This window comes from Oncorhynchus masou, chromosome 2 (genome assembly GCF_036934945.1).
Source record: "Oncorhynchus masou masou isolate Uvic2021 chromosome 2, UVic_Omas_1.1, whole genome shotgun sequence".
NCBI lineage: Eukaryota > Metazoa > Chordata > Actinopteri > Salmoniformes > Salmonidae > Oncorhynchus > Oncorhynchus masou.
The window spans coordinates 20,221,338-20,356,712 of NC_088213.1; the positions used below are offsets into that span (position 1 = coordinate 20,221,338).

Below are 135,375 nucleotides of genomic sequence, written 5' to 3' on the forward strand. Positions count from 1 at the left end.
GCTATTTGATAAATGAAAAGGTTGAACTTGAACTGGATGAGAACTAGTGTTAGTAACGCCATAAAGATTTCCCCATAGGACTCCTATGATAGGGGTGTAGTAGGACTCCTATGATAGGGGTGTAGTAGAGGTGCCACCTTCAAGTATTCAACTGATGCAGTAGAAGTTGCTTACTGTACACACACTTTATATAAGAGGCATTTTGCAGATCACGCCCAGATACACATCACTTTCCTAGCTCTGCTAAATAGGACTCTGTCCACATATGTCTTAAATATGTCCTTCATATGCACTCAATGTAAAGCATGTCTTCCCTGTAATGGGAATAAGATGTCAGAAGTATAAGTAATGTTGCAGCGGAAGGAAAAGGCCCTCACCACCAACCCACATCAGAACCCTGAACCAGACAGAACGTCTTGGGCCATGGGGGTGTGAGTCAGCATGCAGGGCAGATCGCTAGGCGAGTAGAGGTGGGGAATTTTCCAGGGAAGTTTTTTTCTCTCTGGTTGTAGAGGCGTGTTATGTAACACGTGCTGAGAAAATAGGACACAGCCAAATATGAGGACAAGCTTTGGCCTCTTGCCCACTTTTCAAATGAACAGAGTTCAGCTGTTTGTCTCTCCCATTGAATGTGTCCATACACTATGAGTATGCTTTGTCTCTATATGCACTTTGAGGATGTAAGGAAATGACATGTATACCGTACACACACATACAAACACACAGTCCTGCACACACACTGTATATGCTCCACACACAAGGTGACACAGCGCAGTGACAAGATCCACACACACATGGCCTCCATTGACACATTTGAACTTGCTATTTGTGTGAGTGTATGTTGGATGTGTCACCAGAGTCACCCTGAGCTCCTCCAACAACACACACCACAATAACATAACTCCCCTCATACACTCCCCCACGACACCACAATACAATAACCCAGGTGGGCACAAACACACACATACCCACACACACAATCATAACTCTGTCTCTGTTCCAGGTGCATTCTGCCACATTCACACCATTGTATCAATTATGCCATTACATTCACCTCAAACTGAATTTAATACAAGTTGCAACCTCTGAAAACAAAACTTGGTCAAATCAGGAGAAAGTGGTTATTATATAATAATTAAACATGCTTTAGTTTAATCTCTAACCAATCATCATCAATTGTTTTAAATTATTTGAAATAACAGAAAGCACATAATTCCTCAGTAAATACCAGGAAGTTACCAGCTGAAACAGTGAACTAAGGTAAGGGCAGTGTAACCGAACAGTCACTGTGTCTCCTGGCGACCAGACAGAGCGTGTCTGAACAGGCAATGCCTGTCTGATGACATTCAGACAAACAGCTTCAGTGTGTGTTTGTGTGTAATGTAATGGATGGAGAGAGAGTGTGCTCAGTCCCACTAGGACAGAGAGAGAAACATACTGTCCTGCAGCAGCTGCTGTGAGGGAGCCACTAGCACATGGAAACATCCTCACTTTGTCAGTCTTGGTTTTCTCTCATTGCAATGTAAAGCTGTGGAAGTAGCCTACATGTGCATTGTACTGTATGTGTTTGTGTGTGTACGCACATTTGTGTGTGTGTGTGTGTGAGCAGTGTAGCGGTAAGCAGTCTATCTTGTTGCAATCCTAACCACTCCAGGAATTTCCTAGTGGCTATTTTAGCAGCTCACCAGAGCCACATGATTACACTTTACAAACAGACCCTGCAGGGGAGAGAATGAACATGGCTACCAGCAAACTGACCCTGCAGGGAGAGAATTAACATGCTACCAGCAAACTGACCCTGCAGGGGAGAGAATTAACATGCTACCAGCAAACTGACCCTGCAGGGGAGAGAATGAACATGGCTACCAGCAAACTGACCCTGCTAACATGGCTACCAGCAAACTGACCCTGCATGGGAGAGAATTAACATGCTACCAGCAAACTGACCCTGCAGGGGAGAGAATGAACATGCTACCAGCAAACTGACCCTGCAGGGGAGAGAATGAACATGCTACCAGCAAACTGACCCTGCAGGGGGAGAGCAAACCCTTAACATGGCTACCAGCAAACTGACCCTGCAGGGGAGAGAATTAACATGGCTACCAGCAAACTGACCCTGCAGGGGAGAGAATTAACATGGCTACCAGCAAACTGACCCTGCAGGGGAGACAATTAACATGGCTACCAGCAAACTGACCCTGCAGGGGAGAGAATGAACATGGCTACCAGCAAACTGACCCTGCAGGGGAGAGAATTAACATGCTACCAGCAAACTGACCCTGCAGGGGAGAGAATGAACATGGCTACCAGCAAACTGACCCTGCAGGGGAGAGAATTAACATGCTACCAGCAAACTGACCCTGCAGGGGAGAGAATGAACATGGCTACCAGCAAACTGACCCTGCAGGGGAGAGAATGAACATGCTACCAGCAACCTGACCCTGCAGGGGAGAGAATTAACATGCTACCACCAAACTGACCCTGCAGGGGAGAGAATGAACATGCTACCAGCAAACTGACCCTGCAGGGGAGAGAATGAACATGACTACCAGCAAACCGACCCTGCAGGGGAGAGAATTAACATGCTACCAGCAAGCTGGATCAAGTGGATCCTGTGTCATTATAAAATCTCACAAGATCAAATGAGGAACGTGTGAATCTGTGATTTAATGACTGAGATAAATGATTAAAGTAATGTTTATCATTTATGATGCAATATCCAGTATGTGTATTAAATGGTGTTACAGTAAAGGTCTTGAAGAAGACGTTACAGAATGTCATAATAACTGAATAGGCCATATCAACTGTTGGCACAGTTGTAATTTATCAGCACATCTACCCGTATCCTGCACACTGAAATAAATGTATCTGTCAACGCCAAACCTTTCCACCGCCATCTACACTGCTGGGCTCAGTAAAACACACTTCAGATAACACCGTACTTTAAATCCCTAACGCATACATTCACACACACAACCCAACACACGTACCCACACACTCACACAACCCACCACACGTACCCACACACTCACATTCGTACTCATACGCTCACACAACCCAACACACGTACCCACACACTCACACAACCCACCTCACGTACCCACACACTCACACATCCCACCACACGTATTCACACAGCCCACCACACGTACCCACACAGTCACATTCGTACCCATACGCTCACACAACCCACCACTCATACAGTATCCGGTACACTCCCACAACCCCCTACTCGTACCCCAGCATGACGTAACTTTAAAACGAGGTGGAAATGTTCTCGGTCAAAGAGAAGACATCACAGATAAAGAGGCCTGTTACCGCACAACATTCTGGAGATACATTAGAATAAGGCTCTCTGTGTATATGAGATAGAGTGCAGTGCGTGAGAGCGTCAGATAAGCAGTTATGGAAGAAGTGGTGCTCCTCTTTGGAAGAAAGTGTCTATAATTGCAGCGCTGCGGAGCTGGCTGCCCCAGAACGCCCCCTGACTACAAACTGCTCTGCACCTCTCTCTCATTCCCTTTCTCTCTTTCTTTTTCTCTCTCTGCCACTCTGTCTCCTTACCTCTACAATCATAGAAATTAAGGTGCTATCTAGAACCTTAAGTTCTTCAGCTGTCCTCATAGTAGAACCCTTTGAAGAACCCTTTTTGGCTCCAGTTAGAACCCGGGTTCTACTTGGAACCAAAAATCGTAGTGCAAAGAGTATACCTTGCCCCCCCCCCCCCTTGTCTAGTCTATACAGATCAACCATAACCCCTGGGCTGGGCTGGCTGTGGAGACCTGGAGTTATCTCAACCACACTGACCACTAACGGCCCAAGAGCCAGACATAGTGGATGTTACTCTGTCTCGTGTCTTTCCTTCACCACCTCTCCTCTCTATGTCTCTCTCTGTCTCTACCTCACACACTCTCTCTCCTCTACCTCCCCTCTCTCTTCACCCCCTCCCACTCTCCCCTGTCTGTTCTGAGGGATGCAGCAGGATAAGCAGTAGTCAGTCTGTGGTCATCTCAGAAAGAGAATAAACAAGAGTATAAATTCAAGTGGAGACTGGTGGCAACTCTGCTCTACTGTTAAAGGTTTGTTTTAGACCGGAGAGTATCTACCCATATATTCATGTGCATGCATATCATATACTTATATGTACATACAATACACACACACACACACACACACACACACACACACACACACACACACACACACACACACACACACACACACACACACACACACACACACACACACACACACACACACACACACACACACTCTCTCTCTCTTAAGGCCAGCCACTAGACCAGAACACAGCAACATCTCTCCTGGCCTCTGAGGTGACTGTGTATCTGCAGACACAACAGAAAGACGTCTGTCTGAAAAAAGAAACTCTCTGATTCTCCCAAAGTACACAGTCAACATTCTCCCCCTCTCTCTCCTTCTCTCTTTTTCTCCCCTCTCTCTCCTTCTCTGTTACCCAATGTAGAGCAATAACAAGGGCAGGACACATTGGTATCAAATCATCCTTTCCCTCCACCACAGTAACCCAGCTCTTCAATGCGTCTCTCTCTCCATGCATAGGGCACATTGCATACTTACCAATTTAACAGCAGCCGATCCCATCCCACTGAAACCAGGGTGATTTATCAAATCTGCTGATTCTAATGGGCGTTTTACTGAAGCCTTGTTTTGAGGACTCACAGAAGTCATTTTTGTGGGAAACAAACAAAAAGAGTTTAAAATGAAGGCCACACAGCATGAGGGCTAGAGAGAGTTAACGCAGTACTAACTAATCCAGCTAACCAAACACTAACTGCAACCAAAGGCCAAGTCGAGGGTAAACCCAGCACTTGGCTAGCCAACTCAGGGCTGATATAGTAAAGGGTTAACTCAGAGTCTGTGTTGGTGGTAAAAGTCTATACCTCCTGGGGTTCACCAGAGTCTGTGTTGGTGGTAAAAGTCTATACCTCCTGGGGTTCACCAGAGTCTGTGTTGGTGGTAAAAGTCTATACCTCCTGGGGTTCACCAGAGTCTGTGTTGGTGGTAAAAGTCTATACCTCCTGGGGTTCACCAGAGTCTGTGTTGGTGGTAAAAGTCTATACCTCCTGGGGTTCACCAGAGTCTGTGTTGGTGGTAAAAGTCTATACCTGTGTTGGTGGTAAAAGTCTATACCTCCTGGGGTTCACCAGAGTCTGTGTTGGTGGTAAAAGTCTATACCTCCTGGGGTTCACCAGAGTCTGTGTTGGTGGTAAAAGTCTATACCTCCTGGGGTTCACCAGAGTCTGTGTTGGTGGTAAAAGTCTATACCTCCTGGGGTTCACCAGAGTCTGTGTTGGTGGTAAAAGTCTATACCTCCTGGGGTTCACCAGAGTCTGTGTTGGTGGTAAAAGTCTATACCTCCTGGGGTTCACCAGAGTCTGTGTTGGTGGTAAAAGTCTATACCTCCTGGGGTTCACCAGAGTCTGTGTTGGTGGTAAAAGTCTATACCTCCTGGGGTTCACCAGAGTCTGTGTTGGTGGTAAAAGTCTATACCTCCTGGGGTTCACCAGAGTCTGTGTTGGTGGTAAAAGTCTATACCTCCTGGGGTTCACCAGAGTCTGGGTTTGTAAAAGTCTATACCTCCTGTTCACCAGAGTCTGTGTTGGACAGACAGGGACAACAACAACAAGATTGTTTATCACTGAGAAGAGAAGGCCTTTAGCCTAGTGAAGACAACAACTATGTAGGGAATAGGTTGCCATTTTGAGATACAGACAACCCTTCACCTCTGTGTTGGTGGTAAAAGTCTACACATCTCCTGGGGTTCTGGTGGTAAAACCCTATACCTCCTGGGGTTAACCAGAGTCTGTGTTGGTGGTAAAAGTCTATACCTCCTGGGGTTCACCAGAGTCTGGTAAAAGTCTATACCTCCTGGGGTTCACCAGAGTCTGTGTTGGTGGTACCTCCTGGGGTTCACCAGAGTCTGTGTTGGTGGTAAAAGTCTATACCTCCTGGGGTTCACCAGAGTCTGGGTTTGTAAAACACATACCTCTGCACATCTGAGATGTCTATAAACATACCAGAGCAGTATCTCCTCTATAACAACAGATCAGGGACAACAATCTCCTCTATAACAAGATTGTTTATCACTATGAGAACACATCTCATCTATAACAAGGCCTTAACAACACATCTCCTAGTGAAGACAACAATCTATCCATAGGGAATCTCCTCTAGGTTGCCATTTTGAGATACAGACAACCCTTCACCTCTATAACAACACATCACCTCTATAACAACACATCTCCTCTATAACAACACATCTCCTCTATAAAAACCCTTCACCTCTATAACAACACATCTCCTCTATAACAACATCACAACACATCTCTATAACAACACATCACCTCTATAACAACACATCTCCTCTATAACAACACATCACCTCTATAACAACACTTCACCTCTATAACAATACATCTCCTCTATAACAACATCTCCTCTATAATAACATCTCCTCTATAACACATCTCCTCTATAACAACACATCACCTCTATAACATCACCTCTATAACAACACATCTCCTCTATAACAACACATCTCCTCATCACCTCTATAACAACACATAACTCTATAACACATCTCCTCTATAACAACACATCTCCTCCATAACAACACATCTCTACAACAACACATCTCCTCTATAACAACACATCTCCTCTATAACAACACATCTCCTCTATAACAACACATCTCCTCTATAACAACACATCTCCTCTATAACAACACATCTCCTCTATAACAACACATCTCCTCTATAACAACACATCTCCTCTATAACAACCCTTCACCTCTATAACAACACATCTCCTCTATAACAACACATCTCCTCTATAACAACACATCTCCTCTATACCAACACATCTCCTCTATAACAACACATCTCCTCTATAACAACACATCTCCTCTATAACAACACATCTCCTCTATAACAGCACATCTCCTCTATAATAACACATCTCCTCTATAACACATCACCTCTATAACAACACATATCCTCTATAACAACACATCTCCTCTATAACAACACATCTCCTCTATCATAACAACACATCTCCTCTATACAAACAACCCTTCATAACAACACATCTCCTCTATAACAACACATCTCCTCTATAACAACACATCTCCTCTATCATCTCCTCTATACACAATAACATCTCCTCTATAACAACACATCTCCTCTATAACAACACATCTCCTCTATAATAACACATCTCCTCTATAACAACCCTTCACCTCTATAACAACACATCTCCTCTATAACAACACATCTCCTCTACAACAACCCTTCACCTCTATAACAACACATCTCCTCTATAACAACACATCTCCTCTATAACAACACATCTCCTCTATAACAACACATCTCTATAACAACACATCTCCTCTATAACAACACATCTCCTCTATAACAACACATCTCCTCTATAACAACACATCTCCTCTATAACAACACATCTTCTCTATAACAACACATCTCCTCTATAACAACACATCTCATTCACTTTTGATTGAGGAAAATTAGAAGTACAGTTTCAGTTAACTTCCTAAATTGACTCAAATGAAACGGAATCTGACTTCTCCTCTTACAGTAAATAGATATATAGTTTACTGTATGAGCTTTTCTAAGGGCACATTGACTGAAACATCTTTTTAACCTTTAAAAAACATATTCCTCTCCATCTGTTGGATCAGCCTGGGCAACTAAACTACCCAGATTCCCCTTGTGCCCGTCATGGTCATGGTTATATAAGACCATACAGGCAGTGGATGGGAGGAAAACTAGCCTCACTGTGAGGTTGTATCTCAAATCTCCCTATTCCCTAAATAGTGCATTACTTTAAACCAGTGCCCGTGGTGTAGTGCACGAAGACCCTGGCCGTGACCCCACTCATCCAGGGTGTCTCCGAGGGTGATGGGAAATACAAAAACACAGTTCTAATTCACACATGCATATAATACACAATAGTACATGTGTGAAATAAGACAAAAATAAACACCCGCATTTGGGATGCAGACTGACTCTGTCCAGCCCTGCTCTGGTCTCTGGTCAAAACACACCAACCTGGGAGGAAAGCTAGCCTCCCTCTCTCAGCCCTGCTCTGGTCTCTGGTCAAAACACACCAGCCTGGGAGGAAAGCTAGCCTCCCTCTCTCAGCCCTGCTCTGGTCTCTGGTCAAAACACACCAGCCTGGGAGGAAAGCTAGCCTCCCTCTCTCAGCCCTGCTCTGGTCTCTGGTGAAGACACACCAGCCTGGGAGGAAAGCTAGCCTCCCTCTCTCAGCCCTGCTCTGGTCTCTGGTGAAGACACACCAGCCTGGGAGGAAAGCTAGCCTCCCTCTCTCAGCCCTGCTCTGGTGAAGACACACCAGCCTGGGAGGAAAGCTAGCCTCCCTCTCTCAGCTCTGCTCTGCTCTGGTGAAGACACACAAGCCTGTGATGGAAGGAAAACTCTCCTCACTCCACTCTGGTAAAAACACAAGGAGAAAAGTTTTCCAGCTCCACCACACCAGTACCCACTATACCAAGCAGAACGTTATATTATGGCTAGAGACAGGCAGTGTGGAATACTACCATGCCAACCAAATGGTAAAGTTACGTATGAGAGGAATAAGAACATGATGCAGTATCTATTAGTCCTGTCGCTGTGGCCTCTGGCAGCCATATCCTGTTTAGGTTGTCCGTCCAGTGTGGGTGGGGTCGGGTGGTGTGTGATGTGAGGCCCGGTGCTGACCGAGACGCAGCCTCCCACTCCACACCATCCTGAATCACACCACATGGATACAGTACACCACAATCCACAGCTGTGTGTCTGTGGAGTTGGTTGCAGCTGCGGCTACAGAGGAGAGGTTTGTTTTTCCTCCCGAAGGACAAAGTTCTAAATACAGAGACAAGAACCATGGCAGGAGAGGATGAGATGAGAGGGACAGGAGGGAAGGAGGAAAGAAGGGAAGGAGGAGAGGTGGTGAAATAAGAGGGAGGAGAGGTGAGGAAAAGAGGAGAAGAGGAGAGAAGGGAGGAGAGGTGAGGAGGAGATAAGGGTAGATGGGAGGAAAGGAGAGGAGAGGGGAGGACAGGAGGTGAAATGAGACGAAGGGATAGGAGAGCAGGAGAAGAGCAGAGGAGGAGGGGGGAAGGAGAAGAGGAGGACAGGAGGACAGGAGGTGAAATGAGACTAAGGGATAGGAGAGCAGGAGAAGAGCAGAGGAGGAGGGGGAAAGGAGAAGAGGAGGACAGGAGGAGAAATTAGACTAAGGGATAGGAGAGCAGGAGAATAGCAGAGGAGGAGGGGGAAGGAGAAGAGGAGGACAGGAGGACAGGAGGTGAAATGAGACTAAGGGATAGGAGAGCAGGAGAAGAGCAGAGTAGGAGGGGGAAAGGAGAAGAGGAGGACAGGTTGAGAGGAAAGGAGGACCACAGATGAGACCACAACCTTAGAAACCACCACTGCCCCCGGGGTTGTCTGGTCCCTCAACACTCCCCAACCAGGGGTTGTCTGGTCCCTCAACACTCCCAAACCAGGGGTTGTCTGGTCCCTCAACACTCCCCAACCAGGGGTTGTCTGGTCCCTCAACACTCCCCAACCAGGGGTTGTCTGGTCCCTCAACACTCCCCAACCAGGGATTGTCTGGTCCATCAACACTCCCCAACCAGGGGCTGTCTGGTCCCTCAACACTCCCCACCCCAACCAGGGCCTGTCTGGCACTCCCCCTCAGCCCTGCTCTGGAAGACACACCACTCCCCACCCCAACCAGGGGTTGTCTGGGTCCCTCAACACTCCCCAACCAGGGGCTGTCTGGTCCCTCAACACTCCCCAACCAGGGGTTGTCTCTGGGTACCTCAACACTCCCCACCCCTGAAGACACACAAGCCTGGTGACTCTCCTCCACAAACCAGGGGTTGTCTGGTCCCTCAACACTCCCCAACCAGGGGCTGTCTGGTCCCTCAACACTCCCCAACCAGGGGTTGTCTGGTCCCTCAACACTCCCCAACCAGGGGTTGTCTGGTCCCTCAACACTCCCAAACCAGGGGTTGTCTGGTCCCTCAACACTCCCCAACCAGGGGTTGTCTGGTCCCTCAACACTCCCCAACCAAGGATTGTCTGGTCCATCAACACTCCCCAACCAGGGGCTGTCTGGTCCCTCAACACTCCCCACCCCAACCAGGGGCTGTCTGGTCCCTCAACACTCCCCACCCCAACCAGGGGTTGTCTGGTCCCTCAACACTCCCCAACCAGGGGCTGTCTGGTCCCTCAACACTCCCCAAACAGGGGTTGTCTGGTCCCTCAACACTCCCCAACCAAGGGCTGTCTGGTCCCTCAACACTCCCCAACCAGGGGCTGTCTGGTCCCTCAACACTCCCCAAACAGGGGTTGTCTGGTCCCTCAACACTCCCCAACCAAGGGCTGTCTGGTCCCTCAACACTCCCCAACCAGGGGCTGTCTGGTCTCTCAACACGCCCCACCCCAACCTGGGGCTGTCTGGTCCCTCAACACTCCCCACCCCAACCAGGGGCTGTCTGGTCCCTCAACACTCCCCACCCCAACCAGGGGCTGTCTGGTCCCTCAACCCTCCCCACCCCAACCAGGGGCTGTCTGGTCCCTCAACACTCCCCACCCCAACCAGAGGCTGTCTGGTCCCTCAACACTCCCCATCCCAACCTGGGGCTGTCTGGTCCCTCAACACTCCCCATCCCAACCTGGGGCTGTCTGGTCCCTCACCACACCCCAACCAACTGTTCAACCAAACACACAGACCAGGTGTCCTGGTTAATAAGACAAAAACAACATCCATATTGTGTAGCAGACTCTAAATTGCAATATGCAGTTTAGTTTATTATGCAATAAACAACGGCATCTAAAGAATGTGGAACAGACAGAAACTCAACTGTTGAAAGTTGTAAGTAAACAGTTTATATTTACTACCACATACAAACTCTCATTATCTTAGTTTAGGAATAATGTTGTTGTTGTTGTTGTCTTACCACAGAAAACTGGATACCCATTTGGATTGAATAGTGTCCAAAATGTGATCTCAGTCAGTGTAGTTCCTGCCCCAGACAGAGGGGGCGGTGGGGAGGAGGAGCAGCGACGGTTTTGTAGGCGTTTCCTGCCATAGACGTAAAAATAAGACGTAATAAAAGTGAGATGTAAAAATATCTTTTTATGTGTGCAGCTGCAGGAGGTGCGGTCGACACGAGGGTGTCTTGAGGTGGCCAGGAATTTAACCTTGTTTTTGTCAACAAACTCTACCATCATTTTCTCAAGTCGCCAGTCTCTAATATGAGCTCCTCTGTCTGGAAGTAACAAATGGTATAATACAAACTGTTCCCAGGTCATTAGTAATAAGTAATGCCTGGACAAACCCAGATCGTGGTAATAGATACTAGATACATAGGGGTGAATAATAACTTTTAAGTTGATTTTTGACTTAGTCATGCAATGATGTCAATGGGCCATCAAGTGAAAATTCGACTTCAGTGGAAGTTAGGATTTGCCCCTAAATTAGATACATCTCTGTACATTATGAAGAAGTGATATGAGTATAATTTTCAGCTCCATACGAAGCTGAGGAATCATCTACTGTTAGCAGAGGAACTTCAGGAGGGGCAGACTGCTGTTGGCTACTAAAATGGCAATAAAAAAAGAAAATAGCTTATATAAATCAATGGGACTGGGGTGACTACAACTTACTGTCAAAGACAACTACAGAGCCTCCAACTTGAAGTTGGAAGTCACCCCATACACTGACCCAGGGTGTGTTTTGTGTTTTAACCCTAAATGGAAAATGACATGGGAAAAGGACAGAATGACAGATAACTGGTCCTAGAGCTGTGACTTGGGGCAACTTGAACATTGCCGTTGTGTCTGTCTGACACGGCAGACGTTGTCAGAGCTGAAAGCCTTCATACTAAGAGGTGTCTGCTGCCATCTAGTGGACTGTGTTCAGATAACAGCTGTAACAACCAACAGCATACTAGTCTGTATCACACCTTTTACAATACACGTGCACACACTCAAACACACCACAAACACACTCTCTCATTCTTTGTTTCTGAGATTTTATTTTTTTATTCCAAATGATTTCCTATGAATTGAAATTTTACATCAGGGACTGCATCATCAGGGACTGTATCATCAGGGACTGTATCATCAGGGACTGTATCATCAGGGACTGCATCATCAGGGACTGCATCACCAGGGACTGCATCACCAGGGACTGCATCATCAGGGACTGCATCATGAGGGACTGCATCATCAGGGACTGTATCATCAGGGACTGCATCATCAGGGACTGCATCACCAGGGACTGTATCATCAGGGACTGCATCACCAGGGACTGCATCATCAGGGACTGCATCATCAGGGACTGCATCATCAGGGACTGTATCATCAGGGACTGCATCACCAGGGACTGCATCATCAGGGACTGCATCATCAGGGACATCACCAGGGACTGCATCATCAGGGACTGTATCATCAGGGACTGTATCATCAGGGACTGTATCATGAAGCTCCAAGTGACAAAGCATCAATTATCTTCATTACAAAGTTTATCAGAGAGAGGGGAGAGAGAGACAGAGGGAGAGCAAGAGAGAGACAGGGAGGGAGAGAGGGAGACAGAGAGAGATAGAGAGGGGGGGAGAGGGAGACAGAGAGAGAGAGAGGGGGGGGGAGAGGGGGAGACAGAGAGGAGAGAGAGAGAGGGGGGAGGGGGAGACAGAGAGAGAGAGAGGGGGGGGAGAGAGAGAGAGAGAGAAGAGAGAGGGAGAGCAAGAGAGAGACAGGGAGGGAGAGAGGGAGACACAGAGAGAGAGGGGGGGAGAGAGAGAGAGAGAGAGAGAGAGGGAGACAAGAGAGAGAGAGGGAGAGAGAGGGAGACAGAGAGAGAGAGAGGGGGGAGAGACAGAGAGAGAGAGAGAGATAGGGGCAGGGAGAGAGAGAGGGGGAGAGATATAGAGATAGAGGGGGAGGGGAGACAGAGATAGAGAGAGAGGGGGAGAGGGGGGGGGGGGAGACAGAGAGAGAGAGAGAGAGGGGGGAGGGGGAGACAGAGAGAGAGAGAGAGGGGGAGGGGGAGACAGAGAGAGAGAGAGAGAGGGGAGCAGAGAGAGAGAGAGGGGAGAGAGAGAGAGAGAGAGAGAGAGAGAGAGAGAGAGAGAGAGAGAGAGAGAGAGAGAGAGAGAGAAAGAGAGAGAGGGAGAGCAAGAGAGAGACAGGGAGGGAGAGAGGGAGACAGAGAGAGAGAGTGGGGGGGAGGGGGAGAGAGAGAGAGAGAGAGAGAGAGAGAGAGAGAGAGATAGGGGCAGGGAGAGAGAGAGGGGGAGAGATATAGAGATAGAGAGGGGGGAGGGGGGAGACAGAGATAGAGAGAGAGGGAAACAGAGAGATAGAGAGAGATAGAGATGGGGCAGGGAGAGAGAGAGGGGGAGAGATATAGAGATAGAGAGAGAGAGATAGGGGCAGGGAGAGAGAGAGGGGGAGAGATATAGAGATAGAGAGAGAGAGAGATAGGGGCAGGGAGAGAGAGAGGGGGAGAGATATAGAGATAGAGAGGGGCTGAATGTGATGATAGGTTACATTCACCGACCTGGCTGTGCCAGATGCTATGTTGGGGTGACACCATGTGGGACATGATACTAACACAGATACACTGAGTGTACAAAACATTAAGAAACAAATGCTCTTTCCATGACATAGACTGACCAGGTGAATCCAGGTGAAAGCTATGATCCCTTATCGATGGCACCTGTTAAATCCACTTCAATCAGTGTAGATGAAGGGGAGGAGACAGGATAAAGAATGATTTTAAAGCCTTGCGACAATTGAGACATGGAGTGTGTGTGTGGCATTCAGAGGGTGAATGAGCAAGACACAATATTGAAGTGCCTTTGAACAGGGTATGGTAATAGGTGCCAGGAGTACCCGTTTGTGTCAAGAACTGCAACGCTGCTGGGATTTTCATTCTAAACAGTTTCCCGTATGTATCAAGAATGTTCTACCACCCAAAGGACATCCAGCCAACTTGACACAACTGTGGGAAGTATTGAAGTCAATATGGGCCAGCTTCCCTGTGGAACGCTTTCCACACCTTGTAGAGTCAATATGGGCCAGCTTCCCTGTGGAACTCTTTCCACACCTTGTAGAGTCCAAGCCCAGCGAATTGAGGCTGTTCTGAGGGCAAAAAGGGGATGGTGCAAATCAATATTAGGAAGATGTTCCTAATGCTTTGTACACTCAGCGTATGTCAACTGTATTCACAAACACATCCAAGCCCTCAAGTGCTTTCAAATGGCACATATATTCATAGCTGTTGAAAATGTCCAGTTACAAACAAGTCATAGATGGAGTGTGTGTCCCAAATAGCACCCTATTCCCTATATAGTGCACGACTTTTGACCAGAGCCTAGTGGGTACTGTTGAACACTACATAGATAATAAGATGCCACTGTAATGGGGACAACAAGTGCATATTGTTCGAATTAATTTGTGTTTTCAGTAAACATTTGGCAACAAAATGTAGTTCACTTATTAGTCAATAATCCTTTGATTGAGTTGCACACCCATCGGTTTTGTTGGTCACAACCCACCTGTCTATACTTATGAATATTTGTCTGTGATGCTTGTTGAGTAGGCTAATAGAGACCTAACATAATATTGTGCTGGAGACATACAGTAGACTAATAGAGACCTAACATAATATTGTGCTGGGGACATACAGTAGACTAATAGAGACCTAACATAATATTGTGCTAGGGACATACAGTAGGGACTAATAGAGACCTAACAGAATATTGTGCTAGGGACATACAGTAGACTAATAGAGACCTAACATAATATTGTGCTAGGGACATACAGTAGACTAATAGAGACCTAACAGAATATTGTGCTAGGGACATACAGTAGACTAATAGAGACCTAACATAATATTGTGCTGGGGGGACTAATAGAGACCTAACAGAATATTGTGCTAGGGACATACAGTAGGCTAATAGAGACCTAACAGAATATTGTGCTAGGGGGACATAACATTGTGCTGGGGTAGACTAATAGAGACCTAACAGAATATTGTGCTAGGGACATACAGTAGACTAATAGAGACCTAACATAATATTGTGCTAGGGACATACAGTAGACTAATAGAGACCTAACATAATATTGTGCTAGGGACATACAGTAGACTAATAGAGACCTAACATAATATTGTGCTAGGGGCATACAGTAGACTAATAGAGACCTAACATAATATTGTGCTAGGGGCATACAGTAGACTAATAGAGACCTAACAGAATATTGTGCTAGGGGCATACAGTAGACTAATAGAGACCTAACAGAATATTGTGCTAGGGACATACAGTAGACTAATAGAGACCTAACAGAATATTGTGCTGGGGGCATACAGTAGACTAATAGAGACCTAACAGAATATTGTGCTAGGGACATACAGTAGACTAATAGAGACCTAACAGAATATTGTGCTGGGGACATACAGTAGACTAATAGAGACCTAACATAATATTGTGCTAGGGACATACAGTAGACTAATAGAGACCTAACAGAATATTGTGCTAGGGGCATACAGTAGACTAATAGAGACCTAACAGAATATTGTGCTAGGGACATACAGTAGACTAATAGAGACCTAACAGAATATTGTGCTGGGGACATATAGTAGACTAATAGAGACCTAACATAATATTGTGCTGGGGACATACAGTAGACTAATAGAGACCAAACAGAATATTGTGCTGGGGGCATACAGTAGACTAATAGAGACCTAACATAATATTGTGCTAGGGACATACAGTAGACTAATAGAGACCTAACATAATATTGTGCTGGGGGCATACAGTAGACTAATAGAGACCTAACATAATATTGTGCTAGGGACATACAGTAGACTAATAGAGACCTAACAGAATATTGTGCTGCAGTAGGGACCTAACATACAGTAGACTAATAGAGACCTAACAGAATATTGTGCTGGGGCATAATATTGTGCTAGGGGACATACAGTAGACTAATAGAGACCTAACATAATATTGTGCTAGGGACATACAGTAGACTAATAGAGACCTAACAGAATATTGTGCTAGGGACATACAGTAGACTAATAGAGACCTAACATAATATTGTGCTAGGGACATACAGTAGACTAATAGAGATATAATGTGCTAGGGACATACAGTAGACTAATAGAGACCTAACAGAATATTGTGCTAGGGACATACAGTAGACTAATAGAGACCTAACAGAATATTGTGCTAGGGACATACAGTAGACTAATAGAGACCTAACAGAATATTGTGCTGGGGACATACAGTAGACTAATAGAGACCTAACATAATATTGTGCTAGGGACATACAGTAGACTAATAGAGACCTAACAGAATATAGGGACATACAGTAGACTAATAGAGACCTAACAGAATATTGTGGGCATACAGTAGACTAATAGAGACCTAACAGAATATTGTGCTAGGGACATACAGTAGACTAATAGAGACCTAACATAATATTGTGCTAGGGACATACAATAGACTAATAGAGACTAACATAATATTGTGCTAGGGACATACAGTAGACTAATAGAGACCTAACATAATATTGTGCTAGGGACATACAGTAGACTAATAGAGACCTAACAGAATATTGTGCTAGGGACATACAGTAGACTAATAGAGACCTAACAGAATATTGTGCTAGGGACATACAGTAGACTAATAGAGACCTAACAGAATATTGTGCTACATAGAGACCTAACATAATATTGTGCTAGGGACATACAGTAGACTAATAGAGACCTAACATAATATTGTGCTAGGGGCATACAGTAGACTAATAGAGACCTAACAGAATATTGTGCTAGGGGCATACAGTAGACTAATAGAGACCTAACATAATATTGTGCTAGGGACCTAACATTGTGCTACATACAGTAGACTAATAGAGACTAATAGAGAATACATACTAGACTAATAGAGACCTAACAGAATATTGTGCTAGGGACATACAGTAGACTAATAGAGACCTAACATAATATTGTGCTAGGGACATAACAGTAGACTAATAGAGACCTAACATAATATTGTGCTAGGGACATACAGTAGACTAATAGAGACCTAACATAATATTGTGCTAGGGACATACAGTAGACTAATAGAGACCTAACATAATATTGTGCTAGGGACATACAGTAGACTAATAGACATAATATTGTGAGGGACATACAGTAGACTAATAACTAATAATATTTGTGCTAGGGGCATACAGTAGACTAATAGAGACCTAACAGAATATTGTGCTAGGGGCATACAGTAGACTAATAGAGACCTAACATAATATTGTGCTGGAGACATACAGTAGACTAATAGAGACCTAACAGAATATTGTGCTGGGGACATACAGTAGACTAATAGAGACCTAACAGAATATTGTGCTGGGGACATACAGTAGACTAATAGAGACCTAACATAATATTGTGCTGGGGACATACAGTAGACTAATAGAGACCTAACAGAATATTGTGCTAGGGACATACAGTAGACTAATAGAGACCTAACATAATATAATAGAGACCTAACATAATATTGTGCTGGGGACATACAGTAGACTAATAGAGACCTAACAGAATATTGTGCTAACATAATATTGTGCTGGGGATATAGACTAATAGAGACCTAACAGAATATTGTGCTGGGGACATACAGTAGACTAATAGAGACCTAACATAATATTGTGCTAGGGACATACAGTAGACTAATAGAGACCTAACAGAATATTGTGCTGGGGACATACAGTAGGCCGACATTCCTTTTGGTCCATGTAGGTTTTTAGTTTTCTACACAGTGAAGTATGTTTCACTTTTAAAGGAACTTAAATAACATTTTGAGTATCTAAATATCAGAAATGTGTTTTCACATGTGTAAGTTCTCTGGCTTTCAAGCTCAGCATAGCTGAATGCTTGGTTGCCATAACAACACTCTGCCGGAGGGGAGAGAAGGATAAATGTTCTGAGAAATCAATTTCATGACCTGATACAGAGGAGATTTGAGACACTAAGCACCTAACTTCTAATATATTCACAGAAGGACCAATGCGTTTTTAATTCCCCGTAGGTTCTCACCTCTGTTTTGACACAAAATAATGAGTATGGAAACAGCTTCCTTATGGTGGGGATTGATCATCCCCGCCAGCAGAGCATCTCACCACCAGCACCACACCGGACAACTGGAAGTTTACCTCTGCATTGGTGGGTCTGTTGACATTGGTGGGTCTGTTGACATTGGTGGGTCTGTTGACATTGGTGGGTCTGTTGGCATTGGTGGGTCTGTTGACATTGGTGGGTCTGTTGACATTGGTGGGTCTGTTGGCATTGGTGGGTCTGTTGACATTGGTGGGTCTGTTGACATTGTTGGGTCTGTTGGCATTGGTGGGTCTGTTGACATTGGTGGGTCTGTTGGCATTGGTGGGTCTGTTGGCATTGGTGGATCTGTTGACATTGGTGGGTGTGTTGACATTGGTGGGTCTGTTGACATTGGTGGGTCTGTTGACATTGGTGGGTGAGTTGACATTGGGTGATGTTTAAATGTCATAATGTGATGTTGATATCTCTAAATAAGTGGCTTGTTGTTTTTGTTTTATACACATCTCACTATGTTCGTTCTGCTGTATTTTCCAGGTCTCTCTTTGAGGTCCGGCGCTGTAACAGCACTGTGGGATTTTCTACTTCTAATTACAGTGCCTTGCGAAAGTATTCGGCCCCCTTGAACTTTGGGACCTTTTTCACATTCCTCCTTGCAAAACAGCTCGAGCTCAGTGAGGTTGGATGGAGAGCATTTGTGAACAGCAGTTTTCAGTTCTTTCCACAGATTCTCGATTGGATTCAGGTCTGGACTTTGACTTGGCCATTCTAACACCTGGATATGTTTATTTTTGAACCATTCCATTGTAGATTTTGCTTTATGTTTTGGATCATTGTCTTGTTGGAAGACAAATCTCCGTCCCAGTCTCAGGTCTTTTGCAGACTCCATCAGGTTTTCTTCCAGAATGGTCCTGTATTTGGCTCCATCCATCTTCCCATCAATTTTAACCATCTTCCCTGTCCCTGCTGAAGAAAAGCAGGCCCAAACCATGATGCTGCCACCACCATGTTTGACAGTGGGGATGGTGTGATCAGGGTGATGAGCTGTGTTGCTTTTACGCCAAACATAACGTTTTGCATTGTTGCCAAAAAGTTCAATTTTGGTTTCATCTGACCAGAGCACCTTCTTCCACATGTTTGGTGTGTCTCCCAGGTGGCTTGTGGCAAACTTTAAACGACACTTTTTATGGATATCTTTAAGAAATGGCTTTCTTCTTGCCACTCTTCCATAAAGGCCAGATTTGTGCAATATACGACTGATTGTTGTCCTATGGACAGAGTCTCCCACCTCAGCTGTAGATCTCTGCAGTTCATCCAGAGTGATCATGGGCCTCTTGGCTGCATCTCTGATCAGTCTTCTCCTTGTATGAGCTGAAAGTTTAGAGGGACGGCCAGGTCTTGGTAGATTTGCAGCGGTCTGATACTCCTTCCATTTCAATATTATCACTTGCACACTGCTCCTTGGGATGTTTAAAGCTTGGGAAATCTTTTTGTATCCAAATCTGGCTTTAAACTTCTTCACAACAGTATCTCGGACCTGCCTGGTGTGTTCCTTGTTCTTCATGATGCTCTCTGCGCTTTTAACGGACCTCTGAGACTATCACAGTGCAGGTGCATTTTTACGGAGACTTGATTACACACAGGTGGATTGTATTTATCATCATTAGTCATTTAGGTCAACATTGGATCATTCAGAGATCCTCACTGAACTTCTGGAGAGAGTTTGCTGCACTGAAAGTAAAGGGGCTGAATAATTTTGCACGCCTAATTTTTCAGTTTTTGATTTGTTAAAACAGTTTGAAATATCCAATAAATGTTGTTCCACTTCATGATTGTGTCCCACTTGTTGTTGATTATTCACAAAAAATACAGTTTTATATCTTTATGTTTGAAGCCTGAAATGTGGCAAAAGGTCGCAAAGTTCAAGGGGGCCGAATACTTTCGCAAGGCACTGTAAGTACTGCATGTCAACTTAAAACGTGTCTCCATCACAAGTGTTGTTATTTTCTTTGACATTTGTGTTAAATATTTGCATGGAAATATTGGTAAATATTAGTCATACAGTGATGAATTAGTCTTTGATTTTGGCATCAGCAATGTCCTAAACTGTGTTCAGGTCTTTCATTGTGATAAGAACCCCAGATTGTACCTTCCATGCATCAGATGGATTCGACCAGATCAGTGTGAGACCCCACCCCCTCTAACCGGCTGAAGATATCCACTCCAGCCCTGTCCCTCACAGCTGCTAGCCTGAGCCTGCACCCAGCAACCTGGACACAGCATCTGAGCTATTAACTGCCCTTCTTGCAGGAGTGCTGCAAGTGTCCTGAGACTTTGTACAAGGAGCAGACATCTAATCTAAACTTCTCTCATGCTGCTGGTGCCTTGGTAAAAACGGACGAGGCAGAATGGAGAGCAAAGGATGGTTGTGGAAGCTCAGGTTGTCCGGGCAGGGAAATCAGACTTCCCCTGGACATTGATATCGGGACAACACAAAGGTCACTCTGACACCCATATGTTTCATTTGGGCTGTTGTGAGTTCTGAACTGCAAACTAATGTAATAAGAATTGAAGAGATGCTTGGTTGAATGCCGGGAGGGAGGTGGGAGTCAACCCAGCCTGTAATTTGAGATTGCCACAATGTTTATTTGGAATTGCAGGTTAATTGTGGGCATCTTCACACTTTGAAATGTGTAGTAATGTTACATTTGAAAATGCATTGAGATACTTGGTCATTTGCATGACACTTTTGGTGGGTATGTCGAATGACTAAAACAGGGGACTGTAATTTAAGATGCACAAAGCTCATATTCAGCATATTCACTTAAAGGGATACTTTGGGAGTTTGGCAGCGAGGCCCTTTATTTACTTCCCCAGAGTCAGATGAACTTGTCCAGTATGAAGATAGAGGTACTTTAGCGAACCAATGCTAACTAGCGTTAGTACAATGACTGGAAGTCATTGTCAGGCTTAGTTATTGCGCTAATGCTAGTTAGCAATTAATACAATGCTTAAAATAGATATTTTCCTTTTGTGTAATACACATGATACGGGTTGATGGTCACTAGACTTGATAGTGAATGTTATGGATTGTTCTCATATCTGTTGATAGTGGTGGACGCCAGACTGGAGGACACTGATTGTTATTGTATTCTGTGACACTGTGATTCTGTAGCAGCTGATGTTGTGACTTCCTACAAGCTTCTCGGCTGGTGTTTACAGAACATTGGTGCTGTGACATTAGAATATAAGGGCCTTCTTCTGTAAAGGATCACTGCTTCCTTCGTGAGCACCTCTTCCTCCTAATTCAGCTGGAACCCCAGGACCTCTGCTTTGCTAGCACAGGTGACCGCCCTTCTGAAGCGTCTTAGTGGGGACACTTCATGCTGAGGAGGAAGTTTCACACATCCCCATATGCTGCATTCACCCCTCAAACTTACTCAAAACACACTTAGAGAAACGGGTTAGAGAGGTTTTCTCTGCTTCTGTGCTGGAGGTAACATGTAGTATTTACTCCTCTCTCTTTTACAACTTGTATTAAACCAGATTGATTCTGATAGACTTCATCTGCTCTTCTCTTTTATTCACCTCAGACATCTCTATTATTACAGCCATTTAGGAGGAAGTGAGGAATAATCACTGCTGGCGTGTGCTGTTTCTGATCTAAACAGCATGATTGGCCACAAAAACTAACAAGGAGCAGTAATCGTCTTGACACCTCTGAATATAAAACTACCTACAAGCAGTACTTGTCCTAACACCTCTGCATACAAGAGACCAAATCATGTCTGACGTTCTGACAACAACCATGGATGAACTGTGTCATCTTGGAATAGAGTTGGTCTACTGTTCAACAACCAGAGATGGGGTCAGGATCGGAGCCCTCGACATGTGTGATGCATCCCTCGTCATTGGCTCTATAGTATAGTTGGCAGTGACTGAGTTAGGACAGAGTTCATGGATGGTTCTATGTTCTCTGGGCAGGTTTGGCAATCAGCTGCCTCTCTCTCTCCAGCTCCTTCTCTCTCTGTTGTTCTTTCTCCATCACCTCCTTCTGTCTCTGCTGCTGCAGCTTCAACGCTCTTTTCTGGAGACAGAGAGACAAATTGTTTCAAAAAACATTTCATCCCAGTTTCCCATTCAATTCAATGTCAGTCATTTCAAATTTAAGTTGACATTTAAAACAACCATTTCTTATCAACTGCTACCATAGAAAAGGAGAGAATGCATGGAGGAGGTGGAGGACAAACTATGCGGTGAGCAATAGCTAAGCAACAATAGTCCATTCTGGGGGGAAAAAGAAACATTCACCCACCTTTAGTTTAGTTGTCTTCTCGTGCAGCATGATCATGTCTTTACGTATGTTAACCAGTTTACCGTGATAAAACTTGGCCTCTGTGAACTGAAACAAACATCCATCAGTCCTACAGGGAGCAGGACAGGTGGACAATGAAAGAATTCTCTTCAGATGCTATGTATGTTTGAAACAACAGGCAGACAGACACAGACAGACAGAGCGACAGAGAGACAGACAAATGTACCAGTGAGTTTAGATCCAGTAGCGAGTTGCACTCTCTGAATTTGGTGACTTCTTGGTCCAGTGTGTCCAGCAGGATGACTTGGTTTTGACTGGTCAAGAGGAAAGGAGAGGAACATAAGAGCCACAAACACATGACAGTCACACACCACAACATCTGTAACAGGGACAGAGAATACTAACTATCTTGTAAAGTAGAATCTAATTCAGACGTGATCTGTGAATTATCATTATCCTCCTAATAAACTAAAAGTGACAGATGAAACTGGACTGGAGGAAACAAGAAGTGCATCCCAAATAGCACCCTATTCCCTTCATATTGCACTACCCTATGGGCCCTGGTCAAAAGTAGTGCACCTTAAAGGAAATACAGTTCCGTTTGGGATGCAACCCAAGGGTTTGTTTTAATGTCTGATGTGATTTGAATACTAACTTGAGTTCCAACAGAGCCTGTTTGGAGCTGTAGAGGTCAGGCAGGTAGTGAGAGAGCAAGCCTTCTGTCAGTTTCTCTATGGCCTTTCTGTCCACTACAATGGGCTCTTCAATAGGGACTGATTTCTCTGCAGGCTGGGAGTCCTGGGGAGTCAGGCTGAATTCTGAGGGGCAATAACAAACACACTGACAATTCTAACCAGTCATATGTAGAAAGACCAGTTCCACTTCCTTCAGTCTGACCTCATGTCAGGGTAGGTCCATGGCCCTAGACTTTTTGGGGCTTTTTTGGGACAGGTCTTGGAGTTGGCAGGTAGCCTAGCGGTTAAGAGTGTTGGGCCAGTAACCAAAAGGTCTCTAGTTTGAATCAACGTGTAGACAAGGTGAAAAACCCCAATTGCTCTTAACCCCAATTGCTCCAGGGCCGCCGTTGATAATGGCAGACCCTGACCGTGATCTCACACTCAGAGTATCTCAGGGAGAGGGGGATATACAAAGATATACAAAGAACACATTTCCAATTCCAATAAGACAAATATAAGGTAAGCATACACCAAATTATTTTATTATTATAATAAACATCTTTGGACCAAAAACTGGTGCAAAGCCTGCCAGTGGAAAAGCACTGAAAAGTGACTGATTCACACTCTAGGTTAGACATGAACCGTACTGTACTAGCTCCAATATTTCATTTTCACAATGTCTTGTCCAGCATGGTTTCAGAAACTCTTGTGAATATGTGACCAGGCCAGCCCAGTACTTCTCAACTTGGTTCAGATTGGTTCTGTAGTCCAAATCAGGCATAAGGGTTTGATTCAGAGTTGAGATAAGCATGTGCAACTCATTACTAGTTACCGTAGCTGCCAGTGTTCTGAGGAGGGTCACGCTGAGACGAGGAACTCTCATCTGCCCTCCCCTCTGTCTCCATGTTGTTTGTCACTGTCTGATTCTACAGCCTAAAGAAAGCAAGCAGCAGCGGCAAAATTAGCGATGTTTAGCGGTGTGCCTGGTGTTTCCAGAGTTCTATGAAATATGACCTATACTTACTTACAATATCAGTGAAATAGTTTTCCTTCCAAAATAATTGTAATTAAGTATGTCAACAAAGCTTTTCTGTGTTGGAATGGTGTGGGCGTATACTGGTTATTAAAAATATTAATGCAAGTGGACTGCTGATTGTCCAGCTCATCCTCTTCTAGACCACTGATTGGCCAGCTCATCCTTCTGAGGAGTATAACATCACACTATATGACAAAATAGCAAGCATTTAAAAAAAGTTTAAGGTGGGTTTTTTATTTTATGCAAATACAAGTATAGGATGAGTCAACAACATTATTTGGGTATGAGTTACCACAATATAAACTTTTAAAAGTTAACTTGTTTAAAAATAATGGTGCCCCACCACTGCTAAATTAATATAAGGGAAACACTGGATATGTTAGCCACTTGGACCCTTGAACCTACTGAGGGTTTGCAAACCCACTTCCTCTTGGAGAAGTGTGCAGACTTTTATTCCAGCCCTGCTCTAAAACGCCTGATTCAGCTGATCAAAGGTGATTAGTAGATTCAGGCGTGTTACAGTAGGGCTGGAGCAAATGCCTGAAAAGCCAGTAGCTATTCAGGGGAGGATTGGCAAGCCCTGGCTGAATGTCCTTTGTAAATGAATGCTTGACTCAGACAACACAACCAGGTATCAATAAAATAGATCAAATAGTAGCTAGCTCGTTTGATATCAGCACGTCTAGGAGACTGCTATGGTGCCTGGCTATGTTAGCTAGCTATGCCATTCTGAATAAATCTAGAAATGCTGTCCACTCTACAGTTAGCTAAGGCAGCAAAACACATTCAAGTCATTCCAAATGGAGGCAATCATGTTCTATTGTAAAATATACAATCATTTTGAACACTTTACCTTTGAAATTAGCTCTCCATCAAGAATGGCAACGTCTGGAAAACATCATGTGACAGGGCGTCACTCATGTGACTGTGTTTGAACTTCCTGTTTGAAAGAATTTAGCTTGATTACTTGTTTCTTAAACTATTGACGGTGCAATGTTGACGTTAGAGAAATGGTTTTGAATACAATCACAGTGAGGAAATGGTCTCCCCTAGAAAAGGCTGACGATCGGTAATTTTAACGCTAATGTTGTAAGAGGAATGTGATGTTTTCAGCTCAGTTAAAAACAACGAGTCTCCGAGCTAGCTTGGCTAACCAATCAAGCCTCCCCTCTTCTGTCTGGTGAATCGATTTGTTGGACCGGCTAGTTGTTGCCAGACATTATTGTGTAGTCAACAAGATGTTTTCAACGTTAATTTCTTTAATGACAACGAGGAATTTGCATGCAGACAACTAGCAAGCTGTTTTGATTCAGCCGAGTGTGGATGCATTGTTTGTGTGTTTTCTGTTGGAGGTGCTGTTATCCCCAATTGAATCATTAGAATTCTCTGAAATGGAATGGTTATCGTTTTCAGTGCATTAAATATTGAATATGTAGGCTACCTTAAATCAATGTCCACCTCGGAATATTCTGTTACACAGAGGATCGAAACATACTTACAAATGTCAACCTGTTGTGCAGTTAGATATTACATTTAAAAAATAAATCAAGTATCTTTATTCTACTGTGTCGTTTTAACAGACACTGGGTGTGTTCTAAGTAACGATAGGACGTTTTTTCTTTCTGCTGATGAATGATTTCCACGTTTCAGGTGTGTCAACACCGACGTAAACGTTCCAGCCACAACCTCTGATTCAGTGCTTTATAAGACTGTGACATTGGTGAGAAGCACACCAAGCTCGGACCGGCATTATTGAAAGTTAACAGCTCCTGAACTGTTAACAACTGGCATTAATGATGTCAGGTGGTGCGAGCTTCATTAGCAAGGTGCGGTCCGCCTTTAGGAAGGAGCCTGAGGACTGGGACCTGAGCGACACGGCACCCTTTGACCTCTCTGGGGACGAACTCGCGGAGGATGAGGCGCCCAAGTTCAACAAACTCAAAGTGGTGGTTTCCGGTGAGATGGAGGACTACGCAGCAGGGGCACCGTCGAACGGCGTCGCGGTGAACACAGTGGTGGTGGATGATGACGACTCGCTGCTCGACTCGTCCTCTGGGAGTTTGGGGAGCCCCGGTGTCAACATGGACCGGTCGCAGTGTGAGAGCTGCACGAAGAAGAGAGAGGGGGTTAAACGGAGGAGAGTGATGAAGAAGTTGGCGTGTGCCTCTGTGTTGTATTTCCTCTTCATGATTGGAGAACTGATAGGTGAGCAAACAAAACACACTACACTAGTCTGTTACAGTACTGACTACAGACTCTCATTATACACTGTTAGTACTGCGAGGTTAAAGCTGTGGCCTTCAAGTTCCAATCAAATCAATTTGGTATGTTTGGAGCATTGACTTCCAAGTTCCAATCTGAAGTAGCCTGAGTAGACCTACTCACGAGCTAGAGCACACCTGATTCCACTAACCAACTAATCATCAACACCTTTTATTCGGTGAATTAAGAGTGTTAGTGATGGGCTGAAACTGAAGCCTGCACAGTGTACGCCCTGTGGCTCTCCAGGACCAGGACTGGGGACCGCTGTAGACTACTCAGTTAGTTTCTTTTCAGATCCTACATCTCCCACATCAACATTGTGATTGGATCTGTAATCCTAGTCGGTCATACCTGTCCCCCCTCATACCTGGCCCCAGGTGAAGAGTGGAGGAATGTTCAACACATGGTGATATTAGCATACATGTATCTGTACAATCACCTGCTGCCATAACAATTCACACACACACCGAGGATGAGAAATGTAATGTGTGTTTGATTATGTTCTGAGAAATGCCAGTTTTGAATGAACTAACAGCTGTCTGTAGGTGGAGATGTAGCTAACAGCTATCTATGTAGCCTAATGTATTAGTAGGTTATAATGTAGGTCATGGATAGGCAACTTTGATGGGATGGGGCCACAAAATCTCATCATGAGGGGCAGCAGTGGCTCTCAGGTCTACGTACCCAGTTCCATCCATACCCACATGTGCAGTCATAGGCCCTAGCCTTTTGGGGGCCCTACGTGAAATTTTGTTGGCGATAATGTATTTGTAATGTCTCTAGGTGGTTATGTAGCTAACAGTCTGGCCATAATGACTGATGCTCTCCACATGTTAACTGACCTGATTGGGATAGTGGTGTCTCTGCTGGCACTGTGGCTGTCTGCTAAACCACCCACCAACAGATTCACCTTCGGACTGCATCGCCTAGGTACGTTACTGTTACTCCTCTTGTTACATCTAGAAAGTTCTGTTTATGGATCTTAATTTTGAGATGGAATGTGAGGTCAGCAGTGTTTTGATCTTGTATCTCATGGTTCTCTCCTCAGACTGTGTAAGGAAAGTGACTTTGATTGAGAAGCTCAGAGGTTACTACTGTTTCAGAGCCTCCTGTTTTAATAGATGCAGACAGTAAACTGTTAACATATTACATTCAGCTGTCCAGTATAAACGTGTCGGTACATTATTTGGTCTGTCTCTACCCCCTATAGAGGTGGTCTCAGCCGGTATCAGTGTGTTACTCATCTACATCCTAACGGGGGTGTTGTTGAACGAGGCAGTGCAGAGAACTGTCAGTCAGGACTTTGAAATCAACGGAGATGCCATGCTCATCACTGCAGCTGTGGGAGTCGCTGTCAACCTCGTGTGAGTAGCTGAGTGTACACACCTGCATGCACACACATGCATTGTCACACACAGAGAGAGAGCAGTCAATATGCACCAGAACACTCATCTCATCTGCCCTGACAGTGGGGAGGAGGGAGGGATTCCTGATTCCAGTTAGACTGAATGAATGATGAAGCTTCCTTGTCTCCAGCCAAGGACAGCAGTGTCTGGCTGTAAAAGATCCACAGTCAGTGTATGATGACATGTCATAAACTACTGCAGTCCAAAGGTCTTCTCGTCTTCACTCCACACTACTGGAGCTAAATTACTTTTCAATTGTGTGACTCACTTGGTTAGAGTGTGGCGTATGTAGAGTGTTGATGATAAGTGCAGTGTGTAGTTTTGATGAGCGTGTAGTATGATAAGCATGGCGTGTGTAGATAAGTGTGTGCAGTCGTGGCCAAAAGTTGAGAATGACACAAATATACATTTTCAGTCTGCTGCCTCAGTTTGTATGATAGCAATTTGCATATACTCCAGAATGTTATGAGTGATCAGATGAATTGCAATTAATTGCAAAGTCCCTCTTTGCCATGCAAATGAACTGAATCCCCCAAAAACATTTCCACTGCATTTCAGCTTGCCAACAAAGGACCAGCTGACATGTCAGTGATTCTCTTGTTAACACAGGTGTGAGTGTTGACGAGGACAAGGCTGGAGATCACTCTGTCATGCTGATTGAGTTCGAATAACAGACTGTAAGCTTCAAAAGTAGGGTGGTGCTTGGAATCATTGTTCTTCCTCTGTCAACCATGGTTACCTGCAAGGAAACACGTGCCATCATCATTGCTTTGCACAAAAAGGGCTTCACAGGCAAGGATATTGCTGCCAGTAAGATTGCACCTAAATCAACCATTTATCGGCTCAAGAACTTCGAGAGTGGTTCAATTGTTGTGAAGAAGGCTTCAGGTGCCCAAGAAGTCCAAAAAGTACTAGGACCGTCTCCTAAAGTTGATTCAGCTGCGGGATCGGGGCACCACCAGTACAGAGCTTGCTCAGGAATGGCAGCAGGCAGGTGTGAGTGCATCTGCACGCACAGTGAGACAAAGACTTTTGGAGGATGGCCTGGTTTCAAGAAGGGCAGCAAAGAAGCCACTTCTCTGGAAGAAAAACATCAGGGACACACTGATATTCGGCAAAAAGTACAGGGATTGGACTGCTGAGGACTGGGGTAACGTCATTTTCTCTGAATCCCCTTCCAGATTGTTTGGGGTATCCGGAAAAAAGCTTGTCCGGAGAAGACGAGGTGAGCGCTACCATCAGTCCTGTGTCATGCCAACAGTAAAGCATCCTGAGACCATTCATGTGTGGGGTTGCTTCTCAGCCAAGGGAGTGGGCTCACTCACAATTTTGCCTAAGAACACAGCCATGAACAAAGAATGGTACCAACACATCCTCCGAGAGCAACTTCTCCCAACCATCCAGGAACAGTGTGGTGACAAACAATGCCTTTTCCAGCATGATGGAGCACCTTGCCATAAGGCAAAAGTGATAACTAAGTATCTCGGGGAACAAGACATCGATATTTTGTTTCCGTGGCCAGGCAACTCCCCAGACCTTAATCCCGTTGAGAACTTGTGGTCAATCCTCAAGAGGTGGCTGGACAAACAAAACCCCACAAGTTCTGACAAACTCCAAGCATTGATTATGCAAGAATGGGCTGCCATCAGTCAGGATGTGGCCCAGAAGTTAATTGACAGCATGCCAGGACACTTTGCATCAACTTCATGTAATTGTCAATAAAAGCCTTTGACACTTATGAAATACTTGTAATAATACTTCAGTATTCCATAGTAACATTTGACAAAAATATCTAAAGACACTGAAGCAGCAAACTTTGTGGAAATATTTGTCATTCTCAAGTTTTGGCCACGACTGTAGTGTGATAAGCGTGGGGCGTGTTGATGAGCGTGTTGTGTGCTGAATGCAATCAGGCTTTAAGTCTGGCCACAGCACTGTTTCAGTAACATTGAAGATTTTAAATGACATCCACTTCTCTTGATATTGATTTGTCGAAGGAATTTGACACCGTGGAACATGCTGTTGTGGAGTTACTGGTCATGCTCTAGATTGGTTTATAAATGACCTATCAAATCGTACACAATGTGTAATGGTGGATGGTTGTCCATAGAGTTGTGCTCAGGTGTTCAAGGGTCTACCTTTGGGCTCACTGTTCATTTTGTATATGAACAACATTGGGGATCATATTGAAACAGCAGATGCTCATTTTTATGCAGATACTGTTCTTTATTCAAGTGGTTGTAGTGTAGCTTTTGAAAATGCCTGAAGAGCATGTAACATCATACAACAGAATCTGTATGATTTTAAAGCTGGTTCTGAATCCATTTTCAAATGCCAGGCATGTTACCAATCATGTCATTGCTACATTGGCTGGACATACTATAGAGCAAGTCAAAGTGTACAAATATTTGGGAGTGTGGGATGGTGACAAGCTGAGCTTCACTGTTCATGTGTAGACCTTGATAAGGAAGTTCAAGCTGAGAATAGGTTTTTATTACCGGCATAAGGCTTGTTTTTCTCTGGAGGCCAGAAGGGAGCTGGTACAATGTACATTACTACCGGTTTTAGATTTGAGTGGTGTTCTATATATGCAGGCCTCAACCACTACCCTGAGAGCACTTGATTCAGTATATCATGTGGTCCTCATGTTCCTTACAAATCAAAAACGTCTAACACGTCATTGTGATCTCAACAGTGCTGTTGGCTGGTCGTCGTTGACCTTGCGTAGGATTAAACACTGGTATACACTAATTTATAAGGCCATACTGGGTGAAATTCCACTTTTTTTTTTTTTAATCATGTCGGTAAATAAATATCAATTACGGTCCCATTCGCTTTTAACAGTACCAAGAATTAGAACCGGTCATGGTAGAAATAGTTTTAGTTACTCAGCTCCGTGCTCCTGGAATTCTCTCCTAAACATTTGATCTAGTCATGTTGGTGGAGTTTAAACACCTGGTCCATGTGACAGCTGTTTTTTAGGCATGAATTAAAATATATATATATTTTTTTACATGTACTGTATGTGTATAGGTTTGTTTAATGTTGTGTTAGTGCATGTAAGTTGTCTGAAATGTTGTTCCCCCTGCTGCTATTGGACCAGGTCTCTTTAAAAAGATGTTATCTCAATGAGGAAAAACCTGTATAAATAAAAAAATGTAAATGATGCGTGCCGTGTGTAAAGTGTTGATGAGCGTGCCGTGTGTTGATGAGCGTGCCGTGTGTTGATGAGCGTGCCGTGTGTTGATGAGCGTGCCGTGTGTTGATGAGCGTGCCGTGTGTTGATGATTGATAGTGTAGCCTCAATCATGTATAGTAATGATTAAACATAGTTAAACTGACATCTCTCCTCTCTCTCTCTCTCTCATAATTATTGATATAGTATGGGTTTCCTCCTGAACCAGACCGGTAACGGTCACCTCCACTCCCACGGGGGTCATGGTCACTCACACGGGGTTCCCCCTCCACCCTCACACGGCCACAGCCACGGTGGACCCCCAGCCCAGGGGCCCCAGGGCAGCCTGGTGGTCAGGGCAGCCTTCATCCATGCACTGGGAGACCTGGTCCAGAGTATAGGGGTCCTCATAGCTGCCTACATCGTACGCTTCAAGGTAGGCTGCAACGTCTGACCTGGGAGCAGGAAGAGGTTAAAGTTCAATTTATTTTGGAACTGTTTAATGTTGAGGGGCTGAATGGGATGGTTTAAGGGCTTGCTTGGTCAGGCCAGGGTCGTGGTCATTAGTCCATGCAATGGAAAATGCACATTTAGTTTCTTATTGCAGGGTTTCCCAAACTCTGTGCTGGGGCCACCCCTGGGAGCACGTTTTGGTTTTGTACCTACGGGCCTGGGGCCCCCCTTGGGAGCACGTTTTGTACCTACACGACACAACTGATTCAAAGCTTGATGAGGAGTTGGTTATTTGAATCAGCTGTGTCGTGCTACGGCAAAACCTGCACACAGTGGGAGCCCTAGGACCGAGTTTGGGAAACGCTGCCTTATTGGACGAGTCCACGTAGAAAGGAACTGTTAGTCTGTTTCCTTCAGTGTGTGCCAAACGACCAAGCTGTTAGATTGACCTGACCATTCCCCCCCCCCTCCCTAGCTAGAGGACGGGCTGTTAGATTGACCTGACTTTTGCCCCCCCCGCCAGCCAAGATACAGGCTGTTAGATTGCCCCCCTGGCCAAGATACAGGCTGTTAGATTGACCTGACCATTGCCCCCCCCAGCCAGAGTACAAGCTGTTAGATTGACCTGACCTTCCCCCCTAGCCAAGATACAAGCTGTTAGATTGACCTGACCATTGCCCCCCTAGCCAAGGTATAAGCTGTTAGATTGACCTGACCTTTGCCCCCCCCCCCCCAGCCAGAGTACAAGCTGTTAGATTGACCTGACCTTTGCCCCCCAGCCAGAGTACAAGCTGTTAGATTGACCTGACCATTGCCCCCCCCAGCCAGAGTACAAGCTGTTAGATTGACCTGACCTTTCCCCCCCTAGCCAAGATACAAGCTGTTAGATTGACCTGACCATTGCCCCCTAACCAGAGTACAAGCTGTTAGATTGACCTGACCATTGCCCCCCCTAACCAGAGTACAAGCTGTTAGATTGACCTGACCATTGCCCCCCTAACCAGAGTACAAGCTGTTAGATTGACCTGACCTTTGCCCCCACCCTAGCCAGAGTACAAGCTGTTAGAACGACCTGACCTTTGCCCCCCTAGCCAGAGTACAAGCTGTTAGAACGACCTGACCTTTGCCCCCCCCAGCCAGAGTACAAGCTGTTAGATTGACCTGACCATTGCCCCCCCCCTAACCAGAGTACAAGCTGTTAGATTGACCTGACCTTTGCCCCCCCCAGCCAGAGTACAAGCTGTTAGATTGACCTGACCATTGCCCCCCCCCCCCTACCCAGAGTACAAGCTGTTAGATTGACCTGACCTTTGCCCCCCCAGCCAGAGTACAAGCTGTTAGATTGACCTGACCATTGCCCCCCCCCCAGCCAGAGTACAAGCTGTTAGATTGACCTGACCATTGCCCCCCCCAGCCAGAGTACAAGCTGTTAGATTGACCTGACCATTGCCCCCCTAACCAGAGTACAAGCTGTTAGTTTGACCTGACCTTTGCCCCCCCCTAACCAGAGTACAAGCTGTTAGATTAACCTGACCTTTGCTCCCCCAGCCAGAGTACAAGCTGTTAGATTGACCTGACCATTGCCCCCCTAACCAGAGTACAAGCTGTTAGTTTGACCTGACCATTGTTAGATTGACCCCCTAACCAGAGTACAAGCTGTTAGATTGACCTGACCTTTGCCCCCCCTAACCAGAGTACAAGCTGTTAGATTGACCTGACCTTTGCCCCCTAACCAGAGTACAAGCTGTTAGATTGACCTGACCTTTGCCCCCCCCCAGCCAGAGTACAAGCTGTTAGATTGACCTGATTGAGCCAGAGTACAAGCTGTTAGATTGACCTGACCTTTGACCTGACCCCCCCCAGCCAGAGTACAAGCTGTTAGATTGACCTGACCATTGCCCCCCCAGCCAGAGTACAAGCTGTTAGATTGACCTGACCATTGCCCCCCCTAACCAGAGTACAAGCTGTTAGTTTGACCTGACCTTTGCCCCCCTAACCAGAGTACAAGCTGTTAGATTAACCTGACCTTTGCTCCCCCAGCCAGAGTACAAGCTGTTAGATTGACCTGACCTAACCAGAGTACAAGCTGTTAGTTTGACCTGACCATTGCCCCCCTAACCAGAGTACAAGCTGTTAGATTGACCTGACCTTTAACCAGAGTACAAGCTGTTAGATTGACCTGACCTTTGCCCCCTAACCAGAGTACAAGCTGTTAGATTGACCTGACCTTTGCCCCCCCAGCCAGAGTACAAGCTGTTAGATTGACCTGACCTTTGCCCCCCAGCCAGAGTACAAGCTGTTAGATTGACCTGACCTTTGCCCCCCCCCCAGCCAGAGTACAAGCTGTTAGATTGACCTGACCTTTGTCCCCCCCCAGCCAGAGTACAAGCTGTTAGATTGACCTGACCTTTGTCCCCCCTAACCAGAGTACAAGCTGTTAGAACGACCTGACCTTTGCCCCCTCCCTAGCCAGAGTACAAGCTGTTAGAACGACCTGACCTTTGCCCCCTCCCTAGCCAGAGTACAAGCTGTTAGAACGACCTGACCTTTGCCCCCCCCAGCCAGAGTACAAGCTGTTAGATTGACCTGACCATTGCCCCCCCCCCAGCCAGAGTACAAGCTGTTAGATTGACCTGACCATTGATTGACCCCCCCCCAGCCCCAGAGTACAAGCTGTTAGATTGACCTGACCTTTGCCCCCTAACCAGAGTACAAGCTGTTAGATTGACCTGACCTTTGCCCCCCCTAACCAGAGTACAAGCTGTTAGATTGACCTGACCTTTGCCCCCCAGCCAGAGTACAAGCTGTTAGATTGACCTGACCATTGCCCCCCTAACCAGAGTACAAGCTGTTAGATTGACCTGACCTTTGCCCCCTAACCAGAGTAGCTGTTAGATTGAGCTGTTAGATTGACCTGACCTTTGCCCCCCCCAGCCAGAGTACAAGCTGTTAGATTGACCTGACCATTGCCCCCCCCAGCCAGAGTACAAGCTGTTAGATTGACCTGACCATGCCCCCCCCTAACCAGAGTACAAGCTGTTAGATTGACCTGACCTTTGCCCCCCCCAGCCAGAGTACAAGCTGGCAGACCCCATCTGCACCTACATCTTCTCTATCCTGGTGCTGTTCACAACGATACGCATCATACGAGACACAGGAGTCATCGTCCTCGAGGGTGAGACTACGGCGACACGTATTCCAGTTCATATATTAGCCCAGTGTTTCCCTCCTCCAGTCCCCCCAACAGCACACGTTGTTGTAGCCCCGGACAAACTCACCTGATTCAACTCATTGAGGGGATGATGATTAGTTGAATCAGGTGTTTGTCTGGAGCTACAACAAAACTGTGCTGTTGGGAACCAGTGTATTAACCTATGATTTAGATCAGTGGTTCTCAGTCCTGGTCTTGGGGGCATAAAGGGGTGCACATTTTAGTTTTCATCAAGCCTTTGATTTGCAGATTCCAGTACCAGGAATAGGAACCGCTGCTCTAGATCAATCCATAATGTCCTGGAGGGACAGAGATAAACTACATATTTCTGCTCTTTGTTAACCAGACAGATCTACTATCATCAGAACAGACGCTTATTCTATTCACTTCCTGTCTGAAACTGCCATAAACTCTAACCATGATTATATAGTGCTGCTTTAATATACAGTCCTGCACCTAAACACACTTTCAATTGTCTATTCTGGAGCTGTAAAAATGTCCCGTAGTGTTTAAATAATAGTAGATTGTTCTCATGCTATGAAAGGGACAAGTCTTTTGCTAGCAACTTACAGTACATGGCATCAAGACTCGTTAGAGAGAAACAATGTTAAAGTTCTGAGTTTCATGAAACTTAAAGTGTGTGGTGCTGTTAGGGGCACCCAGGCATGTGGACGTTCAGCGAATCAGAGAAGACCTTCTGAAGTTGGAGGACGTCCAATCAGTTGACGAGCTCAACGTGTGGGCATTAACCGGCGACAAGACCACCGCCCTCGCACACCTGCGGCTCTGTGAGTGACCTTTGACTTCCTCTCCTTTTGTTAGTTGTGCATATGGCATGCATTCTGTTGATGGGTTTAGGAACTCTACACTCTGGTTGTATCTCAATTTAGTTTTTCTGTGATTTTTATTTAACTAGGCAAGTCAGTTAAGAATAAGTTCTTATTTACAATGATGCTGAGCCAATTGTGCGCCGTCCTATGGGACTCCCAATCACAGCCGGTTGTGATTCAGCCTGGAATCGAACCAGGGTCTGTAGTGTTGCCTCTAGCACTGAGATGCAGTGTCTTAGACCGCTGCGCCACTCGGGAGCCCTGGGGGACTAAAGGGGTGCACATTCTTCACATCCTATATCCTCGACCCTTAACTGTTGGAGCTCCAAGGTCCTTCCCCCTCGGACCTACTTCTCCAATGGATTTTAACAAGGAGGTGTCGAGGAATCGAGTAAAGATAAATGAAGAGCTAGTGTCCTAACCTATTGCTGTGCATTGTGCTTCTAGCGCCCTCTAGTGCCAGTGCGTGGGAGGACGTGCAGGCCAAGGCCAGACACCTGTTGATCCACACCTACGGCCTGACCAGGTGCACCGTGCAGGTCCAGACACACAGAAACAGGGCTACACGCACCTGTACACACTGCCGAGAGTCCACCGCATAGCCTGAATTAAAGACGGTCTGAGGACGTTAAACCAGACTGGTGCCAAAGCGTAGTGAACTGATCTGGTCTATGCCATTGCCAGGATATTCGGACTGACAGTCAGATGCACATTTTATTTTTAAAGGACAGCTGATTCCTCCTGGGCTGTTGCAAAGTTTTCTGAAGAGGGGTTGAATGAATCTTAACTATTCAACGAAAGATCTATAATAATCACCATTAAAGCCTGTAAATGTTTAACATTATTCCTTTTCTTTAGTACTTCTATAATTGAACTGTGTTAATGTTTGTTTGAGCACTCTATACTTAGAACACCTACAGTCTATTGTTTCCAGTGGGGTGACAACAGGGAATGTCTCTGGGCTCATCTCAATTCTATTTCTTTGATTCCTTGCATCCTCTTCTTGCTGCCTCAACACATCGGAGGAGAAGGTTGAGGTTCCTCAAATTCACTGTCTGTCATCCTCTCCTCACAAGGTAGAACCACTGGGATCTACTCTGACCTGTTAAGGACCAATCCTAACATGAGATATGCACCTGTATGTAAAGTCTGGCACGCCAATGCAAGTTAACTGTGATTATCTGAAGTTAGTATTGGTCTTGTAGCGGAGAGGCCTGTATCGGTGTTTGACTAGGTTGATGTGAGGCTGTGTCTGAATGTTACTAGCGGCCCAATCCTTTCTTCCGCTGTCTTTGTTTCCTCAACTCCTCAAAGTTAATTGGCGGAGAAGATCCAAGGTACTACCCTCTGACGACCACCTCCAATGAGCTTTGAGAGGAATTGAGGGGGGAAAAAAGGACTGTGGAAACTAGTAACGTTTTCAGGCACAGCCAGAGATGAGGCCCAGGCCGTCTCTAAAAGGTTCATCCATACATCTGATTGTATTATTGATCTGATGATCGTGTCCATATTGCCTTCTCCTTTTACTGACCGTGTTGAACCAGTAGACAGAGAGGATGTGTTTTTATGTTAAAATGGTTCTGAATTTAGAGTACTGACCATACTCTTTTTGTTTGTTTTACTTGTTTCTTTAACAGTTAACTTATTCTGGCTGAAATCAGGAAACTGACTTTGAATCATGTTTTAATACTGTAGTAGGGAAATGCATGACTACTGCTTCTAGTTAATATCAACCAGTTTTATTTGCTTATCAGATTGATTCTGTCAACATTTCAGAAATGCAGTATTATTCCATAAGCATTGAGGGCTGTGAGATGCCAATATTTATAATATGCATAATTCAGTCATTGTGTGTATATAAATACATTTGGCATTGTCTTCAGGTCTTGGTTGGTTCCTTAAACCACTGTCAGTCTTCCTGTCCAAGCTTATCAACATGTTGGTTGGAACAGACTAAAATGACATTTTCTTTAACTGCAAATCATATCAGTATATGCATTACCTGCCTTGTGTTGCTCTTGTTTGATTTATTTTATGTTAAGGTATTTGGTCGATCACATTGTCAGGTTTGGCTCTACACCAGCACTCACCAGTGTTTCAGTGATTTGCACATTCATTACTTCAACCTGAACACTTAATAAGGCTCTGCTCCAATATCCACACTTGTGTACTACTAGGTAGAATGAAGTATGGGAACGTCCCAAATGGCATACTTTAATTGGTAAACTAATATGGGCATGAGAACTGACTTATATTCCCTTAAAATCAGGATGCAGTCTTGCCTGTTGATCACATGATCAGCTGTTGGATAACCATGATTCATTTAAACAATCTTTTGAGTTACTTTATCACTAGACTGAGACCTGTCTGAGTCTGTCACTCTCACGTCCCTTTACTCAACTGGCAGATACATTGACTGGAAACATGTGAATGAAGAACCTGTTACATTTAGAAATAAATATCTTCCTTTGAACACCGACCTAAAGAGTTGTGTTTTGTTCTGCTTCTAAAGGGGACTAGAGCAGAGGTATTCAACACAGGATGCTGCTGGTAAACTTCCTTGACTTAGCCATGTGTTGGCTAAAATGTCCAACTTTTTAAATCAGCTGTTAACCAATATACACTGCTCAAAAAAAAAAGGGAACACTAAAATAACTCAACCTAGATCTGAATGAATGAAATATTCTTATTAAATACTTTTTTCTTTACATAGTTGAATGTGCTGATGATAAAATTATCAATGGAAATCAAATTTATTAACCCATGGAGGTCTGGATTTGGAGTGACACTCAAAATTAAAGTGGAAAACTACACTACAGGCTGATCCAACTTTGTAATGTCCTTAAAACAAGTCAAAATGAGGCTCAGTAGTGTGTGTGTGGCCTCCACGTGCCTGTATGACCTCCCTACAACGCCTGGGCATGCTCCTGATGAGGTGACGGATGGTCTCCTGAGGGATCTCCTCCCAGACCTGGACTAAAGCATCCGCCAACTCCCGGACAGTCTGTGGTGCAACGTGGCATTGGTGGATGGAGCGAGACATGATGTCCCAGATGTGCTAAATTGGATTCAGGTCTGGAGAACGGGCGGGCCAGTCCATAGCATCAATGCCTTCCTCTTGCAGGAACTGCTGACACACTCCAGCCGCATGAGGTCTAGCATTGTCTTGCATTAGGAGTAACCCAGGGCCAACCACACCAGCATATGGTCTCACAAGGGGTCTGAGGATCTCATCTCGGTACCTAATGGCAGTCAGGCTACCTCTGGCGAGCACATGGAGGGCTGTGCGGCCCCCCAAAGAAATGCCACCCCACACCATGACTGACCCACCTCCAAACCGGTCATGCTGGAGGATGTTGCAGGCAGCAGAACGTTCTTTATGGCGTCTCCAGACTGTCACATGCTCAGTGTGAACCTGCTTTCATCTGTGAAGAGCACAGGGCGCCAGTGGCGAATTTGCCAATCTTGGTGTTCTCTGGCAAATGCCAAACGTCCTGCACGGTGTTGGGCTGTAAGCACAACCCCCACCTGTGGACGTCAGACCCTCATGGAGTCTGTTTCTGACCGTTTGAGCAGACACATGCACATTTGTGGCCTGCTGGAGGTCATTTTGCAGGGCTCTGGCAGTGCTCCTCCTTGAACAAGGGCGGAGGTAGCGGTCCTGCTGCTGGGTTGTTGCCCTCCTCCACGTCTCCTGATGTACTGGCCTGTCTCCTGCTAGCACCTCCATGCTCTGGACACTACGCTGACAGACACAGCAAACCTTGCCACAGCTCCCATTGATGTGCCATCCTGGATGAGCTGCACTACCTGAGCCACTTGTGTGTTGTAGACTCCGTCTCATGCTACCACTAGAGTCAAAGCACCGCCAGCATTCAAAAGTGACCAAAACATCAGCCAGGAAGCATAGGAACTGAGAAGTGGTCTGTGGTTATCACCTGCAGAACTATTCCTTTATTGGGGGTGTCTTGCTAAATGCCTATAATTTACACCTGTTGTCTATTCCATTTGCACAACAGCATGTGAAATTTGTCAGTGTTGCTTCCTAAGTGGACAGTTTGATTTCACAGAAGTGTGATTGACTTGGAGTTACATTGTGTTGTTTAAGTGTTCCCTTTATTTTTTTGAGCAGTGTACTTTGAGTTACCTTTTCTAGCTAAAATAGACTTAAAGTTCACACTTGTGTATTTCATTAACTGTGGGGAGGTCAAAACATTTCAATGACTTTGCGTGGCCATGATCCTTTACCCAATAAGACAGAATGAATCAGGAAGGGGGTCCCTGTGGCACCGGTTTTCCCAGGTTGGGGGTTCTTGACCGTGACTCCCTGGGCAAGACCATGAACGAGCAGTTTCTGGTCCTCTAGTTACACCAACAGTATATATTTTTGTTGTGGTTCTGGACAAGCACACCTGATTCTAATCATCAAGCCCTTAAAGTTGAATCAGTTGTTTTTGTACGGGCTACATTAAGTGTGTGTTGTTGGAGGACTGGAGTGGAGATCCTGCTTGTGCTGATGTATTACAATCATCTCAATGTACTAATGTAATTAGGCCTACATACCGTCAACTCATCACCATAAACAGCCAACAAACCCCCAAAAAGGAAAGGAAACAATGTAATTTTTATTTTCCAAGTCCGAGGCATCTTGTGATGGGGGGGGTCTATAGTTGGTCATCTGAAGAGGTTTTTGTATGTCTGGAGTTGCTGGGTCGAAAGAGAGGGAGTCATCCTCTGTAAAGACTGGAGGAAGTATCGGTGTTTGATACTAGAAGCTTCCATACTTTCATCCTGGAGGGTCAACAGAGCTGCCTGCAGACAACAATACAGTTAAACCCCGGCAGCTCTCATTCTATGGTAGAAACAAACACGTTGCTGAATCTCTCCTATCGTTAAAACATGCAATTTTCTAAAAGTGACTGGTGAAGGCAGTGTCTATACTTTAGGGACAGGTGTATTAGTGTACTCTGTACCTCATTGTGAAGGTTTAAAGGGACAGGTGTATTGGTGTACTCTGTACCTCATTGTGAAGGTTTAAAGGGACAGGTGTATTGGTGTACTCTGTACCTCATTGTGAAGGTTTAAAGGGACAGGTGTATTGGTGTACTCTGTACCTCATTGCGAAGGTTTAAAGGGACACTCTGTACCTCATTGAAGGTTTAAAGGGACAGGTGTATTGGTGTACTCTGTACCTCATTGCGAAGGTTTAAAGGGACAGGTGTATTGGTGTACTCTGTACCTCATTGTGAAGGTTTAAAGGGACAGGTGTATTGGTGTACTCTGTACCTCATTGTGAAGGTTTAAAAGGGACAGGTGTATTGGTGTACTCTGTACCTCATTGTGAAGGTTTAAAAGGGACAGGTGTATTGGTGTACTCTGTACCTCATTGCGAAGGTTTAAAGGGACAGGTGTATTGGTGTACTCTGTACCTCATTGTGAAGGTTTAAAGGGACAGGTGTATTGGTGTACTCTGTACCTCATTGTGAAGGTTTAAAGGGACAGGTGTACTCTGTACCTCATTGTGAAGGTTTAAAGGGACAGGTGTATTGGTGTACTCTGTACCTCATTGTGAAGGTTTAAAAGGGACAGGTGTATTGGTGTACTCTGTACCTCATTGTGAAGGTTTAAAAGGGACAGGTGTAAAAGGGACAGGTGTATTGGTGTACTCTGTACCTCATTGTGAAGGTTTAAAGGGACAGGTGTATTGGTGTACTCTGTACCTCATTGTGAAGGTTTAAAAGGGACAGGTGTATTGGTGTACTCTGTACCTCATTGTGAAGGTTTAAAAAGGGACAGGTACAGTATGTTGTATTTACAGGGGAGGTGTGTTTTGGTCCTCTGTACCTCTCTGCACAGGTTCTCCAGGTCTGCTCCAGAGTAAAGGTCAGTGTGTCTAGCCAGCTCCTCCAGACACACATCATCATCCAGAGGCATCTTCTCTGTACACACCTGCAGGATGGACACACGCGCCTGGAGGGGGGAGGAGAAAGAGGGGGTGAGATCAGTTCAGGTGAAGGTGGTAATAGATACCTGTAGGTCAGGTGAAGGTGGTAATAGATACCTGTAGGTCAGGTGAAGGTGGTAATAGTTACCTGTAGGTCAGGTGAAGGTGGTAATAGTTACCTGTAGGTCAGGTGAAGGTGGTAATAGTTACCTGTAGGTCAGGTGGTAATAGTTACCTGTAGGTCAGGTGAAGGTGGTAATAGATACCTGTAGGTCAGGTGAAGGTTGTAATAGATACCTGTAGGTCAGGTAAAAGTTGTAATAGATACCTGTAGGTCAGGTAAAAGTGGTAGATAATAGGTCAGGTTAAGGTGGTAGGTCTGTAGGTCAGGTAAAAGTGGTAATAGATACTTGTAGGTCAGGCGAAGGTGGTAATAGTTACCTGTAGGTCAGGTGAAAGTGGTAATAGATACCTGTAGGTCAGGCGAAGGTGGTAATAGATACCTGTAGGTCAGGTGAAGGTGGTAATAGTTACCTGTAGGTCAGGTAAAAGTGGTAATAGATACTTGTAGGTCAGGCGAAGGTGGTAATAGATACTTGTAGGTCAGGCGAAGGTGGTAATAGTTACCTGTAGGTCAGGTGAAAGTGGTAATAAATACCTGTAGGTCAGGTGAAGGTGGTAATAAATACCTGTAGGTCAGGTGAAGGTGGTAATAGTTACCTGTAGGTCAGGTGGTAATAAATACCTGTAGGTCAGGCGAAGGTGGTAATAGTTACCTGTAGGTCAGGTGAAGGTGGTAATAGTTACCTGTAGGTCAGGTGAAGGTGGTAATAGTTACCTGTAGGTCAGGTGAAGGTGGTAATAGTTACCTGTAGGTCAGGTGAAGGTGGTAATAGTTACCTGTAGGTCAGGTAAAAGTGGTAATAGATACTTGTAGGTCAGGCGAAGGTGGTAATAGATACTTGTAGGTCAGGCGAAGGTGGTAATAGTTACCTGTAGGTCAGGTGAAAGTGGTAATAAATACCTGTAGGTCAGGTGAAGGTGGTAATAGTTACCTGTAGGTCAGGTGGTAATAAATACCTGTAGGTCAGGCGAAGGTGGTAATAGATACCTGTAGGTCAGGTAAAAGTGGTAATAGATACTTGTAGGTCAGGCGAAGGTGGTAATAGTTACCTGTAGGTCAGGTGAAAGTGGTAATAGATACCTGTAGGTCAGGCGAAGGTGGTAATAGATACCTGTAGGTCAGGCGAAGGTGGTAATAGATACCTGTAGGTCAGGCGAAGGTGGTAATAGATACCTGTAGGTCAGGTGGGGGTACATAGATGATCTGATCCAGTCTTCCAGGCCTTAGGAGGGCACTGTCCAGAGAGTCTGGTCTGTTCGTGGCGGCTACAATCATCACTTCCTTGTTACACACCTCCTGGTACTCCAACTGACAGGGAGGGCAGACAGGACATCATGTTAACAACGACAGTAGCGATTGTCAGGACGTTTGAGGCGATCAGTTTGAGCAATGTGAAGCTCAGAATCGCCACTTTAAGTGATTTGTAATTCAGTGATTCTGAGCAGAATCTACATATAAAGTGTGCTGTTGGTGTGTATGTTTTTTGTGTGATTATATGGTGTATGTTTTGATTGGTGCTCTAGTAGTAGGATGTAATGTCTGACATGTTCCTGTTGCTGGTGGTGCTCCACTCCCTCAGCCTGTAGGGTCTTCCCTGCTCCTCTCCTCTCCAGGGTCCTAAAGCCTACCCCGTCCAGCTCATTCAGCAGCACAGACAGGAGGCGGGTCTGGGCACTCTGAGGGACATGGCCTTCTGACCGGGAGCCAATCAGAGAGTCCACCTCATCCAGGAACAGGATGGAGGGAGCGCAGGCCCGCGCCTGACGAAAGAGCTACATACAGGAACACACCACAAGGTTATTCACGTACACACAATAACATCTACCAAAGTGATTCTATTGATTAAAGCATGACAGCAACATTCCTCCAAATAACAAAGTTGAACTGCTTCAGAAGATATCTAACACTGCATGCTAGTACAAGAACAATAGGAACATTCAGTTAAGACGAGGGGCTCTCTAAACCCCTACCTGAGCCAGGGCCTTCTCCGAATCTCCTACATATGGAGAGTAGAGGTCAGCCCCGCTGACTGACAGGAAGGAGCAATGGGAGGAGGTAGCTGCAGCCCTGACCAGGGTGGTCTTAGCACAGCCTGGGGGACCGTACAGCAACACCCCCCTGGGACGGGACAGACCCAGACGCACAAACGCCTCCGGGTAACGCATTGGCCACTCTATACTCTACAGGGAGGGAGCAGAAACAGAGGACAGGAAGTCAGGACAAGTCTCAAATGATACCCTATTCACCTTACTCTCTAGTGCACTACTTTGGAGCAGAGCTGTGTGTCTGTTGTATCTGTTATTGCCTGCTGCTCTTCAGTGTTGGTCAAATGAATGAATGAATAAAGGAATGCTGCTGTTTTCCCGGTATAGTTCCACCAGTACCTGTTGTAGTTTGGCTTTGACTTCCTCCAGGCCTCCTATCTGTTCCCAGGAGACGGCTGGGAGGTCTGTCCGTCCCAGACTGCCCCTCAGACAGGATGGACGGACAGTCTTCAGGGCAGACAGGAAGTGTTCCATGGTGACAGTCTGCTCCCCTGAACCCTGACAACATACACAACACACAGCAGGAGTCAATAATGTTAAGACTGTATCTCAATGACAATAACCTGGATAGAAGGTAGAACAAGTGTGTGTGGAGTGTGTGGATGACACGGCTCAAAGGACCAATATGAGCTGACTTTACAGTGTGTGTGTGGATGATCCGGCTCAAAGGACCAATATGAGTTGACTTTACAGTGTGTGTGTGGATGATCCGGCTCAAAGGACCAATATGAGCTGACTTTACAGTGTGTGTGTGGATGATCCGGCTCAAAGGACCAATATGAGCTGACTTTACAGTGTGTGTGTGGATGATCCGGCTCAAAGGACCAATATGAGCTGACTTTACAGTGTGTGTGTGGATGATCCGGCTCAAAGGACCAATATGAGCTGACTTTACAGTGTGTGTGTGGATGATCCGGCTCAAAGGACCAATATGAGCTGACTTTACAGTGTGTGTGTGGATGATCCGGCTCAAAGGACCAATATGAGCTGACTTTACAGTGTGTGTGTGGATGATCCGGCTCAAAGGACCAATATGAGCTGACTTTACAGTGTGTGTGTGGATGATCCGGCTCAAAGGACCAATATGAGCTGACTTTACAGTGTGTGTGTGGATGATCCGGCTCAAAGGACCAATATGAGCTGACTTTACAGTGTGTGTGTGGATGATCTGGCTCAAAGGACCAATATGAGTTGACTTTACAGTGTGTGTGTGGATGACACGGCTCAAAGGACCAATATGAGCTGACTTTACAGTGTGTGTGTGGATGACACGGCTCAAAGACCAATATGAGCTGACTTTACAGCGCGTGTGTGTCTATGCTTACCGGTGTGTTGTGTCGTATAGCCAGCATGGCAGCCTCACGGCAGAGAGCACTGAGGTCAGCACCCACATATCCTGTAGTCCTCTGGGCCAGCTCTGCCCAGTCCACACTGACACACACTGGCATGGCCTGGCACAGCACTGACAGGATGGACAACCGCTGTTGTGCTGTGGGGGCACCGATAACCACCTGGACAACAGAGAGAGAGAGAGGAAACATTACAGACAGGATGGATAACTACTGCTGTGCTGTGGGGGCACCGATAACCACCTGGACAACAGAGAGAGAGAGGAAACATTAGACAGGATGGACAACTACTGCTGTGCTGTGGGGGCACCGATAACCACCTGGACAAGAGAGAGAGAGAAAACATTACAGAAAGGATGGACAACTACTGCTGTGGGGGCACCGATAACCACCTGGACAACAGAGAGAGAGAGAGAGGAAACATTACAGACAGGATGGACAACTACTGCTGTGCTGTGGGGGCACCGATAACCACCTGGACAACAGAGAGAGAGAGAGAGGAAACATTACAGACAGGATGGATAACTACTGCTGTGCTGTGGGGGCACCGATAACCACCTGGACAACAGAGAGAGAGAGGAAACATTACAGACAGGATGGATAACTACTGCTGTGCTGTGGGGGCACCGATAACCACCTGGACAACAGAGAGAGAGAGAGAGAGAGGAAACATTACAGACAGGATGGACAACTACTGCTGTGCTGTGGGGGCACCGATAACCACCTGGACAACAGAGAGAGAGAGGAAACATTAGACAGGATGGATAACTACTGCTGTGCTGTGGGGGCACCGATAACCACCTGGACAAGAGAGAGAGAGAAAACATTACAGAAAGGATGGACAACTACTGCTGCACCAATGACTACCTGGAGGCAACAGGCACAGGATAGAATGTTACTGTACAGACCAACACACTCATTACTGTGCCTCCTGTGGAACATTCTGCTTTGTATTAAGTTTGAATAACAACTTTCAGTCACCTCTCTGTCGAACCTCCCGGGCCTCCGTAGCGCCGGGTCCAAGCTGTCCGGCTGATTAGTGGCTCCTACGATGAGGAAGCGATCTGATTGGTCCATGCCGTCCATGAGCGTGAGCAGTTGAGCGACCAGCCGGTTCTCGGGTGCGGAGGATCCAGTCCGTCTGGGACAGAGAGAGTCCAGCTCATCCAGGAACAACACACAAGGCCCTTCCTCTGCCGCTGCCCGCGCCCGACCAAACACCGCCCGCAACCTCTCCTCACTCTCCCCTGGCCGAGACCCTACTACCTGGGGTGTGGAGGAGGCAAGGTAAAGTCCAATTACATTCAGCCAGGATGTGTGTGTATTGTGTAACTTCGAGCCCACAAGCTAAACAACATATGTAAGAAGGCTGGGTAAATCTAGCTTCAAGTAAGCAAGTATTCAAGTGTGTGTTGTGTAATACTATGTGTGTACGTGCATGCATATCTATGTGACTGTGTGTGTACGTGCATGCATATCTATGTGACTGTGTGTGTACGTGCATGCATATCTATGTGACTGTGTGTGTACGTGCATGCATATCTATGTGACTGTGTGTGTACGTGCATGCATATCTATGTGACTGTGTGTGTACGTGCATGTATATCTATGTGACTGTGTGTGTACGTGCATGCATATCTATGCGACTGTGTGTGTACGTGCATGTATATCTATGTGACTGTGTGTGTACATGGATGCATATCTATGTGACTGTGTGTGTACGTGCATGCATATCTGTGACTGTGTGTGTACGTGCATGTATATCTATGTGACTGTGTGTGTACGTGCATGCATATCTATGTGACTGTGTGTGTATGTGCATGTATATCTATGTGACTGTGTGTGCGTTCATGTTTATATGTGTATATATGTCCTCTTACCTCTGGTCCTCTGACTGTGATCAGGCTGGCCCCCACCTCCCCCACCAGGCAGCGGACCAGCAGGGTCTTTCCGACCCCCGGCGGCCCAGCAAGGAGCACTCCTCTGGGGCAGGAGAGACCCAGGGAGCCCAGGGTAGCAGGGTACTGCAGAGGCAGGTGCAACATCTCTCTCAGAGACGCTGACACCTGGAATCGCAGACAATAAAGACATGATTATAGACACTGAAGAGTCTTTCTCTCCACCTCAATAGTCTACAGTGACTTCCTCCACTCGTCTCCTCTCCTCCAACTGCACTGACTAACTGAAGACTTCAGGAGAAGAGAAAAAAGATTCAAGAGGCATCCTAGAGTCCATATTGCTTTCACCTACTGAGTCACATCAGAGTGAATGATGTGACAATTGAAATTGACTATTGAGAAGGAGGACAGGAGAAGACATCACTGTAGATTATTGAGGAGGAGGACAGGAGAAGACGTCACTGTACATTATTGAGAAGGAGGACAGGAGAAGACGTCACTGTAGATTATTGAGAAGGGGGACAGGAGAAGACGTCACTGTAGATTATTAAGGAGGACAGGAGAAGACGTCACTGTACATTATTGAGGACAGGAGAAGACGTCACTGTAGATTATTGAGAAGGAGGACAGGAGAAGACGTCACTGTAGATTGTTGAGAAGGAGGACAGGAGAAGACGTCACTGTAGATTATTGAGGAGGACAGGAGAAGACGTCACTGTAGATTATTGAGAAGGAGGACAGGAGAAGACGACACTGTACATTATTGAGGACAGGAGAAGACGTCACTGTACATTATTGAGGACAGAAGAAGACGTCACTGTAGATTATTAAGGCAGAGGACAGGAGAAGACGTCACTGTAGATTATTGAGAAGGAGGACAGGAGAAGACGTCACTGTACATTATTGAGGACAGAAGAAGACGTCACTGTACATTGAGGACAGAAGAAGACGTCACTGTACATTATTGAGAAGGAGGACAGGAGAAGATGTCACTGTACATTATTGAGGACAGGAGAAGACGTCACTGTACATTATTGAAAAGGAGGACAGGAGAAGACGTCACTGAAGATTATTGAGAAGGATGACAGGAGAAGACGTCACTGTACATTATTGAGAAGGAGGACAGGAGAAGACGTCACTGTACATTATTGAGGACAGGAGAAGACGTCACTGTAGATTATTGAGAAGGAGGACAGGAGAAGACGTCACTGTAGATTATTGAGAAGGAGAACAGGAGAAGACGTCACTGTAGATTATTGAGAAGGAGGACAGGAGAAGACGTCACTGTACATTATTGAGAAGGAGGACAGGAGAAGACGTCACTGTACATTATTGAGAAGAAGGACAGGAGAAGACGTCACTGTACATTATTAAGGAGGAGGACAGGAGAAGACGACACTGTACATTATTGAGGAGGAGGACAGGAGAAGACGTCACTGTAGATTATTGAGAAGGAGGACAGGAGAAGACGACACTGTACATTATTGAGGAGGACAGGAGATGACGTCACTGTACATTATTGAGAAGGAGGACAGGAGAAGATGTCACTGTACATTATTGAGGACAGGAGAAGACGTCACTGTAGATAATTGAGAAGGAGGACAGGAGAAGACGTCACTGTAGATAATTGAGAAGGAGGACAGGAGAAGACGTCACTGTAGATAATTGAGAAGGAGGACAGGAGAAGACGTCACTGTAGATAATTGAGAAGGAGGACAGGAGAAGACGTCACTGTAGATAATTGAGAAGGAGGACAGGAGAAGACGTCACTGTAGATTATTGAGAAGGAGGACAGGAGAAGACGTCACTGTAGATTATTGAGAAGGAGGACAGGAGAAGACGTCACTGTAGATTATTGAGAAGGAGGACAGGAGAAGACATCACTGTACATTATTGAGAAGGGGGACAGGAGAAGACGTCACTGTAGATTATTGAGAAGGAGGACAGGAGAAAACGTCACTGTAGATTATTGAGAAGGAGGACAGGAGAAGACGTCACTGTAGATTATTGAGAAGGAGGACAGGAGAAGACATCACTGTACATTATTGAGAAGGGGGACAGGAGAAGACGTCACTGTAGATTATTGAGAAGGGGGACAGGAGAAGACGTCACTGTAGATTGAGAAGGGGGACAGGAGAAGACGTCACTGTAGATTATTGAGAAGGAGGACAGGAGAAGACGTCACTGTACATTATTGAGAAGGAGGACTGTAGATTATTGAGAAGGAGGACAGGAGAAGACGTCACTGTAGATTATTGAGAAGGAGGACAGGAGAAGACGTCACTGTAGATTATTGAGGAGGACAGGAGAAGATGTCACTGTAGATTATTGAGGAGGACAGGAGAAGATGTCACTGTAGATTATTGAGGACAGGAGAAGACGTCACTGTAGATTATTGAGAAGCAGCCTCTTCCTGGGTCCTCACCTCTTCCAGTCCTCCCAGCAGGACCTGGGGCTGCTCCTGGAGCTGTCCTCTGTAATACCTGAGGGTCCTCGTTCCCGTTATTTCCACCCCTGTCTTAGATGTAACCAAACCAGTCACTGTGGACTTTGGGTTCAGGCTCTCGATGACGATCAGTTTAATGTCCGTGTCATAGTCACCCACATCTATCACGTGCTTCTGGTGGACATATGTCCCTTTCAGCATGTCCTTCACTAGTTCATGGATGAAACTGGGAGGGGTGGTTTTCCGGAACTCCACACTCTGAACCACCACTGTTATTCGGATGCCTTTCAGCTTGGGGCAGGAGACTGGGGTGAGACTAGGATTTAGGCATGGGCTGGGGGGAAGTGGGCTAGAGCTGGGGCTAGGGTTAGGGCTGGGGGTTAGGGGTAGGCTGAGGTGTGTGGGTGTAGCTTTGTTTAAGATAAGATTTGAAGAACAACATTTCATATCCATCTGTATGAATCCGTCAGCCAGGTCAGGCCTTGGCCAGGCAGTACAGAGACAGGACCCTCCAGACAGAGCCACCAGAACAGGAGAGCCCAGCCCCAACCCCAGGGAGGACATCAGCCCTGGGCCCAGTCTGACCCTCTGGGTTCCCCAGTCTGCTGGGTCCATTGGCAGCACTCTCAGAGACACCTCCTCCATCGCAGTCACAGCTGGAGAGAAGACACAGGCTTGTCTGTGGGAGGATGAGATTGAGAGGCAGGGATATGGGGTTTATTCATCAAGAACTCTCTCACTGAAATACAGACACTAAATGACAGACACACAGAATCACATTTACTTTTCTTGTTTATGAGATACAGATAGGTTATTTTCATCATATATAATTGTTTTTGTTGTAGTTTGTTTAAGTTTTAATATAATATTTCAATAATTAATAATGTGACAATATTTTTTTGAAATACACATTGCATAATAGAAGGCAGACATTTCAAAGATAAATACTGACATTTGTTGGACAGAGATAATCACCTGAACTTTTCATACATTTAGAAATATTAGATGACAGACCACTACTGATAAAAAAGTTATGCTTGTAATTTTGCTTGTATACAGTTAATGGCCTTTATATTTAATGATACTCATTGAGGGCTGTTTTTTATATCTCCTTTCAAAGTCTTGTGTTGTGGTCCCCTTCTCCTGAGGGGAAGAGACAGGCTGTTTCTCACCACTTTTTGACGGATGGGTGCCTTCATTGGAGCTGGAAGTGTCTGGGGGCAGAGGAGGGTAGCCACTAGGGAGGTGGGAGGTGGCCGGAGTACTGGCAAGGTTTGGTGGATCGTCATCATGAGCCTCTATTTGAGTGGACCAGTCTGCTGCAGGACCTGTGTCATCAGGGAGGGAGGTGTCTTGTGATGGCTCTTCCCTGAAGACTAAAAGCTGTCATCGTTCTCCTACTCATTGTGGCTGTTGCTCTCGGGTTTGTGATGTTTCTCCTCTTGACCTCTCGGTTCCCTTGTCCTCCTCTTCCCCACCTCTCTGCTGTTCATCTTGTTTGGGGACGTGCTGTGGGATCTGTGGCTCGTCTACTGGCTGTGTTGGTTGTTGCATTTCAGTTTCTGCTGTCCTTCCACCGTTCTTTGCTCTGTTGCTTTAGGCTTGTAGACAGTTGAATTAGGTGTGCCCATCACCATTGCAGGGTGTGCACTTGCTTTCACTCGTGCAGTCTCTGGACTTGTGGCCGAACTCACTGCATCTCCAGCACGTAACAGTCTTGCAATCCTTCACCTGGTGGTCCATGGCATCACAGATATAGCAGCGGGTGGTCTGTCCTGGGTAGAATATTCTGCTGCTGTGTGGCCCCAGCAGGATGTTGTTAGGGATCAGGACAGCTTCAACATCAGTTCCTCTTTTGGTCCGGACCTTGTACCCCCTTAGGCCATACCCATATCCCAGTGTTGTCTACTGGTTTCGTGGCAGGCTGAAGTAGAGTGCAATAGCGTTGCAGATACAACTCTGTCATGGTCAGAAACTCTTCATCTACTTCAAAGGTATAGCCTTCTCGTCCACGATAAATGGGGACTCCGCTTCCCAATCACTCCATTTCTGCTCATGTGCATTTTCGTTACGCCGATTTGGGAGGGTTATGTAGGAATAGTCGTCTGCAGCAGTGATCGAACTATAGGTTTTCAGGCACATACTCTAGTACTAGGCACCTCTCCTTCCTCAACGAAGCGCAGCCTGACCTATAGTTGCTAAGGTCGGACTGCAGAGCTCCCAAAATTGGGAGCCATGATCGAACATTTGCTCCGTTATAAGTTGTGAAATCACCTTCACCATCACCAAAACAGTTTAGCAACCCTATCCCAGCCTGATTTCTACTTATGCTGTCTGGTCACGGTTGCCAGTTAGCAACGGCTAGCTGGCTGACTTCTCTAGCTAACAACACCATAAAGGCCACACATATAAAGACACAGTAGCTAGTTAGCTATAGCCACTTACCAATATGAGTATTAAACGATCTTCAACCACGTTTGTTTCACTCTTATTTCACTAGACAAATAGTTTGACAGCTAACGTCAGCTAGAAGCTATTATGCTGCTTTTCTATGTTTACAGCAGCCATGTGTGTCGAACATGAGATGGACAACAATAAGCATTCCCTCGAACCATTTGTGGGGGTTAGCTGGTAAGGGATTATAATTAAGATATTATTTTACATTGTAGTTTGTTAAAATATTTGCTCAAGAGTTGTTGATAAATAACTTTGAAGTGATGAAACATCTTGGACGCAGATGCGCGTAAGTTTCTGCCTCTTTAAAACCCCGGTTTTATCACAGTCGCCCAGCTACATAAAGCTATCATTCAAAACATGTCTCACTGGCGTTATCTTGTGTACAACGATGTACAACCAACTTCTGTGCAACATTACATTATTGATGGCGATATAGCTTGTGAAAAAAAACATGTAGTGACTTTAATTACATTAAGTCATTTGAGCATTTTCCATTCATGTCACCAAATCTCGATGAATGTCAGCCTGCAGTGGTATTAATGTGGTTATGAGAAATTCGCATAGTCTATAGTCAATTATATATGCATTGTTGACGTTATAGTCAGAAATAGGAAACTCGGAAATGTCTGACTTGCTCACTGGCTGTAGTTGTACACGTGCCGCGCTCAACCAATTAGCAAGTCGGACAAGTTCGAGTTTCCGAGTTCCGACTTTCTTCTGAACGCGCCAATAATCCTGCGATACCGAAACTTCGTTCCGTGCGCCCGACAAATGAAAAAGTGAAGGTCGTTTCGACCAACCAAATTGCACTACTGTATTTTATAACTGATCAAACGGGAATTGATTTCCGGCTGAGACGAAAACTACCAGAAGGTTAGTGAGAAATATTTTTGAAACTACCCTAATAATAAACACTTTTCTCTTACTTTTCTGTTTTGTTCCTGCAGGAATTCATGGAAGCAACAGTCATGTCATATATGGAAGCAACAGTCATGTCATATATGGAAGCAACAGTCATGCACGGACAAAATGTTCAGCTACAGGTTGTTGTAATAGAGACTTGTGTCCCAGTTTTCCACCCTGTCTGAGTTGTACTCCAATGGTCCAACAGCAGCAGAGAGTGAGTGAGTGAGTGAGTGAGTGTATGAATGAATTAGAGAGAGGCTGTGTGTGTTGTTTGAGTTGCTGCTGCCTTGTGCTCTGCTAACCCACAACATGGCATGTGGATATAATCCCTCTTTCTCTCTGCCCCAGTTCCTGCATGTAGATCTACTGCCTGTCTCCAGCCTCTACCCCAGCCCTACTCTTTCTGGCCCTACTCCTACCCAACCCCCTCCCCTGTCCTATGCTCTCACCCAGCAGTCAGGAGTATTCTTGTCACAACCACACTGTCATATTTCCAGATCTCGCGTAGCTTTGTGTAGTGTGTATACAGGCCTGCGTCCTGTCCTGCACAGCTGAAATGTCACACTACCGTCGCTAGGCCCAGCAGCTGAAGAGAAAGTGTGTGTGTGTGTGTTCAGGACTTTCCGGGGGCAGTTAAGATAAGCAGGGCTGGCTGAGGAAGCAACAAGCAGACGTAGTGTTAGAAGACGTCCTCATCTGCAACACACACACAACTGTTTGTGTCTCTAGGTGTTGTTGACCAGAGGTACAGCTACAGGCCTGTCCCTCAGCAGCACTAGTCATGTCCTCTCTGCTGCGCTGTGTCTCCTGCTGTGGCTCCACTGTCACCTTGCTCCAGCAAGGTGTTCGCCACCACACACCTGGCCGACGGGCCTTCAGGACCTTCCCACAGCTCTGGAACTGTGAGCCTGCTAAAGGTAGGACACAACTACAACTCCTTAACAAACACACAAACTCCTTAACACTGTCTTCTGATAACTGTCTTATCTGTATTTTTGCCACAGTAGGCAGTCTAGGCCTGGCAGCTTGTTGTTTTATAGCTTCTCCTCTCTATCCTACTAAAGGCATTGGGAAACTAAACAGCAGTTCAGTTAAGGACATTTTCTCCCCTGGCTGGAGGAGTGGAAAAACTCCCACAGAGCAGTGGCGGTTGTGTTTGGAATAGGGGTTGATAGGGAATTTGTTGAAATAGGAAACAATAGGACCGTGAATCAACTTAGCTAACATTTCTATGGGGTGCTAACATGACCGTGGCTAACTCCACTCTCTGTTGCTAACCTGCAAAGAGAACATGTAAGAGAGGTCAGTTAAAGGTGAAATGTGTATTCTGCTGTTCCGTGGCAGATCTACTTTTTATAAACACTACCCTGTGTTGTCACTGACTGAGGTAGCTGTGCTGGAGTGTATGTTGTGTGTTTGTGGAAGTTTTGTGTGTTACTGGGACATTTAGCGGAGCAGGGTTTGGGTCTGTGTGTGAGACAGAGCAGGCCTCGTCGTGGTGTGGGTACTGGCTCGCAGCCAACCAGCTGCTAATAATGTTTCTGTGCTGGGGAGGTCACCACACCGTGTAAGGACTGATATGTGAAACCCGACTCCACCGGCCTCGCCGGCCCAACTCACTTTCCGCTGCAGAACTACACTGTCTTTTAGTCTAACTTACACACACTACGGTAGTAGTCACTACGGCCTAGTACACTACAGCTTGCTTTAGTCCCTGCCTCACTTCCATTCTTCCTTACTCCCTTCCCTGCCTCTTCCACAGTCTCATCTGCAGCCTCTTTTACCCTGAACCTGTCAGTCTCTCCCAGATTCTCACCTTGTCTTGATAATGGCAAACAGCATTGTTTTCTGAACTCATAATTGGGTTACTCTTCATGCTGTTAATTGTAATGCTATACTCATGTCTCCCACTCATGTATCTGTACAGGTGTGTTTGTGTGTGCGCACTGATTCAGTGTGTGTAAATCACACCCATTGTTTTTCCCCAAGGTGTGTTGTATCTTATGTGGTTGTCCTCAAGTGTTTGTTAAAAGGAGGTTGTGTGTGTTCATGCAGGACGGCTGTATAAGGACCTGGTGGTAGGAGTTCCGAAGGAGATCTTTAAGAATGAGCGTCGTGTGGCTGTGTCCCCTGCGGGGGTGGAGCTGCTCGTCAAACAGGGCTTCAACGTCCAGGTGGAGTCTGGAGCAGGAGACCACGCTAAGTTCTCTGACCAAATGTACATAAACGCTGGGGCCTCCATCACAGACACTAATGGGGCCTTCGGATCTGACCTGGTCCTCAAGGTCAGTAATGGGCTATGGAACTCAAACTAAACTCAAACTCAGTGTGGTCAATACTGGGCAGAGAGTTAACTTGAACCCAGGGCTGCAGGGTTACATCTGAGAGGATCGGCCTGATCAAGGCTCTGTGCAGAATCATGGATCTACATTCCATGAACTACTCATAATGAGATCAAGATCAGTTATCCCACACAGCTCCTTGCTCAGGCAGATCCCCTCGGATGCTGTTAGGAAACAAAATGTGTACTGAACTATTGAGGGCCAGATCCTAACTTCAGATATACACATGTTGAAATGTAACTTTATTGTAAACCATACTTCACACTTATACTATGTCATGGGAGTTTTACATAACAAATTGAGTGAGGAATGAGTTTTGCCGTTCCAAAGTATTAGGTATGGGATAACACTGGTAAAGTAAATCGTTGTTGCTGGTTGTTTGAGCTAGTAGAGGAAACAAAATAAACATTTCAATCTCTTAGACATTGTTGGCCCCTGGTAACCTCTGACCCATCTTCTCTCTTGAACTTTCTCCAGGTGAGAGCTCCAGTGTTGAACGAGGCTACTGGCAAACATGAGTCAGAGCTGCTGAAGCCTAAATCCACCCTGGTGAGCTTCATCTACCCAGCCCAGAATCCTGATCTCATGGAGAAGCTGGCCCAGAGTCAGACCACCGTGCTGGCCATGGATCAGGTCCCTCGAGTCACCATCGCACAGGGCTACGACGCACTCAGCTCCATGGCTAACATTGCAGGGTAAGGGGAGACATGAGCAGAGACCCAGACATGCATGCACACACGCATACGTATACACACAGTAACGCATATGTCTTAGCCTTAAACTTGTTCAATGTGTTCATAGAACTGTGTGTGTCCTGCAGGTACAAGGCTGTTGTTCTGGCTGCTAATCACTTTGGCAGATTCTTCACCGGCCAGATCACAGCAGCAGGGAAAGTCCCCCCAGCCAAGGTAAGTCCTTCTATAGCAGTTATATCAACTAGATCAATGTGAATGTACCTGTCAAAACTGAACAACAGTGACATTTATTTATTTTATTTTACCTTTATTTAACTAGGCAAGTCAGTTAAGAACAAATTCTTATTTTCAATGACGGCCTAGGAACAGTGGGTTAACTGCCTGTTCAGGGGCAGAACGACAGATTTGTACCTTGTCAGCTCGGGGGTTTGAAATTGCAACCTTCCGGTTACTAGTCCAACGCTCTAACCACTAGGTTACCCTGCCGCCCCATGTCAGAGCATTAACTATATTATAGTGTTTTGATTAACCTGTCACCTGGACTGCAGAGTCTGTGGGATCAATGTAACGTCACTGTATCTCTGACCGCCATCTTGTTAACCCTTCCAGGTCCTGGTCATCGGAGGTGGAGTGGCTGGTTTGGCTGCAGCTGGAGCCGCCAAGTCTATGGGAGCTATCGTCAGAGGCTTTGATACCAGGTGAGTTGCAGTACCAGATGAGTTGTAGTTAGTCTTCCATACCAGGTAAAGTATTGATGATGGTGATGTTCTGTATCCACCCCCAGACCAGCAGCTCTGGAACAGTTTAAGTCATTCGGGGCGGAGCCTTTGGAGGTGCACATTAAGGAGTCCGGGGATGGTGTTGGAGGTTACGCCAAGGAGATGTCCCCAGAGTTCATTGCAGCTGAGATGGAGTTGTTTGCCAAGCAGTGTAAAGACGTGGACATCCTCATCAGTACTGCTCTCATCCCAGGTGAACATTCATTCATTCGGTATCTCATTCATTCATGCTCTCATTCATTCAGTATCTCATTCATTCATACATACTCTGTCTGCTTGTTCTTCTCTTTGTTTCTCTCCTACGTCTCCCTCCTTTCTCTCACCATGAATGTCATTCCACTCTTTCTATCCTAATAATTTAATTTCTATAATGATCCGTGACCATGCCCTCTGTCTGTAGGGAAGCGAGCTCCCATCCTGATCAAGACAGAGATGGTGGAGTCTATGAAGGATGGCTCTGTGGTGGTGGATCTGGCTGCTGAGGCTGGAGGAAACATTGAGACCACCAAGCCTGGAGAGCTGCACGTACACAAGGTGAGGAGACCAGCTCAGTTCTGGAAGAATAATACTGTCCCTAGAGTGTGTATAGTTGGAGTTTGTGTGTGTGTAACTGAGAGCTGTGTGTGTTTCTCCTCAGGGTGTGACACACATCGGCTTCACGGACCTGCCCAGCCGTATGCCCACCCAGGCCAGCACCCTGTACTCCAACAACGTGCTCAAACTGCTCAAGGCCATCAGGTAAAGAGACTGGTTGGTGGGTGGGTGGGTGGACAGGTTTTGGATGGATAGATGGACAGGTTTTGGATGGATAGATGGACACTTTATAATACTACTAGACATGGACAGGGACACGTTACCTGACCAGGAAAAACACCTGGCCTATGTTCTAGCCCCACAGACCCTGAGTTGTTCCTGGCCAAGTCTAAAAGGATTGGAGTTTGATAAAGGTGGTTCAGTATATAAATGTGATATATTAATGTATGATTTTAATTGTGCTTATCACCATCAGCCCAGACAAAGACTACTTCCACTTTGAGCCCAAAGAAGAGTTTGATCACGGGACACTGGACCACGTCATCAGAGGAACCATGGTCATGCAGGTGTGTATGTGTCTCTGTTGATACTTTATGTAGAATATGTCCATTTTTTGGGACTCTTTTATTTATTGTTTTGTCTAGGTCATTTTGACACATCATTAAGTCACATTTTTGTCATTTGAATAATGATTTAGTCTAGTTATTGTCAAAATGAATAAAACAGTGGGCCATTTTCGTCAACTAAATGCCCTTTCGATTTAGTCCCATTTTAGTCGTCCCATTTCTATGATCTCATTAACCTATAAACATAAATCACTGACTTCCATGTGCACAAACACACACAGCCTTGTCCTACCAACACATTTTTCTGCAAAAAATTCTATTGCAGATTCTTTTCCCAACTGCCAGATTGTCAGAACACATTACTCTGCAGCAGATGATACATCACAGCCTTTGACATACTGTAGCGTATTGCAATCAAAGTTCTGTCATAGTTAGTTACTACTTAACTAGCATTAATAATCTGTTATTCCCTGAACGTATATATTGTGAGGACTCTGATGTCTCTTGAGGTTGGTAGTATTTTTTTCCCCCCGTCAAATTGTGGGTGCAAATGCTGTCTTCTCCCGTGAAAGAAGGTTGGATTTGGTTTTGTTTCAATGGACACGATAAGTAAAGTGGCTCCAAAGTAGGTGAATCAGAATCACACTGAGACTGAAGAAAGCAGGGAGTTTTAAATGTGATATTTCACTCCAAAATCTAAATTTGTCAGATTTTCTCTGTTAAATGAGTTGAAGAGTCCACGTCCCTTCATGCTCAGACTTTCTCTGCCTCCCAAATGGCATCCTATGGGCCCTGGTCAAAAGTTGCTCCCTATATAGGAAATAGGGTGCCATTTGGGATGCATGCTGTTATTTCTGAGTGAAGCGTCACCATGACCCATAAGCCACCCTGCTATATTCTCTCAGAGCTGGAATCCAGCTGGCTGCACATAGCACAGTTTACGTGAGAAACAGGAATGCTTGTTATGAAATATCTTTTTTTAAATGCACTTTTCCAGGAATGTCTTGATTTGAAAGTTTTGACATTTTGACAGTGTTTACGGCAGACTAGAGAGGCAGAGAAAGCACGAGGTGTGTCACCTTACCACGTATTAAACAAAGAATTATTCATGCTATTTAAATGGGATTTTTCTCGCTAGCTATGTTCCATCGTTATATCCCCGTGGTTGTTACTCAGGTCCCTTAGGTGACATGAAGAATCCTTTCTTCTAGTTAAGAACCTCAACTTGCACGTGATTGGTCAGTCTCTTATTTTCAACCTTGGTGCCGTAGAAACTCACTTTTTAAAAAGCAAGGTTTCCAATTAAATCCATGACAGGATCCCTCCATTTCTAACAATAACCTTCCATTTAAAATATTCCTCAATTGCTCACGTGTTTCTCAATGTGTGTATTTGTCATGTGGATTTCTAACAACATGTATTTTTCATCTTGTGTATTTTTCACATTGTGTGTTTCTCACATTGTGTTTGTCACATCTCCAGGAAGGCAAGAGCCTGTTCCCATCCCCCCAACCTAAGACACAACCCCCGGCCGCTCCTGTCAAACAGAAAAGTGTAGCAGAGCTAGCGGCAGAGAAGGCAGCTGTGGTCTCACCTTTCCAGAAGACCTTGACCAACGCTGGTGTCTACACCGCAGGTCAGACACTCACACCGCACACACTTACACACACACACACACACACACACACACCCTAACTCCCTCCCTCTCTGCTGTCCTCTCCTGTCTCCAGGTCTCTCTACATGTCTGGCTCTGGGCTTGGCGGCGCCCAACTCAGCCTTCACCCAGATGGTCACTACTTTCGGCCTGGCCGGCATCGTGGGATATCACACGGTTTGGGGCGTCACCCCCGCCCTCCACTCACCCCTCATGTCCGTCACCAACGCCATCTCAGGTCAGAGGTCAGGGCTCAAATAGTGTCACTGCTGGGTCCTATTTATTTGTGCACACCTTAGTAAAATGTATTAAAACGCTTTGCAATGAAAAACAAGCACTTATTAGACAGGCTTTGTCCGTCCCTCCTCGTGTGGGTCAGTTTTCAGCTGTTTGGTGTCTAGTGAATAGGACCCTGGTGTGTCAGCAGGTAATGGTCACCCTGTTCTCCATACTGGGTGTGTCTGTAGTGTAACAAAGCCCTTATTTTCTCCCTCTAAGAAACCCCTGCAGAAACTGTTACATTATTCCATTTCTTTACTCCTTCAAGCACCTGGACGTTGAACAAGGTGTGTGTGAACATGTTGTCTTCTCTCCCCGTGGCAGGTCTGACTGCTGTGGGTGGTCTGGTCCTGATGGGGGGAGGTCTCCACCCCTCCTCCTTCCCCGAGGGCCTGGCTCTGGCTGCAGCCTTCGTCTCCTCCATCAACATCGCAGGTCTGGCACACACACGACACACACACGCGCACACGCACGCACACAAGCGCGCACTCACTCACTGTCTCTACCTGTCTCTGTCCTCCCAGGTGGGTTCATGATCACCCAGAGGATGCTGGACATGTTTAAACGTCCTACAGACCCTCCAGAGTACAACTACCTGTACGGTCTACCAATAGGAGTCTTCATAGGAGGTTATGGGGCCTCTGTGGCTGCTGGCTACCACATCGAGCAGGTGACACTGATGTGCTGTTGTTGTTGTTGAAGTGCTGTTCTACAAATGATGTAACTACCTGGGGTTAGGAAGCCAACTGTGTTGTGTATGTGTTTTATGTTGTGTATCACTGTGTGTTCCAGATGATGTACCTGGGGTCTGGTATGTGCTGTGTGGGAGCATTGGCAGGGCTGTCTTCACAGGGCACCAGTCGTCTGGGTAATGCCCTGGGCATGATGGGGGTAGCAGGGGGCATCGCTGCCACCCTCGGCTCCCTGAAGCCCTCTCCTGAGCTGCTGGCACAGATGAGTGCCGCCATGGCCACCGGAGGAACCCTGGGTAGGTGGACCTGCCACACCACACAGCCATATACAGATACACACCATCTCAAATCTAATCAACATGTATTGAAAGTGTGTTTAAACATCTAAAAAGCCCATGGCCACCAGAAGACCCTGGGTAAGTAGGCCCTTCCTCCAAGACCAGGCTTAATCCAAGTCTGGGAAACGGGCCCAAGTCAACTTTTCCAGCAAGGTGCCATGTTTCTACCTTTTGAGCTTTTCTTTCTGCCATTGGTGATGAGGATTTTGGTCTGGACAACACAGGCACAGGCAGATATCTGATCTCATACACCATTCCACATTTGTTTAAAAGTGTATAAAACCATGATTAAGGTTTTTACATGTTATTGACTTTGCATATTATTTCTGAAGTCTTTGAAAAATGAGTGTGAATTATTGAAACTATGATGGACCATCCATCATGCGATCTAGATTGACATATATACATGTTCTGATATCTTCATGGTGTCCGAGTACTTTAGGTGTGTGTGTGTGTGTGTGTGTGTACTTTAGTAGTGGTGTGTTATACTGATATGATGTTATTATTCTCTTAGGCCCTGGCAGCTGTCTCTCTCTCACACACACCCAGGGCATGTGTGTTTATGCAGTCTGATATTAGTAATATTATCCTTTTAGAGAACTAGTTGTTATTTTATTAGGGTTTTTGACAACACTGTTTAGAGCGTGCCTCCTGACTATTCTGTTACTTCTGATGTTAATGCCCAATATGAATACAAAAGTAATTCAGTCCAGATGGTTGCCTTCCCAGCAAATACAGTATGTTGTAGCACTAGGAGTTAGTCCAACTCTATGTGAAGCACTGTGAGACCAGGAGAACATACTTCCATAGAAAATGTCTTCTACATTTGTCCTTCAGAGATTCAGGGCTGTTTTGTTGTTGTTGCTGAATTCCAAATCAACTGCTAGGACCTACAGCCATCGCTGCCTGTATAGAACTGAAGGTCTCTAATGTGACGGAGTGTCTGTTTTCCCCCTGTGCCCTACTGCGTGTTTCTGACCCTCTGCTACTCTGCTTCCCCAGGTCTGACCATTGCCAAGCGTATTGAGATCACCGATCTCCCCCAGCTGGTAGCTGCCTTCCACAGCCTGGTGGGTCTGGCTGCAGTGCTGACCTGTGTGGCAGAGTACATGATCGAGTACCCTCACTTGGACGTACACCCTGCAGCCAACATGGTGAAGACTGTGGCCTACCTCGGCACATACATCGGAGGGGTCACCTTCAGCGGGTCACTGGTGGCCTATGGCAAGCTGCAAGGTACTGTAGACCGCCATTAACACACGTGGATGCAGGAACGCAGACAGACACACACACACTCTCTCTCTCTCTGAGCTCTCTGTCCTGTGGTACTGATTGCCTCCTTTGATCTAGCCAAAGCTCAAGATCCCATGGGACATCCAGGCCAGGATGGTGTGTGTGTGTTTGTGAGTATGGCTGATTATTGCGTGCCTGACAGAGTGGAAGTGCCGGGAGGCTTGTAGGAGTTCTATGTTGGTAAGGTAACAGTTGTTAAAGGAAAAATCCACCCAAAACCACTACAATGTGTAGTGTTAAGTAGCACATGTGAGAGCAATATTTTTGGTGATCAAATGTTTCATTTTGGCATTTATAATAAGGTTGGTAGAAATGTAAAAATTGTTGTGGAAATATGTTGCAGCTCAAGTCGACTACCAAATCCACAATGCAATGCTCTCTATGGGCAATGCTCTCAATGCTCTCTATGGGCAATGCTCTCTATTGGCTGGCTGGCTAGCTAGCTAACAAACTTAACTACACACAATAATACCAAAGACAAGATCAGTATATGAAGTAGCTAGTAAGCTGTAAAATTGCCAAAACAAACTGCACTATCAATTTAAGGAGTCTATAATCTCACCTGTTCAACCTGCAGATCGATGTGCCTCAGAGTGGAGTTTGACATTCGCAACGGCACCATGCAATGCACCCTGGACTGAAGAGGCAGACAAATAGGAGAAATGTGCTAAACCCTCTGTTAAATTCTAAATTTCTCGAAGGTAGGAATATCGCAAAAAATCTGATCATTGAGTCATTTGAGAGAAGACATCCTCCGGTGTTATGACATCAGCCAGTATTGAAGTCTGACATGTATGATAGATGTTTTCACCATCTAAAAGTCGTATTCCTATTATCTTCCAGGGTAGTGAGAGAGACTTTATCACAGTGCTACGTCAAACCGGATGGATTTCTGCCTGCTTGAACACCAGTAACTCAGATACACATGAAAACATTAAATGACCCAGGAAATCGATAGAACATCACTCAGAGATACACAAAAACAATGTAAAATTCAAAATGGGTGAATCTTCTCTTTAAGTGTGTGGGGGGGGGGCTGCTTTTCTATGGAGGGGAGTTATTTTTCTAGCCCACGTGAGAAACGGTTGTCTCTCTATTGTGTTTAGAAACCGTCAGTTCTCTATTCCCTCTGTGATCACTGGTAATGAGAGACCGACCGAAGGCAGGAGTCCCTGCCAGATCTGTGGTCTGTTATCAATATATTACAACGCTCCACCTGACCTCCACCCCTCACTCTAATCAATGTGATATATCAATACAACCCTGCACCATCTCTCCTTCCAGGATTCCCTGCCCCGTTCCACTCCTCTCTGTTCACAATTTCCAGTTCAGAATGATAAATTGTGAGTTCAGAGTTTTGAGTTCCGGGTGCAGTTTTGTGAACATTGTTCTGTATCCCCTCCTTTCAGGTGTTCTGAACTCCGCCCCACTGATGTTGCCTGGGCGTCACATGATGAACGCCGGTCTGATGACGGCGTCTGTCGGTGGTATGATTCCCTTCATGCTCAGTGCTGACTACGCTACTGGCATGGGCTGTCTGGTTGGAGTGTCTGGCCTCTCCACCGTCATGGTGAGAACATGGCTAAAGCTGTAATGTTTTATACAGCCATGGTGAAGAACACCAATGACCAATAGTGTTATTCAGCTCTAATCAGAATAAGAAAAACTTTGACACTCAACAATGTAGGTGGGACTGACCTTGATAAAGGCTACAACGACAATCTACAGCAGTGTTAGGCAACAGGCGCCCCGCTGGCCAACACTGGCTTGAGTGTTAACATTTTTTTGTGTAGTTTGTTTCAGCTCCAACAAAAATAGTTCCACGGCTTAATCGAGTTGCCTACCCCTGATCTAGAGGAAATAACACAGTATCATAAAGTCACTGTGAGGGGTTTATCTATTGACTACCCAGCAAACCAAAATCGGCTTTGTAAAAGTTCCCAGAACATTCGTTAGGTTGCGGCAAATGTTCTCATAACACAAAACCTGGCCAGTTGGCTCATTATACACATTGTTTGTATAAAAAAATTGCCTGATGTTGCCAGAACATTCCCAGACCATTGATCCTATATTTTGTTGCGGCAGTGTGTTCTAAAAACATTACTGGTGCATTACTACCTTATCTGGAAACCTAATGAGAACGTTTGGGGAATGTTCTGTGGTGGTTGTTACAGGTGTCGTGCACAACCTTTCAGTGAATGTTAGGAATACATTCCAAGGATATTACATTTAAAACGTTTTCTGAAAAATGTGTTTGGGATGTTATCCTAATGTTAGATAAAACACTACCTGGAACATAATGGGAATCTTAGCTAATGTTCTGGGAATGTTCCTGGTTTGCTGGGTATAGTTCCAAGATTCAAGTGACTTTCCAAAGAATCGCAGCTTTTCCAGAAATCGAGGTTGTAAGATTACTGGAATTAGTGGGGAATTAACAGGAAATCCAGGAATCGTCCAACTGGTATTTCTGTAAAACCTTTTGCAACCCTACTAGTGACTGAAGCGTGTCCTGACCGTGACTGTGTTCCTGTAGGGTGTAACCCTGACGATGGCCATCGGGGCGCTGACATGCCCGTGGTCATCACTGTGCTCAATTCCTACTCTGGTTGGGCGCTGTGTGCCGAGGGATTCCTATTGGACAATAACCTCATGACCATTGTAGGAGCTCTGATTGGCTCGTCTGGTGCTATCCTCTCCTACATCATGTGTGTGGTGAGTACTGCTCAACACTCCGTCACATTCACTTACACACACATACTCTCTCTCAGCCTCTCTCACTCAGACACTCACCTGCCAGTCAGGTGGCTTTGGCATCTTAGTTTTGCTCTTGCACTTTGAGATTTTTTGGTTTTGGAATTCATCAAAAGATTTGGCACGCTCCCCATAGAGATATAAATGTTGTATTTAATCCTGGTTACACCCCTCTTTCCAGGCAATGAACCGTTCCCTGCCCAATGTGATCCTGGGAGGGTTCGGTACCAGCTCCACGGCGGGGGGGAAACCCATGGAGATCACAGGCACCCACACAGAGGTCAATGTGGACCAGTCCATTGAACTCATCAAAGAGGCCAACAGCATCATCATCACCCCAGGTACACACACGCTCTCGCTCTCTCAAAGCAAACACACACACACACATGCAATCGTGCGTTCGCACAACACGCAAGTTCTGCGTAGGGTTCAGAGGTAGTCCTATGGAACACACCTGTGTTCATCACTGTAGGAGGGTTGTGTGCAGAGTCGTGTATCTATATATCTGTCTGTGTGTTCTGCTTTCCTCCCAGACTGAAATCTGCTACCAGGTCATTTAGTAATGAACCCTGGCATAACATCTGTACTGGAGCCTGACACAGGGACAGGGAATATCCAGTAGAGGGTGCGGTTTGTCTATGTCCCTGTGAAGCGGAGCTAGCTTGTTCGCCAGGCAGACAGGCAGGCAGTCAGACCTCAGAGGTAACTGGAAATATAGAAGACTACAGTGGCCCAGGGGTTAGAGGTCAGGGGGATTTGTTCCAAATATAGTTGATTAGTTGTGATCAACATACAGCACTGGCTCTCTCAACTCTACCCAGTATCAGAACACACCTCTATCCAGTATGCTGATACCTCAGGACAGTTACACAAGCAGGCGTTAGACAGACACATGGGAGCGGGGGTTCCTCTCGCACGCATGCCCTCTTCTTCACCCCCCGCCCCATAACACACACAACCCCATAACACTTACAGGAAGGGGAAAGGGGTTTCTCGCACGCATGCCCTCTTCTTCACCCCCCGCCCCATAACACACACAACCCCATAACACTTACAGGAAGGGGAAAGGGGTTTCTCGCACGCACCACCCCCAGACTGTAGAAATCCTATGATTTAAGACAGAAGGGAGAGCAGAGGGGAGAGATGGAAGAGAGGGGGGGAAAGTGAGAATAGAGGGTGAAAAGGGGGAGAGATAAAGGAAGGGTATTGGGAGAGAGGAGGGGGAAAAGGGGGAGAGATAAAGGAAGGGTATTGGGGAAAAGGGGGAGAGATAAAGGAAGGGTATTGGGAAAGGGGGAGAGATAAAGGAAGGGTATTGGGAGAGAGGAGGGGGGAAAGGGGGAGAGATAAAGGAAGGGTATTGGGAGGGGGAAAAGGGGGAGAGATAAAGGAAGGGTATTGGGAGAGAGGAGGGGGAAAAGGGGGAGAGATAAAGGAAGGGTATAGGGAGAGAGGAGGGGAAAGGGGGAGAGATAAAGGAAGGGTATTGGGAGAGAGGAGGGGAAAGAGGTACTGCAGCCTTGGTCAGGAGAGGAGAACAGAAGATAACAAATTGTTTCAAACAGACTTTATTCGCTTCTGTTTTTAGTCTTCCAAGAATAACCTCTGCATTAAGTTACCTCTATCATTTATCTGGTCATTAGTTAACTGGTCATTAGTTAACTGGTCATTAGTTAACTGGTCATTAGTTAACTGGTCATTAGTTAACTGGTCATTAGTTACCTGGTCATTAGTTACCTCTATCATTTATCTGGTTATTAATTACCTGGTCATTAAGTTACCTCTATCATTTACCTGGTCATTAAGTTACCTGGTCATTAGTTATCTGGTCATTAAGTTACCTCTATCATTTATCTGGTCATTAAGTTACCTGGTCATTAGTTACCTGGTCATTAGTTACCTCTATCATTTATCTGGTTATTAATTACCTGGTCATTAAGTTACCTCTATCATTTACCTGGTCATTAAGTTACATGGTCATTAGTTATCTGGTCATTAATTACCTCTATCATTTATCTGGTCATTAAGTTACCTGGTCATTAGTTACCTGGTCATTAATTACCTCTATCATTTATCTGGTTATTAATTACCTCTATCATTTATCTGGTTATTAATTACCTCTATCATTTATCTGGTTATTAAGTTACCTGGTCATTAGTTACCTCTATCATTTATCTGGTCATTAAGTTACCTGGTCAATAGTTATCTGGTCATTAGTTATCTGGTCGACATGACATTTCTCTGCCATGTCTTGGAGAAGGTCACATCAACCTGAACCATCAAACACATTAAATGTATAGTTATGACGTGGCCACGAGCAGCACCGCAGATATTAAGATGGGCATGAAGCAAGACAATGCAGGGTGTGTGTGTGTGTGCGCGCGCGCTCCTTGCTGCTATAACATGGTCGGGACCAAAACAGCAGAGGTTCAACCTCACGCTTCAACACTCTTAGTTATTGTGGAAATCGGCCCAATGTTCTGTTTACCAGTGGTGGAAAAAGTACTCAATTGTCATACTTGAGTAAAAGAAAAGATACCTTAATAGAAAATGACTCAAGTAAGTGTCATCCAGTAAAATACTACTTCAGTAAAAGTATTTGGTTTTAAATATACTTAAGTGTCAAAAGTAAATGGAATTTCAAAAATGAACCTAACTATCATGTAAAAGTATAAACCATTCGTAATTGCTTATATTAAGCAAAGCAGACGGCACCATTTATTTGTATTGACGGACAGCCAGGGGCCACTCCCACACTGACATCCTTTACAAACTAAGCATTTGTGTTTAGTGAGTCCACCAGATCAGAGGCAGTAGAGATGACCAGGGGCCACTCCCACACTCAGACATCCTTTACAAACTAAGCATTTGTGTTTAGTGAGTCCACCAGATCAGAGGCAGTAGAGATGACCAGGGGCCACTCCCACACTCAGACATCATTTACAAACTAAGCATTTGTGTTTAGTGAGTCCACCAGATCAGAGGCAGTAGAGATGACCAGGGGCCACTCCCACACTCAGACATCCTTTACAAACTAAGCATTTGTGTTTAGTGAGTCCACCAGATCAGAGGCAGTAGAGATGACCAGGGGCCACTCCCACACTCAGACATCCTTTACAAACTAAGCATTTGTGTTTAGTGAGTCCACCAGATCAGAGGCAGTAGAGATGACCAGGGGCCACTCCCACACTCAGACATCATTTACAAACTAAGCATTTGTGTTTAGTGAGTCCACCAGATCAGAGGCAGTAGGGATGACCAGGGAAGTTCTCTTGATCAGTGTGTGAATTGGACCATTTTCCTGTCAAAATGTAAGAAGTACTTTTGGATGTCAGGGAAACTGTATGGAGTAAAAAGTACATATTTGCTTTAGGAATTTAGTGAAGTAAAAGTTGGCAAAAATATCAATAGTAAAGTACAGATCCCACAAACTACTTAAGTAGTGCTTTTTTGAGTATTTTTACTTAAGTACTTCACACCACTGCTGTTCACTTCGTGCATCGCTGAGTCATACCTTTTAACAGTAACATTTTAACTTTACCTACAGTGACACTGTGATTGTGTAGGTTGGTCTGCTTATAATGTGTGTGTGTGTGTGTGTGTAGGTTGGGGTCTGTGTGCGGCTAAGGCCCAGTACCCCATTGCTGACATGGTGAAGATGCTGGTAGAGCAGGGCAAGTCTGTCAGGTAGGTCTTCACAATAATATAATTCTCTCTCTCTCCTCAATCATCTCTTTCTCTCTTTCTCTTCTCTCTCTCTCTCTCCACTCTGTTTATTTTTGTTGGGGACCATCAGTCCTCCTGTCACAGTGAGATAACGATATCTTCCTGTATTAGTCTGACTTCTAAAATAACATTCTTTCCATTTAGTTTTTCAATCCCACTGACCGTCTTGAGTTTCCTGGTCAGGAACACTGGCAGGTCACCTTTTCAGTTCAACGAAGACAAAACACATCTGGGCCTAAAAGCTTTAGAGTGGAAAACATCTTTATTCTCCAAATTCGGAGCAAAGCTGTGAAGCCCTGACTGACTGAGGAATTGCATAAAGACAACATGAATGTGTGTGTTTCTAGGTTTGGTATCCACCCTGTGGCAGGTCGTATGCCAGGCCAGCTAAACGTGCTCCTGGCTGAGGCAGGTGTTCCATACGACGTGGTTCTGGAGATGGATGAGATCAATGAGGACTTCAAAGGTCAGAACACTCACACTGATCAATTTACTGAACAAAAATATAACGCAACAATGAAATTGTTGGTCCCATTTTTCATGAGCTGAAATTAAAGATCCCTGAAATGTTCCATACGCACAAAACTCTACCTCTAAAATGTTGTGCACAAATGTCTTTAGATCCCTGTTAGTGAGCATTTCATCCTTTACCAAGATAATCCGTCTACCCGACAATTGGCATTCTGACCGCAGGAATGTCCGACAGAGCTGTTGCCAGAAAATTAAATGTTTATATCTTTACCATAAGCCGCCTCCAACGTTGTTTTAGAGAATGTGGCAATACATCCAACCAGCCTTACAACCGCAGACCTCGTCTAGCCACGCCAGCCCAGGACCTCCACATCCGGCTTCTTCATCTGCCAGATTGTCTGAGCAGTATTTCTGGCATGGGCCCTGTGACCCTGCACATTCATGTGAAGTCCATAGATTAGGACCTCATTTATTTATTTAAATTGACTGATTTCCTTCTAAATAAATCAAATCAAATTTTATTTGTCACATACACATGGTTAGCAGATGTTAATGCAAGTGTAGCGAAATGCTTGTGCTTCCAGTTCCGACAATGCAGTAATAACCAACAAGTAATCTAACTAACAATTCCAAAACTAATTTCTTATACAGTGTAAGGGGATAAAGAATATGTACATAAAGATATGAATGAGTGATGGTGCAGAGCAGCATAGGCAAGATACAGTAGATGGTATCGAGTACAGTATATAAACAAAGTGGCATAGTTTAAAGTGGCTAGTGATGCATGTATTACATAAGGATGCAGTAGATGATAGAGTACAGTATATACATATACATATGAGATGAATAATGTAGGGTATGTAAACATTATATTAGGTAGCATTGTTTAAAGTGGCTAGTGATATATTTTACATCCTTTCCCATCAATTCCCATTATTAAAGTGGCTGGAGTTGAGTCAGTGTGTTGGCAGCAGCCACTCAATGTTAGTGGTTGCTGTTTAACAGTCTGATGGCCTTGAGATAGAAGCTGTTTTTCAGTCTCTCGGTCCCAGCTTTGATGCACCTGTACTGACCTCTCCTTCTGGATGATAGCGGGGTGAACAGGCAGTGGCTCGGGTGGGTGTTGTCCTTGATGATCTTTATGGCCTTCCTGTAACATCGGGTGGTGTAGGTGTCCTGGAGGGCAGGTAGTTTGCCCCCGGTGATACGTTGTGCAGACCTCACTACCCTCTGGAGAGCCTTACGGTTGTGGGCGGAGCAGTTGCCGTACCAGGCGGTGATACAGCCCGCCAGGATGCTCTCGATTGTGCATCTGTAGAAGTTTGAGTGCTTTTGGTGACAAGCCAAATTTCTTCAGCCTCCTGAGGTTGAAGAGGCGCTACTGCGCCTTCTTCACGATGCTGTCTGTGTGAGTGGACCAATTCAGTTTGTCTGTGATGTGTATGCTGAGGAACTTAACTTACTACCCTCTCCACTACTGTTCCATCGATGTGGATAGGGAGGTGTTCTATGAACTGTAACTCAGTAAAATCTTTGAGATTGTTGCGTTTTATATTTCTGTTCAGTGTAGATTGATGGATTCATTGATTTGATCATAACGACCAGCAGGCATCCCTCACACTTGGTTGTGTTTGTAACGCTGCCTGGCTGGTTCCATCCATCGTTTCGCCAGGGTCTCTGCACTGGTTTTACTTAATGTGTCCCCCCCACAGAGACTGACCTGACGCTGGTGGTGGGTGCTAACGACACCGTGAACTCAGCAGCCCAGGAGGACCCCAACTCCATCATTGCTGGCATGCCAGTCCTGGAGGTCTGGAAGTCCAAACAGGTAGGAATGAAGAAGGTAGTAGAAGAGTATTAGTACAGGGCCCTCGCTGGTTTACAAAGGGAAGGAAGGATTCAAAATATTGTCTTCTGCTCTCTGGTGTTGAGGGCTGAGTCCTCCTACTCTTTGGTTGACAAGGACTCTCACAGGTATAAAGTATAACATGAGATTGTGATGTGTGCTGTCTTCTGTTTCTCTGTAGGGGATTGTGATGAGATCTCCGACTAGTTATTTTAAACATATTTCTGACATTATTTATTTAGACCAGTCATACGCAACAGACGGGCCGTGGGTCCTGAACTAAAATGATAAAGAGGGTTAGTCATGCCTCGACCCCTGGTCTCATATGAACACACATAAGATATGACAAAATGTGTAGAATTGCAGGAAATTAGCTGCAGTTTTCTCTCCGCCAACAAGTGGTGTGAACTGTTTGGGTTGTGAGGTGGGGGTTTGTTACGCTGATAAATGACAATGTCCATCTGGACCTTTGCCACCTAGGTAATGTGTGTGACCCTGACCTTCTCAAATAGTACTTCCCTACCCCTGATTTATACAGTTGGAAACAATGTGGGGATGGAACTCAAGTCTCCAGTGGGAAGAGGAATATAAAAGGTGACGTTAGCCATGTCTCAACCCTGTTCCCCTCCCTGTACTGTAGGTGATTGTGATGAAGAGGACCATGGGTGTGGGCTATGCTGCAGTAGACAATCCCATCTTCTACAAGCCCAACACATCCATCCATGCTGCTACAGGCCAAGGAGACTACTACTAGAACAGAGAGAAGACCTGTGACATCAGCTGTACAGATGTATTTATGTCTTTAATCCACATGCAGGTGTATGGTTAAGATCAGAGAGGCCTACTACTAGAACAGAGATGGACAGTACACACACACTCCCTCAGCTTTACAGATGTATTTGTCTTTAATCCACATGCAGGTGTATGGTTAAGATCAGTAAACAACGTTGAATATTTTTACACTTAGTGGCTTGATGATTATAGAGGTCCTCTGTACATATGATTATTGGATGTTGGGCAGTGATGTTGAACCAAAGGTGTGGACACGACGATTAGATTACATTTAAATTAACCCATGCACTGCCTGCCCTGATTTGTAAATAAAAATCTGTTTTGAATGTGATCTGTTGGCTAGAGTTCCCTATTCAATTGTATTTGTAAGAGCTTGTCAGGTATTTCACACAAAAGCACCGAGCAGCACCAATTGGAGATGAAGCCACATACTCCCAGTAGCTAACGGTAGACTGGCTCTCAACCAGTGAACACCAGCAGCTCAAAACCCTGCAGCGTGTTGATCTAGCCTGTTGAAGGTAATGGAACCTACATGCACAGCGTTCACCATACATACAAATTAAGAACAAGCTGCATTGACAGATGTCCAGCTTAATGAATTCAACCCCAGCCTTTAACAAAATCTTTATACTTCTGTATTCACATATACTCGCAGTACATTTCCTCTGGTCATTTTATACTGAAACACAGACCAGGTGACATACCGTTCATAATTCAACATGACATGTTGCACAGTAACAACCATTCCTTAGAACATAACATCTGATGGGTGAACCTGAATCACTGAAAGACAGCAAGAGTTTCAATCTGTTAAATTTGATCAAATTAGAGCTGTACGTTGTCCTCCACACAAATCTGAGTTTTAGACAGTAGCTAGGTTTCATTAGAATATTGTAAAAACAAAATGCATTTTCTCACCAGAGATGTTTATCAAATGGACTTGTTGTGGATAAAAGGCTGATGTAGTGCACAGAAGTAACTTTTAAAAATAAATGGGGTTCCATCACATTTAACTCTACTGATGGTTTTGTTGCATTTATATAGCAAATGGTTCCACTCTGACCTTGGCATGTGTGTTCCAACCAACAGCTTGCAGATAGTGTAGCTATAGCCTACATGACATTATTATGGATAGTGTAGCTATAGCCTACATGACATTATTATGGATAGTGTAGCTATAGCCTACATGACATTATTATGGATAGTGTAGCTATAGCCTACATGACATTTATGGATAGTGTAGCTATAGCCTACATGACATTATTATGGATAGTGTAGCTATAGCCTACATGACATTATTATGGATAGTGTAGCTATAGCCTACATGACATTATTATGGACAAAGAGCCAGATAGTGTAGCTATAGCCTACATGACATTATTATGGATAGTGTAGCTATAGCCTACATGACATTATTATGGGAGCCAGTGTAGCTATAGCCTACATGACATTATTATGGACAAAGAGCCAGATACAGTGTAGCTTTAGCCTACATGACATTATTATGGACAAAGAGCCAGATACAGTGTAGCTATAGCCTACATGACATTATTATGGATAGTGTAGCTATAGCCTACATGACATTATTATGGACAAAGAGCCAGATACAGTGTAGCTATAGCCTACATGACATTATTATGGACAAAGAGCCAGATACAGTGTAGCTTTAGCCTACATGACATTATTATGGACAAAGAGCCAGATACAGTGTAGCTATAGCCTACATGACATTATTATGGATAGTGTAGCTATAGCCTACATGACATTATTATAGGACAAAGAGCCAGATTCTTCAGTGCAACAAAGCATGGATTTATAGCCTACAAGACATTATTATGGACATAGAGCCAGATAAAGTGTACATATTTCTCATGACATTATTATGACCACACAAGAGCCATTGTGTACAGTTACTTCAATATAGCAATAGCCTACATGACATTATTTTAGGACAAAAAGATCCACCTTGTCTCAGTGGTGATTTTAGCTGTAGATCCTACCATGACATTATTATGGACAAAGAGCCAGATTCTTCATGTCAAAACGGCAACAAAGCATGGATCATCATGTCACCAGAATAAGACCCCGGATATTTATTGGAAAGGCACATCAAGCCCATCACCTTGTACCTGTAAAGTCAACATATTTCATCTGTAGCCTAAATTGTAGTGGGAGGACCACACAAGATGTCATTGTGTGACTTAAATTTACTTCAATATATGTTTATCTCAATATTAGTGCACAAACGCGTTTCCACCGCCATGTCTTGCATTTTAGACAAAAAGATCCTACCTTGTCTCAGTGGTGATTTTAGACACAAAAAGATCCTACCTTGTCTCAGTGGTGATTTTAGACACAAAAAGATCCTACCTTGTCTCAGTGGTGATTTTAGACACAAAAAGATCCTACCTTGTCTCAGTGGTGATTTTAGACACAAAAAGATCCTACCTTGTCTCAGTGGTGATTTTAGACACAAAAAGATCCTACCTTGTCTCAGTGGTGATTTTAGACACAAAAAGATCCTACCTTGTCTCAGTGGTGATTTTAGACACAAAAAGATCCTACCTTGTCTCAGTGGTGATTTTAGCATGTAAATCTTGGTGGGGCAAAACAATGTAATCAAAAAAGAAAGTGGGATGCTTGCCAGCAAAGTCACTAAACAATACATGAATAGCACTATAATGGTGCCCACAACCGGTTAGGGCCGACATAAAGCTGTCCCAGCAGCAGTCCCATAACCAGCTGCACCTGGCTAACAGCTGATCCTGGTCTGGCAGCGAAACACTTCTTTCAGCCTCATTTACTGCCTTTAAAAAACATGGCTGATATGGCTGACTTGCTTAAATGTGGTTTCTACTGACAATGGAGATGTACAAACTACGGCATAAGGGGGAGACAGACAAGCCACCTGCTCTGAATGATGGGTCGCCACTGCCTTGTATAGCGTATTTTGTTTTGTCGACATTTGGAAAGTAACAACATTTACATTATATCTCTATGGGGAGCGCGCCAAATCTTTTGATGAATTCCAAAACCAAAAAATCTCAAAGTGCAAGAGCAGAAGATGACAAGGCTACCTGACTGGCAGGTGAGTGACGTACTTTACTCGCATAAAAAGGCTGGATGGAAAACTGGTTAGTAAGACAGTTTGTCAGCTATTTTTGGAGGCCTTGGTGGTGATTGTGTGTGTAGGTAGGTTCTCTCTCCAGTCTCCAGTCTCTAGTTTTGGCCTCTCTCTCCTATCTGCAGTCTCTGTGTCTCCCAGCGGTAGTTTTGGCCTCTCTCTACTCCCTGCAGTCTCTGTCTCCCAGCGGTAGTTTTGGCCCCTCTCTACTCCCTGCAGTCTCTGTGTCTCTCAGCAGTAGTTTTGGCCTCTCTCCTATCTGCAGTCTCTGCGTCTCTCAGCAGTAGTTTTGGCCTCTCCTATCTGCAGTCTCTGCGTCTCTCAGCAGTAGTTTTGGCCTCTCCCTGCAGTCTCTGTGTCTCTCAGCGGTAGTTTTGGCCTCTCTCCTATCTGCAGTCTCTGTGTCTCTCAGCAGTAGTTTTGGCCTCTCTCTCCTCCCTGCAGTCTCTGTGTCTCTCAGCGGTAGTTTTGGCCTCTCTCTCCTATCTGCAGTCTCTGTGTCTCTCAGCGGTAGTTTTGGCCTCTCTCTCCTATCTGCAGTCTCTGTGTCTCTCAGCAGTAGTTTTGGCAGTCTCTGTGTCTCTCTAGTTTTGGCCTCTCCCTGCAGTCTCTGTGTCTCTCAGCGGTAGTTTTGGCCTCTCTCTCTCCTATCTGCAGTAGTTTTGGCCTCTCTCCTATCTGCAGTCTCTGTGTCTCCCAGCGGTAGTTTTGGCCTCTCTCCTATCTGCAGTCTCTGTGTCTCTCAGCGGTAGTTTTGGCCTCTCTCTCCTCCCTGCAGTCTCTGTGTCTCCCAGCGGTAGTTTTGGCCTCTCTCTCTCCTCCCTGCAGCCTCTCTCTCTGTGTCTCCCTGCAGTCTCTGTGTCTCCCAGCGGTAGTTTTGGCCTCTCTCTCCTCCCTGCAGTCTCTGTGTCTCCCAGCGGTAGTTTTGGCCTCTCTCTCCTCCCTGCAGTCTCTGTGTCTCTCAGCGGTAGTTTTGGCCTCTCTCTCCTCCCTGCAGCCTCAGCGTCTCCCAGCGGTTGTCTTAGCCTTGTTGATCAGTGTGTGTAGGTAACAGTAGAAGTACATCAGGTTGTCGTACTGTCCTGTGTACTCCTGTCTCAGACACAGCTCCTGGTAGTCCTTGAGGAAGTAGTAGACAGCCTCTATGGTTGCCAGGTAGGTGTCTGGAGAACCTTTCTGATGGCGCCAGAAACACGTCTTCCGGGTCTTCAGCTCCACACGGAGCAACGCTGCAGGAACAGAGAAGAGAACAGTCCATCAGTCATTATCAGGGCCAAGAGTTTGTCCTGTTCACATTGTGACCCGACCAGGAAAAACTCTGGGCTCTTGTTGTAGGCTATAACTAGGTAATAACAAAGTAGTTATGTAATGTACAGCACTTTAAGTTACATCAATGCTGTATCTATCATAATTACCCTGTAGTCTCTCATCTGTGATGATTCTGGTGGTCTGGTTCCATGTGCTGTCGATGAACACCACTCTCTGGAGGGGACAGGCCCCTGGTGTCTCAGTCTGGCCCTCTATCCCTGCTTCCCCTCCCCTCTCTTCTGTGTGTGTGGCTCCTGATGTGTGTCCCTCAGCCTGCTGTGTGGCCCCTGGCGTCTCCTCGGCTCTGGGCCTCTTTGGGGACGGTTCCTCATCTGGGGAGGCAGCTGACTTCATGACAGCCAGGTTCTGTAATCTCCATGTCATCTCCTCCACTGAGACTGATCCAGGACCAGGGAACACCAGCACTACCTAAACATGCACGCACACACACCCAATACTTGTCACAGTCATTTCAAGTCAACATAATACAAATGGTATTAATATTATCTAATCAGGTTATGTTAGAATGACACATTTTTATGTATATGATGTGGTAAACAAACTGTTTATTAGTTAATCAGGCTCACATTGTTCTCTGAATATTTGTTCATATGAAGATGAGGAAAAGCTGACTAACTTTGTCTGTGTCATCTTCATACTCAGGTATGCAGGGGTAGGTGTAGATGGTGACATCATCGGGGGCGAGGATCTTGGCGTGTATGGCTGTGCTCTTCCCATCAACCTCACTGGGATGCTTGATGATGTCAATCTTTATAGGGAGCTGCAAACACAAGTTAGAGAAAGTTTACAGTGTGACCAACCATGTTCATCCATTACAGGTCAGGTATTACCAATACAAACAGTCAACACAGGTACTGTGAATTGTCTCAAACTTGTATCTATACCTACACCATAAGCTTGATCAATTAGTTGAATCAGGTGTGTTCTTTCATGCTGGGCTGTAACAAAAGCCTGCATCTGCACCAGAACCGAAGTACACTTCAATCTAGTGTGTGAGGCACCGTAAGTAGTACTACTATCTCTGACAGCCCATGTCTGCAGGCTAGTGCTTGAATAAAACCAATCAGACTGGCCACTAGAAGCCTGTGTGCTTGAATAAAACCATTCAGACTGGCCACTACAAGCCTGTGTGCTTTAATAAAAAACAATCAGACTGGCCACTACAAGCCTGTGTGTGTTATGTTTAATAAGGCCAATAAGGAGAACAGAGCTCCAGATCTTTCCCTGACCTTGACAGAGGGGATTTCCTGCTGGCTGACGCCCACTAAAGAGCAGCAGGTGTAGCAGAAGAACATCCGGGAGCCTCCGCAGCTAGAACACTTCAGCCTGCCCCTCTGCTGCGCCTGCTCCAGCTCCCTGTGGGGAGCCAGCTTCAGACCATGGAGGGGAGGGGAGGCAGGGACAGGGTTCTGTTTGGTTACTGGTTTGGAGTCCTTGTCAGGTTGCTGGGTTTTAGCCAGTGGTGATTTGGGAGAGGAGGACACGTCCACACCACTGGGACTGGCGAGCACATCCGAACTGGACATCCCACTGACTGACTGGAGGTGGCTGAAAACAAAAAACATCAAACTGGAGAATCAGGTGCACAGCCTGGGATGTTGTTATACCAGTTAGCTAGGTAGTTGGCTCGCTACTAAGCAAGTCACAACAAATAAGTCAAAAGCCCGCATTTCAAAACATTGCAATATGGATAACTCATTCAAAAGATATAGAATTTTAAATCAATGGTCACAAGAAAATGCAATGAGTAATTTCTAAAAATATATATGGTTTTAAATACATTAATACCAATAATGAAAAAATACAATGTTGACACAGGTATGTTGAATATTGGTCTATAGAGAACTTTTCTACCCATCTCAGCTAAAGTGGGGTGGGAAGTACTCAGTAGTTAGTATGGTTAGTTGGAGTGGGACTGTGTAATACATACCCAGCAGCACGACGTTCTCCGCCCCCTCTAACGCCCAATGCAATATACCGTAATAGACAGTACATGGGATACATATTGGCTTGTAGAAAGGTATAAACGTTGTCTCAGCTAACGTGGGCTGGGAAATGCTCAGTAGGGTCTCTACCGGGGTTTCCATTAGCTGGTAATCCTCTGCTTTTGGACGGTCTTTTTTTATGCAGATTAAATAGTTGCCGGCCAAATTGACCGGAAGAAAAAAACAACGGTAGACAGGCTATCAGTGCATCACCCACCACTTCGCAACGGTAGACAGGCTATCAGTGCATCACCCACCACTTCGTAACGGTAGACAGGCTATCAGTGCATCACCCACCACTTCACAATGTGCCCTGGAGGCAGTATATATTTTTAAAACATACTTAATTGTTTGAAACCCGAATGTTTTACCACATTGTGAGGCACGTCTTACATTGCTTGAAAATCCAACCATAGAAACACGGAGGCAATTATTTTATAAAGACTTCATAGGCATCACACGAGTTTCACATTTGGGGAGCATATCATTTCTTCTACCGATCTGTGCCAGTTATGATCTTCATATGCACATTTTCATGGAATAGATTAACTTCAACAATAACATTTTTGTTTCTCAATCATTGTCTTGTGGTTAATCAAAACATTCTTAATGTTAATCAGCACCAGTCTCTGACATATGGACACATTTATACACTGATCATTGGCGGTTAAATAGCTTAAATTATGGGATGGAGCTCAGAGATGGCCAATGCAGCCATTGGCCTTGAACTTCCATTATCAACTAAGTTAAAATACATAAAGCTGACAAATAAAAACAGTAGAAAATATACTGATAAATTCAGATTCTTTCACATTCATCTCTCAACTCAACTTGTCTGTCTGCCTCCCTTTCTGTCTGTCTGTCTGGCTCCCTTGGCTTGAGCTATCACTAGTGAAGCGCAACATTGTATCAAATCAATCAACTGGATCTGACCCAAAGCTGTCTCTAGTGAACTTGCAACGATCAACTAGTCTATTCCGGGCCCTCAGTTTCCTCAGAGATTTTTGCGCAAGGGAAACTTATTTTATGACTGGATATATGGGATCATCAGATTATGATATTTTACTCTTTCCCACCGAGGCTTGGTGATTATCGAGGGGGGATGGTTGGAAATAGTTTTCAAATAGGCCTACTGTGAGGAACTATTAGGCAATCATTTGCAATGGAAGTAATAAAAATAAAACTTTTGACTGACTGTGTGAGGTGAAGAAAATAATTACTAAAGCTAAGCTTATTAGTGGTCGAACATCCCTAAATGGGCATTTTCTTACATTTGCGCACAACAGGCCAGGTAGGCTACTTCTATGCGTGCTCAGGCGCGTGTTCCCTCAACATTAACAAGACAGAAACAAGGCCCATGCTCATTGCTCACATGGAGCACTCCAAATAAATGACAATGACTACTGAGTATTTCCCAACCCACTTTAGCTGAGACTGGTCAAAAAGTTCTCTCTACAAGCCAATGTGTATTGCTTTGGGGATTATAGATTTTTTTACATTTTTATTTAACTAGGCAGATTGGGTGGAGTGAAAAGCCAGCAGCAGGCTGTGCGACACAGCCCCCCGCCAAAACTAGTAGAGACCCTACTGAGTATTTCCCACCCCAGTTTAGCTGAGACAGGTATAGCAGCGGGAAGTAAGGGTGCTGTGTCGCAATTTTTTTTAAACCTTTTTGGGGGGGGTTCCACAAAAGTGGGCCTTTAATAGTGCTGTATTAGTGGACCGACCCATATAGCCCCCCCCCTCCTCCTACGAACAGGTACTAAAGTTCTCTCTACAAGCCAATAAGTATCCCACATACAGTGTATTGCATTGCAGAGATAGGAGTGGTTGAAGTAAGGAGTCACCAGTACTCTGTATTAAACCCGTTACCCAGCACAAGAGACCCATTTAAGTTTTGCAGAATCTATTGAATAATTTCAATAACATTATTTGTATTTTGTTAAGACTATTTATTTAAATATAGCCTACACAATAGTTTATAATACAAATAAATGCGGTATAAATAATACAATATTTAAATTATCCATACATTTATTCAGAGGTGGTTGCAATGCTGTGAAAAAAAGTTGTACCACAGAACAATGAGACAGATATTTCACCGGATGTATACATGTGAAACTTCTGCTTGGCGTTTCCACAGTAAGAGGAAGCCCAGTGGGAGAATATTATTTCTAGAACGGGCTAATATAATCTGGCTAGCTCGTGCTTGGCTCTGCCCACTATGACTCATTTGTTCCGATTGGAAACAACAGGCTGTGGTCTATCTTGATTTAGTTATAAAACTATTTGGTTGTACATTTACATTTAAGTCATTTAGCAGACGCTCTTATCCAGAGCGACTTACAAATTGGTGAATTCACCTTCTGACATCAGTGGAACAGCCACTTTACAATAGTGCATCTAAATCATTTAAGGGGGGGGGGGGGGGGTGAGAAGGATTACTTTATCCTATCCTAGGTATTCCTTGAAGAGGTGGGGTTTCAGGTGTCTCCGGAAGGAGCACTAGAGTGCTAAAACAAACATATATTACCAAAGTTTAGCATGTCTTTGCAGGGGGAATGCTGGGCATAATATCTTGTTGCTTGGAGAATGGTAATGTCAGCATTGCAGTGTGTAAGCAAAGAGTTTTATAACTAACCCATTGTGCTAACTTAGTTAGCTAGAATCTTGTTGCAGATAATGATAGCTAGCTAAATTAGCTTGAGGCTATAAACACGTTCATATAGCGATACAAGGAATGTTTTTGTCTAACAGTGGAAGACATAAATCCCATTTCACAATTCATTAACGTTACCTGTTTAAAATGAGACTTGATCCAATTGATTTAGAGCAATTGTATATGTACTCTGAAGCGGAGCAAGCATGGACTCGCTCTACACCGGAAGTGTCAACCGGAAGAAGTTAGCGGCGCTAATGTTAATGACAGCTGTTACCTAGCAACGGAACACATACATAATATTTTGACACGCATCTTTGGAGGGTCAGAGACAAAACATGGCTAAACAACAAGACCCAGAGGACGATGAAGAAATCCTGAGCACGTTTGAAAAGTTTGTTCGAAATCAGGGACTGGTAAGAAAAGCCTTATAAACAATGGTTATTTATTAGAGACTGCTGCCAATGTGTTAATTTGACGTTAGCTAACGTTAACAAGTAGTTCCTAGCACAGTCCAGGCAAGATTACATAGTGTAGGCAATTTTGTTTTCTACCATGTGTTAAGCTGTAAGAATTCACTTGCTAATTGTGTACACTACCGGTAAAAAGTTTTAGAATACCTACTCATTCAAGGGTTTTTCTTAAATTTTTTACTATTTTCTACATTGTAGAATAATAGTTAAGACATCATAACTATGAAATAACTCATATGGAATCATGTAGTAACCCAAAAAGTGTTAAACAAATCAAAATATATTTTATGGTTGAGATTCTTCAAATAGCCACCCTATTTGAAGGAGTTCCCACATATGCTGAGCACTTGTTGGCTGCTTTTCCTTCACTCTGCGGTCCGACTCACCCCAAACCATCTCATTTGGGTTGAGGTTGGGTGATTGTGTAGGCCAGGTCATCTGATGCAGCACTCCATCACTCCTCATCTTGGTAAAAATGGCCCTTACACAGCCTGGAGGTGTGTTGGGTCATTGTCCTGTTGAAAAACAAATGATAGTCCCGCTAAGCCCAAACCAGATGGGATGGCATATCACTGCAGAATGCTGTGGTAGCCATGCTAGTTAAGTGTGCCTTGAATTCTAAATACCAGCAAAGCACCATCATACCTCCTCCTATATGCTTTACGGTGGGAAATACACATGCAGAGATCATCCGTTCACCCACATCACGTCTCACATGGTGGTTGGAACCAAAAATCTCAAATTTGGACTCCAGACCAAATGACAAATTTCCACTGGTTTAATGTCCATTGCTCATGTTTCTTGGCCCAAGTAAGTCTCTTCTTCTTATTGGTGTCCTTTAGTCGTGGTTTCTTTGCAGCAATTCGACCCTGAAGGCCTGATTCACACAGTCTCATCTGAACAGTTGATGTTGAGATGTGTCTGTTACTTGAACTCTGTGAAGCATTTATTTGGGCTGCAATTTCTGAGGCTGGTAACTAATGAACTTATCATCTGCAGCATAGGTAACTCTGGTTCTTCCTTTCCTGTGGCGGTCCTCATGAGAGCCAGTTTCATCATAGCGCTTGATGGTTTTTGCGACTGCAATTGAAGAAACTTTCAAAGTTCTTGAAATTTTCCGTATTGACTGACCTTCATGTCTTAAAGTTATGATGGTCTGTTGTTTCTCTTTGCATATTTCTGCGGTTCATAATATGGACTTGGTCAATTACCAAAACTATCTTCTGAATACCACCCCTACCTTTGTCACAACACAACTGATTGGCTCAAACGCATTAAGAAGGAAAGAAATTCCACAAATTAACTTTGAAGAAATGCATTCCAGGTGACTACCTCATGAAGATGTTTTAGAGAATGCCAAGAGTGTGCAACGCTGCATCAAGGCAAAGGGTGGCTATTTGAAGAATCTCAAATATAAAATATATTTGGATTTGTTTTACACTTTTTTGGTTACTACATGAGTCCATGTGTTATTTCATAGTTTTTATGTCTTCACTAATATTCTAAAATATAGAAAATAGTAATACATGAAGAAAAACCCTTGAATGAGTATTGGTGTTCTTAGACTTTTGACCGGTAGTGTAGGTATTTGAGATGGATCACAACATGATAATAATCAACATAAATACTCACATATAACAAATAGGCCTACATCATGATACTGAAACGGTCTCTCAACATTTTCTGTAGGTTGACTGGCCCGTGGCGTTTGAGGAGAATATAGAGATATCATCCCACTTCAAACATTACAGCCATCCCAGACAGATATATGACTACTTTAAAGTAAACGTGCCATTCCCAGTGGACGTCACCATGTCCTTCTCCAAGAGCATAGAGGAGCTATATTCCAAGATAAAACTACATGCATCCATAATGTCACAAGAACAGAGCAAAAACAAGAATGCGGAGTCAGTTTTTGATGACATGAATAAATGTAAGTAGCTACACTACCCACAGCTCTCAAATTCACCATCAGGCCAAAGTGTATATTTATAGCCCAGGTCATTGAAACATAGGGCTGCTGTGAAGTGGTGATACCGTTGCCATTATCCCAATGTTTCTTTCTCAGATAAAATGTATGTGCAAAGAGCACATCGAATCATGAAAGAGCAGGTAATGATTTTCAGACAGTGAAATTGCAGAGTTGCAGTTATAATTATTTGTATTAGATTTGATCATTTATATAGGATGATTCTGATTTACAACAACATTGACTGTTTCATTCCAGAGTGAGGCAGTGTCGCGGAGCTTGGACATCAAGGTGAGTCTGTTGTCTTGTCTGTTTATGGCTCTTTACACCATGAGGGACATATCTCTGGTGTTTACTTAGTTAAACTAATGAGTTGTGTTTCTCCAGGACTATGACTACCCAGGGTTTGATGCAGTCGAGGACACTGACATCCCAGGACATCCTGATGCCTTACAGCATTTGGACAGAGTATCAGAGGCCCAAGGCTTTAATGTACGTACCTGCAAACTCAAATCTACTCTGTGTGTGTGTGTGTGTGTGTGTGTGTGTGTGTGTGTGTGTGTGTGTGTGTGTGTGTGTGTGTGTGTGTGTGTGTGTGTGTGTGTGTGAGAGAGTACCAGACCAGAGTTCTGCTCTCTCTCATCACAGGGGAATACTGTGGCAGCTCTGCAACCAATCACGTTAATCTAAGGAGCAGCCAGGCTCCTATTAAAGTCCTGTAGTATTAACAGTCCCAGGCTGCATCCTAAATGGTACCCTATTCCCTATATAGTGCACTACTTTTAACCAGGGCCCATAGAGTTTCCCATAGGGCTCTGGTCAAAAGTAGTGCAGTATACAGAAACGGAGAGACAAATGAAAGGCAGAGTAAACCAGCGCTGGGCTAGGTCTTATTTATGACCACAAACACTAATATCCATCCATTGCGCTGAAAGCCAGATGTGGCCGGTCCGGGTGATGGAGAGCAGACTTGTTATGTTATGTCAGGTCTCACAGATACCTGAGCTGTCACAGCTTTTAGGAAAAAGAGAAAGGGATCGCATGCAAACTTTGCATGCATGTCAAGCACATGTGTATTGAATGTGGCCCTCTCCCGCTCTCGGTGCATGCGGTCGGATTCGACTGCATTCCAAGCACACATGATTAATCTCTCACATATGTACTGTAGCTATGCTGCTGTGTGTCAGTCTTTAACGGCAGGGTGGATTGGTATTCATTGAAAAGTAGATTAGAGATTAGCTAGTTATCTGTAATGCTTTATTTAACACTCCTGTGTCAGCTGGTATTTACCGACACAATTGGGAACTACCTACCAACAGTATGGTCATGGTGGCTGTTTCACTGAGTTATCAAAATACTAAAGAATAATTATTGAGCAATTATTATGTAATTACCACTTTGCAATTACCATTTAATTGCTGTGTACATAACAGAACAATTCCGTCTCATTAGGGTTAGGCTAATCATCATTAATCCTGCCGTATGTGTGTGTATGATTCTTTACTGCAGCCAGGCTTCCTGAAGATCTGGAGGCCGTTCTTTCTGTGTGATCTGTCCGTGGCTGTTCTCAAAGACACATTCTGGTGGTTCTTCCTCCACAGATTTAAGGTGACTTCACTCCAACCTTTGTGATGCACTATATCAACGGACAATGCAACCAAGACATGTCACTTTGATACATATATTAATATGAGGCAGATGATGGGGGAGGCTCGTCTTTTACTCCAGCCTCTACAGTACATCCATCACTGGTAATATAGTATTTATAGATGAATGTGATTTAGAGGAAATGTGTGCAGTGAAAATGATCTTATCTGAAGGTTTCTGCCAGATTCCACAACTAAGTTATGATATACTCAGTATTAAGCAGAGGCAGTCTTACACACGTATGCACAATAGAAAGCGTATGCACAATATAACTATTGAAATATTGTACGTAATAGTTTTGAAATATTGTACGTAATAGTTCCTGATAGAGTTGAGTAAATGATGAAATGTATGGCTCTGTGCGTACATTTATTTTAGAATATGTTCTGACAGTTGTTGATGCTGTCAGGTTAGGTAGCATTCCGTACCTTACAGTGTGGAATTGTGTGTCAATATCCTCCCAGCCTAATGTGGAGGAGGAGAGCCAGTTGTTTGATCGGATCTCTGGAGCCTTTGTCTCTCTGCTGATGACCGTTCAGATGGACCTGAAGGACAAGCTCTTTAAGGTACTTATGTATATTTAACAAACACTGTTATCCAGAGAGACTTACATTCAGAGCATTCAGCTCTCACAGTCATTGCAAGTAGAACCTTCTTCAAAAACAGCTGCTGTCTGCAAAATCACTGCTTCTAACTTACTTGAAGAAAAGACAAGTATCAGTGTTTGTGCAAGACAAGACAGGTGCACCAGTTACAGTAAAGACTGTGTGTGTGTTCCAGGTGTATGCAGACTGCCTGGCCCAGGCGGTCTACACAGCGTTCTACGGAGCGTTCCCTGGGTCCATGGAACGTCTGGGCCATGACTTCAAGACAGACCTGGCTGACCTCATCTCCCTCTGGGTGTCAGGTTAGTGTTATTGTTTGGGTCTGGTGATCACAGCATGCAACCACATCACGCTGTATTTAGAGAGCAGTTTAACATCTAAATGCATTACAGACTTTATAAACAACAACATGACAAACTGTAAATGACAAAGAACAACAAAGATCAAATCAAAATGTATTTGTCACATGCTTGGTAAACAACAGGTGTAGACTAACAGTGAAATGCTTACTTACGGGCCCTTCTTAACAATGCAGAGAGAAAATAGAAACATTTTAGAAAAAAATTGTAACACAAGGAATAAATACACAGTGAGTAATGGTAACTTGGCTGTATACACGGGGTACCAGTACTGAGTCATGGTAACTTGGCTGTATACACGGGGTACCAGTACTGAGTCATGGTAACTTGGCTGTATACACGGGGTACCAGTACTGAGTCATGGTAACTTGGCTATATACATGGGGTACCAGTACTGAGTCATGGTAACTTGGCTGTATACACGGGGTACCTTGGTAACTTGGCTGTACACAGGGTACCAGTACTGAGTCATGGTAACTTGGCTGTATACACAGGGTACCAGTACTGAGTCATGGTAACTTGGCTATATACATGGGGTACCAGTACTGAGTCATGTAACTTGGCTGTCATGGTAACTTGGCTGTATACACGGGGTACCAGTACTGAGTCATGGTAACTTGGCTGTATACATGGGGTACCAGTACTGAGTCATGGTAACTTGGCTATATACACGGGGTACCAGTACTGAGTCATGGTAACTTGGCTGTATACACGGGGTACCAGTAACTGGCTGTATACACTGGGTAAGTTGAGTCATGGTAACTTGGCTGTATACACAGGGTACCAGTACTGAGTTATGGTAACTTGGCTGTATACACGGGGTACCTTGGTAACTTGGCTGTATATACGGGGTACCAGTACTGAGTCATGGTAACTTGGCTGTTTACACGGGGTACCTTGGTAACGTGGCTATATACACGGGGTACCAGTACTGAGTCATGGTAACTTGGCTATATACACGGGGTACCAGTACTGAGTCATGGTAACTTGGCTATATACACGGGGTACCAGTACTGAGTCATGGTAACTTGGCTGTATGGGGGTACCTTGGTAACTTGGCTGTATACACGGGGTACCAGTACTGAGTAATGGTAACTTGGTTGTATACACGGGGTACCAGTACTGAGTCATGGTAACTTGGCTGTTTACACGGGGTACCTTGGTAACTTGGCTATATACACGGGGTACCAGTACTGAGTCATGGTAACTTGGCTATATACACGGGGTACCAGTACTGAGTCATGGTAACTTGGCTGTATACACGGGGTACCAGTACTGAGTCATGGTAACTTGGCTGTATACACAGGGTACCAGTACTGAGTCATGGTAACTTGGCTGTATACACAGGGTACCAGTACTGAGTCATGGTAACTTGGCTGTATACACTGGGTACCAGTACTGAGTCATGGTAACTTGGCTGTATACACAGGGTACCAGTACTGAGTCATGGCAACTTGGCTGTATACACAGGGTACCAGTACTGAGTCATGGTAACTTGGCTGTATACACAGGGTACCAGTACTGAGTCATGGTAACTTGGCTGTATACACAGGGTACCAGTACTGAGTCATGGTAACTTGGCTGTATACACAGGGTACCAGTACTGAGTCATGGTAACTTGGCTGTATACACGGGGTACCTTGGTAACTTGGCTGTATACACGGGGTACCAGTACTGAGTCATGGTAACTTGGCTTGTATACACGGGGTACCAGTACTGAGTCATGGTAACTTGGCTGTTTACACGGGGTACCTTGGTAACTTGGCTATATACACGGGGTACCAGTACTGAGTCATGGTAACTTGGCTATATACACGGGGTACCAGTACTGAGTCATGGTAACTTGGCTGTATACACGGGGTACCTTGGTAACTTGGCTGTATACACTGGGTACCAGTACTGAGTCATGGTAACTTGGCTGTATACACGGGGTACCAGTACTGAGTCATGGTAACTTGGCTGTATACACGGGGTACCAGTACTGAGTCATGGTAACTTGGCTGTATACACGGGGTACCAGTACTGAGTCATGGTAACTTGGCTATATACATGGGGTACCAGTACTGAGTCATGGTAACTTGGCTGTATACACGGGGTACCTTGGTAACTTGGCTGTATACACAGGGTACCAGTACTGAGTCATGGTAACTTGGCTGTATACACAGGGTACCAGTACTGAGTCATGGTAACTTGGCTATATACATGGGGTACCAGTACTGAGTCATGGTAACTTGGCTGTATACACGGGGTACCTTGGTAACTTGGCTGTATACACGGGGTACCAGTACTGAGTCATGGTAACTTGGCTATATACATGGGGTACCAGTACTGAGTCATGGTAACTTGGCTATATACACGGGGTACCAGTACTGAGTCATGGTAACTTGGCTGTATACACGGGGTACCTTGGTAACTTGGCTGTATACACTGGGTACCAGTACTGAGTCATGGTAACTTGGCTGTATACACAGGGTACCAGTACTGAGTTATGGTAACTTGGCTGTATACACGGGGTACCTTGGTAACTTGGCTGTATATACGGGGTACCAGTACTGAGTCATGGTAACTTGGCTGTTTACACGGGGTACCTTGGTAACGTGGCTATATACACGGGGTACCAGTACTGAGTCATGGTAACTTGGCTATATACACGGGGTACCAGTACTGAGTCATGGTAACTTGGCTATATACACGGGGTACCAGTACTGAGTCATGGTAACTTGGCTGTATACACGGGGTACCTTGGTAACTTGGCTGTATACACGGGGTACCAGTACTGAGTAATGGTAACTTGGCTTGTATACACGGGGTACCAGTACTGAGTCATGGTAACTTGGCTGTTTACACGGGGTACCTTGGTAACTTGGCTATATACACGGGGTACCAGTACTGAGTCATGGTAACTTGGCTATATACACGGGGTACCAGTACTGAGTCATGGTAACTTGGCTGTATACACGGGGTACCAGTACTGAGTCATGGTAACTTGGCTGTATACACAGGGTACCAGTACTGAGTCATGGTAACTTGGCTGTATACACAGGGTACCAGTACTGAGTCATGGTAACTTGGCTGTATACACTGGGTACCAGTACTGAGTCATGGTAACTTGGCTGTATACACAGGGTACCAGTACTGAGTCATGGCAACTTGGCTGTATACACAGGGTACCAGTACTGAGTCATGGTAACTTGGCTGTATACACAGGGTACCAGTACTGAGTCATGGTAACTTGGCTGTATACACAGGGTACCAGTACTGAGTCATGGTAACTTGGCTGTATACACAGGGTACCAGTACTGAGTCATGGTAACTTGGCTGTATACACGGGGTACCTTGGTAACTTGGCTGTATACACGGGGTACCAGTACTGAGTCATGGTAACTTGGCTTGTATACACGGGGTACCAGTACTGAGTCATGGTAACTTGGCTGTTTACACGGGGTACCTTGGTAACTTGGCTATGTTCACGGGGTACCAGTACTGAGTCATGGTAACTTGGCTATATACACGGGGTACCAGTACTGAGTCATGGTAACTTGGCTGTATACACGGGGTACCTTGGTAACTTGGCTGTATACACTGGGTACCAGTACTGAGTCATGGTAACTTGGCTGTATACATGGGGTACCAGTACTGAGTCATGGTAACTTGGCTAGACCAGCACGGGTACCAGTACTGAGTCAGTAACTTGGCTGTATTGGGGGTACCAGTACTGAGTCATGGTAACTTGGCTGTATACACAGGCACCAGTACTGAGTCATGGTAACTTGGCTGTATACACAGGGTACCAGTACTGAGTCATGGTAACTTGGCTGTATACACAGGGTACCAGTACTGAGTCATGGTAACTTGGCTGTATACACAGGGTACCAGTACTGAGTCATGGTAACTTGGCTGTATACACGGGGTACCAGTACTGAGTCATGGTAACTTGGCTGTATACACAGGGTACCAGTACTGAGTCATGGTAACTTGGCTGTATACACGGGGTACCAGTACTGAGTCGATGTACAATGTAATTTAGGTAGATATGTACATATAGGTAGTGGTAAAGTGACTTCGCAACAGTATAGATAATAAACAGTAGCAGCAGCGTATGTGATGAGTCTAAAGAGTTAGTGCAAAAAGAGTCAGACAGTCCAGGTAGCTATGTTGTTATCTATTTAGCTGTCGTATGGCTTGGGGGTAGAAGCTGTTCAGGGTGTTGTTGGTTCCAGACCAGCACCGGTATTGCTTGCCATTCGGTAGCAGAGACACCAGTCTATGTCTTGGGGGTAGAAGCTGTTCAGGGTGTTGTTGGTTCCATACCAGCACCGGTATTGCATGCCATTCGGTAGCAGAGACACCAGTCTATGTCTTGGGGGTAGAAGCTGTTCAGGGTGTTGTTGGTGCCAGACCAGCACCGGTATTGCTTGCCATTCGGTAGCAGAGACACCAGTCTATGTCTTGGGGGTAGAAGCTGTTCAGGGTGTTGTTGGTTCCAGACCAGCACCGGTATTGCTTGCCATTCGGTAGCAGAGACACCAGTCTATGTCTTGGGGGTATAAGCTGTTCAGGGTGTTGTTGGTTCCAGACCAGCACCGGTATTGCTTGCCATTCGGTAGCAGAGACACCAGTCTATGTCTTGGGGGTAGAAGCTGTTCAGGGTGTTGTTGGTTCCAGACCAGCACCGGTATTGCTTGCCATTCGGTAGCAGAGACACCAGTCTATGTCTTGGGGGTAGAAGCTGTTCAGGGTGTTGTTGGTTCCAGACCAGCACCGGTATTGCTTGCCATTCGGTAGCAGAGACACCAGTCTATGTCTTGGGGGTAGAAGCTGTTCAGGGTGTTGTTGGTTCCAGACCAGCACCGGTATTGCTTGCCATTTGGTAGCATAGACACTAGTCTATGTCTTGGGGGTAGAAGCTGTTCAGGGTGTTGTTGGTGCCAGACCAGCACCGGTATTGCTTGCCATTCGGTAGCAGAGACACCAGTCTATGTCTTGGGGGTAGAAGCTGTTCAGGGTGTTGTTGGTGCCAGACCAGCACCGGTATTGCTTGCCATTCGAGACACCAGTCTATGTCTTGCTGGAGTCCGACAGTTTTTGGGCCGTCCTTTTTTTACATTTAAATTTTATTTTTTCACCTTTATTTAACTAGTCATGTCAGTTAAGAACAAATTCTTATTTTCAATGACGGCCTAGGAACAGTGGGTTAACTGCCTGTTCAGGGGCAGAACGACAGATTTGTACCTTGTCAGCTTGGGGATTTGAACTTGCAACCTTCCGGTTACTAGTCCAACGCTCTAACCACTAGATTACCCTGCCGCCCCTTTGATAAGAACAACATACATTTAGTGTTTAAAAATAGTTTGTCTGTCTCCTATGTGTCTCTGTTAGGTGTGAAGCCCACCCTGTTGTCATGGCAGAGCTGGAACCTGGGCTGGCTGGATCCTGTAGACACGTCCGGGAAGAGCCATGGAGAGTCAGCATGTGGTAAGACCTGATCTACTGACCTGTTGTTTCAGATTCACATCTACTGACCTGTTGTTTCAGATTCATGGAGGGTTTACATCTACTGACCTGTTGTTTCAGATTCACATCTACTGACCTGTTATTTCAGATTTACTGAGGGTTTACATCTACTGACCTGTTGTTTCAGATTCATGGAGGGTTTACTTCTACTGACCTGTTGTTTCAGATTCACATCTACTGACCTGTTGTTTCAGATTCACGGAGGGTTTACATCTAAATCAAATCAAATTTATTTATATAGCCCTTCTGTTGTTTGCATCAGCAGATTGATATCCCAGCCTAAAACCCCAAACAGCAAGCAATGCAGGTGTAGAAGCACGGTGTCTAGGAAAAACTCCCTAGAAAGGCCAAAACCTAGGAAGAAACCTAGAGAGGAACCAGGCTATGTGGGGTGGCCAGTCCTCTTCTGGCTGTGCCGGGTGGAGATTATAACAGAACATGGCCAAGATGTTCAAATGTTCATAAATGACCAGCATGGTCCAATAATAATAAGGCAGAACAGTTGAAACTGGAGCAGCAGATCGGCCAGGTGGACTGGGGACAGCAAGGAGTCATCATGTCAGGTAGTCCTGAGGCATGGTCCTAGGGCTCAGGTCCTCCGAGAGAGAGAAAGAAAGGGAGAAAGAGAGAATTAGAGAGAGCACACTTAAATTCACACAGGACACCGAATAGGACAGAAGTACTCCAGATATAACAAACTGACCCTAGCCCCCCGACACATAAACTACTGCAGCACAAATACTGGAGGCTGAGACAGGAGGGGTCAGGAGACACTGTGGCCCCATCCGAGGACACCCCCGGACAGGGCCAAACAGGAAGGATATAACCCCACCCACTTTGCCAAAGCACAGCCTACTGACCTTGTTTCAGATTCACAGAGTGTTTATATCTACTGACCTGTTGTTTCAGACTGACTGAGGGTTTAGGCTAAATCTATTCTGTCACATAACGCTGTGATGTAGTGAAGGCATGACTTGATAGTTAGACGTTAAACTGTCCAGTCATCCTGACCGTGGTGCCGTGGCCTCGCTAAGTGTTGGCCCACAACAAACCATCACTGTGGACAGCTTTAGAGGACGGACATAACTTAATACTTACCAGAAAGTAGGATTTGAAATTCATTCACTTTTATTCTCACAATATTGTGTTGATCTTAGTTTGTAGCTTGCGCTCATAACTCTCAGACATGGATTTATACTGTGTGTGTGTGTGTGTGTCTGTAACTGATTATTGCTCTCTGTGGTTTAGATTTGTCACTAGACAGGAGAGTGTGTAATGTTAGTGCTGTTTGAAAGTGTTCTGGTGTTCTGGGGGTTCCGTGCTAAGCTTCCAAACACTCCAGACTCTCCGGGGGAAACAAGGTTTAAATGTATCAAGTTCAGCTGCTGCCAGGGCCTCCCTGGGTCTCCCCTCCTCTACCTCCCCGAGTCTCCCCTGGAACCCCCTACACCCTCCTGCCTTTCCCTTGTCTCCCCTTGTTTCCCCTCTCACCCCTACCCTTCCCTCCACACATGCTGTTTGAATTAAGCACACATGTTGTCTCATTAGTTCCTGCTTCGCCACAAATGCATGCAGGGCCTACTGCTGTGCTTAAAGTGTGTTTCTGGATCATAGTAGATCGTTCCTCACATTACTTTAACAAGTGGAGCGTTTGCTGCTGTGCAACACTGATGTTGCTGATGTTACTGTAGCTGATCCACTCATCACCAGCGTTCATGCCACTCTGACTCGGTCTGCATCCCAAATGGCATCCTATTGTCCTTGGTCAAAAGGAGTGCACTATATGGGGAATTTGGTGCCGCTTGGGATTAGACTAAACCTACTGACCTGTTGTTTCAGATTGACTGAGGGTTTAGGCTAAGTCTACTGACCTGTTGTTTCAGACTGACTGAGGGTTTAGGCTAAGTCTACTGACCTGTTGTTTCAGACTGACTGAGGGTTTAGGCTAAGTCTACTGACCTGTTGTTTCAGACTGACTGAGGGTTTAGGCTAAGTCTACTGACCTGTTGTTTCAGACTGACTGAGGGTTTAGGCTAAGTCTACTGACCTGTTGTTTCAGACTGACTGAGGGTTTAGGCTAAGTCTACTGACCTGTTGTTTCAGACTGACTGAGGGTTTAGGCTAAGTCTACTGACCTGTTGTTTCAGATTGACTGAGGGTTTAGGCTAAGTCTACTGACCTGTTGTTTCAGATTGACTGAGGGTTTAGGCTAAGTCTACTGACCTGTTGTTTCAGATGGACTGAGGGTTTAGGCTAAGTCTACTGACCTGTTGTTTCAGACTGACTGAGGGTTTAGGCTAAGTCTACTGACCTGTTGTTTCAGACTGACTGAGGGTTTAGGCTAAGTCTACTGACCTGTTGTTTCAGATTGACTGAGGGTTTAGGCTAAGTCTACTGACCTGTTGTTTCAGACTGACTGAGGGTTTAGGCTAAGTCTACTGACCTGTTGTTTCAGACTGACTGAGGGTTTTTACTGACCTGTTGTTTCAGACTGACTGAGGGTTTAGGCTAAGTCTACTGACCTGTTGTTTCAGACTGACTGAGGGTTTAGGCTAAGTCTACTGACCTGTTGTTTCAGACTGACTGAGGGTTTAGGCTAAGTCTACTGACCTGTTGTTTCAGATTGACTGAGGGTTTAGGCTAAGTCTACTGACCTGTTGTTTCAGATTGACTGAGGGTTTAGGCTAAGTCTACTGACCTGTTGTTTCAGATTGACTGAGGGTTTAGGCTAAGTCTACTGACCTGTTGTTTCAGACTGACTGAGGGTTTAGGCTAAGTCTACTGACCTGTTGTTTCAGACTGACTGAGGGTTTAGGCTAAGTCTACTGACCTGTTGTTTCAGACTGACTGAGGGTTTAGGCTAAGTCTACTGACCTGTTGTTTCAGATTGACTGAGGGTTTAGGCTAAGTCTACTGACCTGTTGTTTCAGACTGACTGAGGGTTTAGGCTAAGTCTACTGACCTGTTGTTTCAGACTGACTGAGGGTTTAGGCTAAGTCTACTGACCTGTTGTTTCAGATTGACTGAGGGTTTAGGCTAAGTCTACTGACCTGTTGTTTCAGACTGACTGAGGGTTTAGGCTAAGTCTACTGACCTGTTGTTTCAGATTGACTGAGGGTTTAGGCTAAGTCTACTGACCTGTTGTTTCAGATTGACTGAGGGTTTAGGCTAAGTCTACTGACCTGTTGTTTCAGATTGACTGAGGGTTTAGGCTAAGTCTACTGACCTGTTGTTTCAGATTGACTGAGGGTTATCCTTTTCATTATCCACATTCACAGTATTGTTGAATAATAGTGGACCATACATATAGTATTGAGACCACTCAGGCTACTGTTCTGCCTGTCTCAGGTTCCATCTTGTTTTGGTGATGCTCTTTAGGCCTTTTGGTTGCAGACCACAGGACAAACATAATATACAACAAAGTGGAATAAAAGAGACTGGACTACCCCTCATATGTGAATGGTTTCTATTTATACAGCCAAGCAAAAGGGCAGGAGAGGTGATCGTCTTGGAATGTTTGGGATACATGTTTGACTCCCGACAGATGTATGCCGCCTATGTATGCCAGTTAGGCTCTACACCGGTTGTATGCCAGTTAGGCTCTACACCGGTTGTATGCTAGTTAGGCTCTACACCGGTTGTATGCTAGTTAGGCTCTACACCGGTTGTATGCCAGTTAGGCTCTACACCGGTTGTATGCCAGTTAGGCTCTACACCGGTTGTATGCCAGTTAGGCTCTACACCGGTTGTATGCTAGTTAGGCTCTACACCGGTTGTATGCCAGTTAGGCTCTACACCGGTTGTATGCCAGTTAGGCTCTACACCGGTTGTATGCCAGTTAGGCTCTACACCGGTTGTAAAGTGGATTAATGTGCTTCATTGTAAGAAGTTATGTGGCCACTTTAGTTGTGATGCAAACCTTATCAAAACATATAGGCCTATGGTCTAGGCTACATGAGGTGTGATACTAACCTTATCAAAACATATAGGCCTATGGTCTAGGCTACATGAGGTGTGATACTAACCTTATCAAAACATATAGGCCTATGGTCTAGGCTACATGAGGTGTGATACTAACCTTATCAAAACATATAGGCCTATGGTCTAGGCTACATGAGGTGTGCGACTATGATTTTAAAAAGTCACAAAAAAAGGAATGACGTGTTTCTTGTCTTACTGCTCACAAGCTGGGCATCATTTACTATTGATAATATATCATTCACAAGTGATTTTGTCACCCATTACACTACTCTTAATTTAATATTGTTTTTACATTTACTAAATAATATATTTGTGATATTTGTTTCAATTTAGAATGGACCATTATCATGCACCTGTCTCAATGCACTTAAATAGTGAATGGAGGACGGTTTTCCCGTGGTTCATTTTCATGCCAGCCAGGTAGGCTACACTCCTGTTGCAAAGAGAAGCAATGTGCTTAATATTAGGAACGTTGAGAAATAAAAATAGTAGGCCTAGAAAGCTGATTCGATCAGATTTCTAATAGAGGCCATCAAAACTGTTTTCTCATGTAATTGCATAGCCTATAGAAAAGTTGCTCAACATGAGCACATGGGCTCTCATTAAATGTTTGATTAGATTTTCGAATAGAATTGCATTGTCAGAGTGATTAGAGGGATGATATCGTCTCCTCTCTCCTTTATTTTCCTAACCAGCAAGCCTAACCTCCAGTTATCTCTCTCCTCTATGTTTGTAGCAAGACTTGCTAGCTCTCTGTCCTCTGTGTTTATAGCAGGCCTTGCTATTTCCCTATCCTATATGCTCCTAGCAGGCCTAGCCAGCTCACTCCTCTCTCCTCTATGTTCCTAGCAGGCCTAGCCAGCTCTCTCCTCTATGTTCCTAGCAGGCCTAGCCAGCTCTCTCATCTTTCCTCTATGCTCCGAGCAGGCCTAGCCAGCTCTCTCCTCTCTCCTCTATGTTCCTAGCAGGCCTAGCCAGCTCTCTCCTCTCTCCTCTATGTTCCTAGCAGGCCTAGCCAGCTCTCTCCTCTATGTTCCTAGCAGGCCTAGCCAGCTCTCTCCTCTCTTGTCTATGTTCCTAGCAGGCCTAGCCAGCTCTCTCCTCTCTCCTGTATGTTCCTAGCAGGCCTAGCCAGCTCTCTCCTCTATGTTCCTAGCAGGCCTAGCCAGCTCTCTCCTCTTTCCTCTATGTTCTTAGCAGGCCTAGCCTGCTCTTTCCTCTATGTTCTTAGCAGACCCAGCTCTCTCCTCTCTCCTCTATGTTCCTAGCAGGCCTAGCCAGCTCTCTCCCCTATGTTCCTAGCAGGCCTAGCCAGCTCTCTCCTCTTTCCTCTATGTTCCTAGCAGGCCTAGCCAGCTCTCTCCTCTTTCCTCTATGTTCAAAGCAGGCCTAGCCAGCTCTTTCCTCTATGCTCCTAGCAGGCCTCGCCAGCTCTCTCCTCTTTCCTCTATGTTCCTAGCAGGCCTAGCCAGCTCTCTCCCCTATGTTCCTAGCAGGCCTAGCCAGCTCTCTCCTCTTTCCTCTATGTTCCTAGCAGGCCTAGCCAGCTCTCTCCTCTTTCCTCTATGTTCAAAGCAGGCCTAGCCAGCTCTTTCCTCTATGCTCCTAGCAGGCCTCGCCAGCTCTCTCCTCTTTCCTCTATGTTCCTAGCAGGCCTAGCCAGCTCTCTCATCTTTCCTCTATGCTCCTAGCAGGCCTAGCCAGCTCTCTCTTCTCTCCTCTATGTTCCTAGCAGGCCTAGCCAGCTCTTTCCTCTATGTTCCTAGCAGGCCTAGCCAGCTCTCTCCTCTCTCCTCTATGTTCCTAGCAGGCCTAGCCAGCTCTCTCCTCTCTCCTCTATGTTCCTAGAAGGCCTAGCCAGCTCTCTCCTCTCTCCTCTATGTTCCTAGCAGGCCTAGCTTCCTCTATGTTCCTAGCAGGCCTAGCCAGCTCTCTCCTCTTTCCTCTATGTTCCTAGCAGGCCTAGCCAGCTCTTTCCTCTATGTTCCTAGCAGGCCTAGCCAGCTCTCTCCTCTTTCCTCTATGTTCCTAGCAGGCCTAGCCAGCTCTCTCCTCTTTCCTTTATGTTCCTAGCAGGCCTAGCCAGCTCTCTCCTCTTCCCTCTATGTTCCTAGCAGACCTAGCCAGCTCTCTCCTCTTTCCTCTATGTTCCTAGCAGGCCTAGCCAGCTCTCTCCTCTTTCCTCTATGTTCCTAGCAGGCCTAGCCAGCTCTCTCCTCTTTCCTCTATGTTCCTAGCAGGCCTAGCCAGCTCTCTCCTCTTTCCTCTATGTTCCTAGCAGGCCTAGCCAGCTCTCTCCTCTTTCCTCTATGTTCCTAGCAGGCCTAGCCAGCTCTCTCCTCTTTCCTCTATGTTCCTAGCAGGCCTAGCCAGCTCTCTCCTCTTTCCTCTATGTTCCTAGCAGGCCTAGCCAGCTCTCTCCTCTTTCCTCTATGCTCCTAGCAGGCCTAGCCAGCTCTCTCCTCTCTCCTCTATGTTCCTAGCAGGCCTAGCCAGCTCTCTCCTCTTTCCTCTATGTTCCTAGCAGGCCTAGCCAGCTCTCTCCTCTCTCCTCTATGTTCCTAGCAGGCCTAGCCAGCTCTCTCCTCTCTCCTCTATGCTCCTAGCAGGCCTAGCCAGCTCTCTCCTCTTTCCTCTATGTTTTTAGCAGGCCTAGCCTGCTCTTTCCTCTATGTTCTTAGCAGACCCAGCTCTCTTCTCTACAACCCATTTAGCTCCTGTTGGCTGCAGTCTCCTCCACAGCCTGTTGGGAATCCACAGCCTTGAGTTAGAAATGTGTTTACATTTTGAACATGTTACAAATTATCTGCTTAGACTAACTTTGCGTGACTTGGCAGAAGCCTTCACCTTGCTCAGACTTTGTTTGGGTCAACCTTATTCTGGGGTTTGCTCTCTCAACTTGACTCTTTATCTGTCAGAACTGCTCAGAGCCAGATGTGAACCCCAACAGAAGGTAAAGCTCTCATCTATTTGTGTGTGTGTGTGTGTGTGTGTGTGTGTGTGTGTGTGTGTGTGTGTGTGTGTGTGTGTGTGTGTGTGTGTGTGTGTGTGTGTGTGTGTGTGTGTGTGTGTGTGTGTGTGTGTGTGTGTGTGTGTGTGTGTGTGTGTGTGTGTGTGGCCGCCTGCCAATACACTCTCCCCTCAATCTGAAAGTTCTCAGATTTCACTCAATACAATATACATTTATGAGTTACTACAACATGTGTTCCGTCTGTTGACATATTTTTATCCACTGCTGCATCAAATGAAGAGATGTATCCAGGACTGTTATCCTGACCTTATCAGACAAGGGATCATGTCATTCATGTGTCTCATGCATCTCCCTGCTGGACCCTTATCTAAATTAAACTTTTCCCATATGTATCTTCCCAGTGTGTATTTAATATTGTTGGGACAAAGGACAGCAGATTTGATGATCTAGTCCTCTAGTCATATAAGATGGGAACTAGTATGGTTAACATCTCTGGAGAGAACTCCAACGCAGTGAGACAGAGCGTTTTATGAACGTCTGCAGTCTGAAGGACCCTGGCCTGCAGCAGACCTTTTAACTGTGATAAACTGCAGGTTGTTATTTTTAGGTTGTCAGTATTAAGAGGCTAAAGGAAGGTGTTGTTAGAATGATATATTGAGGGCTAGGGGGCTTGACTCACCATCTCTGAATATGTTTTTGAGATCCCAGCCAAGCTCACATCCTGAAAATATCTTTCGAGATCCTAGAAGATGCTGTAAGATCCTGCAATATCTTAGAGGATCACCAGGCAATGATACTTGTCTCTTGTCAGGTTTTAACAGGTAAACCCACAATCCTGTATGCTGTTGTTATATGATATAAGGTATAAAACATTGTTATGGTACATGAGGCATTGATTAATGCTCAATTTTAAAATCATCTTCCTACCATCACATCTAAGGCAGTATGACACCAATTTTGATCCAACTTTGCAAATCAATTTCAATGGAGGTACATAACACACTCCACACCTCTCGTCATGATCTGTTCCATCTTTACTGAGAACCATATTCCGGATTTTAACAGGGTCATTAGCATCGCGGTTATAGAACATATTATGATGGTGGAACCCTATGCCATTCTGTATATCAGTGTCTGTGTTTAAAATAAAAAACACTTAAGTTGTCAGATATATGCTGGTTTATTATCCATATGACATCAGCACAGCCGATCCTTTTGATATTCCTGACGAGTTATTCCTAGAATGTCTTGTATTTTGCTGTTCAGTTATTCCTAGAATGTCTTGTATTTTGCTGCTCAGTTATTCTCTGAATGTCTTGTATTTTGCTGTTCAGTTATTCTCTGAATGTCTTGTATTTTGACGTTCAGTTATTCTCTGAATGTCTTGTATTTTGACGTTCAGTTATTCTCTGAATGTCTTGTATTTTGCTGCTCAGTTATTCCTAGAATGTCTTGTATTTTGCTGCTCAGTTATTCTCTGAATGTCTTGTATTTTGCTGTTCAGTTATTCTCTGAATGTCTTGTATTTTGCGGTTCAGTTATTCCTAGAATGTCTTGTATTTTGCGGTTCAGTTATTCTCTGAATGTCTTGTATTTTGCGGTTCAGTTATTCTCTAAATGTCTTGTATTTTGCTGTTCAGTTATTCTCTGAATGTCTTGTATTTTGCTGTTCAGTTATTCTCTGAATGTCTTGTATTTTGCTGTTCAGTTATTCTCTGAATGTCTTGTATTTTGCTGTTCAGTTATTCTCTGAATGTCTTGTATTTTGCTGTTCAGTTATTCTCTGAATGTCTTGTATTTTGCTGTTCAGTTATTCTCTGAATGTCTTGTATTTTGCTGTTCCTCAAATGTGTTGTTGGCAGGTGATAGGTTGTTGTTTCTCTGGTTCAAACCGAATCCTCTGCTCACACTCCTGGCCAGAGAGTTTTATGGGTGTGGCAGAATGAGAGCATGGTTTATGTCCCCAAAGATGCTGCAGAAAAACACATCTTAAAAAATAAATAATTTACACTCCAAACAACCCATAATAACTCATCTTTGGTTTTTATATAAATAACACAAATAATAACTTACAACAATGGATAATAACACAAAAGTTATAGGCCAGTATGGAGATTTTGCAGTTTAGTTGTAACTGTGCAGACAGAGTGAACGTCTTTAAAAGGTTGTTAAAACGTTATTTAAAAGGTCTTTCTGTAGGTCGTGAGATAACGAATACGGTATATGTGATGTGCTTCAGGAACATCCCAAACAGAAGAGATTAAAGGAATGAAGTGGTTAAATGAAGCCTCTGGTATGTTGCTGCAGTTCACTTCAGTTCCTTAGTGAGACCAACAATACCGTAGTAAAGCATTATGGTATCTGGCAGAACATGGAATGTCTCAACAGAAAAAAAGCCTGTATACGTCCCAAATGGCACCCTATTGTCTGAGTAGTGCACTACTTTTAACCAGGGTCCATAGGGCTCCAGTCAAAAGTAGTGCACTATATATAGAATAGGGTGCTAGTTGGGATACAATCCTCATGTCAAAGTTTAAAAAAATACCATTTAACACGTCAGGTGCATAGAAGAGATCAACGCTAACAATTGATATAATCATTCATTATAGTGGAGTAAGATCAAGGCATACAGTAATACATACACATTTAACACGCTGTGTGTTCTGGTCTCTCTGTACTTTAATCCAGATATCATTGCTAACTTCATCAGCATCATCAGCGTTACACTCTTGCATTGTTAAATCTGCGTCCCACATGGTACCCTATTCCCTAAATAGTGCACTACTTTTTATTACATTAAAAATACTTTATTTATCCCACAAAGTACATTATTTTATATATGTAGGAAATACAGTGCCATTTGGTACACAGTCATTATCAAACCTTAGTAAATTAATTGGGAGTCAATGAGCAGCTGTCACATGTAATTACATATGTATTTTAGTTCGTACATATTTATCAATATACTGTATATACTGTGTATGTATATGTATGTATGTATGTATGTATGTAATGTATGTATGTATGTATGTATGTATGTATGTATGTATGTATGTATGTATGTATGTATGTATGTATGTATGTATGTATGTATGTATGTATGTATGTGTGTATATATATATATGGTATGCTTTGAACACTTGTACAGTGAAAAGACAAGTCCAGCTTGCTGTCTGTCTTTACATTGATCCAACGTCAAGCCAACTGAGTTTTTGCTTTGGTTGTTCTCTGCTGACAGTTCATACCTGTTAATATGTATATGGAACTGTTTGCTTATTGTACTACGTTTAGTTACACTTTATTTTACCGTCTGCTTTCTACCTACTATTTACTTACATTACATTACATCTTTTTAAACATAACATTGAAACAAATCATTATTACTCAGTTACTAGCTCTTAAACATAACATGGAAACAAATCATTATTACTCAGTAACTAGCTCTTAAACATAACATGGAAACAAATCATTATTACTCAGTAACTAGCTCTTAGAATGTTTGGGATGAAATGAAACATGGAGCACTACAATAGGTGCCATTTGATATCACATCGTTTACAATTTTCTTGATTGATTAAGTAGTCTATAATGAAGCAATAAGTCCCAAGGGGGTGTGGTATATGACCACGGCTAAGGGCTGTTATGCATGAAGCAACACCGTCTGGATAAGAGCGTCTGCCAAATGACTTAAATGTAAATGTATATTGGCCATATACCACAAACCACTGAGGTGCCTTATTGCTCTTATGATCTGGTTACCAATGGAATTAGAGCAGTAAACCGGTGATATACCGGTGATATACCACGTTTCTCAGACAATCAGCATTCAGGGCTCGAACCACCCATAATAATACAAATTATAACCAGCTGTTTGTTTTTGCAAATTCCAGGTAAATACCAACTGTATTTTATTACTTCTCCTATATTCATTACACTATTAGCCATTATAATAAGGGAAGTCAAACTAGTATAATAGTACAACTATTATTAATAATGATACTTTTCTTGAGTAAAGTAAGTGACTGATCAGCTTACTTTGTTTGACATTACATTTTGACATATTGCCTGGAGAATTCAGTCAGTAGGAACAGTTTTATTATAAATGTTCTCAAACATCCCTTTTCTTATTCCTTTCCCTGTATTGCATTTATCCCAGAACAACCAGTATGCATGCTGAAACAGAGTGCTTGACTTCATCCAAATCAAGGATATTGTTAGTATTATTGACCACTACCTGTTGTTTTATATATTTTATGTATATTTTTAAAATATATTTCCACATAGTGAGGTTGGAATAATACTGTGAAATTGTGAAAATGATGATAATTCCCTTTTAGTGTAAGAGCTGTTTGAGAAAACTGCATGACCTTTCAGCCTGTTTTGGTGGGATGGAGTTTTGGCCTGCCTGTTGACATCACCAATAAGATAGAGGGGTTTCAAATCTCTCTGCCAAACAGCTAGTTTTCAGTTTTCCCCTCCCCACTCAGACCACTCACATACTGTCCTAGCTAAATTCTTGCTTGAGAAACTTGCTCTTTGCTAAGAAGCAAGTGTTGTTTCTTTTTCACAATTTTTATTGAAATCAATCACAGTAAGGTACTTAATTGTTACTCAGAACAGCTGCATTGGACCTTTAACATTTGCACTACTGAGGAGGACCGTGCATCAGTTTTACACTAAAAACCTTGGCACATGAAAGGATAAGTAACTACAGAACTTATTTACATTGTACCAGCCAGGAGAGTGGCGTTGTTGATCATGATGAGTAGTTGTATTTTCTCTGTGTTTCACAGCCAGTATCACGTGACTGAAGTGGTAGATTATATGAAATTATACAACAAAGATCTGCAGCTCAGCCATCACAACGTCCAAGAATCCCAACATGGGTCTCTTCATCCAGACGTCACAGCTTCAGTCCTTTCTGTTCTGTCTTTTCTGCTCTCTCAGTCCTCTCAGCTCTCAGGCCAATCCTCCCTTCTCCTCCTTTAAAGCCCCATTTCTCCCCTCTCCTCTTTCAGTCCTCTCCTGCTCTCCTCCTCTTTCAGTTCTATTCTCCTCTCCTCCTCTTTCAGTCCTATTCTCCTCTCCTCTTTCAGTCCTCTCTTATTTCAGTCCTCTCCTCTCCTCTTTCAGTCTTCTCTTCTTTCAGTCCTCTCCTCTCCTCTTTCAGTCCTCTCTTATTTCAGTCCTCTCCTCTTCTCTTTCAGTCCTCTCTTCTTTCAGTCCTCTCCTCTCTTCTTTCAGTCCTCTCCTCTCCTCTTTCAGTCCTCTCCTGCTCTCCTCCTCTTTCAGTTCTATTCTCCTCTCCTCCTCTTTCAGTCCTCTCCTCTCTTCTTTCAGACCTCTCCTCTCCTCTTTCAGAACTCTCCTCTCCTTTGTCAGTCCTCTCCTCTCTTCTTTCAGTCCTCTCCTCTCCTCTTTCAGTCCTCTCCTCTCCTTTTTCAGTCCTCTCCTCTTTCAGTCCTCTCCTCTTTCAGTCCTCTCCTCTCCTCTTTCAGTCCTCTCCTCTCCTCTCCTCTTTCAGTCCTCTCCTCTTTCAGACCTCTCCTCTCCTCTTTCAGACCTCTCCTTTCCTCTTTCAGACCTCTCCTTTCCTCTTTCAGACCTCTCCTCTTCTCTTTCAGTCCTCTCTTCTTTCAGTCCTCTACTCTCTTCTTTCAGTCCTCTACTCTCTTCTTTCAGTCCTCTCCTGCTCTCCTCTTTCAGTTCTATTCTCCTCTCCTCCTCTTTCAGTCCTCTCCTCTCCCCTTTCAGTCCTCTCTTCTTTCAGACCTCTCCTCTCCTCTTTCAGTCCTCTCCTTTGTCAGTCCTCTCCTCTCCTTTGTCAGTCCTCTCCTCTCCTCTTTCAGTCCTCTCCTCTTTCAGTCCTCTCCTCTCCTCTTTCAGTCCTCTCCTCTCCTCTTTCAGTCCTCTCCTCTCCTCTTTCAGTCCTCTCCTTTCCTCTTTCAGACCTCTCCTCTCCTCTTTCAGTCCTCCTCTTTCAGTTCTTTCAGTCATCTCCTCTCCTCTCCTCTCTCCTCTTTCTCCTCCTCTCTTATTTCAGTCTCCTCTCTTTCTCCTCTCCTCTTTCAGTCCTCACTTCTTTCAGTCCTCTCCTCTCCTCTTTCAGACCTCTCATTTCCTCTTTCAGACCTCTCCTTTCTTCTTTCAGACCTCTCCTCTCTTCTTTCAGTCCTCTCCTCTTTCAGATCTCTCCTCTCCTCTTTCAGTCGTCTCCTCTTTCAGTCCTCTCCTCTTTCAGTTCTCTCCTATTTCAGTTCTCTCCTATTTCAGTCCTCTCCTTTTCTCTTTCAGACCTCTCCTCTCCTCTTTCAGTCCTCTCCTCCTTTTTCAGTCCTCTCCTCTCCTCTTTCAGTTCTTTCCTCTTTCAGTCCTCTCCTCCTTTTTCAGTCCTTTCCTCTCCTCTTTCAGTCCTTTCCTCTTTCAGTCCTCTCCTCCTCTCTTCTTTCAGTCCTCTCTTCCTCTCAGGCTCCAGTCACCTCTTCCTTTTTCAGTCTCCTTCTCTCAGACGCCAGTCCTCTCCTCCTCTCTGCATTTCATGGGAATGAAGTGGGAGGCGATGTGTTCCCTCCTGGTCTTCTTCCCTCTCAGCGGTCTGCCCTTTTGAGACAGAGCAATGAACATCTCCTTGCCGTCTCTACTCGACTTAACAGACGAGTAAGCGTTGAAGTAGTTTTCTAGGAAAATCTCCTTGAAATTGCAGTCCTCATTGTAGATTTTCTGTAAATAAATAAGGACACAAAATGGGACGATATTAGGCGTGAAGAGGGTTACAAACATTATTATTATTTTTTTAACTTGCTTATGTTTCTCCTATTTATATATGCATCATGTTATGGGTATGCTTGTAATTGTTAAGGGGTGGGGAGTTTTTCAAGATAAAAAATAAATGGAATGGAGCTAAGAACGGGCAAAATCATAAAAGAAAACCTGGTTCGGTCTGATTTCCACCAGACACTGGGAGATGAATTAATCTTTCAGCAGGACAATAACCTAAAACACAAGGCACTGTACAGTAGTGCATTCCAACCCTGTCCAGCAGAGAGAAGGTAGTTTAGTTAATTACCTTGCCTTGCAGCAGGCCAGTCCTGTTCATGGAGATATAGTACTGACTTTTCACTCCTTTGATAGCTAACACTCCTCCCTCGGACACCGTACGGACCTCCAGGATACCTATAGGAGACAGAGGGCAGATATTTATACACTGCTCAAAAAAATAAAGGGAACACTTAAACAACACAATGTAACTCCAAGTCAATCACACTTCTATGAAATCAAACTGTCCACTTAGGAAGCAACACTGATTGACAATACATTTCACATGCTGTTGTGCAAATGGAATAAACAACAGGTGGAAATTATAGGCAATTAGCAAGACACCCCCAATAAAGGAGTGGTTCTGCAGGTGGTGACCACAGACCACTTCTCAGTTCCTATGCTTCCTGGCTGATGTTTTGGTCACTTTTGAATGCTGGTGGTGCTTTCACTCTAGTGGTAGCATGAGACGGAGTCTACAACCCACACAAGTGGCTCAGGTAGTGCAGCTCATCCAGGATGGAACATCAATGCGAGCTATGGCAAGAAGGTTTGCTGTGTCTGTCAGCGTAGTGTCCAGAGCATGGAGACACTACCAGGAGACAGGCCAGTACATCAGGAGACGTGGAGGAGGCCGTAGGAGGGCAACAACCCAGCAGCAGGACCGCTACCTCCGCCTTTGTGCAAGGAGGAGCAGGAGGAGCACTGCCAGAGCCCTGCAAAATGACCTCCAGCAGGCCACAAATGTGCATGTGTCTGCTCAAACGGTCAGAAACAGACTCCATCAGGGTGGTATGAGGGCCCGACGTCCACAGGTGGGGGTTGTGCTTTCAGCCCAACACCGTGCAGGACGTTTGGCATTTGCCAGAGAACACCCAAGATTGGCAAATTCGCCACTGGCGCCCTGTGCTCTTCACAGATGAAAGCAGGTTCACACTGAGCACATGTGACAGACGTGACAGAGTCTGGAGACGCCGTGGAGAACGTTCTGCTGCCTGCAACATCCTCCAGCATGACCGGTTTGGCGGTGGGTCAGTCATGGTGTGGGGTGGCATTTCTTTGGGGGCCGCACAGCCCTCCATGTGCTCGCCAGAGGTAGCCTGACTGCCCTTAGGTACCGAGATGAGATCCTCAGACCCCTTGTGAGACCATATGCTGGTGCGGTTGGCCCTGGGTTACTCCTAATGCAAGACAATGCTAGACCTCATGTGGCTGGAGTGTGTCAGCAGTTCCTGCAAGAGTAAGGCATTGATGCTATGGACTGGCCTGGGACATTATGTCTCGCTCCATCCACCAACGCCACGTTGCACCACAGACTGTCCAGGAGTTGGCGGATGCTTTAGTCCAGGTCTGGGAGGAGATCCCTCAGGAGACCATCCGCCACCTCATCAGGAGCATGCCCAGGCGTTGTAGGGAGGTCATACAGGCACGTGGAGGCCACACACACTACTGAGCCTCATTTTGACTTGTTTTAAGGACATTACATCAAAGTTGGATCAGCCTGTAGTGTAGTTTTCCACTTTAATTTTGAGTGTGACTCCAAATCCAGACCTCCATGGGTTGATACATTTCATTTCCATTGATAATTTTTGTGTGATTTTGTTGTCAGCACATTAAACTATTTAAAGAAAAAAGTATTTAATAAGAATATTTCATTCATTCAGATCTAGGATGTGTTATTTTAGTGAGCAGTGTATATAGTATACACTGCTGAGTGAAAGTCTACACACTCCTTGCACAGTTTTCAGATTTTGCTGCCTTAAAATTCAATCTAAAAAGGGATTTTTGATGTGTAGACTTTCCCTAGGGACTGTATATACCCTTTGAGCAACAATCACAGAGGACATACTGTACCTATAAACCCAACAATCACAGGACAAATATCTAAATACTACAGAAGACTGTCAAATATATCAATGCCCACAATATATACCTATCAATCACAGTACTGATATAAGAGACTACCACAGTATTTAAATATATATAATGATGTAATAATCACATGACGAGGACCATCACAGTGGACCTATCAGAGTCCCAGTCAGGACAGATAGTAGGTATGAGACCATAGAGACCTAATAGCCAATCCCAGTCAAGCGTTCCTCTCCTCTTCTTAGTGATCATTTTCATAAATCTAACAGGAAGGTCTTCGTGGTTAATCAGACTGCGGTTAGGTTGGTCTCTGGATGTACTGAATTTATCCAGGCAGGCCCTCCTGTCTCTTCTCTGGGTGGCCATTACTAAACCACAGCTTCATGCCATGCCACATATGGGAGGCAGATTAGGCATGCTCCCCCAGGACTGAAAACAACCTACTCTCCTGCACTTTGCACGCTACACCCCAGCCCCATCCTCAGCCCCAACCTCTGCGCCAGCCCCAATCCCAGCCTCAGTCTTCAGATCTATGCCTCAACTCTCTCTCTCACTCTCTCTCACTCTCCAAAAAAACCTTTTAGCTTGTTGGTTTGCTTTATGTCCATGGAGCACCGCTGAGATTAACAACATCATTTAGATATCTCACGGGATACTCAGATATAAAGTTGATGTGATTTATTTACAACTATTCAAATAAGTTGTTTAACTCTTATTCAATTGTTAAAGTCAACTTTACATATCACAATAATTTATACGCTTTTAAATATATTATAGATAGTATATGATAAACAAAACACTCTCTTTCTCTGTGAAACCGAACAACTGACTAGGATCGTAGACTAGATTTATCAATCTGTCAAATCTCATAAAATCTCACGTTTCTAAACCTTCATAATTTTTTTATGTCTGGATTTACACAAAGAACTTGGATGGATGCTACAGCAATCAGCTCATTTCCCTGAGATACTAGATCGATGCCGAGCTATAGCAATACTTCATTTTTTTACACATGCATACGTTTGATGTTTTATTACAGGAGTAAAAAGCTACAATAATATAGTGTTTTTCTTTTGAAAAGGGGGCATAACAATTCATTTTCCAAATTACTGGTTCATTAAACATGAAGATCAGATGGTGTCTAGTATATATCGTAGCAAAACAAATGCTGTCAGGTCCAACCAAGGACTAATATGTTAATAAAACACAGTTGTGATAGCGAGTGTGTGGTTCCAGAGTAACATCTCTGTGTGTGTGTGTGTGTGTGTGTGTGTGTGTGTGTGTGTGTGTGTGTGTGTGTGTGTGTGTGTGTGTGTGTGTGTGTGTGTGTGTGTGTGTGTGTGTGTGTGTGTGTGTGTGTGTGTGTGTGCGTGCGTGTGCGCGTGCGTGTGTGTCAGGCCCAGACAACAGTAATATAACTCTCAAAGTGACATTGTGTTTATCAAAAACTCTCTCTCTTCTGGTTCATCTATCTCAGAGATAATGATCACAGATGACCAAGCATCATTAAGTTTGGGAAAGGCGTGCCACTAACGGGACACCTCGACAACATCCGGTGAAATTGCAGAGCACCAAATTCAAATTAAATTACTATAAATATTTAACTTTCATAAAATCACAAGTGTAATTACATCAAAATAAAGCTTAACTTGTTAATCCAGCCGCCGTGTCAGATTTCAAAAAGGCTTTACGGCGAAAGCAAACCATGCGATTATCTGAGGACAGCGCCCCGCATACCAACACATGAAAAACATTTCAACCAGGCAGGTGCGACATGAAAGTCAGAAATATGCCTTACCTTTGATGATCTTCTTCTGTATGCACTCCAAAATGTCCCAGTTACATCACAAATGGTATTTTGTTCGATAATGTCCTTCTTTATATCCATAAAAATTCAGTTTAGCTGGCGTGCTTCAGTCAATAGTCCATCCAGTTTCCCTCCATCAAAATGCATACAAAATGAATCCCAAACGTTCCTAATAAACTTTTACAAAACAAGTCAAACAATGTTTATTATCAAACCATAGGTATCCTAATATGCAAATAAACTATACAATTTAAGACGGAGTATAGTATGTTCATTACCGGAGATAAATAAGAAAGAACGCGCTTTCTTCCACGTGCTTGGAAACACTACAGCCAAAATGGGAGCCACCTAGAAAAACTACAATTTCTGGATCATTTTTCCAAAAACGAGCCTGAAACTCTTTCTAAAGACTGTTGACATCTAGTGGAAGCCCTAGGAACTGCAATTTGGGAGGACATATATATATGCATATTCTAGCTTCTGGGCCTGAGAAACAGGCAGTTTACTTTGGGCACGCTTTTAATCGGAAAGTGAAAATACTGCCCCCTATCCCAAATAAGTTTTAAGGAACCAATACAGCCCCACAGTGGAGGTGTCATAATACCCATTTGGCAGTGTTTGTAACAGCGCTGCACGCTGTGAGATGTGTCAAAGAAACCAGACAACTAGACTCTTTAACACCAGTGCCTGTGTGCTGGTTCAGTGAGCAGCTCAGGTCAATCATGTTAGGCAGAAACATTTTATGAAAACAACTGCAGTACATCCTCAATGCTAAATGCATTTTAGATTATTTTATGTAGCACACAGAGAGAGAGAGAGAGAGAGAGAGAGAGAGAGAGAGAGAGAGAGAGAGGTCATAGGCAGCTGAGCTCCCACGTTTTCAGTATGTTTTTAAAATATTGATAGATTTAGAGTTAGCCAAACTTAGATTTTTTGGCAGGGACAGATACAGGATGCTACCCTAAACAACTTAACCTTCACTCCAAATCAAAACTCCAACCCTACAACCTGATTTTGGACAGAATTACCTGGAATGCTTCCTACACCCAAGGATTATTATTACCAAACTATACAGCAAATGCTCTGGGAAACAAACAGAAACCTGAAAATACCATCCAACCTGGAACTCAGTGAGTAATTCTCTCTGAAGCTGGTTTTTACTTTCAAAAGCCAAGAAGACAAATACATTTCAATTATATATTTTACTTTATAAGGACTGAAAGCTATCAAGCTTGCTAGGACAAAGAGATACAACTTCAATTATCAGTGACATGTGAAGCGAGAGGTGTCTGAGCCTTTGAGCCAATCAAATGTCTCAAAGGCTTCGAAAGGCTACCCCACCCAAACCCAGAGGCCTTGAAAATAAATCTGCCTCCAGAAATAAAAGCTTCTCCCAAGTGGGTGTGACACCTACTCCCGTTGCCTGCTGCACTGCTGCTTGGATTCCACCTGGCGATCTGTTCCCCGTCTGCCATGTTGTCTCCCCCTGTCTGGTACAGGTACCCTCTCTCCCGAGCTTTCTCTCGACTCCAGCACACAGGCACTGTAGGGGCGAATGACTCTGAACTTACAAGTCATTATACATAAAAACAAATTGTCATAAAGATGTCATAAATCAGCACTGCAGAGCTCTCCCTGTTCTATGCCGTGCCTTGATTGTATTACTGTTGATGACATCTACAGTTGCTAGCCCCAATTCTGACTTGTGCTCTGATATCTTCATCACTGATTTCTGCTCTCGTAAAAGCCTGGGTTTTCTGCACGCTAACACTAGAAGCTTACTACCTAAAATGGATCAATTGAAAGTGTGGGTTCACAGCTCCAATCCAGATGTGTTGGTCATTACTGAGATGTGGTTAAGAAAGAGTGTTTTGAATACTGATGTTAACCTTTCTGTTTATAACCTTTTTGGGAGAGACAGATCTTCCAAAGTTGGGGGAGTGGCAATCTTTACCAAGGATCACCTTCAGTGCTCGGTTGTCTCCACCAAGTCTGTCCCCAAACTATTTGATTTGCTGGTTTTAAGTATTACACTTTCAAATAGCTCTTTGTTGTCTGTTGCTGGGCGCTAATCGTCCTCCATCAACACTGGCCTGTACCCTACCTGCCCTAAGCTCTCTCATGGCCCCTTACACTAAGTCTGAATTTGTCCTCCTGACCTAAACTAGGACATGCTTAAACCACCTGACCAAGTCCTAAAGCAATGGGACTCCCTAAATCTTTATCAGATTATTACCAATCCCACAAGGTATGACTCCAAACACCCAGAAAAAGCTACTCTTCTTGATGTTATCCTCATCAGTCTGATGTTTTCTTTAATGACCTTAGTGATCACTGTTTTACAGCCTGTGTTCGTAATGGCTGCTTAGTGAAACAACATGTCTTGATTTGTCAAAGACACTTGCTAAAAAACGTAAAAAACTTCTTGCGACTAGCAATCCCGGATCCGGGAGTGTAATCATAGCCTCAAACGAATTAGCATAACGCTGCGGACATAAATACCCCTAGAAACTTTACCTATTCATGAAAATCTCAAACACAAGCTTAGCCTTTTGTTAATCACACTGTCATCTCAGATTTTCAAAATATGCGTTTCAGCCAATGCTAGACAAGCATTTGTGTAAGTTTATCATGGCATAATGCTATGCTAGGCTCTGCTGGCAGCAGGCAACATTTGCACGAAAATAAGAAAAGCAACCAAATTAAATAATTTACCTTTGAAGAACTTCGGATGTTTTCACTCAGGAGACTCCCAGACTCCCAGTTAAAGCAAATATTCCTTTTTTCCAAAAATATTATTTTTGTAGGCGAAATAGCTCCCGTTTGTTCATCACGCTTGGCTGAGAAATCGACCGGAAAATGCTACCACTACAACACCAAACTTTTTTCCAAATTAGCTCCATAATATCGACAGAAACACGGCAAACGTTGTTTAGGATCAATCCTCAAGGTGTTTTTAACATATATATTTGATAATATATCCGTCGAGGATAGTGGTTTCTCATAAGAAGCGATAGGAAAAATGTCTACCTCAGTATTTTACGCAGGATTTTCTGCAGGAGACACCATGTGACCACTTGCTAAGTATGGTCCCTTACGGCTATTCTTCAGCGGAAATGCACAAAAAGACGTCACAATGCTGTAGACACCTTGGGGAATACGTAGAAAACGTAAGCTCATTCGTAGCTCATTCACAGCGATATAAGGAGTCATTGGCATGGGGCGGTTTCAAAAAATGCGGCACTTCCTGGTTGGAATTTTATCTGGGTTTCGCCTGTAACATCAGTTTTGTTGCACTCACAGACAATATCTTTGCAGTTTTGGAAACGTTAGAGTGTTTTCTATCCAAAGCTGTCAATTATATGCATAGTCGAGCATCTTTTCGTGACAAAATATCTTGTTTAAAACGGGAACGTTTTTCATCCAAAAATTTAAATAGCGCCCCCTAACACCAAGAGGAGCAAGCCTTCCTTCATGAACTGACCTCTGTAAATTGGTGTAGAATCCGCTTGATCCCCTCTGTCGAAGATGCTAGGACCTTCTTTTTTGATATTTTCAGTGGTATTGTCAACAAACACACCTCCATAAAGAAAATGATAATTAAAAACAGGTTCAGCCCCTGGTTCGACCGTGATCTTGCAGATTTACTCCACCTTAAGAATTGCATTTGGCAAAAGGCTTGGCACACGCATACTCAGGCTGGCTGTCACACTCTGATCTGTTTCACCTGTCTTGTGCTTGTCTCCACCCCTTCGAGGTGTCTTATGTTCCAATTCAACCAGAGTGTTCTTCCGGTGCGCCTGCCTTTTCTATTCACTTTTGCTAGTCCTCCCGGTTTTGACCCTTGCCTGTTTTCTGGACTCTGTACCCACCTTGCTGATCATTCTGCCCGCCCTGACCTTGAGCCTGCCTGCCACGCTGTACCGCCTGGACTCTGTACCCACCTGCCTGATCATTCTGCCCGCCCTGACCTTGAGCCTGCCTGCCACGCTGTACCGCCTGGACTCTGTACCCACCTGCCTGATCATTCTGCCCGCCCTGACCTTGAGCCTGTCTGCCATGCTGTACCGCCTGGACTCTGAACTGGTTTGGACCTTTTGCTTGTCCACGACCATTCTCTTCCCTACCCCTTTTGGATTACTAATATATATCAAATACTCAAACCATCTGCCTCCCATGTCTGCAACTGGGTCTCACCTTGTGCCCTTATACTGACTGGCTCTCGTTCAGGCAAATGAGAAATAAGTACACTCAGGCTATCCGGAAGGCCAAAGTTAGTTACTTTAAGGAGCAGTTCTCTCTCTGTGGGTCTAACCCCAAGAAGTTCTGGAAAACGGTTAAAGACCTGGAGAATAAACCCTCCTCCTCACAGCTGCCCATGTCCCTTAAAGTTAATGATGTGGTTGTTACTGACAAGAAGCACATGGCTGAGCTCTTTAATCACCACTTCATTAAGTCAGGATTCCTATTTGACTCAGCCATGCCTCCTTGCCCGTACAACATTTCCTAGTCTTCCACCCCTTCTAATGTGAGTATCCCAGATGCTTCTCCCTCTTTTTTTCTCTGCCCCGCAACAAAGTTTCTCCCTGCAGACAGTCACTGAGCCCAAGGTGCTAAAGGAGCTCCTTAAACTTGACCCCAAATAACCATCTGGGTGAGACCCGTTCTTCTTTAAGGTTGCTGCCCCTATCATCACCAAGCCTATCTCCGACCTTTTTAACATGTCTCTCCTTTCTGGGGAGGTTCTCATTGCTTGGAAGGCAGCCACGGTTCGTCCTTTATTTAAAGGGTGAGATCAAGCTGATCCTAACTGTTATAGGCCTATATCTATTTTGCCCTGTTTATCAAAAGTTTTGTAAAAACTTGTCAATAATCAACTGACTGGCTTTCTTGATGTCTATAGTATTCTCTCTGGTATGCAAACTGGTTTCCGCTCAGGTTATAGATGTGTCACTGCAACCTTAAAGGTCCTCAATGATGTCACCATTGCCTTTTATTCTAAGCAATGTTGTGCTGCTATTTTTATTGACTTGGCCAAAGCTTTTGATATGGTAGACCATTCCATTCTTGTGGGCCGGCTAAGGAGTGTTGGTGTCTCTGATCTGGTTAGCCTGGTTCGCTAACTACCTCTCTCAAAGAGTTCAGTTATTAAAGTCAGAAAATCTGCTGTATCAGCCACTGTCTGTCACCAAGGGAGTGCTTCAAGGCTCAATCCTAGGTGCCATGCTCTTCTCAATTTACATCAACAACATAGCTCAGGCAGTAGAAAGCTCTCTCATCCATTTAAATGCAGATGATACAGTCTGATACTCAGCTGGCCCCTCCCCAGATTTTGTGTTAACAACAAAGCTTTCTGCTCTACAACAAAGCTTTCTTAGTGTCCAAGTTTTCTCTACCCTTAACCTGTTTGGGATAGGGGGCAGCATTTTCATGTTTGGATGAAAAGCATGCCCAGAGTACACTGCCTGCTACTCAGTCCCAGTTGTTAATATATGCATATTATTATTAGATTTGGATAGAAAACACTCTGAAGTTTCTAAAACTGTTTGAATGATTTCTGTGAGTATAATAGAACTCATATGGCAGGCAAAACCCTGAGAAAAATCCAACCAGGAAGTGGGAAATCTGAGGTTTGTAGTTTTTCAACTCTTGGCCTATCGAATACACAGTGTCTATGGGGTTAAATTGCACTTCCTAAGGCTTCCACTAGAGGTCAACAGTCTTTAGAACCTTGTTTGATGCTTCTACTGTGAAGGAGGGGGGAATGGGAGCTGAATGAGTCAGTGGTCTGGCAGAAGGCTATGAGCTCGTGACGCGCGTCCACGTGAGAGCTAGAGTTACATTGCATTTCTGAAGACAAAGAAATTCTCCAGTTGAAACATTATTGAAGATTTATGTTAAAAACATCCTAAAGATTTAATTAGTTTGACATTTTTCTACAGACTGTAACGGAACCTTTTGACTTTTCGTCTGCTTGTGCGTCATGAATTTGGATTACTGCGCTAACAAAAAGGACATAAAGATGAACTTTATCGAACCAATCAAACTTTAATTGTGGAACTGGGATTCCTGGGAGTGCATTCTGATGAAGATCATCAAAGGTAAGTGAATATTTATAATGCTATTTCTGACTTCTGTTGACTCCAACATGGCGGATATCTGTTTGGCTTGATTTGTTGTCTGAGTGCCGTACTCAGATTATTGCATGATTTGCTTTTTCCGTAAAGTTTTTTTGAAATCTGACACAGCGGTTGCATTAAGGAGAAGTATATCTTTAATTCTGTGAATAACAGTTGTATCTTTTATCAATCAATAAAGGTGAAATAAAAAAATGTTTATTATGAGTATTTCTGTAAATGTATGTGGCTCTCTGCAAAATCACCGGATGTTTTGGAAGCAAAACATTACTGAACGTAACGCGCGAATGTAAACTGAGATTTTTGGTTATAAATATGTACTTTATCGAACAAAACATACATGTATTGTGTAACATGATGTCCTATGAGTGTCATCTGATGAAGATCATCAAAGGTTAGTGATTAATTTTATCTATATTTCTGCTTTTTGTGACTCCTCTCTTTGGCTGGAAAAATGGCTGTGTTTTTGTGTGACTTGGCTCTGACCTAACATAATCGTTTGTGGTGCTTTCACCGTAAAGCCTTTTTGAAATCAGACACGGTGGTGGGATTAACAAGAAGTGTATCTTTAAAATGGTGTGAAATACTTCTATGCTTGAGGAATTTTAATTATGGGATTTCTGTTGTTTTGAATTTGGCGCCCTGCACTTTCACTGGCTGTTGTCATATTGATCCCGTCAGCAGTGCACTCTATACTCCTCTGTAAACTGGTCATCTCTGTAAACCCATCGCAAGACCCACTGGTTGATGCTTATTTATAAACTCCCCCCCCCCTGAGATATCTACTGAAGCCTCATCCTCCACATACAACACCCGTTCTGCCAGTCACATTCTGTTAAAGGTCCCGCAAGCACACACATCCCTGGGTCGCTCGTCCTTTCAGTTCACTGCAGCTAGCAACTGGAACGAGCTGCAACAAACACTCAAACTGGACAGTTTTATCTCTATCTATTCATTCAAAGACTCCATCATGGACACTCTTACTGACAGTTGTGGCTGCTTTACGTGATCTATTGTTGTCTCTACCTTCTTGCCCTTTGTGCTGTTGTCTGTGCCCAATAATGTTTGTTCCATGTTTTGTGCTGCTACCATGTTATGTTATGTTATGTTGCTACCATGCTGTGTTATGTGTTGCTGCCTTGCTATGTTGTTGTCTTAGGTCTCTCTTTATGTAGTGTTGTCTCTCTTGTCATGATGTGTGTGTTGTCCTATATTTTATTTTTAATCCCAGCCCCCGTCCCCGCAGGAGGCCTTTTGCCTTTTCGTAGGCCGTCATTGTAAATAAGAATTTGTTCTTAACTGACTTGCCTAGTTAAATAAAGGTTATATGAAAAAATAAACAGATGTGCACAGACAGATAGAAAGACACAGAGCAGGAGACACACAAAGTGACAGACAGAGTGACACAGAGAGACACCGAGCTACAGACAGACAGAAAGACACAGAGCGACAGGCAGACAGGCAGACACAGAGCAACAGGCAGGCAGGCAGACAGACACAGAGCAACAGACAGACAGACAGACAGACAGACAGACAGACAGACAGACAGACAGACAGACAGACACAGAGCGACAGACAGACAGGTAGACACGGAGCGACAGACAGACAGACAGGCAGACACAGAGTAACAGACAGACAGACACAGAGCAACAGACAGGCAGACACAGAGCAACAGACAGACACAGAGCAACAGACAGGCAGACACAGAGCAACAGACAGACACACAGACAGACACAGAGCAAAATACAGACATACAGACACAAAGCAACAGACAGGCAGACAGACACAGAGCAAAAGACTGACATACAGACAGACACAGAGCAACAGATGGCCAGACAGACAGACAGACACAGAGCAACAGACAGACAGACAGACAGACAGACAGGCAGGCAGGCAGACAGACAGACAGACAGACAGACAGGCAGGCAGGCAGGCAGGCAGGCAGGCAGGCAGGCAGGCACAGAGCAGCAGACAGACATACACAGAGCAACAGACAGACAGGCACCGAGTAACAGACAGGCACACGGAGAGACACAGAGCAACAGACAGACACAGAGTAACAGACAGGCAGTTGTCATGCTTTGATGTGTGTGTAGCAGCTTCATGGACATAGACACTCAGATTAAGTGCTGAGCTCTTAGAGCCACAGCTATTTGTCAGATCAAAATTGATGCCAATATCTCAATGTCAGGGAGATAGAACTGCAGTGGAGTGGAGAGGGAGAGGGGGAGGGAGTGGGAGAGAGAGAACCGTGGTAACAGTCAGACTCAGAGAGCTAGACCACGGCCAAACCCTAATGTGAGAAACTTTACTAAACATTTTGGGTAAATCTTGAATCATGTATTGAAGCCAATGGTACAGTTGTGGGAAGGTTGTAGTTGCACGAATGTTTCTCAATCCCTTCTTCTCAATCCAGCCCTCACTGGTTAATATCTCCCATGGGAAGCAGGAGATGATTCAACCCTCACTGGTTAATATCTCCCATGGGAAGCAGGAGATGATCCAACCCTCACTGTTTAATATCTCCCATGGCAAGCAGGAGATGATCCAACCCTCACTGGTTAATATCTCCCATGGGAAGCAGGAGATGATCCAACCCTCACTGGTTAATATCTCCCATGGGAAGCAGGAGATGATCCAGTCCTCACTGGTTAATATCTCCCATGGGGAGCAGGAGATGATCCAACCCTCACTGGTTAATATCTCCCATGGGAAGCAGGAGATGATCCAACCCTCACTGGTTAATATCTCCCATGGGAAGCAGGAGATGATCCAGTCCTCACTGGTTAATATCTCCCATGGGAAGCAGGAGATGATCCAGTCCTCACTGGTTAATATCTCCCATGGGAAGCAGGAGATGATCCAACCCTCACTGGTTAATATCTCCCATGGGAAGCAGGAGATGATCCAGTCCTCACTGGTTAATATCTCCCATGGGAAGTAGGAGATGATCCAACCCTCACTGGTTAATATCTCCCATGGGAAGCAGGAGATGATCCAACCCTCACTGGTTAATATCTGACACAGGAAACAGGAGATGATCCAACCCTCACTGGTTAATATCTCCCATGGGAAGCAGGAGATGATCCAGTCCTCACTGGTTAATATCTGACATGGGAAGCAGGAGATGATCCAGTCCTCACTGGTTAATATCTCCCATGGGAAGCAGGAGATGATTCAACCCTCACTGGTTAATATCTCCCATGGGAAGCAGGAGATGATCCAGTCCTCACTGGTTAATATCTCACATGGGAAGCAGGAGATGATTCAGTCCTCACTGGTTACTATCTCTAAAGGGAAGACTGGGGCTAGGCTGTAGTTATATGATGAAAGGTATTTTACTGTGGCTATGCTGAAGTTATATGATGAGAGGTAGCGTGCTGGGGCTGACTTTTGGCTAACAGACAGAGTACTTTGTCACAGAAACACAGAGCTGAGAGCTATAAAGTAGCTGAGAGCTATAAAGCAGCTGAGAGCTATAAAGCAGCTGAGTTAAGAGCTATAAAGCAGCTGAGAGCTATAAAGCAGCTAAGTTAAGAGCTATAAAGCAGCTGAGAGCTATAAAGCAGCCGAGAGCTATAAAGCAGCCGAGAGCTATCAAGCAGCTGAGAACTATAAAGCAGCTCAGAGCTATAAAGCAGCTGAGAGTTATAAAGCAGCTGAGAGCTATAAAGCAGCTGAGAGCTATAAAGCAGCTCAGAGCTATACAGCAGCTCAGAGCTATAAAGCAGCTGAGAGCTATAAAGCAGCTCAGAGCTATAAAGCAGCTGAGTTAAAAGCTATAAAGCAGCTGAGCGCTATAAAGCAGCTGAGAGCTATAAAGCAGCTCAGAGCTATAAAGCAGCTGAGTTAAGAGCTATAACGCAGCTGAGAGCTATAAAGCAGCAGAGTTAAGAGCTATAAAGCAGCTGAGAAATATCAAGCAGCTGAGAACTATAAAGCAGCTCAGAGCTATAAAGCAGCTGAGAGCTATAAAGCAGCTGAGAGCTATAAAGCAGCTGAGAGCTGTAAAGCAGCTGAGAGCTATAAAGCAGCTGCGAGCTATAAAGCAACTGAGAGCTATAAAGCAGCTCAGAGCTATAAAGCAGCTGAGTTAAGAGCTATAAAGCAGCTGAGAAATATCAAGCAGCTGAGAACTATAAAGCAGCTCAGAGCTATAAAGCAGCTGAGAGCTATAAAGCAGCTGAGAGCTATAAAGCAGCTGAGAGCTATAAAGCAACTGAGAGCTATAAAGCAGCTCAGAGCTATAAAGCAGCTGAGTTAAGAGCTATAACGCAGCTGAGAGCTATAACGCAGCAGAATTAAGAGCTATAAAGCAGCTGAGAAATATCAAGCAGCTGAGAACTATAAAGCAGCTCAGAGCTATAAAGCAGCTGAGAGCTATAAAGCAGCTGAGAGCTGTAAAGCAGCTGAGAGCTATAAAGCAGCTCAGAGCTATAAAGCAGCTGAGAGCTATAAAGCAGCTGCGAGTTATAAAGCAACTGAGAGCTATAAAGCAGCTGAGTTAAGAGCTATAAAGCAGCTGAGAAATATCAAGCAGCTGAGAACTATAAAGCAGCTCAGAGCTATAAAGCAGCTGATAGCTACAAAGCAGCTGAGACCTATAAAGCAGCTGAGAGCTATAAAGCAGCTGAGAGCTATAAAGCAGCTCAGAGCTATAAAGCAGCTGAGAGCTATAAAGCAACTGAGAGCTATAAAGCAGCTCAGAGCTATAAAGCAGCTGAGTTAAGAGCAATAAAGCAGCTGAGAAATATCAAGCAGCTGAGAACTATAAAGCAGCTGAGAGCTACAAAGCAGCTGAGAGCTATAAAGCAGCTGAGAGCTATAAAGCAGCTGAGAGCTATAAAGCAACTGAGAGCTATAAAGCAGCGGAGAGCTGTAAAGCAGCTGAGTTAAGAGCTATAAAGCAGCTGAGAGCTATAACGCAGCTGAGTTAAGAGATATAAAGCAGCTGAGAGCTATAAAGCAACTGAGAGCTATAAAGCAGCTGAGAGCTATAAAGCAGCTCAGAGCTGTAAAGCAGCTCAGAGCTATAAGCAGCTCAGAGCTATAAAGCAGCTGAGAGCTATAAAGCAGCTGAGTTAAGAGCTATAAAGCAGCTGAGAGCTATAAAGCAGCTGAGTTAAGAGCTATAAAGCAGCTGAGAGCTATTTGATACACCACTCTATTACTGCTCTGTCTCAGACAGTGTTTAGTGGAGGCAGGGAGACCGGAGTGGTGCACACACTCTCACACATACATTTGAACAGATTTCCCTGCTCCCTCCCTGGCCCAACCCAGCCAGCCCCCAGCTAAGTCAACTTGTTGTGTGTGATCCCTATTCTAATTCTGTCTTCCCTGGATCCAGGTTGGATCCACACTGTTTTGCTTATTAAGGATGTAATGAAGCTCTGATTGAGGAACAACAGAGTCTGATCCAACAGGAATACACATCATGACAAACCAGCAGAGACAGACTTTTTGTTGCATTGTCAGCTCTACCGCGGTTTGACATGAATCAAATCAAAACACACCACACAGCTATTTAAGGAAGGGACACATCTTTTTAGTCATTTGTCAACAAAGTTGTGAACTTGTATCGTCCTGAAATAAAGAAGGAATTTCTTCTACATACTTGGGTTGTACAGTATTTAGCTCAGATGTTGGTCAAACAACTTTCATCCTATTGCTCTGTTTAAGGGTTGTAAATCTGAAAGCTCATCTCACTGAATAAGAAGCCTGTAGGATAAAGGCTGTCCCACCCCTGACTGTGAGGATGTTCATTAGGAACCTGTACCACCCCTGAGTGTGTGGATGTTCATTAGGAACCTGTACCACCCCTGAGTGTGTGGATGTTCATTAGGAACCTGCATCACAGCTGAGTGTGTGGATGTTCATTAGGAACCTGTACCACCCCTGAGTGTGTGGATGTTCCCTGCATCAGTGTGTGGATGTTCATTAGGAACCTGTACCACCCCTGAGTGTGTGGATGTTCATTAGGAACCTGTACCACCCCTGAGTGTGTGGATGTTCATTAGGAACCTGTACCACCCCTGAGTGTGTGGATGTTCATTAGGAACCTGAACCTGAGTGTGAGGATGTAGGAACCCACCCCTGAGTGTGTGGATGTTCATTAGGAACCTGTACCACCCCTGAGTGTGTGGATGTTCATTAGGAACCTGTACCACCCCTGAGTGTGTGGATGTTCATTAGGAACCTGTTCATTAGGAATCACCCCTGAGTGTGTGGATGTTCATTAGGAACCTGTACCACCCCTGAGTGTGTGGATGTTCATTAGGAACCTGTACCACCCCTGAGTGTGTGGATGTTCATTAGGAACCTGTACCACCCCTGAGTGTGTGGATGTTCATTAGGAACCTGTACCACCCCTGAGTGTGTGGATGTTCATTAGGAACCTGTACCACCCCTGAGTGTGTGGATGTTCATTAGGAACCTGTACCACCCTGAGTGTGTGGATGTTCTGAGTGTGTGGATGTTCATTAGGAACCTGTACCACCCCTGAGTGTGAACCTGGATGTTCATTAGGAACCTGTACCACCCCTGAGTGTGTGGATGTTCATTAGGAACCTGTACCACCCCTGAGTGTGTGGATGTTCATTAGGAACCTGTACCACCCCTGAGTGTGTGGATGTTCATTAGGAACCTGTACCACCCCTGAGTGTGAGGATGTTCATTAGGAACCTATCTCTACTCTGGTGTTTCTAACCTTTTCTAAGGGTTTCTAAGCCCATGTGTGTCTTGTTACAGCTGAGTCACAGGCGTCTGATGGTTTATGGTGCGTAACACTGAGGATGCGTCTCAGGTCAGATCTGACTGCTGAGGTTATTCAGGGAGACACACGGAGGCTGACACTGACTGATAGAACAGGGCCATATCTATTATACTGTTATACTGTTATAATAGGGACACAATATATTTGTAATACTAACAGCGTCGCAATACTATATACCATACAGTGTATTCTATTGAAATAACAGGGTAACAATAGTATTATCTGGTATATAGATATAACAGTGTAATAAATCAATGATAGTGTTGTATATTGGTTATACTGTGTTATAACATGGTAACACATCAACGATGCCGTTGTATATCTGTTATACTGGTTTATAACAGGATAACAATACTATTATATAGTCTGTTATACTGTGTTATAACAGGGTAACGATACTATTATATAGTCTGTTATACTGTGTTATAACAGGGTAACAATACTATTATATAGTCTGTTATACTGTGTTTTAACAGGGTAACAATACTATTATATATTCTGTTATACTGTGTTATAACAGGGTAACAATACTATTATATAGTCTGTTATACTGTGTTATAACAGGGTAACGATACTATTATATAGTCTGTTATACTGTGTTATAACAGGGTAACGATACTATTATATAGTCTGTTATACTGTGTTATAACAGGGTAACAATACTATTATATAGTCTGTTATACTGTGTTATATAACTATTATATAGTCTGTTATACTGTGTTATAACAGGGTAACAATACTATTATATAGTCTGTTATACTGTGTTTTAACAGGGTAACAATACTATTATATATTCTGTTATACTGTGTTATAACAGGGTAACGATACTATTATATAGTCTGTTATACTGTGTTATAACAGGGTAACAATACTATTATATAGTCTGTTATACTGTGTTATAACAGGGTAACAATACTATTATATAGTCTGTTATACTGTGTTATAACAGGGTAACGATACTATTATATAGTCTATCTGTTGTACTAGATTATAACAGGGTAACAATACTATTATATAGTCTGTTGTACTTGATTGTAACATGGTAACAATACTATTATATAGTATATCTGTGTTATAACAGGGTAACGATACTGTTGTACTGTTATACTGTGTTATAACAGGGGCTATTATAAGTCTGTTATACTGTGTTATAACAACACACTCACCAGTAAACTGTCTGTAGGGTTTAAGAGTGTTCCCATATGTTTTTGAATAGCCTACAGCAGGTTTAGGCAACTACATTCAACCGCAGGCCGATTTTTGTCGGAGCGGATGTTCAGGGGGCCAGAACTTAACTTTAATGATTTGTACACTACAAATTGACCACAACTAAGTCCAAAAAGAGATTGTATTTGAAAATAACAATACTTTCATACCTTGAATAGATTGAGACAAGATCACATACGTTTCTTTTTTACATTTGTGGGAATACTTGCGAACAGATTTCCGAAATTAAACAAATTTCTAGCTGAATTCCAGGTGATTTTACAGTATTTTATTTTTACCAAAAACAAAAATCTTTTGGGGACCAAAATAAATCAATCACGGGTTTAAACTGGCTCTTACAGACTCCTGGCATACAGTTACAAATGATTTCCTTAAAACCAGATACAGTAAAACATGCTCTGCTGTCTATGAAGACCCTTATTCAGTGTTTTCACTACAAGCCAACAGTCCTCTACTAGCGTCATATGTTAGTGATTCAGATTAAATGCTCTGCCAATGGCTGTGTCTGAAATCTGGTTTGCCTGATACTTACTTAAACTGGATACTGTGTACTAATCATATAAACTCAGCAAAAAAAGAAACGTCCTCTCACTGTCAACTGCGTTTATTTTCAGCAAACTTAGCATGTGTAAATATTTGTATGAACATAACAAGATTCAACAACTGAGACATAAACTGAACAATTTCCACAGACATGTGACTAACAGAAATGGAATAATGTTTCCCTTGAACAAAGGGGGGGTCAAAATCAAAAGTAAAAGTCAGTATCTGGTGTGGCCACCAGCTTCATTAAGTATTGGACTGCACCAGATTTGCCAGTTCTTGCTGTGAGATGTTACCCCACTCTTCCACCAAGGCACCTGCAAGTTCCCGGACATTTCTGGGGGGAATGGCCCGAGCCCTCACCCTCCGATCCAGCAGGTCCCAAACTTGCTCAATGGGATTGAAATCCAGGCTCTTCGCTGGCCATGGCAGAACACTGACATTCCTGTATTGCAGGAAATCCCGCACAGAATGAGCAGTATGGCTGCTGGCATTGTCATGCTGGAGGGTCATGTCAGGATGAGCGTGCAGCAATGACAACAAGCTCAGTCAGACGATACTGTCACACACCGCCCCAGACCATGACGGACCCTCCAACTCCAAATCGATCCTGCTCCAGAGTACAGGCCTCGGTGTAACGCTCATTCCTTCGACGATATACGCGAATCCGACCATCACCCCTGGTGAGACAACCACGACTCGTCAGTGAAGAGCACTTTTTTGCCAGTCCTGTCTGGTCCAGCGACGGTGAGTTTGTGCCCATAGGCGACGTTGTTGCAGGTGATGTCTGGTGAGACCTGCCTTACAACAGGCATACAAGCTCTCAGTCCAGCCTCTCTCAGCTTATTGCAGACAGTCTGAGCACTGATGGTGGGATTGTGCGTTCCTTGTGTAACTCGGACAGTTGTTGTTGCCATCCTGTACCTGTCCCGTAGGTGTAATGTTCAGCTGTACCGATCCTGTGCAGGTGTTGTTACATGCGGTCTGCCACTGCGAGGATGATCAGCTGTCCATCCTGTCGCCCTGTAGCGCTGTCTTAGGTGTCTCACAGTACGGACATTGACATTTATTGCCCTGGCCACATCTGCAGCCCTCATGCCTCCTTGCAGCTTGCCTAAGGAACGTTCACGCAGATGAGCAGGGACCCTGGGCATCTTTCTTTTGGTGTTTTTCAGAGTCAGTAGAAAGGCCTCTTTAGTGTCCTAAGTTTTTATAATTGCCTACCGTCTGTAAGCTGTTAGTGTCTTAACGACCGTTCCACAGCTCCATGTTCATTAATTGTTTATGGTTCATTGAACAAGCATGGGAAACAGTGTTTAAACCTTTACAATGAAGATCTGTGAAGTTATTTGGATTTTTACAAATTATCTTTGAAAGACAGGGTCCTGAAAAAGGGGCATTTTCTTTTTTTCTGAGTTTACTATTTAGAACATACTATTAAATAAAAACCTCATGCAGTAAGCAACAAATATCAGCATACTAGGCTCATCCTACTGAGAATGCGTCATCTCATGCACAATTGTGTTGATTCCTGCCATTCTTTCATTTTGGTACTTAAAATGTAGGATAGCAAAAGGCAAAAATGTCATTATTATCTGTTTGGTGAGTGGTTGATCCTTTTTGGTTGCGTGACATCATTCCTAGTCCTTACCAAAACGCAAAACACTGGCGGGCAATTTCTCTCACCTCAGATCTAAAACCAGTAGTAACCACTAACATTAATGACAGTTATCTTACGTTTTTTATAAAACAGTTCAGCTAGCAATACTAGGTAGCTAGCTATCTAACGTTAGCTGGACTACATCTAGACTCTGAAGTTCATGCATGGCCACATAGACACGGGATTCAGGGGCCAGCTGGTTAGATATGATTCTACCATGGGCAACAACAACTGGGCAACAACAACAACAGCCCACCGCACCCCACCTCACTTCACCTCGGCCCTGCCCAGCCCACCTCACCCCACCTCACTTCACCTCGGCCCTGCTCAGCCCACCTCACCTCACTTCACCTCGGCACTGCCCTGCCCTGCCCAGCCCACCTCGCCCACCTCACTTCACCTCGGCCCTGCTCAGCCCACCTCACCTCACTTCACCTCGGCCGTGCCCAGCCAACCTCACCCCACCCCACCTCACTTCACCTCGGCCCTGACCTACCCACCTCACCCCACCTCACTTCACCTCGGCCCTGCTCAGCCCAGCCCACCTCACCCCACCTCACTTCACCTCGGCCCTGCTCAGCCCACCTCACCTCACTTCATCTCGGCACTGCCCTGCCCAGCCCACCTCGCCCACCTCACTTCACCTCGGCCCTGCTCAGCCCACCTCACCTCACTTCACCTCGGCCGTGCCCAGCCAACCTCACCCCACCCACCTCACTTCACCTCGGCCCTCGGCCCTGACCTACCCACCTCACCCCACCTCACTTCACCTCGGCCCTGCTCAGCCCAGCCCACCCCACCTCACTTCACCTCGGCCCTGCTCAGCCCACCTCAGCTCACTTCATCTCGGCACTGCCCTGCCCTGCCCAGCCCACCTCGCCCCACCTCACTTCACCTCGGCCCTGCTCAGCCCACCTCACCTCACTTCACCTCGGCCGTGCCCAGCCCACCTCACCCCACCCCAACTCACTTCACCTCGGCCCTGACCTACCCACCTCACCCCACCTCACTTCACCTCGGCCCTGCTCAGCCCAGCCCACCTCACCCCTCCTCACTTCACCTCTGCCCTGCCCTGCCCAGCCTAGCTCACCTCACTTCACCTCTGCCCTGCCCTGCCCACCTCACCTCACTTCACCTTGGCCCTGCCCTGCCCTGCCCAGCCCACCCCACCTCACTTCACCTCGGCCCTGCCCTGCCCAGCCCACCCCACCTCACTTCACCTCGGCCCTGCTCTGCCCAGCCCACCCCACCTCACTTCACCTCGGCCCTGCTCAGCCCAGCCCAGCTCACCTCATTTCACCTCAGCCCTGCTCAGCCCAGCCCAGCTCACCCCACCTTACCCCAGCCCAGACCAGGCTAGGCCAGACAGGAACAGAGCAATATGAATCAAATATTTATTAGCTGTATTCATGCCCATGCTGGGCTCTTCAAAGGCCTGTGTGTGTGTGCGTGTGCGTGTGCGTGTGCGTGTGCGTGTGCGTGTGTGTGTGTGTGTGTGTGTGTGTGTGTGTGTGTGTGTGTGTGTGTGTGTGTTTGCGTGCCTGCATGTCTCCCTGCGTGCCATTGTCAGACACATCTGGGTGGATCCATTTCTCTGCTTTTCAAGGCCAGTTTTTGTTTCGCAAGACTCATCTTCCCCCTCCTCACCAGAGACAGAGGCTTCCCTGGTCACACCAACATTCCACAGCCAGATAGACAGGCTTCCCTGGTCACGCCAACATTCCACAGCCAGATAGACAGGCTTCCCCAGTCACACCAACATTCCACAGCCAGATAGACAGGCTTCCCTGGTCACACCAACATTCCACAGCCAGATAGACAGGCTACTCTGGTCACGCCAACATTCCACAGCCAGATAGACAGGCTTCCCCGGTCACGCCAACATTCCACAGCCAGATAGACAGGCTACTCTGGACACACCAACATTCCGCAGCCAGATAGACAGGCTTCCCTGGTCACACCAACATTCCACAGCCAGATAGACAGGCTTCCCTGGTCACGCCAACATTCCACAGCCAGATAGACAGGCTACCCTGGTCACGCCAACATTCCACAGCCAGGTAGACAGGCTACCCTGGTCACGCCAACATTCCACAGATAGACAGGCTACCCTGGTCACACCAACATTCCACAGATAGACAGGCTACCCTGGTCACACCAACATTCCACAGCCAGACAGGCTACCCTGGTCACACCAACATTCCACAGCCAGGTAGACAGGCTTCCCTGGTCATGCCAACATTCCATAGCCAGATAGACAGGCTTCCCTGGTCACGCCAACATTCCACAGATAGACAGGCTACCCTGGTCACACCAACATTCCACAGCCAGATAGACAGGTAGAAAGGCTACCCTGGTCACGTCAACATTCCACAGCCAGATAGACAGTCTACCATGGTCACGCCAACATTCCACAGATAGACAGGCTACCCTGGTCACGCCAACATTCCACAGATAGACAGGCTACCCTGGTCACACCAACAATCCACAGCCAGATAGACAGGCTACCCTGGTCACGCCAACATCCCACAGCCAGGTAGACAGGCTTCCCTGGTCACGCCAACATTCCACAGATAGACAGGCTACCCTGGTCACACCAACAATCCACAGCCAGATAGACAGGTAGACAGGCTACCCTGGTCACGCCAACATTCCACAGCCAGATAGACAGGTAGACAGGCTACCCTGGTCACGTCAACATTACACAGCCAGATAGACAGGCTACCATGGTCACGCCAACATTCCACAGCCAGATAGACAGTCTACCCTGGTCACGCCAACATTCCACAGCCAGATAGACAGGCTACCCTGGTCACATCAACATTCCACAGCCAGATAGACAGGCTACCCTGGTCACGCCAACATCCCACAGCCAGGTAGACAGGCTTCCCTGGTCACGCCAACATTCCACAGATAGACAGGCTACCCTGGTCACACCAACATTCCACAGCCAGATAGACAGGCATATGGACAGGTGAGCAGGCAGACAGACAGATAGATAGATAGACAGGCGGGCGTGTGAGCAGACAGACAGGTAGACAGGCTACCCTGGTCATGCCAGCATTCCACTGACACACAGACAGATAGACAGACAGACAGGGAGGGAGGCAGGCAGACGGGCAGGTGAGCAGACAGGCAGACAGACAGACAGGCAGACAGACAGACAGACAGACAGACAGACAGACAGACGGGCAGACATTATTGAAACCTATAGAGTGATTGTTTTGATGTCACACTCCCACATACTAAACCCGTATCTCTGTGGATAGATTAGGTCAGCTTGGGCTACTTCACTGAGGTGTTTAATATGTGCGTGGGTGCGTGCGTGTTTCATGCCAGTTCATTTGTCCTGGCCGTCTGCATCTCCAGCCCCAACTCCCAGCCCCTTGGTTTACTTCATTAGTGGCTGTGTTTACATGGTGTTATGGTTGGCTCTGCCAGAGCCCACACCTGCTTCACTTTACCTCTGTCACTTTGGCTGCCCTAACAGAGACACATGACCCATTACTAGTGTGATTACACTGCAGAGGGAACATTGGACAATAACATCAGGCTGCTTCAGGGAGTCCCAGAGGGGAGAGAGCTAGCTGCTATATGACCGTGTTCCAACAGCCTTATTACTCACTCAACAGACTGGGAGATAACTCACATAGACACAGAGGAATCTGCCAGCTGAGCTCTCTGTCTCTCCGTTTCTTGGTTTCTCTCCCTCTATTTGTTTTTTGGTTTCTCTCTCTCTGTTTTTCTGCTCTCTGTTTCTTTATTCACTTTCTTCCCCCCCCCCTCTCTCTCTCTCTCTCTATTGATCTCTCTCTCTCTCTCTCTCTCTCTATTGATCTATCTCTGTCTATTGATCTATCTCTCTCTATTGATCTCTCTCTCTCTCTATTGCTCTCTCTATCTATCTCTCTATCTCTCTCTATTGCTCTCTCTCTCTATTGCTCTCTCTCTCTATTGATCTCTCTCTCTCTATTGCTCTCTCTCTATTGCTCTCTCTATCTATTTCTCTCTCTATTGCTCTCTCTCTCTCTATTGCTCTCTCTCTATTGCCCTCTCTCTCTCTCTATTGCTCTCTCTCTATTGCTCTCTCTCCCTCTATTGCTCTCTCTCTATTGCTCTCTCTCTCTCTCTCTATCTCTCTCTCTCTCTATTGCTCTCTCTCTCTCTCTCTATTGATCTCTCTCTCTCTATTGCTCTCTCTCTCTCTCTATTGATCTCTCTCTCTCTCTATTGCTCTCTCTCTCTATATGTCTCTCTCACGTGGGGGGTGTTGATTGGTTGGAGTAGGGGTGTATGGTCATGTTTGCTCTGTGGGTTGTTCATTGGGTTTTTCAGCTGAGGTTCGGGCAAAGATGGGACTGCTGCCTTCCATCCCCCTCAGACCTCTTCTCTCTCTCTCTATTGATCTCTCTCTCTCTATAGATCTCTCTCTCTATTGCTCTCTCTCTCTCTCTATTGATCTCTCTCTCTCTATTGCTCTCTCTCTATTGCTCTCTCTATCTCTCTCTCTCTCTATTGCTCTCTCTCTCTATTGATCTTTCTCTATTGCTCTCTCTCTCTATTGTTCTCTCTCTCTATCTCTTTCTTCTCTCTCTCTCTCTCTCTCTCTATTGATCTCTCTCACTCTCTCTCTCTATTGATCCCTCTCTATAGATCTCTCTCTCTATTTCTCTCTCTCTCTCTCTATTGATCTCTCTCTCTATAGATCTCTCTCTCTCTATTGCTCTCTCTCTATTGCTTTCTGTCTCTCTCTGTCTCTCTCTCTCTCTCTCTCTCTCTCTCTCTCTCTCCATCTCTGACTAGACATGAGTGACTAAGATCTCAGCAACGTGGACATTGCTCAACCATATTGTTATTAGCAGTAACACATCAGCCGTAAAAATGTTTAGACATGTCTGAGAGTCTAAAGCAGCCCATAAATATACAGTGAGTAGAATGTATGTCACCCTCTCTACATCTACTGTTGCTGAGAGTCCACTCAGAGCCACCTGTTAGTAAGAGATGAATCCTACAACACAGACTGGAATTCAATCAAACCTGCCCCACCAGTTTACGCAGTATCTATCTTTGTTTACAAACTACAACCTGCGCAATATGAGTTTGTTTGATTGAATTCCATTGAAGTGATGAGTCCTAAGACAACACATACTGTAGATGTTAAGATGTGGATAATAAAACCAGCCTTATTGTTGCAATTAAGGGGGTATAAAACATATAACATTTGGATCTGTAACATTACTGTAACATTTGACGTGTCTTATAGATATAGATATACACTAGATCGATCATTCTTACTGTAACAGTTGGCAGGTTAAGGGTTAATTAGGGCTAAGTGCCTTGTTCAAGGGTACATCAACAGATTTTCACCTTGTTGGTTCGGGGATTCAAAGTGGGTTGTTCTCTGGCCATCCCCCTCAACTCTCCTCCATCCCCCTCAACCTTTCCTCCATCCCCCTCACCTTCTCCTCCATCCCCCTCAACCTCTCCTCCACCAGCAGTCTGATACTCTCCTCTAGGGCTCTGTTCTGCTCCTCTTTCTCCTGTTGGTTCTCCAAAGTAGGATGTAGGGGACCTGTCGGTTACTGGCTCAATGCTCTAACCCAGCAGTGTCAAACAAATTTTGTTCCAGGAGCCCCTATTTGATCGGGGCCCAGGGGCCCACACCAAAAATTCGCGGAGGCCACGATTTAACAGCGGAGGCCACGATTTAGCAGCGGAGGCCACGATTTAACAGCGGAGGCCACGATTTAACAGCGGAGGCCACGATTTAGCAGTGGAGGCCACGATTTAACAGCGGAGGCCACGATTTAGCAGCGGAGGCCACGATTTAACAGCGGCAGCCACTATTTAGCAGCAGTGACAGCGATTTACCAACGCCGGGCCCGATTTAGCAGCTGAGGCCCTGATTTAGCAGCGGCGGGAACAATTTAACAGCGGAGGCCACGATTTAACAGAAGCGGGCACGATTTAGCGGCGGTGTGCCGCAGTATATAGGGGAAACAGTGGTCTTACTGTAACAGTTGGTGGGGTCTTGTGTCCCGTTGATGTTGCCGTAGTCGTCAACGGTAAGGAACCACTGTGTCCGGCTGAACAGCTGTCGTATGCGTACATCTCCCCCTTCCATGTAGTCGTAGTTCCGTGCATGGCGCTCGTGCTTGGAGCAGTTCATGATGGCGGCTAGCTGCTCGGGTGTGCAGTTGCTGCAGGCCACACACACGCTGCCCAGCAGGAAGATGATGTGAAGGTACAGTCCCGACAGCAAGTTAGGCAGGTTGCATGGCAGTGGCATCCATCTGGGCATTATAATGCACTGCTGTGGGGCGCCACGGACAACATGCTGAAATACTGCTGTCTGCTCCGGCAGACAGAACAGAGTGCCAGACAGTGCCCTCCTAGCGCTGTTCACTAGGAGCCTGGATGGGCTGGTCCCCCTGACCTGTGACCTGTAACCCCTGGCTGGGGTGCTGAGGCCAGCTGGTGGGAGGTGGAGTGGGTGAAGGGTAGGAGGGTTGGAGAGTGACCAGGTACTTGTGTGATGTCTCTCTCTGTTTGGAGTTGTTGTCTGTCTCTCTGTTGTAAGGACACAAGGCTGTAGGTTGATGTACATCTGTCTCACTGTCTCTCTGTATGAATGAGGTCAGTCTTTATGTTGATGTCTGTCAGTCTGTCTCAGTGTAATCCTCAGTGTGTGTGCCGGCTGTGTGATCCCGGCAGAGGAGACCGTCATCCAACAGCAGACATGGTCTTGTCTGCTTCTGTCTGTTTCCGGATGTTTCAGGGGTTCTGTGGAGGCCAGAGCTGTGGAAGAGAAGGATGTTAGTGTGTGTTAAATGTCTGCAATTTCTATAGCCTGTAATTTAGATAGCAGTCCAGTGGATGTGGATCTACAGCATACTACGACTCACTCCCACTTGGATAGTCTATGATTCCCAGACAGTGTTAAAGTGAGGAGTTGAGCTGCAGTGCTTTAGGTTTGTAACCTTGCTCTAGTAGCCGCTCGCACTTAATCACAGTGTGTAGTGGTTTACCAAACTGTCCCCAGCTCAGTCTCCTGCCTACTGTACTGTACCTTACTGATCTGTGCTTTCAAAACCTATTCAGTTAGCAACAACACTGATTGTGATATGTCCGATTTCATTGATTGTGTTGTCAATGGCTCTATCAGTCTCTGCTACCTTGTTGTTGTCATTTGTCTCAGACAGAGTTGTCTGGAAATGGAAATGGAAGCTGTGCATGCTCAAGATGTGATTCTCTAAAGATGCCAGCTCAAGATGTGATTCTCAAAAGATGCCAGCTCAAGATGTGATTCTCAAAAGATGCCAGCTCAAGATGTGATTCTCTAAAGATGCCAGCTCAAGATGTGATTGTCTAAAGATGCCAGCTCAAGATGTGATTCTCTAAAGATGCCAGCTCAAGATGTGATTCTCTAAAGATGCCAGCTCAAGATGTGATTCTCAAAAGATGCCAGCTCAAGATGTGATTCTCTAAAGATGCCAGCTCAAGATGTGATTGTCTAAAGATGCCAGCTCAAGATGTGATTCTCTAAAGATGCCAGCTCAAGATGTGATTCTCTAAAGATGCCAGCTCAAGATGTGATTCTCTAAAGATGCCAGCTCAAGACAGTGATTCTCTAAAGATGCCAGCTCAAGATGTGATTCTCTAAAGATGCCAGCTCAAGATGTGATTCTCTAAAGATGCCAGCTCAAGATGTGATTCTCTAAAGATGCCAGCTCAAGATGTGATTCTCTAAAGATGCCAGCTCAAGATGTGATTCTCTAAAGATGCCAGCTCAAGATGTGATTCTCTAAAGATGCCAGCTCAAGATGTGATTCTCAAAAGATGCCAGCTCAAGATGTGATTCTCTAAAGATGCCAGCTCAAGATGCGAGTTCAAGTTCCTGAATAAAGTAAAAAAAGGGAACTGAAATGAACTCTCCTTTAGCTGTGTGTGGATAGATGGAAATATCCTAGAGCTGCTATCTCTATATTTCTATATATATCTCTAACCTCTATCTGTAATATCTGTATCTGTCTGCAACACGTCTGTAGACTTTCAGTCAGTCTCAGCAGATCAACAGAAGCCTCACCAAACCCTGAGCTCCTATACACACATTCACTCATCAATTCACTAAATCACAAATAATACAACAACTCTTAATTCATTTCCTAATATATTTCCTAAAAGTTTTCCTACTGCAGAGCAGTTCTTAACTGAATTGACTGGTTCAATAAAATGTAAATAAAATATAAAGAGAACGAATAGAGATGAGTTGAATAAAGTTGTAATAAAAACTTACATTAGTCCAGAGATGAACCAGTTAGTGGCATTCCTCTTCCTTAGAAGCTTTAGAGTTACTGTGATCCCACTGCTCCTGATTACTTACACACAAGCTGTGTGTGTGGAGGTGTGTGTGTGTGAGTGTCAGAGGAGTCTGTGGTTATGTGGATGTGTGTGTGTGTGAGAGAGAGCGAGAGAGAGAGAGAAAGAGTGTATGTATGTGTGTGCATGTCCCTGGGACTTCTCAGTTAGTCAGTGCTTTAGCAGCCAGTCTCTCCTGTCTGTAGTGGGAGCTGTGCAACATCCTCCCTGTCCGTCTGTCTGTCTGTTGTGGGCTAGCAGGGAAGGCTAGCTCAGTCAGATAAATGTCTCTCTGACCTCACGCAACAGCAATTAGCTCCCAGCCACTCAGCTGTCACTGGTGGAGAGAGGGAGAGAGAGAGAGAGAGAGGGAGACAGAGAGGGAGACAGAGAGGGAGAGAGTAACCCGTTCATTACCAACCCTCGCCCCAAAACTCCCCCTTCTGTTCCCCCCTGTTTCTCTCTCTGTTTTACTCTGCTCTCTCTCTCTCTCTCTCTCTCTCTCTCTCTCTCTCTCTCTCTCAGTGTATCTCTCTCTGTATCTCTCTCTCTCTGTATCTCTCTCTCTCTCTCTCTCAGTGTATCTCTCAGTGTATCTCTCTCTGTATCTCTCTCTCTGTATCTCTCAGTGTATCTCTCTCTGTATCTCTCTCTGTATCTCTCTGGTTTTGTCTGTCAGTCAGCCAGTCATCCTGAGAGGGAGCTATAAACATGAAGAAATAGCTGATTTTCTCCTGGTCTGCTCCTGGAAAGTCATTCTTACATTAGCATGCTCTTTCAACGACCAGCGCAGCATCTCTCTCCCCCTTTCCCACCAAATGCCCCCTCACTTAAACGCTTTAGCATTGTTTCAAATGTCAACTCCTGTGTCACTTCAAAGTTAGTTAGAAAACCGTACCTTGTATTAAAGAGCGTGATGAGATTATTACACAAAATTATAAACATCCAAAGACCAACCTTTCCCCTGTTATTGTACATGTCGCAATCATTCACTGGGTGTCTTTAGTAGCTTTGAGCCATCGTTAGAGAATAAGGGATTCATCCACCCCCAGACCTAAAGATCAAAGCCCTAGATAAATTCACACGCTGGCGGCCTTCTATTGGGGCAGACAGAACCAGAAGGCATTACCTCTCTCAGGTACTCATCTCCCTCCGGGAGACTTACTATGTTTGTTATTTAAGCCCAGAATTTATCGCCTCACATACCTGGCCTCTCCTAGGACTGGACACTTCAGAGAGTTTATATGGTCCCTCATGACGAGGGCTCTCGTGGCAAGAGGGAGAATGCTGTTTCTGCCTCCCTCTCATCTGCTGAACTGGTGGTCATAAACATCTCATTGATTAGGTGTCAGTCAGGACCCAGCGTGTGTGTGTGTGTGTGTGTGTGTGTGTGTGTGTGTGTGTGTGTGTGTGTGTGTGTGTGTGTGTGTGTGTGTGTGTGTGTGTGTGTGTGTGTGTGTGTGTGTGTGTGTGTGTGTGTGTGTGTGTGTGTGTGTGTGTGTGTGTGTGTGTGTGTGGGTGGGTGTGGTTGTGATATTTCAATGTTTTCTGCTCTAGTAATCTTTTATGGTCAAGGTTTTTAAAGCCAATAATGATGTAGGCTACTGTAAACACACAGCACCATATATCACCATTGTGTATATAACCTATATCACCATTGTGTATACAACCTATATCACCATTGTGTATACAACCTATATCACCATTGTGTATAAGTCCGGGCTCTGGCTGGGCCACTCAAGGACATTCAGAGACTTGTCCCGAAGCTACTCCTGCGTTGTCTTGGCTGTGTGCTTAGGATTGTTGTGAACCTTTGCCCCAGTCTGAGGTCCTGAGCGCTCTGGAGCAGGTTTTCATCAAGGATCTCTGTGTA

At 44.9% G+C, this 135,375-nt stretch overlaps 7 protein-coding genes across 11 annotated transcripts; 3 read left to right on the forward strand and 4 right to left on the reverse strand.

The window, feature by feature from the left end:
- Nucleotides 1–21,742: 21,742 nt before the first annotated feature.
- bloc1s6 (biogenesis of lysosomal organelles complex-1, subunit 6, pallidin) lies at nucleotides 21,743–25,157 on the reverse strand. Its single transcript, XM_064990143.1, has 6 exons — nucleotides 25,065–25,157; nucleotides 24,008–24,108; nucleotides 23,154–23,316; nucleotides 22,725–22,812; nucleotides 22,499–22,585; nucleotides 21,743–22,270 (listed from the first exon to the last, which is right to left on the reverse strand). Exons 2-6 carry the CDS (start codon nucleotides 24,078–24,080, stop codon nucleotides 22,151–22,153), a joined length of 531 nt encoding a protein of 176 aa, XP_064846215.1. The 5' UTR covers nucleotides 24,081–24,108; nucleotides 25,065–25,157; the 3' UTR covers nucleotides 21,743–22,150.
- Nucleotides 24,724–38,027, forward strand: slc30a4 (solute carrier family 30 member 4). 3 transcript variants are annotated; one of them, XM_064990125.1, is made up of 8 exons: nucleotides 24,724–24,842; nucleotides 25,862–26,416; nucleotides 27,257–27,403; nucleotides 27,684–27,837; nucleotides 31,262–31,490; nucleotides 34,577–34,682; nucleotides 35,372–35,506; nucleotides 35,996–38,027. In XM_064990125.1, exons 2-8 carry the CDS (start codon nucleotides 26,005–26,007, stop codon nucleotides 36,148–36,150), a joined length of 1,338 nt encoding a protein of 445 aa, XP_064846197.1. In that variant the 5' UTR covers nucleotides 24,724–24,842; nucleotides 25,862–26,004; the 3' UTR covers nucleotides 36,151–38,027. The 3 variants fall into 3 exon arrangements, with proteins under 3 accessions (XP_064846197.1, XP_064846188.1, XP_064846204.1); XM_064990116.1 differs by lacking the exon at nucleotides 24,724–24,842 and adding an exon at nucleotides 25,191–25,280; XM_064990132.1 differs by lacking the exon at nucleotides 24,724–24,842 and adding an exon at nucleotides 25,191–25,280 and having other exon boundaries at nucleotides 27,329–27,403.
- afg2b (AFG2 AAA ATPase homolog B) lies at nucleotides 36,854–52,872 on the reverse strand. 3 transcript variants are annotated; one of them, XM_064990090.1, is made up of 11 exons: nucleotides 52,738–52,872; nucleotides 49,334–50,033; nucleotides 46,891–47,076; nucleotides 45,992–46,276; nucleotides 44,987–45,172; nucleotides 44,001–44,159; nucleotides 43,587–43,796; nucleotides 43,161–43,388; nucleotides 42,790–42,924; nucleotides 41,393–41,518; nucleotides 36,854–40,360 (listed from the first exon to the last, which is right to left on the reverse strand). In XM_064990090.1, the coding sequence occupies exons 1-11, from the start codon at nucleotides 52,827–52,829 to the stop codon at nucleotides 40,223–40,225; spliced, it is 2,445 nt and encodes an 814-aa protein (XP_064846162.1). In that variant the 5' UTR covers nucleotides 52,830–52,872; the 3' UTR covers nucleotides 36,854–40,222. The 3 variants fall into 3 exon arrangements, with proteins under 3 accessions (XP_064846162.1, XP_064846169.1, XP_064846175.1); XM_064990097.1 differs by lacking the exon at nucleotides 52,738–52,872 and adding an exon at nucleotides 51,800–52,299; XM_064990103.1 differs by lacking the exon at nucleotides 52,738–52,872 and adding an exon at nucleotides 50,527–51,765.
- On the forward strand, nucleotides 52,508–71,437 carry LOC135552730 (NAD(P) transhydrogenase, mitochondrial-like). The gene is given in 24 exon segments (XM_064984540.1): nucleotides 52,508–52,684; nucleotides 53,335–53,634; nucleotides 54,773–55,002; nucleotides 55,537–55,754; nucleotides 55,880–55,967; nucleotides 56,364–56,452; nucleotides 56,539–56,726; nucleotides 56,934–57,067; nucleotides 57,171–57,271; nucleotides 57,543–57,633; nucleotides 59,116–59,269; nucleotides 59,364–59,525; nucleotides 59,891–60,001; nucleotides 60,091–60,236; nucleotides 60,359–60,554; nucleotides 61,599–61,832; nucleotides 63,299–63,459; nucleotides 64,423–64,444; nucleotides 64,447–64,601; nucleotides 64,822–64,981; nucleotides 68,246–68,327; nucleotides 68,714–68,832; nucleotides 70,550–70,665; nucleotides 71,324–71,437. Coding segments are annotated over 23 exon segments (3,207 nt in total). The 5' UTR covers nucleotides 52,508–52,684; nucleotides 53,335–53,498.
- A 4,010-nt stretch (nucleotides 71,438–75,447) lies between these two features.
- On the reverse strand, nucleotides 75,448–80,795 carry dtwd1 (DTW domain containing 1). The gene is made up of 5 exons (XM_064985675.1): nucleotides 80,711–80,795; nucleotides 77,158–77,476; nucleotides 76,545–76,688; nucleotides 76,015–76,336; nucleotides 75,448–75,828 (listed from the first exon to the last, which is right to left on the reverse strand). Exons 2-5 carry the CDS (start codon nucleotides 77,452–77,454, stop codon nucleotides 75,599–75,601), a joined length of 993 nt encoding a protein of 330 aa, XP_064841747.1. The 5' UTR covers nucleotides 77,455–77,476; nucleotides 80,711–80,795; the 3' UTR covers nucleotides 75,448–75,598.
- A 52-nt stretch (nucleotides 80,796–80,847) lies between these two features.
- LOC135553736 (protein FAM227B-like) lies at nucleotides 80,848–91,174 on the forward strand. The gene is made up of 9 exons (XM_064985686.1): nucleotides 80,848–80,988; nucleotides 82,735–82,978; nucleotides 83,114–83,157; nucleotides 83,273–83,305; nucleotides 83,402–83,506; nucleotides 84,524–84,622; nucleotides 85,126–85,227; nucleotides 85,442–85,568; nucleotides 91,005–91,174. The coding sequence occupies exons 1-9, from the start codon at nucleotides 80,911–80,913 to the stop codon at nucleotides 91,109–91,111; spliced, it is 939 nt and encodes a 312-aa protein (XP_064841758.1). The 5' UTR covers nucleotides 80,848–80,910; the 3' UTR covers nucleotides 91,112–91,174.
- Nucleotides 91,175–104,154: 12,980 nt separating this feature from the next.
- On the reverse strand, nucleotides 104,155–133,735 carry fgf7 (fibroblast growth factor 7). Its single transcript, XM_064985695.1, has 4 exons — nucleotides 133,441–133,735; nucleotides 131,157–131,942; nucleotides 105,158–105,264; nucleotides 104,155–104,811 (listed from the first exon to the last, which is right to left on the reverse strand). The coding sequence occupies exons 2-4, from the start codon at nucleotides 131,749–131,751 to the stop codon at nucleotides 104,596–104,598; spliced, it is 918 nt and encodes a 305-aa protein (XP_064841767.1). The 5' UTR covers nucleotides 131,752–131,942; nucleotides 133,441–133,735; the 3' UTR covers nucleotides 104,155–104,595.
- Between the last annotated feature and the right edge of the window lie 1,640 nt (nucleotides 133,736–135,375).

What these genes read in the sequence shown, in the direction of transcription:
- bloc1s6 (XM_064990143.1), bottom strand. Translation starts at nt 24,080, where the DNA reads ATGGAGACAGAGGGGAGGGCAGATGAGAGTTCCTCGTCTCAGCGTGAC. An exon ending in TCAGAACACTGGCAGCTACG is followed by an intron (nt 23,317 to 24,007) that starts GTAACTAGTAAT and finishes ATTGCCCCTCAG; the next exon opens with AATTCAGCCTGACTCCCCAG. An exon ending in AGAAGACAACTAAACTAAAG is followed by an intron (nt 22,271 to 22,498) that starts GTGGGTGAATGT and finishes CTCTGTCTCCAG; the next exon opens with AAAAGAGCGTTGAAGCTGCA.
- slc30a4 (XM_064990125.1), top strand. Translation starts at nt 26,005, where the DNA reads ATGATGTCAGGTGGTGCGAGCTTCATTAGCAAGGTGCGGTCCGCCTTT. An exon ending in CTTCGGACTGCATCGCCTAG is followed by an intron (nt 27,404 to 27,683) that starts GTACGTTACTGT and finishes TACCCCCTATAG; the next exon opens with AGGTGGTCTCAGCCGGTATC. An exon ending in GGAGTCGCTGTCAACCTCGT is followed by an intron (nt 27,838 to 31,261) that starts GTGAGTAGCTGA and finishes TTATTGATATAG; the next exon opens with TATGGGTTTCCTCCTGAACC.
- afg2b (XM_064990090.1), bottom strand. Translation starts at nt 52,829, where the DNA reads ATGACTGTTGCTTCCATATATGACATGACTGTTGCTTCCATATATGAC. An exon ending in TCACAGTCAGAGGACCAGAG is followed by an intron (nt 46,277 to 46,890) that starts GTAAGAGGACAT and finishes TCCACACCCCAG; the next exon opens with GTAGTAGGGTCTCGGCCAGG. An exon ending in TGGAGAACCTGTGCAGAGAG is followed by an intron (nt 40,361 to 41,392) that starts GTACAGAGGACC and finishes TGTTGTCTGCAG; the next exon opens with GCAGCTCTGTTGACCCTCCA.
- dtwd1 (XM_064985675.1), bottom strand. Translation starts at nt 77,454, where the DNA reads ATGTCCAGTTCGGATGTGCTCGCCAGTCCCAGTGGTGTGGACGTGTCC. An exon ending in AGGAAATCCCCTCTGTCAAG is followed by an intron (nt 76,689 to 77,157) that starts GTCAGGGAAAGA and finishes TTGTGTTTGCAG; the next exon opens with CTCCCTATAAAGATTGACAT. An exon ending in ATGAAGATGACACAGACAAA is followed by an intron (nt 76,337 to 76,544) that starts GTTAGTCAGCTT and finishes GTGCATGTTTAG; the next exon opens with GTAGTGCTGGTGTTCCCTGG.
- LOC135553736 (XM_064985686.1), top strand. Translation starts at nt 80,911, where the DNA reads ATGGCTAAACAACAAGACCCAGAGGACGATGAAGAAATCCTGAGCACG. An exon ending in ATCGAATCATGAAAGAGCAG is followed by an intron (nt 83,158 to 83,272) that starts GTAATGATTTTC and finishes GTTTCATTCCAG; the next exon opens with AGTGAGGCAGTGTCGCGGAG. An exon ending in TGAAGGACAAGCTCTTTAAG is followed by an intron (nt 85,228 to 85,441) that starts GTACTTATGTAT and finishes TGTGTGTTCCAG; the next exon opens with GTGTATGCAGACTGCCTGGC.
- fgf7 (XM_064985695.1), bottom strand. Translation starts at nt 131,751, where the DNA reads ATGTACATCAACCTACAGCCTTGTGTCCTTACAACAGAGAGACAGACA. An exon ending in AGACCCCACCAACTGTTACA is followed by an intron (nt 105,265 to 131,156) that starts GTAAGACCACTG and finishes TGTCTCCTATAG; the next exon opens with GTATCCTGGAGGTCCGTACG. An exon ending in CTGGCCTGCTGCAAGGCAAG is followed by an intron (nt 104,812 to 105,157) that starts GTAATTAACTAA and finishes ATTTATTTACAG; the next exon opens with AAAATCTACAATGAGGACTG.